At 39.9% G+C, this 106,269-nt stretch overlaps 2 protein-coding genes and 1 long non-coding RNA gene across 4 annotated transcripts; 1 reads left to right on the plus strand and 2 right to left on the minus strand.

Annotated features, from left to right (window-relative positions):
- Positions 1-17,760: 17,760 nt before the first annotated feature.
- On the minus strand, positions 17,761-48,740 carry LOC125933780 (uncharacterized). Its single transcript, XR_007461099.1, has 6 exons — positions 48,074-48,740; positions 45,734-45,841; positions 42,020-42,145; positions 27,342-27,490; positions 18,744-18,786; positions 17,761-17,985 (listed from the first exon to the last, which is right to left on the minus strand). It is a non-coding gene; the product is annotated as an uncharacterized LOC125933780 (long non-coding RNA).
- On the plus strand, positions 30,774-77,305 carry MED4 (mediator complex subunit 4). 2 transcript variants are annotated; one of them, XM_049646931.1, is made up of 8 exons: positions 30,774-30,916; positions 57,338-57,651; positions 64,330-64,396; positions 69,403-69,573; positions 71,580-71,637; positions 73,130-73,216; positions 74,428-74,559; positions 76,673-77,305. In XM_049646931.1, the coding sequence occupies exons 2-8, from the start codon at positions 57,527-57,529 to the stop codon at positions 76,843-76,845; spliced, it is 813 nt and encodes a 270-aa protein (XP_049502888.1). In that variant the 5' UTR covers positions 30,774-30,916; positions 57,338-57,526; the 3' UTR covers positions 76,846-77,305. The 2 variants fall into 2 exon arrangements, with proteins under 2 accessions (XP_049502888.1, XP_049502889.1); XM_049646932.1 differs by lacking the exons at positions 30,774-30,916; positions 57,338-57,651 and adding an exon at positions 57,691-57,930.
- A 4,288-nt stretch (positions 77,306-81,593) lies between these two features.
- NUDT15 (nudix hydrolase 15) lies at positions 81,594-93,974 on the minus strand. The gene is made up of 3 exons (XM_049646933.1): positions 93,790-93,974; positions 89,731-89,927; positions 81,594-84,819 (listed from the first exon to the last, which is right to left on the minus strand). Exons 1-3 carry the CDS (start codon positions 93,945-93,947, stop codon positions 84,680-84,682), a joined length of 495 nt encoding a protein of 164 aa, XP_049502890.1. The 5' UTR covers positions 93,948-93,974; the 3' UTR covers positions 81,594-84,679.
- Between the last annotated feature and the right edge of the window lie 12,295 nt (positions 93,975-106,269).

Genomic DNA, 106,269 nt, shown 5'->3' on the forward strand with positions numbered 1-106,269 from the left:
ACTCAAACACTTTTTTCCTTTTTGTCATTCGTCTTTTGGCTTTGTTTCTGGTGGTTTTCCCATGCAGGTCTTTTTTTGTTTTTAAAATTTTTTATGTAGTTGAATCTACCACTTTCACATAGTAGAATCTTTGATAGCTTCTTGTTTTTTTTTTTAATTTTTTAACATTTATTTATTATTGAGAGACAGAGACACAGAACGTGAGCAGGGGAGGGGCAGAGAGAGGGGGAGACACAGAATCTGAAGTAGGATCCAGGTTCCCGAGCTGTCAGGACAGAGCCCGACACGGGGCTCAAACTCACAAACTGCGAGATCATGACCTGAGCTGAAGTCGGTCGCTTAACCAACTGAGCCACCAGGCAACCCTATAGCTTCTTGGTTTTATGTAATACTTCTTCACTCCAGAAATTATTAAAAATGTAACACAGTTTTTTCTAGTCCTTTTATGTTTTCATTTTTACGTTTAAATCTCTGCTTCATTTGGACTTTGTTCTACTTTTATTATTTTTTTCCATGTGGCCATACAGTTGCCTCAATATTATGTGTTGAATAATCCATTTTTCTCCGTTGTTTAAAAAAAATTTTTTTTAACGTTTTATTTATTTTTGAGACAGAGAAAGACAGAGCATGAACGGGGCAGGGGCAGAGAGAGAGGGAGACACAGAATCGGAAGCAGGTTCCAGGCTCTGAGCCATCAGCCCAGAGCCCGACGCGGGGCTCGAACTCACGGACCGCGAGATCGTGACCTGAGCTGAAGTCGGACGCTTAACCGACTGAGCCACCCAGGTGCCCCTCTCCGTTGTTTTAAATGCCATCTTTAGGCATTAATTTATAGAAGAGAAATTAGGAAGAGGTATGATACCTGCCATTTAGACAAGAGAGCCAGCCCTTGCTGTCTTTGGGAAGTGACAGTAGAGGGATGTAGCTACCTGCTTGACCCAGATTTCTCTGTTTGCTTTAATTTCCTATTAAGAATTCTGTGTGTGGCAGGGATGGGACAGGGAATGCAAAAGTTTTCTTAGGATAGTTGGGAAACTGAGTTACATAATGTGTCGATTTTTGTTGTTCCTTTTGTTCTTTTTTTTTTTTTTTTTCTGGAGGGGGAGGTCATATATATGAGAGAAGAAACTGCAGAACTAAGCTACTTCTTGCTTTCAACGACTTGGTTACTTCCTCCCTTTATCAAGAAGTTTCTTGTGTATTTCTTGGGTAACCTCAATTTTGCTATGAACTGAAACTATAGAAAACAAGAACAGGAATGGTAAATACTGTATTAAAATCTATTTCATAGTAAGTAAAATTCCTACTTGTAAGAGAAAACATTTTGAACACTGTTTTGGAGAATGGAGAATTTCCTAGTAACTAAAGCTGATCATGGCTCAGAATCTGCAGAAATGAGACCTTTAACGGTCATTGTTTATGAGGTCAGGAAAAGAAAAAAAAAAAAAAGGAGGAACTGCAGAGAGCTGACAGAGTGACCGGACATTGTGGCTCTGTCACATGTTTATCTCCAGAAATGGTCTCGGACCAGCAGACAGAGACTTGTTGGTCTGAGGAGGTGAATGGCCCAGGAATTTTGCTTATTCTTTGTTGTGCCGTCTCCACACAACAGGGTCCTGAGCTGCTGAGTGGAGCTGAGAGATGATAGGCAGCCTATTGGGTAGCTTGTGGTGGCATCCCTACTTCAGGGAGAAGAAGGCTTGGCGAGTTGAGGCTTAAAAATACAACTAACTTTATCATCCAAAGCATGACCCAACACCTAAAGAACCTGGGATGGCCTTCTCCCTTCTTCTGTCAACATATTCTGCCTACATATTCCCGTAGTAGCTCCTTTACACTTTGTGGGTGTTAATTTCAATTTGATTTCATTTACGTGTGTTTAGGTGGGGAAAATGGGGTCAGCATGTAGGAGAGGCACACTGTGTTGTCCCAATCCCATTGAATGATTCTGGGTTCCCTTTCATATCTGCCTTTACAAGGGAAATCTCAGGTAGAATAAAAATAGAAAGCAAGCTGGGGCATCTTTGGCTGCTGTTTCCCCTTGGTAGGTTATTGACCAGGAATGACTTTGGCATAATAGAAGCTTATTCTTTGCAAAACCAGGAAGTAGAGGAATCTTGTCCTTGGTTTTTTCGAACCCCCAACTCACCTCTTACTGCCTTCTCACACTCTCTTGGTGGTCCTATGGCCCTTAGTACCTGATACACAATCCCCTTCATCTTAGTCTTGAGACAGGGGTCAGGACATTCTCTCCTGTCATCGCTACTAGCCTATCAAGTAAAAATGACCAACATACTAAAGTAACCTCACCCTCAAGTAAAATATTAAACCTATGTTATGTAAAGAAAACACAAGGGGTGCCTGGGTGGCTCAGTCGGTTAAGCATCCGACTTCAGCTCAGGTCGTGTTCTCATGGTTCGTGAGTTCGAGCCCCATGTTGGGATCTGTGCTGACAGCTCAAGCCTGGAGCCTGCTTCAGATTCTGTGTCTCCCTCTCTCTGCTCCTCCCCTGTTTGCACTCTCTCTCTCTCTCTCTCTCTCAAAAAATAAACATTTAAAAAAATTTAAGAAAAAAGAAAATACGAAAGCATTAAGCATAACATAAACACAAATCACATTCTTAAAATGTTGGCCTCTTGAAGAGGAGAAGAAAGAGAATGTATTAGCAGAGGAAATAGGGAAAAAGAAAGAGACAGGATATAGGTGGAAGCCATGGATTCAGCGGAGAAAAGCAACCATGTTGACTCATATATACTCACTTCTCTCTGAAGTATCAAAATATTAAAAAAAACCAACTATTTCCAGCTTTCCATTGCTTTCATTCTCAACTGTTGGTTCTGATTGAGCAACCAAATCATCATCTTCAGTGGAAATCATTTTCTAACCTCAAAAACAGGAACTGAAGTTAACTACAGCAAGGTCCTGTCAGAAGCCAGATGATAAGAGCCGAATGCCCGTGTTTTCCCAAAATTCACACGTTGTAGCCCTGATCCCCAGGGTGATGGCATTTGGAAGTGGGGCCTTTGGAAGGTAATTAGGTTTAGAGGAGATCATGAGAGTGGGATCTTCATGATGGGATAAGTATCTTTATAAGAAGAGGAAAACAGTGAGATCTTGTCCCTCCAGGGCCTGAAAAAAGGCCATATGAGGTCATGTAGATGACCACCACATATGGGTGGTCATCTACAAGTTAGGAAGGGTTCTTATCAGAAACTAAGTGTGTTGGCACCTGGATCTTGGACTTCCACCCTTCAGAACTGTGAGAAATAAATGTCTATGGGTTAAGTCACCCAGTCTATGACATTTTGTTATAGCAGCCTGAGATGACTAAGACACCAGAGAATTGGACAACCACCTATTGGCTAAAGGTCATGGTCATAGTAGGGATTGGGGGCACAGACTACATGTGTATGTAATGCAGGAGTCTGCATGTAAAAGTCCTCTCAAGGATTCTGATTCCAGTAAGAATCCCTGGCTGCCCTCATATAAAGTATCTGCATTTTGATATAGGCCTCTTAAATGCCAGGTGTCTGTAATACACAAAGGAATGAGTCACTAATGATGGAAGGTCAGGTGCCATTCTACGTAAAGGTTTGTTTCCTTGCAGGGAGGGGAGAATTTTCCATTCTTTCTCAAAGGGGGAAAAAAAAAAAACACACCTTTTTTTCTTTGGTTTCAACTCTGCCATTGGCCCGAGATATTCTTCCTATAAGACATCCTTCTTTGTGGACATATTTATGTCAAAATATTTCCCCCCTATTTCTCACCTCCTTTCTGACCTGTACACATGGTAAGTGCTGCTTATTGAGGAGCTATTGCTGGGGGAAAGGAGAAGTTGTGTTGGGGGACCCTCCCTCTCCTCAGCTATCATGAACTTCTCTGGCTCTGCTTCAGCAGGATGACAGGGAGTGTCCCACCCACTGTGACTAACACTTTTGTTGAAGCACTTAATTGCTGTCCCTCTGACAAGTCTTTATAAGCAGAAGCATGCTATATCCTTCCCCCCATCTTACTTCAACAGATAGCTGATAAGCTGCTGCTCGGGATTGGGGTGGAGAACAATTCACTTTCCCCTCATTTTCTAGAACCTTCCATAGCAGAGTGCCTGTAGAGAGCTGGCTAATGTAACCTCTCACGGTCAATGGAGCCAAGGACAATTTCATCCCCAAGAACATTGTTGGTTTGGGGGCAATGATTTGCATTTAATGAAAACAATAACTTTCCACAGCTGCTAGAAAACACAATTTGGCTCTATTGTGGTGACAAGTGCTTACTTTCTTTCATACCAGCCCAAAGAAGTTTCACACTTCAGAAACTTTCCTCACTACCAGTGGGTTAATAAATACAGATGGAAATTTCTTCAGCAGCAGGCTGAGGAGCTGTGAGAGCATAACCAGCCCTCAGCTGATTCTTGCCACCCAAAGCAAGAGGAACTGGTTTTCTGCAACCGGTTTTATAACACCAGTGGGGAAACTGATTACCCTCCAGGTAGAAGCTCGGTAGCCGGTTTGTTCTGGATCATCATGCTTGCCTCCTTCTCAGTTTCTGCCTTGTGTCAACTGTACCATCTCCCTTAGTTTCAATTCTAGAAGCGCCCTTTCCCTGAAATGGCTCTTCTCTGACCACCTGGGCACCCCAGGCTCTGGCCACACCTTGCCTGCAAGGCAAATAAGCACCTTTAATAATCACTTGGGAATAATCTCCTGAGTGGAAATAACAGATAGTCATCAAGAACAGAGGGCTCTTGCCTGGGCTTGCTCTGAAAATCCCCTTTGCAGAGGGGGTGCAGCTGTCTCTCCAGCTCCCTCGTTACACATCCCTTACCGAATTATCGGGACGTTTATTCTGTCAAATATTAACCCTTGTCCTTGGTTGCTTTAGTGAAGAGAGATGGAGGTGGAAGGTAAAAGAAAAAAGAGAAAGGTGCAAGTAGAAAACAAAGTGAAAGACGCTAAGGGAGGACCAGAAGTGGGAAGGGAAAGAATGGTGGGGGAGGGGAGGAGAGGGGGCTGGCAGGTCATCTGGGCACAGGGGGCCTCCAGCCTCATAATCTGCTCTGTGCATTCTTCTCACCAGGTTCATTGCTCTGCTGGGGCTTTCATTCTTATTGTCATGAAAAAATATATAATTACCAAGTGAAAAAAAGCCAGGTAAAAACAGCATGTAAGTATGATCCCCCTTTGAAGTATTTGCTGGCATAAAGATTTGGAAGGCCACAGATAGAGATTTTAAGTGTTTATCTTGGAAGGGTAGGATTATAGATGAGTTCTTATTTTTTTTTCTTTTTGCCAATCTCTACTTTCTACAATGGATGACTATTGTTTTTAACAGAAAAGTTAAAATCATGCTAAAGCAGGAAGGGGGCACCTGGGTGGCTCAGTTGGTTAAGGGTCGGACTCTTGGTTTGGGCTCAGGTCGCGGTCTGTGCTAGCCCTGTGTCACACTCTGCACTGACAATGCGGAGCCTGCTTCAAATTTTGTCTCCCTCTCTCTTGCCTCTCCCCCGCCCCTCAAAAATAAACATTAAAAGATAAATAAAAAATTAAAAGGTAAGGGAAAAGACAGACACAGAGGAAGAAACCGTGGACTTAAGGGAAGGTGACAAAGGTTTTTGAGGCTATGTGATAATGCAGATATTTAAACAAACTATGTATGCATTTCCCGTTTTAATTAATTGCCTGTTCTTTGCATTTTGACTACTATTTACAGTTTTTTAAGACCTCTAATTTTTAAATCTTTAGAGCTGTATTTCTTAAGGAGAGGCATACATGGGAATCAGCAAGGAAACTTTTTCAAAATGCCCTGCCAGGGTCCCACCCTCAGAGGTTCTGATTCAGAATACAGACATAGGGACTGGGTAGGAGTCTTCTGGAAAACCTTCCCAGGGTCTCTGATTCTCATCCTGGTTGACAGTTCCACCATGTGCAAGACGATTCACTGGGGGTACTGAAAGGAAATATTAGAACTTCTAATTTTATTTTCTATGGCATCCTTTAAAAATCTCTACTTGTATGTGTATTAATGCTCTATATAATACTGATATTATAAGATATGTATAATTTGCAAATACATTTACGTATTTTAGGGAGCATCAAAGACGTTTTTCTTATAAGGATCTACAATAAAAAATTTGGAGACAACTGCTTCAGAGAATGAATTATAAGTGGGATAATTCAAGTGTCCAACCAAATTAGAAATTTTTCTCCAGACTTAGGTAGAGAAGTGTCACACTATGGATGATGACTCATTTTGACCTACTTAGTCCCCTTCTTAGAAATACATTACTATTTACTGGTCCTGGGTCATGATTTGTGGTGTATTATCTTCCCCAGGTAGGCTGCAGGTGTCTCCTTGGTAAATACACATGCACATACATGCCCTAACTATAGACGTCAGCATTTGGAAGCTCTCAAAGCCTTCAAGAGGCTCATCATTATTCCGTGGTTCCTACATGATAAACTCTTATAACTGCTTTGAAAATAAGCACCTGCATTGTCTTAATGTGAAAAGCAAAACAATGAATAATAAATAGTAAATAAATATTGATTAAAAAATAAAACTATAGGAAAAAGAGTGAGAAGTAAATCTTCTAGGTAAAGAGAGAGAATTGAACATGCACACATCTCCTTTTGCTTTTTTTAAAGCCTCAGTAAGATGATGGTAAATGGATTTTTTTAAAGGAAGAAATATTAGCAATCAAAAAAATTTTAACTCCTCAGAGCAACAAAATTTCGAAAGCTGAAAAGTAAGAAATGTGGCCATGACACAGCAGACAGGGGTAAACGGAATCCTAGCGAGCAAGTGGGGAAATTCAAGAAACCAATCAGAATTTCCCAAAGGCTCAAGAATTGATGGCCCCGGAGACCTCTGTCAGTGAGGTGGGGACATGCAAAACCATAAGGGGTGGTTCAAACTCTATTTAGAAAGCAGTTAACATCCTCTCCCCTCTCTGCAGAGCAAGGCCAGTACCCACTGCAGAGAGACTAGATCAGGGGTCTGTAGATTGGAGGACACTGGGCAGAGATGATGACTGGATGTCGTACTGAAAACAGAGGCATGAAGTGGATAGGTGGAGACCCACAGCTCTTTGTTTGCTGTGTTCCCCCCAGTGCCCACAGCCAGAATGATGTCTTTGGACATAAGCTTGTAAGAGTACTCTCTGGGGAGTTTGGTCTCCCCAAGAGGAAAAACAAAGGCACTGATTTGGGAGTCCCCCAAGCAAACAGCCCAGCCAGAATGTATGGTGGAGCCTCTGGTCAATAAGCCCCTGAGGTTCAGAACTTCACTCAGCTTTTCAGCCCCTGTTCTTAAATAGGAGCAGACAATCAAGGTTTACTAGACATGGAGAAAGGCCTCTTACATAAAATATAAAGACCAAAATGAATAGAAGAAATGAACTTAGAGAAAAGGGAAACCAAACAGGTTGAGGAAAACATCCAGTACCCTGTGATTAATATCCTCAGAGCTGGGGCACCTGGCTCGCTCAGTCAGTTAAGCATCTGTTTCTTGATTTCGGCTCAGGTCCTGATGTCACATTTTGTGGGTTTGAGTTCTGCATTGGTCTCTGTGCTGACAAGGCAGATCCTGCTTGGGATCCTCTCTCTCCCCCTCTCTCTGTCCCACTCCCCTACTTGTTCTCTTTCTCTCTCTCTCTCAAAATAAATAAATAAACTTAAAAAAAATCCTCAGAGCTAAGATATGTAACCATCAAATAAGTATATGACATTAGAAAAAGGAACATCCAGGAACACATATTAGACCCCTTGGAAATTAGAAATAGGATAATAAAAACTAAAATACAATAAAAGGGTTAGAAAATGAAGAAGAGTAAGTCTCTGAAATTAGAGCAAAAGAAAGAAATAAGCGAAAAATAAGAAAAAAGGGATATCCAGAACAGAATATCTAATTTATGAAAATAGGTATTCCAAAAAGAGAGAACAGAGAAATCATAGGAGAGACCATTATTAAAGACATAATTGAAAAATATTTCCCACAACAGAGGAGCATGCATTTCTGAAAGGAAAGGTCCATCAAATGCCTACACAAGGATTGAAAATAGACCCACATCAAGACACACCAGTGTGAAATCTCAGAACAATGAAGACAACAAAAAGATGCCACAAGCTTCCAAAGAGGAGGAGAAAATAGCTTCTATGAAGAGGGTGATGAATTAGAATGGTTTCAGGCTTCCCAATAGCAAACCCAGGGGCCAGATGGCAACTGCCTTCAAAATTCTCCAAGAAAATGATTTCCAGTTTAGAATTCTATACCCAGCCCAAACTATCTACCAAGTGTCAGGATGGATTAAAAACGTGTCCAGGGTGCCTGGTTGGTTAAGCGTCTGACTCCTGGTTTCTCACTTTGTGAGACAGGGCCCCATGTAGAGCTCTGTGCTGACAGTGTGGAGCCTGCTTGGGATTCTCCCCCCACCCACTCTCTCTCTCTTTTTCTCCCTCTGCCCCTCCCCACCCTCCCACCTCTCTCTCTCTCAAAATAAATAAACATTTAAAAAATTTTTTTTCAAAAGTTGCAGACATACAAATTCTCAAGAATTTATCTCCCATGCCCCTTCCCCAGGAAGTTCCCAGGACATTTGTCAAAACATGAAGCAAATAACACCAGAGCTTACACAGAAGGGAACTACCCTGGGATGACCACGAAGCGAGATTCCAAGATGAGAGATGTGCCTCAGGTCCAGGTTGCAGTGCATTAGAAGGCTTTGGGAGAGATTTTGGGGGAGATTGATGAAATTGTTAGAGTACCCAAAGATTCTGAATGTCTTGAGAGCAGACACTGACAGATAGCAAATTTAAATGTGTAGAAGATGAAGCAAACAGAAAGTAACAGAGTTGTTAGCTCCAAGGACAACAAAAAGGTGTGCAGGAAAGGAAGTTATCACGATTTGCTGTGGTTCAGCTATGAGTGATGTTTTATACCCACTGTAACACAAACATTGACTGAGATGACAACATTGTGGAACGGGAAGAATGGAGGATGGGGAAGGATGAACATGTATGGTGGGGGCAGTGGAAGGAAAGACACCTTATCTTCTATCCTGGACAGAAATCAGATAATGGCTAACATTGAAAGGGCAAGGAAGAGCATTTCAAGCTTGTTAATTTGGAGACCTGGAGATAAATACCAAAAGAAAGAGGCTTAAGTGTAGAAAATGGTGAGGAGGAGAGGGGATTGCTGTTTTTCATGACAAATTTTGTAGAACAATTTAACATTGTAGATTATGTGCATGTAGAACTCTGGGGGACAAAGAGAATATTTAAAAAGTGCCTATTAATATTTTCTTCAGGAAAAACAAAGCACATCTCCTTTCCTCTCTGGATTCTAATTCCCAGAGCTCTGCTTGCTAGAGACTGCTTGCTCTTCCTTGTGAGTTCCTCCAAACATATTCTGCGGCTCTATATGAGGCTTACACTTGCCTCATAAACTACAGTCCTGATTGAATCTTGTGATCCACCATGATCTTGAGTCAGACACATCCAGGCCACTTTCATTTTTTGAGGCTCCCAATATATCGAAAAAGAAAAAGTTGCAAAAATGGGATTAAAACTGTGGGTGAGCTTTACATGTCTACGTTAATAAAGGAATACATTTATCAGATACTAGAGTGATGCCAGAGTTCTAAATTTCAGGCCCTATGAGAATGTGAGGCCCAGGCCAAGTGGCTTTCCTGCACTCCCACCCCCCAGCACTCCCCAGCCCCTTCCCGTTCTGTGCTCAGTCTTATCCTGAGATCCTTTTCTAATTTTACCGTCTTCCCTCTTCCCTCGCCCCGCCTGTTATTGTGCTATTTCCTTCCCTTCTACAGAATGTGTATTATTCTGCATTTGCCTTCACTGAGCTTCATTCAGTTCCAAGCAATTCCTCTGGCTCTTCCTCACCCTGCTGTCACCTGTCCTTTGAATCAATATGCTCTCCATCCTAACAACCCTCATTAATTAATTAAAATGCCCTCCTCCGCCTGTTTTCCATTTTGGTACCACATTCACATTTAATGAGCATGCTGGCCATTCCATTATTCAGGTCACTGATGAAATGTTACATCACCAGCCCCAATCTCTGTGGACACCACATTTGTTATGTCCTCCTAAGTTAATAATAATCCACAGTATTCATTCTCTAGGCACGCAGCCACTCGTAATTATGTGGTTTAGAATTTAAATTTTAGACCAGTGGTTTGAAAACCTGGTTGCATGCTAGAGACACCAAGGGAGATTTTTAAAATGTGGATCCTAGATCTTACAACAATCTTATCATACTACATTAAAAATAGGCCCAATAAATGAACCTGGTCACCTTAGATACAGAATCTTCTTCGTCTGTTTGAAGAGAAGAAAAGTAAAATATTAGAGATGACGTTCAGGGCCTTGCAATACAAAGAGGTGACAGGCTGTCAAATTTTAAGTTCTAGTTTTCCTTTCCTTGAATTCTAAAGGGCAAAAAAAATTTAACTTGGTCATGGGTGCTCTATTAGTTTTCTATTTCTGTTGTAAAAAAAAAAAAAAACTACCACAAATGTAGTGGCTTAAAATAACACAAATTGATTATCTTACAGTTTGGGAAGTCGGAAGTCTGAAATGGATCTCACTGGTGTAAAATCAAGGTGTCAGCAGAGCTGTTCTGGCTCTATTTCTTGCCTTTTCCTGCTTCCAGAAGCCACCCACATTCCTTGGCTTGTGGCCCCATTTCTCCAGCGATGTGGAGTCCTACACATGCTGTTACCTCTCTGGCCCTCTCTCCTACCTCCCTCTTTCCGCTTTTAAGGAAACTTGTTATTGCATTGGGCCTGCCCAGATATTCCAGAATAATCTCCCTATCTCAAGGTCAGCTGATTAGAAATCATGTGTTTTTGCCATGTAGCCTAACATGGTCACAATTTCAGGGAGTAGGACATGGACATTATTATGGGCAGGGGGTATTATTCCGCTTACCACAGGAGCATATTCAGTTTTCTCCTAGTAATTTCTTTTTTTTCTTTCTTTATTTTGGGAGAGAGAAAGAACACATGTGCAAAGGGAAGAGGGGCAGAGAGAGGAAGAGAGAGAGAATCTCAAGCAGGCTCCTCGTTGCCATTGCAGAGCCTGACATGGGGCCATGAGATCATGACCTGAGGTGAGATCAAGAGTCTGACACTTAACTGACTGGGCCACCCACGCGTCCCTCTCTTAGTAATTTTTAGATAAGATATGAGTGCATATAAAACTCTTCATTTAGAATTCTACACAAAGCTCACAACCCCCTGGGCACAGTGACACATCCTGCCTCCTACCTAAAGGCCTATCCCCAGAGCCCAGGGACCTGCTGTGATCAGGGCCTCTCATATCAGGCTGCAGGACTATTGCCTAACCTTGACTCTGGAGACCACCTCATTAGGCCAGCAGCCTCCAGTGTGGGATCACTGTGTTCAGTGTAAGCTGGAAATCTCTCTCCCATGGGCACTGGTACAGGGTGGGTCTGGAACATGCAGTACAGTCATCCCTGGGTTAACTTCAATCCATTTTCAGTCTCTATGGCTGCACAAAGGATTCTAAACCATAAGTTTCCACTGGGAAGTCCCTGGTGCCTTTCTGCATTCCCCATTGAATCAGAAGCTTAAGAGATGGGGCCCAGAAATCTGCATTCTTTAATATTTCCAGTTTAATTCTGTGTACTGTCAGGGTTAGGAACTATGGGTTTAGACCATGTTTTTTAGTTTAGTGAATATATTGTAAAGATTAAAACTGAAACCTTGCCAAAATCAAGATTATTAGTAGCACCTATTACTTTTTGGGAAATGTCAGATTCTTATATACAATTAAAATATATTATGTATTTTATATATATTATATCTATATATTATATAGCATATATATTATGATATGTTAATGTATATTAATGACATATAAGTGTTACATATTACTTTCTGATAGAAAAAAATCAGATTAAAAGTATGTTCTATTTAAGAAAATCCAATGGCCTGAAACCAAATTTATAAATAATAAGAATAAAAATAATTAGGGGGTAATAATTTATATTACAAAGTAATTCATTGTATTATTTCCTTTAAACAACATTTCCCTCTAGGTCTCTTAAAATACCAGTCAATACACAAAAATTCAGTTTGTGTATTGTTTTTCAGGAACATTTCTAGTGCATCAAGCATGGTGCACCTGACTCCTGATGAGGTGGGGCTTGTGGTTTGAGGAATTTGAGTGGAAGAAAAAACAGAGTTGACTGGTCTGTGGAATCTCTTGCCTAGGTCTTCCTCTCTGTGGTGTCCCAGGGCCAGGTATGCTAGCTTGGTCACACCCTTGTCTGCATTCGAGCTCACGTAGCTCCAGCTTTAGGCTCAGCCCTGTACTCATTTCTGGGATGACTCCTAAAGTCACAGGAGTTTCAGAATCCCTAGCTCAGCACTGAGAACAAGCATCAGATGGCCCTGACCTTGGTCCTCACTTCTGATAATTGGGATTTCAGCTTTCTTTCCCAAGTGTTGGCCTATAGCTTGAGCTTCTGCTTGGGGTGTCTGCCTTCTTTGGAGCTTTTTACTTCTCCTCTCCATGGCAGGTTCTCAGGACGTTTAACTTGAAACCTTAGCCATGCGTGCAGAACCTGAGATTGTCCCTGAAAAGACAGGCTCACACCCACCAACCAGTGGCTTGAGAAGGAACTTGTTCTCCTGTACTAGGATCCTATGATGATCTGGCCATCTTCACCCCCTTCACAATGGGCTCTCTCGAATGCTGGTGACATTGCAAAGCTGGGCTTTCTTCATTTTGGTTCCAGACCCCTGGGTCTGTTTGTGGCCTTAAACTGGGCTCTGGCCTGCTTGTCTGAAAATTTAATTCTCTCTTCACGTTAACATTTCTTCTGACGCAAGGATTAGATCCCATTCTCTATATCCCCAGCTGCTCATTGTGACCCTGCTTCAAACTAAGCAGACCATCTGGATCCATCTTAATGGAATAAGACCTCCCACTAGATGAGAGCCTCTTAGATCTCAACACCTGCCCAGAGTAGCTTCAGCACCTGAGAGTGTAGTGGTTTGCTCTATTGTCAATCCTTTGTAAGACCTGCCTTAAAACTGGTTGGCCTTCCATCTGGACATGTGGTATCATGTGGTTATTTGCGTCCCAATTCTTCCATGTAATAGATGTGAAATCCTCAAGTTTTGCTTAACTGGTTTGATCCTGAATAGATTTTATAGGGTTCTTCCCATCAAAATGTTCTGACCTATTTCATAAGTAGTTGTGGAATAATGTATGTAGAATGCCTTGTGCTTGGCCTATCATAAGGAGATATTACTATTTCTTTTTTCTTATTTGTTCCCCAGTGACTGCTTGTCTGTGTGGTTAAAAGCCCCATGCATCTCAAGGCCAAACAGGTCCAGAAATTCTCTCTGGATGACCTATCTCATCTCTACATCCTTAGAAGTCAGGAAAAGCCTGAGTTATTTGCAATTTTTGAGGCTCTTTGTATATAAATAAATGTTAAAAGAATGAAAAACTAAGACTCAGACCAAAGAAAATATTTGCAAAAGGAAATATCTGATAAAGGACTTGTATGCAAGATATATTAAAAAAAAACACTTAAAACTCAAAACAAGGAAACAAACAACCCAATTAAAAAGTAAAAAGTGGGCAAAAGATCTGAGCAGATACCTCACAAAGATATACAGATGGTAAACGCTCATTTGAAAAGATCCTTAACATAATATGCCATTAGGAAATTACAAATTAAAATGAGATATACCAGCACATGACTATTAGAACGGCTAAAATCCAGAACATTGGCAACACCAAATGCTGGTAAGGATCGGAGCAAAAGAAACTCTCATTCATTGCTGATGAAATGCAAAATGGTACAACCACTTTCTTTTTAAAATTTTTTATAGATTTTTTTTTAAGTTTATTTATTAGTTTGAGAGACAAAGCACATGTGTGAGCGGGGGAGGAGCAGAGAGAGAGGGAGAGAGAGGATCCCAAGCAAGATCCACACTGTCAGCACAGAGCCTGACACAAGGCCTCAACTAACGAACCACGAGATCATGACCTGAGCCAAAACCAAGAGTTGGACACTTAACTGACTGAGCCACCCAGGCTCCCTGGTACAGCCACTTCAGAAGACATTTTGGTGGTTTCTTGCAAAACTAAGCATACTCTTACCATTTGATTTTACCCAAATGAGTTGAAAACTTATGTTCACACAAAACCTGCACATGGATGTTTATAGCAGCTTTGTTCATAATTGCTAAAACTTGGAAGCAATGAAGGTATCCTTCATTCGGTGAATGGATAAATAAATTGTGGTACATCTAGACAATGAAATACTATTCTGTGATACGAAAAATTGAGCCATCAACAAGGGGAAGACATGGAGGAAACTTAAATGCATGTTGCTAAGTCAAGGAAGTCAGTCTGGAAAGTCTACATAGTATATGATTCCAACGTCATGACGTTCTGGAAAAGGCAAAACTATGGAGACACTAAAAAGATCAGTGGTTGCCAACGGCCCAAGGGTAAGGAATGAGAAGTGAACAGGTGAGACATAGGGGATTTTTAAAGCAACAAAGCTAGTCCATATGATACTGTACAGTGGATATATGACCTTGTGCCAAAACCCATAGATATGTTCAACACAAAGAGTGAAACTTAAGGGAAATGATGGACTTCAGTCAGTAATTATGAGTCAAGACTGATTCATCAATTGTAACAAATATTCCATACCAACACAAAGTATTAATAATAGGAAAAACTCTGTGTGCAAATGAGGGAGGGCAGGACTTGGGAACTCTGTAATATCTGCTCAATTTTTCTGTAAATCTGAAACTATTCTAGAAAGTAGTCTATTAATTATAAAAAATAAATACTAAAATAGGGTTCATTTTAAATGTGGTTTATTTTAAATATTTCCATTTAAAAACTCAGTGCTTTTAAAACAAACAAAAATATAACGCAATGTAATTGTGCTTCTCACAAGGTAATTGTGGGATTATAAATATCTTTTTTTTAATTCCAGTCTAATCAGGGATTATAAATATCTTAATGCATAATGCATGACAGATGAATGGTCTGCTAATGGGAAGCATGTTCCAAGCTGCATGATGAGAGTTTTCTTCCTTCAGTTCTCTGAGTGCATCTCTGTAATGTACATGAAACTTTACTTGGCAATAACCAGCATGGAGCCCCTTCCTTAATGTGAGTCCTTTGGCAATGGAGCACCATGATGGGCCCTACTGGGGCTTAGCTTTGTTTTTCCAAGCCCGCTTCCAACCCTACCCATTCTGCTTTTGAACTCGAGTTGGCTGGCTGTTTGCAGGTAGACATTTCTAGTCCTAACTGCCTATCTACCTAAACATCCAAGGCTCACCTCCTTGTGATGTCCCATTCCTATCCTCTGCCCACCTACTGAGCCTGGGCCAGCCACAACACTGAACAACTACAATGACTGTACATTGTGTTTTGCCAGCTGGACTACTTCTGGTTAATAGCTCTCCACAGAGAGGGACTAGAGATGAAAACAGAAGGACTGATTTCATTATGCATAAGGCTTTCTTGCAGGGTCACTTCTGTGTCTACTTGCCTTTGCTATACTTCCTCTATTCCCAAGGGTGAGGCCTACCTCCCAGAAAGATAGAAATGAACACGCTTGCTGACTTCCCTTTTCTTTCACTTTTTCCAAGTTTTTTCTCATTATGATAGTGGTAAGTACTCTTAGAAAATGTGCAAGTCACAGAAATGCAGAAAGAAGCACAGAAAAAAAAAGTCACCCCAAACCCTGTATTACCCCGAGGCAACCACTAATGTCATTTCACTTCTGTAAATTTTTAGCTCCGCATTCACTCTTGAACCTCACACAATTAGATTTTGCCTCCTCCATTTTCCTGGAACTACGCTCCCATAGGTCAATGTCTGTCACAGGCGACCTTCCTGGTATGCTCTGGATTCCATCTCGTCTTCCTTCTCAAGAACTTCATTTCTGTAATTATTCACTTCTGCCTGCATTATTCATTCTCCCCTTTAGTGGATCACTCCCATCAGTCTGCAAACCTGTCTTAGTATTGCACATCTTAAACTCTTCCTTAAACCCATTACCTCCTCTCTGTTCCTCTTCATAGTAAAACATCTCAAAAGAGATATCTATATTTACCTCCTCCACCTTCTCCCCACTGGCACTCTTCGATTTGCTTCAGTAGGGTCCTCTTCACCCTACTGAAAAGACTCTTATCAAGATCATCCGTGACTTCCAGCTTGCTAAATCTAACGGTCAATTATCTGTCCTCATCTTCACTTCTCAGTGGTATTTGACATAGTTCAGTCTCCTTCCTTTCAGAAATAACTTGTGCTGTTGGTCTCTGTTGACAGCACACACTCTGCTGGTTTTCCATTTATTCCACTCTTCCTTGTCACTCTTTTTTTGGTCCCACCTTCTATGTCTGGCTTTGAAATATTGATTGAGTCTGAGGCTTGATTTCAGGCCTTTCTCTATAATCTCTCCTTGGTAATTTCACCAGTCCCACTGTTTTAAATATCATCTATATGATACTGACCCTCAGATCTATATCTCTAGTTTTGGCCCCTAGGATTAGTTTGCATTAGGTTGCATGTATCAGCAAAAGCCAAACAATAGTGGCTTAAACAAAATAAAAGTTTGCGCTTTTTGTTCAGTACTTAAGGAAATTCAACATACAAGGATATTTATTCAATATACAAGGAAATATATATTATATATTAATATATATATTAATATATATTAATATACATATATTAATATATATTTATATATTAATATATATGTTAATATATATTATATATTTAAATATATATATATTTAAGTTTATTTTGAGAGAGTGTGGGGGGAGGGGCAGAGAGAGAGAAAGAGAGAAAGAAAGAATCCCAAGCAGGCTCTGCACTGTCAGAGACATGGGGCTTGAACCCATGAACCATGAAATCATGACCTGAGCTGTAGTCAGATGCTTAACTGACTGAGCTATCCAGGTGCCCCATAAAGAAGTATATTTGCTGTGTAAGTTTGAAGGAAAGCAAACTAGGACTTATATGGTGGCTTGATTGCCATCAGAGACCCAGAGGACTTCCCTTTATGTGTTTCATTATCCCAGCCCTTGGTTTCCACCCTCAAGGAGCACCTCATTATTTCAAGATGGCTGCTGGAGATCCAGCCGTATCATAAACATTCCAGACTGCAGGTAGGAGAAAAGCAGGAGGACAAAGTGTTCATTTCCTAGGTGAGTTAATTCCCTTTAAGGAGGCTTTCTAGTTTCTTCACAAAACTTCCACTTCTACCTCATTATCCACAACTTAGTCATATGGCCACACTTAGTTGCCAGGAAGGCTGGGAAATACAGTCTTTATTTCAGTTAGCAATACACCTAGCTAAGTATCAGGGTTCTGTTACAGAGAAGAAGAGGAAAGTGGGTATTGGGTAGAGATCTAGCAATCTCTGCCACGCTAACCCTGACTCTTCCCTGTGCTGTGAGCTTACGTGTCTCTGTGTCCATAACATCTCCATTTGGACGCCTAATGGGCTTTTCATACTAAACTTAGATAAACCTCTTGATTCCCTCCACCCTCAAACCTGCTCCTCCCAGCCTTTTCCATTTCAGTAAATGGCTTCACCTCATTGTTCAAACTAAAAACCTAAAGTCATTTAAAAAAAAAAACACACAAACACCTTTTGTTATGAAAACTCAAACACACTGAAAGGTAGAGCAAATCAAATAGTATAAAAACACCGATAGATCCAGCATCTATTGTGCTTGTTTAACCTTTTTTTTTTTTTTTGAACTGAAGTATTTTAAAGTACAGTCATTGTGGGGCACCTGGGTGGCTCAGTCGATTAAGCGTCTGACTTGGGTTCAGGTCAAGATCTCGTGTCAGGCTCTGTGCTGACAGTACGGAGCCTGGAGCCTGCTTTGGATTCTGTCTCTGTCTCTCTCTGCCCCTCCTCTGCTCACACTCTGTCTCTCTTTCTCTGTGCAAAAATAAACATCAAAAAAAGTAAAGTATAGTCATTGTGACATTGAACTCAAATTCTTCAGTTGGCATCTCTAAAACATAAAGGCATTTTTGTGTATATCTGTGATACTATCACCAGTCTTCTCAAAATGAACAATTCTTTACTCCTCTCTTCCTCATCCGCCACAGCGAGTCAATCAGTAAGTGATGTCAACTCTCTGGCCACTCCTCACTCTCTCCAATGCCATCCCATCCCAGCCACTATCAACCCTTAACTAGACTTTTGCTCTGCATTCTTCCTTCTAACTCTCTATTTTGCACATAGTATCAAACTATTCTTTCAAAAACTTAAACCATGTTATATCACCTCCTTAATTAAAACCCTCCAGTGATTATCTCTTTGTGATTAGATTAGAATCCAGGCTTCTTTACGACCTACTTGACCTGACTCCTGAGTACCTTTCTAAGCTCTCCGCCTTCTCTCCCCTCACTCCTGCCTTATTTTGTTCCTTTGAATACCAGAGTAATTCCTGCCTAACTCTAGTGTTTAGGCTATACCTTCTGCCTGGAAGGTTTCCCCCAGATCTTTGTATGGCTGGTTTCTTCTCATTCTCAAGTCTTACCACAGATGTCACCTCCTCAGGGAAGCTTCCTCTGCTCATCCTATCTGGAGAAGTGCCCCCCATCTGTCTTCAATCAATTCGTAATCTATTATCCTGTTTTATTTTATGTGGCCTTTATTGCTATTTTAAATTATATTATTTGTTTACTTACTGATGGCCTGTCTTCCTCTTGTATGGAAGCTCCATGAAAGTGCCTAGAACAATGTACAGTGCAATATATACAATCAACAAATGATGTTAGAGAATAAATCAATAAATTGATCTCTGGATATTGAAAGACTTTGCTTTGAATTGCAGCTCCATTACTTACCAGATGTAGTGGGAAAGTTACTTAATTTGTCCCTAGAATACCAATGTCACAGGACTATTATAAAACTTAAGAGGGGTAATTATGTAAAGCACTTAGTATAGCTTTCGATGTATAGTAAGCCCTAAAAACATGACAACTGCTATTATTACTACTGCTATTAATTATTACATGTCTCTGCTGCATTTGATCATTGTGAACATTGCCTCCTGAAGACTGTTTCCTCTTCTGGCCTTTTTGATGCCATACACTTCTAGTTCCGCTGTCCTTGGAATGCCTCAGAACACCTTCTGTGGCACAACCCTCACCTGATGACTCCGTAATTATTCTTTCCATGCCTGGTACCACGTATTGCTTGGCCACAACTGACCGGACAAGAGACGAGCACCTGGTCCCAAGGCAGTGTCTGTTCATTGGCCTAGGTGCTACCCCGGCTCAAGAGCTCCAACCACATGTTCTCTATGATGGGTGATTGCTAAGTAGATAAATGAGCTCATTTCTCCTGAGGAATATGAACAGAGTAAGAGGGAGCACATGAGATAGAGAGATACTATATCGGGAGCAGGAGAAGCAGGGACAGAGAATACTTGGTGACTACAAGGACGCCTGGAGTGGGCAGATGAGCATGTAGCCTAGTCACAACAACTTCATTGTATCTTGATGACCTTTCAGGCTCCATTAGTCCTCCATTAGTCCTGCTGCTTCTAACTTTCTGTGCAGCTTCACAGTAACCTCTATATCCAAGGTCGCTTATCTGTTCCTCACATGGCAAAGAACCTAACCAACACCCTCACTGAACAGTTTCACTGGGTAGATTCAACAACCATTTCTTAGCATTTACCATTGGCCACACCCACTCATTTGCTCTCATAACTTGAACGCTCCTCTGTTGGTAATTCACCAATTGAATCTCTAACCTGACCTGTTTTCTGAGGTTCCAGCTCAAACTTCTGGGGCCCCACTGGCACTTAAAAGAACTACCTTCCAAACAAACTCATATTTTCTCCCCTTTCTCTCCTCTCATGCCCTGCCTGGCACAAATATATTCCTCTTCTTTTGTTCCCTGTCTCGGCTGATGACACTGCTTACTCCCAGTCACTTGGGCTACAAATCTTGGAGTGATCTTTGCCACGTCTGTCTTTATTATCTTCCACAGCTAATCAGCATCTGCTGATGCATCTGGCCCCTTTGTTCTTTTTACGATGTCCTTCCAGACTGTAGGTGCCTTGGCCCTCCCCTCCTACTCCTCTTCCATCACTGCTCTCCCTTTGCTCATGTGCTCCCGGCCCACCAGCCTCCTTGCCTGTCCCTGAACAGGCAGACACAAACCTGCTCCAGGGCTTTTGCACCTGCTGTTCCCTTTGCCCAGAACACTTTTTCTGAGCTCTATTCCTCTTCTTCTTCTTCACATCTTTGCTCAAATATCCTTGTGTCAACTTTCCTAATCACCTTGTTTAAATTCTAAGAATCTGACAACTGACTTTCCTTAACCTCTTCCGCTGTTTATTTTCTCCACAGCCCTCCAACGTGCTATGTAACTTACTTATTTTTTCATTTGTTGCATCCCCCTTTCTCCACTTGGCAGCCCAACATGGCCGAATGTGTGCACCACGGGGGCAGGAATTAATATCCCCAAGGCTCAACAGGGCCTGGTACGTAGTAAGCACTCAATAAGTGTGTGTTTAATCCATTAATTGATTACTCAGTCTCTCTCTGCTACCATTGTTTGTTTGTTTTCTTTTTAAACTGTTTCAAGACTATTTTTAAAACCAGTCACGACACTAAGCTTTTGGCCCGTTTGCCCACTCTACCAGCTACAAATGCTTGCTCAGCAGCTGAGGGGCACTCTTTAGCAGCATGTGTGAAAAGTAAATAAAATCCATATAAAACAAATCGTTTCCATAGGCTGCATTCTTATAGTCTTGCTACAATGCCAATGCTACATCCTGGGCATATGTTTCTGACCCACATGGAAAAAATTATAAATCTGGCCAGTTGGAACTGCCATCTGGAGTAGCGCTAGCTTTTTTCTAATAAGCTCTGTGTCTTGGCCCTTCTCAGCCATTAAGGGCTTAGAACTGTCAGAGTGATAGTGGTTTCAGCTACCCCCACCGTTTTTTGTCCTTGCCGCAAAAGGCAGTGTCCTGTGCCTCCTGGAAAAGCAGAGACCCATCTGGTTCCTCCAGTAATATGGTGGAAAGCAAATCCTGCAAGAATCCATGATCTTTTTCTTTTAGTTTTCTATTTGCACTGAAGCCTAGGTCCCTCCCTCTTTTTCAATAAATATCTTTAGAATATTTAGAATATTCAGAGTGATTAATTTTGTTTGAAATCCATGTTATATTCTGCTTTTATTTTTTTAAAGTTGTTTTTTCCCATTATAAAAACAATATATGCACAGTTTCATTTTAAAAAATGTAAATATGGGGGAGAAATCACCCAACAACTTTTGGAATAATCGCTATTCATGTTTTGCCCTGTTCCTTTCTATGAATATTCTTCTCATGAATATATATTTCTTGCTGTTTTTCAACTAAGATTACACTATGACAATATGTCAATGTTAATACAAAACTATATAATTTTGAATAAATAATCTAATTTAGGTAACGTCATTTATTTTTTCCTTTTTAAAATCATTCTACATTTGGACATGTATTTCGAACTTTTTGCATTAAACTGAAATTGAGATTAACTTCTCTGGGCATATGGTTTTCCTGACTTTGATATTATTGACTTAGACTAGGATTTCTGAGAGAAATTACTAAATCATAGACTATGAATGATTAGAAAGCTCCTGATGTACAACCTAACTTCTTTTCAGAGCTGTTTTCCTTAAGCTTCTTTGGATGGAAGGAGTCATTCAGGTTGCCTCAGTCATTGGGAAGTTTATAGGAATGACAATTGGAGAAAAACCTAGGGCAGGAATCCAAGCCATAAAAGCCAGGCCTCATGTAATGTCACAGAGTGAAAATGAATTATCTGAGCCACGCAGGCTGCAACTGAAGGTCAGTCAGGATGCAGGGAGCTCTGGGGAGCAGCTTGTCACTTGTCACCCATGAGCACTCACAGCCCAGGAGGCTCTGCCCTAGAGATCCCTTGTTAACAACCGGTCTCTTTCATCTTCTGTTCCTATCACCGACTCCTCAATTCCTTTTCCTATTTTCAATTCATTTTCACCACAGAAGTAATAACTGGTTCAGCCAATAGTCATCATACTTATTGAGACTGAATTTTTACTTCAGACTTCATCATTGGTCAGTTGGACAGATTATATTTGGTTATTCTTGGCTAAGTGCTCGTTTCTGTCTCAATCCTTTGTGGGGTTAGGCAAAATAGAATGTGACCTTCCTTCATTGAACTTGTGATAATCTGCTTGTGATGATTCAAAATATGTAACTACCAATGGCAGAGGCACTGACCAGTCAGTCCCAGCCAATGTGTCATGATGGAGTATCCCTGCTAGATACCATCTCTGGATAAGGACCCAGCAGGCTTGGTGGTCAGTCTATTCAGTACCAGTTCACCTGCCCATCAAAAAGGTAGGAAGTCATAGCAGCACTGTTCACAATAGCCCAAAAGAGGAAATAACCTGTGTCCATCAACAGATGAATGGATAAATCAAAATATGAAATATCTATATAGTGGAGTAATATCCATCCATAAAAAGGAATGAAGTTTTTAATTAATTTTTTAATGTTTATTATTTATTTTTGAGGGAGAGAGCATGAGTGAGGGAGGGGCAGAGAGAGAGGGAGACACAGAATCTGGAGCACACTCCAGGCTCTGAGCTGTCAGCACAGAGCTTGATGCAGGGCTCAAACTCAAAAACCGTGAGATCATGACTTGAGCTGCAATCAGACGCTTAACCAACTGAGGTACCCAGGTACCCCAAGGAATGAAGTATTGATTGTATGGAACCTGCAGATCATAATTTTGTAGGCTTTCACTAAGAAAAATATTATAAAATTATCTAATTTAAGGTAGGTAGAAAAGTGAATATATATATATATATATATATATATATTATGAAAGGAAATCACAATATATATATATTATATATGTATAATATATAATATATATATATTATGAAAGGAAATCACAATAGGTTACTAATTTTAAAAAGCTGAAAAATGCATTCTGAATATCACAGAATCTTGAAAAAGAACATAATATCTCTACTAACGAACTACCTGACACATGTCTACATTTCTCTCTCTCCCTCTCTCTTTCTCTTTGGTTGCATACAGTGGTTACCTCTTCTAAAGTTTATTCATTTATTTTGAGGAGAGGAGCAGGTGAGTGGGGGAGGGGCAGAGTAAGAGAGAGAAAATCCCAAGCAAGCCCCACACTGTCAGCACAGAGCCAGACACAGGGCTAGATCCCACGAACTGTGAGATCATGACCTGAGCCAAAATCAAGAGCCGGATGCTTAACCAACTGGGCCATCTAGGCACCCCCTGATTACCTCTTCTATGGCCACAGCTTTATAATATAATTTTAAAGACAGAGAGCAGAAAGATAATTCAGACTTCTTTTTAGCATGGTTGGTTGAAATTCTTTTTTTTTTTTTTTTAGTTTGGTAGTTGGGATGCATAGAGCATTCAGTTTCACACAATGTGATATGTAGTGCTGCTACAAGTTTGTGTCCTACAACTCAGAACCTCTGATAAATTCTATTTCACATGATTCACATCTTAAAAAAAGATTATAAATATATGGTGAATTTATCAAATATGTCCTAGTAGGCAAGAATAGCCATTTTGACCAGATATCTGTAAAAAGTAAGCATCCTGCTTATAATTTTGCATACCTAACAATTAAAATAATTTCCCACAGATTGGCTTCTGGCTCCATTTATTTCGAGCCTTGTTTCTTTCCCACTACCTACATAATTGTAATATCAGGCACCATAAGACATGTTCATATTTCAGTGTGATCTCTGGCCCTGCAGCTTGTTGTCAGATCAGCAGGTGGTTGGCAAAGTAAGTTGTAGGAGTATTTGTGGAAACCATTCCTACACCAGAGGCCTACCAATAACCTGGCTCTGATGGAGGTGACTGCACACCACATAAATGCATCCCACTAAATCCAATCTAAATGTGTCTCCAAGTCATCTTCCTTTTACCTGATTTCAGGAGTTCCTGGGGCACCTGGGTGGTGTAGGTTGACCCTCAGTAGGTTGAGGGTTTGACTTTGGCTCAGGTCATGATCTCGCGGTTCCTTGAGTTTGAGCCCCACATCTGGCTCGCTGCTGTCAGCCTATCAGCTCAGAGTCCGCTTTGGATCCTCTGTCCCAATCTCTCTGCCCCTCTCCCCCTTGCACTTTCCCAAAAATAAATGTTAAAAAAAAATACAATAAAAGGATTTCATGGTGCCATACCAATGCTGCACTTCACAAAGTAAAGTATGTTGGAGAGGACCTCCGAGTGGAAAGAGACCAATGGTCTTAACCAATTGTGATTAAAATACCTTATTTTGCAAAGGTCTCAAAAACAACATAAGAAGTTGAAAAATTGTTGGGTATCTTCCCAGGGCCTCAAAAAGGGCCTGTGCAAGTGAGGAGTCCCAAAGTTTATGCTTCATTAGCTCCAAAAGAAATCTGCCAAATTGCCCTTCATAGAGGTTATACTAAGTTACTGTTCTACCCATAATGCAAAAGCTTCCTTTCCCAAGGTCTTGAATGCAGAGAGCATTACCAAATTTGTAGATTTTTGCCAACCTGCTGGGTAGGGCAAAACAACTTAGGACAGTTGTATATTGCATTTCTCCAATTATGAATTAAGTTGAGCATTTTTTTCTTAACTTTAAGATCCATATGTGTTTTTTCTTCTGTGAACTCTCTGTTCATTTTTTTCCCCTCTTTTTTCTATTGGGTTGTTAGTCCTTTTCTTCTTGATTGGCAGGAACTCTTTATGCATTGGTAGATGCATTTTATCTTGATATGAATTGCAAATCCTTTTTATGTGTTTGCTTTATTTATTTATTTATTTATTTATTTATTATCTCTTAGATTCTTTATTATTATTTTTTGTTGAGGCATAATTGACACATTATACTAATTTCAAGTGTACAACATAATGATTTGGTATTTGTGTACATTTGCAAAATGACCACTACAACTAGTCTAGTTAATATCTGTCACCATACAGGGTGCCTGAGTGGCTCAATTGGTTACGCATCCAACTCTTGATTGTGGCTCAGGTTGTGATCTCACAGTTCAGGGGATTAAGCCCCATGTTGGGGTCTGTGTTGAGAGCTCTGAGCCTGCTTGGGATTCCCTCTCTGCCTCTCTCTCTGCCCCTCCTTGCTCTTTCTCAAAATAAATAAATTAACTAAAAAATACCTGTGACTATACATAGTGACAAAAATTGTTTCTTGAGATGAGGACTTTTGAGATCTACTCTCTTAGCAACTTTCAGATATACCATACAGTATTATTAACTATAGTCATCATGCTGTACATGATATCCCCAGGACTTATTTTGCAAAAGGAAGTTTGTAAACTTTGACCCATTTCACCCAGAGAGACAGTGTGAGAGCAGGGGAGGGGCAGAGAAGGGAGACATAGAATTCAAAGCAGGCTCCAGGCTCTGAGCTGTCAGCACAGAGCCCAACACAGGGCTCGAACCCACGAACCGCAAGATCATAACCTGCCTGAGCTGAAGTCAGACACTTAACTGACTGAGCCACCCGGGTACCCTGAAATTTTAAGCTATTATATTGTTAACTTTATCATGATTTCATTTTTTATATTTGAATTTTTGATCCACATGGTATGAAAAGTTTTTCCATCTGTAGAAGATGAAATTCTAGACATTCATTGAGGAAAGGGTACTGTTCCTAAGTCTCATCTTAAAAAACAAACAAAACAAAAAATCCTATACTTTTAACTAAAGCTTTATTATTAATATGCTTCCTTCAATGAGTTAGAATTTACTGAACATCCATATGTGCTAAATCTTTACATTTCTCTTGTTGAAAAATGCGACTCTAGGTTTCAAAGTGTTCCAAGTAAAGACTCATCCACTCTTGAAAAAAAAAAGTAATAAATAAATAGAATGCTCAGTGGCCAGAAATAAAAATTCTTCATGCTTCCCAAACAACTTAACATTTATAGTATTTTAGATGGTTCTGTCCTTTCTTCATGGTTGGTCCCATATGCTTCCTGTGTCCTTCTCTGGGGATAGCAACCCTCCTTTGTAGTGCAGGTACTTATTTTCCAAGAAAAGATCAAATGCTCCTCTCAGCTGGAAACACCCACTCTCCGTGTTGTTTCAAAGGGTTTCATACTCCTGCATTCCAGACATGTCCAAACTAAACCCTGGTCAGAAAAAGACCTGGCCCTGATTTTCAATGCAACTTGTTGTCTTTTACTCTGGAATGAGATCAGAAAAATGTGCGTATTCTTCACTTATGATTGTAATTTATTAATTACATAATAACTTTACATTAATGCTTATTCAATATTCATCATTACCAAAAGTAGTCTTTATTATTCTCTGGTGTTCAAAGGTGAATTACCACCTGGATTCATTTAACAGTACTATGGTTCTTCTTTTGGTGCTTAACAGAACTCTTTGAGCAAACTTAGGGAACTAGAACATACTTAGTTTTGAAGGAAAGTGCCATCCCTGAGGCATAATCAGGAACCAAAAGACTGAAGTGTTATTAGAACTAAAAGGTGCCTCTGAAATCTCTTGGTTCAATCCCTTCATTTTAAAGATGAAGAAGTAGGGGTGCCTGGGTGGCTCAGTCAGTTAAGTGGCCGACTTTGGCTCAGGTCATGATCTCGCAGTCCGTGAGTTCGAGCCCCGTGTCGGGCTCTGTGCTGACGGCTCAGAGTCTGAAGCCTGCTTTGGATTCTGTGTCTCCCTCCCTCTCTGCCCCTCCCCTGCTCATGCTCTGTCTCTCTGTCTCAAAAATAAATAAAACATTAAAAAAAAATTTAAAGATGAAGAAGTAAAGACCCAGAGAACTCTGAGCTTAATGACATGTTTCTTATATTTATCCCAAGTCAGCACGGCTATAAATAATGCCTTCTTTATTTTTATTTGATTAATTCATGTGGTTAATATGCTATTTTTGTTTCTTTTTAAAATGTGTAAGTGTAAAAAACATTGGGAGGAAAAAATCACCCCAAATCTCTCTACTGAGGGGCAGCCACTGTTAAAAGGCAGCATGACCATCACTTAAGGGAATGAGCTTTGGAACCAGACAGTGCCACACAGAACCTCATCAGTTAACCTTTCTGAGCTTCAGTCTTTATGACAGCAAGGGAGATGGTAGTATTCACCTCATGGTGAAAATTAAAGTATATTGCATAGGTAAGGCATTCAGGTCAGTGAGCTAAATGTTTGTATTCAATTCATGCTAGCAATCCTTAGTATTACAGTTGAGATAGTACTCTATACATTTTTATACCACGTTTTTTTCACTTACTGCGTCATATGCATTTTCCCAGGTCATCAAAGAATCTTTATTAATGCACTTCTTTTATGTCATGACCATCTTGGTAAAGAAAAATTGGAGTTATTTTCCATTCCACAGCCAAGTTGTGTATACCTTCTCAACAGAAGCTGAATCAGCAGCTGCCAACAAAGGGGAAAGGAAACAAGGGTTAATTAAGAGGAACTATTTTGGAATAAACAGCTGGATTTACAAGGGTGTGCATGAGAATGCTTTGATGCATGCATTTAGAGAGTAAAGGATATAGAATAATTGATGGCTATATTGGCAGATCAAAGTGTCTCAAGGGCATTGCAGGCTTGCAGAGTTAAACTGTTTGCACTTTTCCTGCATTTAGTGTGTGTATTTTGTGAGCATAATAATAATTTGTACTCACATAGAAGCTTTCATCTAGGGAGGAGCTCAAAGCACTTTGAAGATGTTAATAAGAAAAAGACCTGCTAATTAAGATTGCTTAAAAAGAAAAACTCTCCTTTCAGCAGGCTCACATGATTGTTGGGAGGATTCGGACTTAAAGAGATTTGTTATCACAAGTGAATTATTTCGAATGTTTTCCCTTTAAAACACACCGTTGGCCTTAGTTTACTGATAAAAATGTCTTTCTCTGGACAGTCACACCACATGTAACAAGAATAATGGAACAGTCTATGACGTGCTTGATTTTGGAGAGCACACTCTTATCTAAAAAAGTACCGTGTTGGACATTTGTAGTGAGTTTTCAGGTTATCAGATAAAGTTGTAGATTAAACGTAACAAAACAAGCTTAGAAGGACAAAGCATTCCCAGGCCTTTCTGGAATTATATTTGTTAAAGGAAATTCAGACAGCAAAAATCGTATCTCAGTGCATGGTGAAAAGGGTGACTTTGTTAAGAGTTCTACAAGCTTCCAGCTCAACTTCCCTGCATCAAATACACGAAAGCAAATCCCTACATAGATGAAATCAATTCATGAAACCTTTCCCAATCCAACTGTTAGAATCGGATGCCTCCCTTCTCTCTGCTCCCTGGTGAGCGAATGGTATTTGTTTGGAAATATTCTTTGTATGATGACTTAGTATTTGAGTCTTTTTTTCATGTGTCAGATATTTATAGTTCTTCCCCACTAGAGAGTAAACTCCAAGTAGGCAAAAATATTTTTTATTCATCTTAAAATCCTATAACAGGACTTAGCACAGTATGTGATCCTTAACACAACATACCCATTAATAACTATTTCTTTTAATTAAGAATTTTATTATAACAGTTTCATAATAGAAAAAGAAATTGGAAATAGCATCAATGTCCATCTATAGGGCAAGGGGTAAATAAAGTTATGAGACATCCATACAATGGGATACCATGTCACTGTTAAAAAGAATGAGACAGACTTGGAAAAATTCAATGATCTATGGAATGAACAACTCAATTATAAGAATATATTTTAGGATCTCCTTTTTTGCAAAAAAAAAAAACCACAAAACACAAAAAAACAAAAAAACAAACCAATGGGTGATTGAGAGATGCCTGGGATGAATACATAGATAGAAAGTTAGACAGACCAATCAAATTTTTTTATTATTCATAGAAATTGGAAGCCCTGAAAAATATGAGCAAATCATCAACAGTGAATATTCCTGGTGAATGGGGCTCCTCAGCCCTCAGTCAGTGGGCTGGCTTTGAGAGGAAAGTCCCTCACTTGTTACTTTTACCTCTGTATTGTTTGAAGTTTTAGCAATGAACAAGTATTATTTTTGGTCATAAAAAAAAAAAAAGGGAAACTATTTATTGACTTTAAGTTTGTATTTGTTGAACTTGCTTTTGGTCAGGCAGATGACCTAATATCCCATATTTCTGCACTTTGCAGCCTGTCTCCCTGACAGCCTCTGGCACTGAATGAGCTGGAGGGGACAAAGCCTTCCTTTTTTCAAGAGTAAGCATTTAGCCCCATTCAAACTGACTCTCTTGGGCATCTTCCTGGGGCACCTTTCCAGGGCCTTGGTTTCTAAATTCGGTATACTAATGGGCTGGGACAGATTCCCTGGCTGACTTTGGAAGTTGTCAAAATCTCTCTGGTAACTTTCCGAGGCTTTTTGGTCTCTAACAAGACATGGACCTTTTTCAGTTGTAAATCAGCTTACATCAAAATTCATGTGGGAGGCCGTGCTGCTCCTGAAATGTCTCTGCTCACTCTTTTCATCTGCTGAGCTCTCGGTCCCTGGAAACTCCTGCCTCCTGGGATAATCAGAAATAGCCACCTGGGCTAATTTCCTAAGTGGCCATTCTCTTGTTTTGACCAGTAGGAGGGGCGTGATCTGTTTTCTCCGTACAGTTTGTATAGTTTGGCTTGCTGCCAGCATGGTTCTCTCAACCGAAAGAAAACCAAACACTATCGAAAATGGGAGGAAAAAAGGGAATTTGTGGGAATATTATAGATTAATCCAGTTTGCTGGGATCTGGCCTGGCCCATTTTTAGTGGGGGCTGGTTTAGAGTTAGTTTGTGGTTACATAAACTTGCCAACCATCCGGAAGAGGAAACAATACCCTCTGGTGGTAACATTATATCCTGCACCATGTACCCTAAATTTCAACCTTAGGCCAAGTTGCCTTACCTGCACTTGTACCACAGTACATGTGAACATTTTTAGTCACAGGAATCTATACTTTTTTTTAAAGCTTATTATTATTATTGTTATTTTAGTAATCTCTACACCCAATGTGGGGCTTGAACCCACAACCCTGAGATCAAGAGTTGCATGCTTTTCTGACTGAGCCAGCCAGGCAATCCCAGAAATCTATCCTTAAATCAACTCCACCTTTCCCTTGAGTAATATATAGAGATGCAGACGGTAAAATTTCCATTTCCCAAGTATGCTTTTATTGCTCTAAGTTACTGTGTTCAACATCATGCAGATCAAAATTCTTAAGTTTGTTATCATTCTATTAAGGAAAACAATTCCCATCATTCTACAAACTACAGAGCTAGAGTTGGTTTTTGACTATACCATTATTTATGATGTTACCATTATGCTTATTTCAGGTCCATTTCAGTTTTTTCAGAATGTGTCTATTGTGTCATATAGATTTTTGTCTCTCAGAACATATTACTACGTTCTGCTATATGTGACAACATTCCGATATAGTCATAATCCTAGGTCCCGGTTTTCTTGTTAATCTACGCACTTGAATTGTCGCAGTCAGGTCGATTGCACAGGGACATTATCACACCAGCTGCTCTGCTCTGCAATTAGCAGGCCTGGTATGGAATGTTCAGAGTAAGTTGGAGTTCCCGTGGACTCTGGACATTTGCCTTTCTGAGTCTCTGCCTTTGACTTTCCCTTTGGGAATCATGCCATAAAGGTCACTATTTCCTGTTCCAAATACTCCTTTTAGTTTCTGTTTTGTGAGAACTCTGTATAAAGCTTTTTCCCTTGACCATTTGTCCTCCCAAGCCTGAGATTGCTTCTGAAGTGGAGAGAATTGAATAAACCCAGGATTCCTTTCTGGGAACTGGGCACTTGTCATCGAAGAGTGAAGTGTCTTTGGAGAAGCTTGTGGCACCAGGATTTGAGGTGAGAGAGGAGAAAGGGGGCTCAGCCCATTATTTAAAACCTGCATTTGCTTCTTGTCAAAATGTTCATTGGCCATCTGGTAGGTGACCAACTGTGCCAATTTGTCTGGGTTTGAGGGGTTGCCCAGGGCATGGGACTTTCAGTGTTAAAACTGGCAAAGTTCCAGGTAAACTGGACTGGTTGATCATACCAGAATGGGTTTAGGACTGTATGAATCCTTTCTTTGCTCCTGTCTCTCTCTATGGTTAATTGTTCTTCCTTTTACCACAGATCTGCCAAGTGTTGTTTCTTATGCGTCCTAATAAAACCCATGATGTCTGAAAACAATTACATATTAAGGATTTACTACGTTTCACATGTGTTAACCATGGAAAACCTTTCATTTGAGTTTAAAAATCACATAAAAAGGTGCCTGGGTGGCTCAGTTGGTTAAGGGTCCCACTCTTGATTTCGCGTCAGGTCATGATCTGAAGGTTCATGAGTTTGACCCCATGTCTGGCTCTGTGCTAACAGTGTGGAGTCTGTTTGGGATTCTTTCTCTTCCTCTCTCTCTGTCCCTCCCCAACTTGTACTTTCTCTTTCTCTCTCAAAAATAAACTTAAAAATTTTTTTCTAATAAAAAAATTAAAAAAAAAAAAGAAATTACCTAAACATGAACTTGAGACAGGCATGCCTGCACCAGTCTACCATAATAATTTATCATCATTTCTAGGCACAGAGTGAAGATTGACTATTATGTGCCATGTCGGATGCTGGGGGAATGGGGAGCTGAATGGATAAACAGATAAATGCCACAGAGTTACCAGTGTTGGGCAAGTGGTGTAGGAGGCTAAGGAACAAAGTGATTCCTGTGGGCTGGGACTTAATGCTGGGAGAGGCTTAAAACAGGAAGTGGGATGTGGAGAGGACTGGAGAGGAATCCAGAAGAAAAGGTAGACTCTAGATGAGAAGACTATTCCAGGCAGAAGAAAACAGCTGCCTGTAGACTCAGGAATGTGTGGGTGGGATCTGTATAGGCAAGTTGCCCTGAAGCTGAGTTTTCAAATGGGTGATCAGTTTGAGGAGGGTGTGTAGGACCATTCTAGCATTTCTGTACTGCTGCTTTTGCAATTACTCTAGACCCAGTGAGTACATCTTTACCAAACAGAGAGAGCCCTTCTTTCTCCTCCTGTCCCTCCGCCAGCTTTTGTAGGTTAGGCCGGGCATCTGTAAAGAATGACCTGACTTTCTCAGTAAATATTTGGGGTGCAAAGAACTGGAGCATTGTCAAAACTCTGTGTGACTACTCCACCCTTCCTCCTATTGAGTCCAGCGCAGAGTAGGGCGGACCACAGAGTGTGGCCAAGGAAACTATCCTTCACCCCCTTGTAAACAAGCTTTGGCACAGAGACTTGGAGCACCAGCCCCTGCACCCCAGTTCTCAGCAAAAGCAGCGAACATTTGTAGGTGAAATGGGGCTGTTAAAGGACTACTGGTCTCCCTTACGCTGTAATGCTCATTAGTGGGTTTTCAGTGACCTTATCGTAGACTGGACGTAGCAAATTATCACAGCTCAATTTTACCAAAATGACCTTTGCCTTACACAAATCCCATTGTTCTTTATTGAAAAGAAACTCTTTCAATCTGGGCAAAGACAACGTGAAGATGTGTTGGGGAACCAAATACAACTGTCATCATAAATGGTGATGACCAAGGCAGACAGAGGCAAAAGCAGAAAGTGCCTTCAGTGAGATTTGGGAGGAGGGACACCAGGGAGGTTCTTGTACCTCTTCCACAGCTTTCCAGCTAAAAATTCCTGCTCATGTAAAGAAGAGCTTTAATCTGTAAATTCTCTTGGGAAGATTATGCCTGTCTTTACTCTCACACTAAAGAGACTGTATCAATACTTTCCCTTTGGTGAGGAATAGGTAGGGACTTCAGTGCTTAAAAAGAAGTGTCTGTAAATATGAAAAAATGCTGGCAAAAAGAAGGCTTAGCATCTTAAAATCAAATTCTTTGCATCTAAATTTTTTTTGGGAAATTTGTTATAGCTTTTATCTGAAATGGGTTGCATCACAACAGCACTCAGGAAAACTGTCTTTTATTTTCCTTGCTTTGGATTTGTAGTTCTTTAATACTATATGGTCTTCATGGTCTACCACCTCCCTTTCGTTGTTCAGTTTCCTTCCTTTGCTCTCAAACTCTTTTGTAAACTATTTTAAACTGTCCCATTTCTGCTCCTGAATTTCCCCCTTGGTTCCCAGTGGTCGTGTTTATTTATTAGCTCACAATGATTGCTTCCTTTCTCAGGTCTGGAGAAGTGTGACTGTGCTAAGGTGCATGGATCCAAGACATAAATATCATTGAATTGATGACTGCATCTATTAAAAATACTGGGATCATCTTTCTGCTTTCATTGTTTTATTTGAAAACATAGGTTGACAACTGATACTTCTGTACTGTAAAAAATGGGAGGGAAATTCCATTAGACGGTGTGGATTAATCAGACACACTTTTCTTTAAAAACAAAAACCCTACCTTGATAATTACTTCCTGTGCCTGTTGGTTCTTAATCATAGCTGCAGCTGAAACTCCTCTCCCCATTCTTTTAGTCTCTGGTATCTTCTTACCCACATCTCTTTGTAAATCATTATTATTATTTTTTTTTAATTCGCAATTGGTTCTGCCCTTGGTAGTGTCAGTTAAAACACTCTCATTGGAATTAAATGCCAAGGTATGGTGTTTGCAATTAGGTTAAATGTTTCCTTGGAATGGGTCCAGTTCTTTTTTATCTTTTTTGATAAGCAATGGCTTTCAAGGTCCTGGCTTGAAGATTCTTATTTTGAATTAGGAATCCTTATCTCTACATAATTTGAACAACCCCAGACTATACAGGCATTGCGTAGGTCCACCAGATAGTTCTCCATTAGCACTGCTCAGTGTGAAAGTCTAGAGAAGAACTTAGGCAGTCATGGTGGACCAGGCAGCTTAACCAAGAACATCCAAAGTATCTACTAGGAGAATATTCTAACATTTATGTCAGTTTAAATACCCCTGGCAAGTCATAGTGTTCTCTAAAAGTTCAGTCAGTCCTGGTTCATGGCTCAAAGCACTTTGTGTGTATCAGCCCATTAGCCCTCTGCATTCCTCTGAGTCAGAGAGCTGACAAGTGGAAATAACCCCATTTCCAAATGTGGACTCCAATGCACAGAAAGCTTAAATAACTGCAACGGGATCACTAATTCAAGCAGCAAAACAGTACACACATGGGACCAAGAGCGTATCACAATGTTCCATAGGGTGGGATGTAGTAACAACCTCTGCCGGTGTTCCTTTGAGGGGCAGAGACAGCATCTGTGGCAAGATAAAGCACCTCTGCCTGGACTCCTCTTTATCCCTAATGCTTGGAAGAAAACCAGCTGACTTCAGACAACATCATTCATGTAGGGAAGTTTTGTTTCCTGGGACATCCCCTCTCTGAGCCAATTTTCTTTCAGCCATGGCCAAGAGTATGGACGCTAGGACTAGAAATGCCAACGTTCGAACCTTGATCCTACCAGTATGACCCTGGGCAAGTTTCTTAACCTCTCTATGACTCAGTTTCATCATCTGTAAAATGGTGATTAGTAATAGTATGTACCTCAGACAGGGTGCTGTGGGGATCAAATATGCTAATTCATGTAAAGCACTTAGAACAGAACCTGGCACATAAGTACTCAATAAATATTAGTTGTTTCTCTTGTTATTTAATATGCTTCCTTTCCTTTTCTGGGAAGCCTTTTCATTCCAGGGCTTTCGCATTCTCTTACTTCCTCTTTCCGTCAAAATAGCAAAGGATCCAGTATCAGCTATTAACATTTTAGGGAGACCAGCTGGTTTGCTTATCAAGCATTGTCTCCAATTGTGGAATGAAAAACTTGATTCCCTGGTTCAGGAAGTTGGGGTACCACAAATGTTTTGAGGTAGTAGGGGAAAGTGGGAGATGAGAACGAAAAATCTCAGTTAGCCTCAAAGATATCTGAAGGAACCTGCTCAAGTATTTACCAGGCCCCTTTTCTGCTAAAGAGCAGGTCTACCTGCTTGACCAGAACCCCTTCCTTCTTCTAAAATCCCTCTCCATCCCTATTCTGTTCCTTCCTATCTCAACATGAACAACTTTCCCTTTCCTCACCCTTAGTATTTTATCCTTCTTTCCTCTCACTTTAGACCAAGACCTTTAAATGCCAGGAATGCAGGGCCTGTTTTCACGAGTCTTCTGCTCCATCAGCTACTTCTGGCCTTGGTTCTCTTTGTCCCAACCCTGCTTTGCCATGATGGTACTATTGTGAGGACCAAAAGTGAGAAAAGTTAAGCTACGAAAGTAAAATTTGCATATACCAGTTATGCCTGATTGTCTACTGGCATAATAATATAGAGTTTGCATTATTAAATATATAAAACATTAATTTTATTTTTTATTTTTTTATTTACATTTATTTATTTTTGATAGAGAGAGACAGAACACAAGTGGGGGAGGGGCAGAGAGAGAGGGAGACACAGAATCCGAAGCAGGCTCCAGGCTCTGAGCTGTCAGCACAGAGCCCGATGTGGGGCTCGAACCCACGAACTGCAAGATCATGACCTGAGCCGAAGTCGGAGCTTAACCAACTGAGCCACCCAGGTGCCCCTAAAACATTAACTTTATTAATCTCTATTCTGAAATAACAAAACTGTTCACATATGCTTGGCGTTCTTAATTAGTCGCTGTTTGTAGCCTTATCATTTGATCACAGCCTTGTCCACGGCATTTTTCCTGCCAGGCATGTGTAATTAAATACATGAAATTCAACTCCTAACCCTTTGCTACATGGGGGAGACTAAGGCTGAGGAATGGAGAGGAGAAGGGACCCCAGGGGAGTGTAGATGTGAGACAAAGAACTCCCAGAAGCCAGGGATAACTTTCCCCCAGGCCTTTCCCTCAATGTCACCACACAGAGGTAATATCTGAAAACCACAAGCCTTAAAAATTAATGAATCTCAGATTTAACCTCTAGTCATCCTTGAATGACGATCTACATTTCAGAGCCTTTTTCTTAACATAAATAGAAATTACAGTTCACATCACATGTTTAAATGACTTAAGCAACTTAACAAAAGCCCTGGTCAGTTCTTAGAACACTAGGCAAATTCGAGGTGGTTAATTTCTTAGTCAAAGTTTTCTCACCTGCTTTTTATGTCCTTTGTTTAAAATAATATTATTTGTATTAGTATATGAAATACACAGGCACTTAAATTTTTTACTCACTATCTCACCAATGTCCTATTATTCATGTTTTAAAAGATTCTGTGTATATTCACAGTAGCTCCAAATAATGGATTTTTTAAGTTTATTTATTTATTTTGAGAGAGACAGTGGGAGTGAGCAAGGGAGAGGGAGAGACGGAGAGAGGGAGAGAGAGAATCCCAAGCAGGCTCCACACTGTCAGTGCAGAGCCCAATGTAGGGCTCAAACCTACAAACTGGGAGATCATGGCTGGAGCTGAAACTAAGAGTCAGACACTTAGCCTACTGAGCCACCCAGGTGCCCCCCAAATAACAGATTTTTATTTCCTTGAAGCTGGTCTCTTGTTAACTGTTTCCCATGACACTGTCAGTCATAAACCCTTCAAATAAAATCAAGATCACACTTGTTGGCATAGACACCAAGCATTAGAAGGAACGCCTTCAGCAGGCCCAACTTTAAATGTTGCCTCTGGTTATTCTAGCACAAGTGGGAAGTATGCCTGACCTCACTATAATCAGTTTAGGACATACAGTGTTGTTGTTGTTTAAGATTTTATTTTTCAAGCACTCTCCATACCCATCATGGGGCCAGAACCCACAACCCTGAGATCAAGAGTCACATGCTCCACTGACTGAGTTAGCCAGGTGCCCCTAGGAAATATAGCTTTTATTTTTGGTCCAATAACGCAATGGTTTCCAAACTATGTTCCATAAAAACTTTAGATCAGTGAGGGATTTTTGAGCATCTTAGAAAAAAAGGGCATATCGCAGAATATGCTTTTGATTTGTGTCCCAGTTCATCTTTTCCAATCACCACCCCATGACCAGTTACTACTCTATGAGCAATTAAGTAGAAATCTTGCTTATGTTTGGACAAATAGGTTATGATTCACATTTTATAAGTCAGGTCATACTTTATACGTATGCTATTTATCAAGTATGTATTATATGCCAGCATTGACTTGGATTATTCACATTAGTCTTAACAACTCTGTGACATAGGTCCCCTTATTATCCCCTTCAACAGATGAAGAAGCAGAGACTTAGGAGATGAGGAAACTTGCTCAAAGTCTCAGAGAAAAAGAAATCAGGTCAAGCCTGAAACCCTAGCATTTAGCTCCCAAGTCCATGCTCTTTAAACACCCTGCTCTGTTACCTCCTTAATAGAGGCAATTGCTGCAGAATAATCTTCTACAAATCAAGCTTTCCCTTTGTATGGTATGTTTGGCCCTCCTCTCCAACATACCCCCCTTGATGAACGTATGAATTATAAGCTTGGCATTTGTGTGAATCATCTACCAAGGGGTACCCTTGTGTAAGAGAGTCCCAGGGCTGTTTTCCATGCAGTTAGTTGAGAGTCTATCTATGTTCCCAAGTTCCACAGGCCAGGAGAATGGCAAAGACTCTGTTATCCGATGACCTTTCTTATGGCACAACCTCCTCCCAAAGGTCAGCATTGCTCAGGGAGGGGAACTGCAGGCCTTCCATACCCCCAGCTCTTTCAGTTCCTGGGCATGCTGTTTTTGGAGACTGCCCCCTCATGGCTGCTTACAGGTCTGCAGGGGCCTTCATGAGGAGGCCATTTCTCCATTTCTTGGAGGGATCAACGGATTACTGTTCTCTTATTATTCCATTTTGTCAGTGTCTGAGTTGCCGTGGAGGGATACAGGTTTTGCTGTGGGTGACCTGACCAAATCCTTCAATAGCAACAAATGGTTCTCTGGAACTCACCACTGCCACACTGAAGCTTGCAAGCAAGGCCACACTGACTGCATTCCCAAATCTCCTCCACCCCTCATTCCCCCACAAGTCTATCCATTATGAGGACTGCTCAGTGGCCCAAGAAACCCATAACGAAGTCTATGTCAAATAGATAGAGCCATTGCCTCTCAGGATTGCTACTCCATGGACAGGGTGTATCAAAGGGTGTAACTGCCCATTTATCTCTCAATCTTTTCCAATAGACTAGAAGCTCCTTAAGGGCAGTTACAGTTAATCACACATTGTTATAAGTAATGTGATGGCCTTTCTGAGCACTAAGGGGGCACCTGCAAATGGCCTTGATCTTTCCATTTTCTCTTTGGGTCAGGCATATTCCATCTCATTGTGACCTCTGACCAACCTCATTAGGCTCTTCAGGGTCTGGGCTAAAGTTCAGTTTATAAAAGACAAGTGGAAAATGCCACACCCTTTGATAATGAAACCAGCCCACTTCAGAAGCAAAAGTAATACTGAGAGAAAACATGTTTTGCAGCTTGGATCAGCTTTCTTCCTTTCTTTTTTTCAAATGAATTACTTGAAGCTTTGAAGCACTGGAAAACACGAATGTCTGCATTATCAAGGCCCTTATCCAGTCAATTCAAAATATTTATCCTGAATTGCAAATTCACTTTCTAGGCTTCAGTGGGTGCACTGCAGTGTTTACAGTTAAAGATGTCTCAGAACAATTATTTTGTCATGCACCTTAACTCTGAACATGTTGATGAAACAAACTACCTTGTAGTTCTTTCTAAATGTTCTAGACCCAGGAGGACATTCATATTTCCAATGGATCTTAACTTGGAACACCCCTGCTGCTCCATCACACCCTCTACAGGCTTTTCCTAGAATAACCATGGCTTAGACCTGCTTCACTTCCCTGAAGGCAACATTTTGCCCTCCATCCTACTGCTTCAAAAATGTATTAAAGGTCTTCACATTCTTGATTCACAATTCAGTCAATTCTTTTGCTCCACAAAACACCCTGATATTTGTAACAAACACCCTGAGTGTCTTGGCCCTTTGTTGGCCTGACCCAATAATGACTCAGATACCCCAAAAATCCTCTTGGTTAGAAGAGTGAATATAATTAGAACCTGATAGATTCTAGACACTATGCTAGGTATTTTCATTTATATTATTTCATTTAACTCTCAAAATAATATTACAAGGCAGGTAGAGCAGTAGTTGGTACATAGTGGGCACTCATAAAACACTTGGTGAATAAGTGAAGAAATTACAATTCCTATCTTACAGTCTAGAAAACCACAGATGAAACAGATCATATCATTTTCTTGAGACCACTTGGCCAAGCAGGTCTGTCTCTTCCCTGGCCATGCCCTCTGTACCACGTGACTTTGGGCCTGTAAGTGTTAAATACACTCTCTGAGAAGGCTTATGCTGCGTCACCACTTGACGCCCTAAGGATTTTCTAAATCATTGTAATCAACACTTACTAAGCCCCCTCAAGTACTCAAAATCCTTTAATCCTCAAATGTGAAAACAAAAAGTAAGGCTTTATCTTTATGTCCGTGTTAGATAAAAGTTTCTCTTGAACCTCATTGGTCTTGGATATCAATTATCCAAAGAAGTGTAGAGAAATTCTCAGGAAAATTCACAGGGCAAAATTAATTTTAATGGCTTTAATTTACACAAGAGCCATGAAGTAACACTAGCTTCTTGACACAGTCTTTGCCACATCGCCCTTTGTCTGCCCTGATGAGCTCCAACTCCTTTCCATGCTTTGGGTTCCCTCTCTCTCCCTTCTGCTCCCCAGCGTGCTCCTCTGCGTCCTGAGACTTCCACGGCTCCCTCCCACCTCTCAGCTTATTCCTATCTGTGAGCCATTATTTATGATCCATCCTGCACCCTAAAGACTTCTGTGTCTCCTAGGACTTTGTGTATGTGGTGTGTGTGTGGCGGGGGGTGGGGGGGGTGTTTCCCCATGACTTATTAAAAGTAAGGCCATTCTTATTTCACATACAGCCTGCCTCCTCTTCCAATAGTGGACAATTGCTTTAGCGGACATTTGTGGCACTGGCTATATAGTCCTTAGTATTATCTTCCCAATTGGATTGGACATTTTTTGCCCCGTCTTTTTTTTTTTTTTTTTTAAATTTAAATCCAAGTTAGTTAAGATATAGTCTAATAATGATTTCAGGAATAGAATTTAGTGATTCATCACTTACATATAACACCCAGTGCTCATCGCAAGTGTCCTCCTTAACGCCCCTTGCCCATTTAGTCCACCCTCCACCCGACCACTCCAGCAGGCCTCAGTTTGTTCTCTGTATTTAAGAGTCTCTTATGGTTTGTCTCCCTCTTTGTTTTTGTATTCTGTTTGCTTCCCTTCCCTTATGTTTATCTGTTTTGTATTTTAAATTCCACAAATGAGTGAAATCATATGATATTTGTATTTCTCTGACTGACTTACTTAGCGTAATACTTTCTAATTCTATCTATGTTGTTGCAAATGGCAAGATTTCATTCTGTCCCATCTAAGATACTCCTAAACCTGTCTTAATTGTTCCTGGGTGTAAGAAGTAGGTGGTGAAAGTTCTACTAAGTACTCTTGATAAGCCACTCTCATTCCCTTCTGGGCACCAAATAGAAGAGGAGCTTCTGAATTTCTACAAAAAAAGAATAATCATCCTGGTAATAGCAATGTATATAGTTCTCTTTGTATCCTTAAACTGGACTTTGGGCCATGTTCCTCAAATTCATCAAGCTCAAAGATGAACTCCCCATTTCTCCAGACCTGTTCCTTCTCATGTCTTTTTCATCTAAATTGATGATACTACCTTCCCCACATCACCACCTAATTTAATCATTTAACTCTTCTCCATCCCCCTACCCACACTTCCCTTTCATCTAAATTCAGTTAGTCAGCCCTTGTTATTTATCTACTAAATATATTTGAAGTTGTCTACTCCTTTTCATTCCCCACTCTTCCTATCTTGTTTCAGACCCACATTACTGCTTCCCGGGACTGTTGCAATATTTCTTTACCTGGTTTCCTTCCCCCTGTCTCTCCCAACTCCCCTCCAACCCATTTGCTACATGATTGTGTTGCTCTCTTGCTTAAAAAGCACTCGGTGACCTCTTATAAAACCAAGTCAAATTTTATTGATTTCTAGCTTAATTGAATCCAATCAGAAAAACTTTATAAAATCTCTAAGATCTCTTGTTAAGATTTTCTTTGTAGCTAAATACATGACCCATATTAGTAGATGCTTCATCAAAATAGAAAAGAATATATGGTGCTTGTTTCTATCTCACAAAGAGAAAGGTCTATATTCACCTTTTGTAGTGTCCATATCCTAACATGTTTCTACTAAATTGAGCTTGATTAAATTTTTCCATAGAATGTTATTTTGTGTTTATTTGGTATTTGGAATTTAAAAATCTACTTACCAATGGCTATATTATAATGGTGTTTTGTCAGTTTCCTTATGTTTCTAGTTTGTTGGGGTTTGTTTTTGTTTTTATAATTGGAAGATATAATTAGTGTACTCATTTTTGCAGTTGGGAAAACATTTTTGTTGAAAAAACTTTTACCATTTTTTTTTTAAGTCTTGGAAATAAAAATGTCTTTCATGATATGACTTTCCTTTAACCCTCCAGACTTTTCTTCTGCTATTCCCTACTTTTCTTTTTACATTCTACTAATACAGCCTGCTTCTGGTACTTCAGCTCCTTCAAATACACTTGTAATTTTGCTCTTCCTCACATTCCTGTGTAACTATGACTTGACCTTTATGTCTGAGCTCAGCTGTTATATCTTGAACCTCTTTGTAAACCCATAGCACCTGTGCTTACCTGTCTTCTCCCTTTCCACCTTATGTTACCTGTGTACATGTCTGTGTTTCTCACTAGACTGTAAGTCCCTGAGAACATGAGCCAGATCATCATTTGTTTTGCTCCTACACAAGGCCTGAAACATGATAGGTTGCTTAATTTTCTTGTACTGTACCCAGCCAAACTGATCTCCCAATGGTCATCACACTTGGGAGCCTTGTCCCATTCCGCCCCATCTTCCTGATGTCCAACATGATTGATCAACCTGGGTTTCCGTCATCCCTTCACTTCCCCCTGGCTCTTTACCTCTTCACCAGGAGGTAGCTTCTCTTCCAGGTTCTTTTGCCACATCTTCCAAGAGTAACCACCTCAGGATTTGTGCTGTCTTGCCTCAGAAGTAGTTTCTTGCTGTTCAGCATCACCCCCTAGAGACTGAGTGGGAGAGAAACGGGTCCATCAGACATGAGGCCATTCAATACTTTTTGTTCTGAATCTGTGCTCTTGAAGCTACTTTTGGATCGTAGCTGGACTAACCACATTGAAAAGTAGTTGATCCGTAAACCCGAACATCTATGATCACTCAGGAGTTATATTTTTCATTATAACTGCATTAATTTGCATTCCGTTTTAATTAATTCACTTCTTGAAGAATTCATTTGTATAACCATTACTGTTTTATTCAAATTCCTTAAGTTGCAAGAAATAAAACTCAATCAAACTAGCTTGTGTAATGGAGCAGGGGTAGGATCCTTTCGATACAGCAATAAGGGAGACAGAGATCATGGGAATTTATGAACAGAGCACAGGATAAAGCTGACTGAACCTTTTGGGAATTGAACCTGGAAAACTGTCAGGAACTGGGCTGCTAGGGACTGACACTCGCTCCCCTCCCTCTCTCATGGGCCACATGTACTCTTCTTTCCCACTACCCTTTTCTTTCCCTGTACTCTGCATACCTTTCCTTTTCCTCACAGCATCTACATATCCTTACAGCCTTATAAATCCGGCTTACACAATTTATCACGGCCTCTTTGGCTTTTCTCTGTGTTAATTTCATTCTCTCTCTCTCCTTAATTTTTCACAAAGAGAGTTGATGCCAGGTTATCTTTTCAAGCTGTGGATAAATGTATCTGTAATCAGTCAACTTTCCTCCATCTCTACGACTACTATTGGTCAAATGACTACCATTTCTCACCTGAATTACTACGATGATTTTACTACCACTGTCTTCCTCCCCTCCCAATCCATTTTCCATACACTTCAGAGAATTCCCGTTGCTTACACGATAAAGTACAGATATTTTAACATTCTTTTTTTTTTTAACGTTTATTTATTTTTGAGACAGAGAGAGACAGAGCATAAACGGGGGAGGGTCAGAGAGAGGGAGACACAGAATCTGAAACAGGCTCCAGGCTCTGAGCTGTCAGCACAGAGCCCGACGCGGGGCTTGAACTCACGGACTGCAAGATCATGACCTGAGCCGAAGTCGGCCGCTTAACCGACTGAGCCACCCAGGCGCCCCTTAACATTCTTATAATACACTTCATGTTGTAGCCTCATGACCTGGTCCCTAGGTACCTCACCAGCCTCATTTCTTCTCAATCTTGTACTCTACCTCCCATCATACTGAAATTATTTAAGTTGCTTAAAATATGCTATGTTTTCTCTCACCTCTGGTTATATGCTGTTCCTTCATTAGCAAAGCTCTTCCTCTTCTAGAACTGGACTTCTCTTAGTCTTCAGCTCTCATCTTAAACATCACTTCTTCCAGGAAGTCTGCCTTGATCAGGTTACTTGACTATGCTGTTATATGCTCCCATAGCACTGCACTTTCCCTATCTTAGCAAAATAACTTATGTTTGCCTATTTAATTGTCAGTCTTTCTAGGTAGAGTGTAAGCTTGAGGGTAGCAAGGAAGGTGTCTGTTTTGCTCACCATTATATCCCTGGCATATAACAGTCACTTCATAAATATTTGATAAAGGGCACCTGGGTGGCTCAGTCACTTAAGCATCTGACTTCCACTCAGGTCATGATCTTATGGTTCACGAGTTCATGTCCTACATCAGGTGAGCACAAGCCCCACTTTGGGTGAACATGAGCCCCACTTCTCTCTCTCCCTCTCTCTGCCCCTCGTGGGATTCTCTCTCTCCCTCTCTCTCTGCCTCTTGCTCACTTGTGCCCTCTGTCTCTCAAAAAAAAAAGATGACAAATGAGTGTGGCCCAACCTTAGGTCACTGATACTATTAGATATTGGGAGCAGGGGCAGTTCATGACTTTGTTGGATGTACCTTTGTTCTACTTGATATATCTTAAGCAGATCTGTTAGAAGAGAAGCTTCCCTTCGTAGGGGCTGTAATCCTGATAGACAACATGATTGAAATGTTTAACACAGTTACTCAAAATCTGATTTGTCTCTGTGACCTTGAAGATCAAATGACTCCTAGGTTGTTGGAATCTTGTGACGCTCACCTTAAAGCAACCTAATGACTGCCCTCTACACTCCCATTGTAACAAAACTAAAATACTAACTCCCTGCATGACCTGCAAGAGCTCTATGGGACACATGATGAGGCCTCTGTGTGACACGCTCAGCTCATCGAACCCACTGCTTCACTCACTATGCTCCAGCCTCCTCAGGGCCTCATATAATTCCAGGTGTTAGGAAACAGCCCCTTTGTACTTGCTGTTCATTCTGCTTGGAACTATCTTCCCTAGATTGCTGCATGGTGAGGTCCCCCTTTTTATCCTTTAGCTCTTACCTAAAATATCACCTTCCTCAGAGAGGCCTTCACTGGCCACTCTATGTAAAATGGCCCCCACTCCTTCATAATATTTATCATAAACTAAAATTATCTGGCATGTTTGCTCATTAATTATCTTCCATCCCCATTTAGAAGGTGAGCTCTAAAAGGGCAGGGAACTTATTTGGTTCATCCTCTGCTGTATTGTAAGAATCTGGAACAGTACTTAGTATCACTGCTCAATAAATCACTGAATGGGGGCACCTGGGTGGCTCAGTCAGTTAAGTGTCTGCCTTCAACTTGGGTCATGATCTCACTGTTCGTGGGTCCAAGCCCCACATTGGGCTTTCCGCTGTGCGCGTGAAGCCCGCTTAGGGTCCTCTGTCCCCTTCTCTCTCTCTGCCCCTCCCCCACTTGCACATGCGCTGTCTCTAGCGCTCTCTTTCAAAAATAAATAAATAAATAAATAAGTTAATTAATTAAAACAAAAAATATCACTGAATGAATGAATGAACAGGAAGGCCTGGGCCCAGAGTTGACACAAGATTTTTTTTTTTTTTTAATCTAACCCTCTTCAGTTTTCCACTACTGTATTATTTCCTGAAAGAAATGCGAGAAGGAGACAGTCTAGCCAAATGTTTGCCAACTGTCCCTGACAGAGGCCTGTGCACTATCTGCTCTTCCCTGCAGACTAGTCCAGGATTCCTCGTCTCTCTCTGATCCCTTCTGACCTTGACCCTTTGTCTTGTACCGACAGCCCAGGGCAGTGTCAGACCTCAGCAGTCTCTTTTTCCCTACTGCCTGGGGCCATTGTGAGTACTACCCAGGTCCCTGGGATGCATGCATACCCTACAGAAACCGTGTGAATATCAAGTATTACTTGGAATAAGAAAGAGGATTAGTTGGAGCTTTATAATCCCTGGACTTCTCCCCATCTCACTGTACTTGAGGCACCGACAGGGGCCAGGCTCTCCAGTAGGACTGTGGCTGTAAAGTTGACTGACCAATATCTTAGGATGCAAGCAAACCAAAAAGACATAATTTTGCAAAAGATTTAAATATGCCTCTGTCAGAATGGTCACTTGTCAAATGTTTATGTTCCACAATTCCACCATTTCACCTCTAAATCCAGCATTACACCCACAGCAGGACTGGTGTCTAAAGACTCAGGGAAGAGCCACCGATGCAGCTAAAACTGAATGATCTAAATTCACTCAGAAATTGTAAGGCCTTTGTTGAGGAACCACACAGTAGTCCCGCCAGAGCCCAAGAAATACCTTTGGAGCACTGTGCACAGCACATTGGCCCAACAGGAGCATTGTGTACAAGTCGATCTTGGAAATGGATTGCCTGGTCATCCAGCAAATGAAGCATTATGCGTTTGTCTGGTTGAGAAGAGATAAAAAAGCATGGATCAGACAGAGTGAAATGTGGCCAACGTTTGGCAGGGGCTTTCCAATGAAAATAAAAGGGCCTAACAAAGAGTGGAGCTTGCATTTTCAGATCTCCTAGGAGGGAGAAATTGGTGTCTGTAATTAGAAATTTTATATCAGGTGTTAGATTCACAAAATGGGCAGGCCAGTCTCTGGAAGCCTGATTGCTGAGGACAGAGTCACTGTGCTCACTGCTGGCTTGGGGCAGCCTGAAGGGAATAACTTGTGGGTTGGTTGGAGGACCAGACCTGGCCGAAGCCCAGCATGTCAAAGAGCAACAAGTTATCCAAGAAGAGGCAAGGGCCAAGCACCAGAGGATCTGAAAAGACAAAGAAGCCACTGTTCTGTCCTGATGAGTGCCAAGATACCTCCTTTAACCTCATTGCTTTTATTCAAACACTTAGCAGGAAACTCATCCTTATGTCTTTAATGGGAAAAATCTTCTGGTTGGGGTCAAAATCAGATAATACGAGGATGGATGAATTTGAAAGTAAATGGAAAAATGGGAAAGAATGATGATGTCATTATACTAAGGGAATATAAATGGTCTGGGAATTTGGTGGTTTTGAGGTGGGTTCAATTCTTCATTTCCTGGCACTTCAATATTTATCTCTGCTTTTGCAGGGGATACAGTGACTCATTTGCACACAGGGTCATACAGTACTTTTTGGATTGCGATAAACATTCAGAGAGACAAGATTAAGGTGATCCGAGGCCAATTTTGCCAATTGAACTATAGTGTTTAGCTCTCACAAGGTGTTTTTCTAAATTAAATCAAATCAGTAAACATTTATCAGGCATCTGCGTATCGTGTGAGAGGCTAACACACGAAAATGAACAGGATTTGAAATGCAAGGAAATGAAAAACAAACCGGCAGCATGGAGATTATAGTTAATCTTTTCTGAATTGTGTCCACAGTTAGAGACAGGAAGGGAACTAACTTTCTAGCAGCCAAAAAGGAAAGTTTTCTGGGAAATCTCCCTCAATCTAGCCAAAATAAATATTTAGATCTCAGAGAAAACAAAAGTTAAAATGAATGTAAAACTGATCTTCACATTAAGATGTGAGGAAAGTCAACCAACTTCAATAAAAATGCTGAACCTTTACTATGTGGTAGGTAGTGGTTATATGAAATTAAAAAGACATGGCCAACATTCATGAGGACAAATTTAAACATGTGTTATTCCATGCAAAACAAAGTTCTTTTGTCCTCAAACTTTTATTTATTTATTTATTTTGGTTGTTGTTTAAGAATGTTAAACGTAGAAGACTTTTTTTAAATATTGTATTTGAAGTTCATGAATTTGGCACAATCTATTATGGATGCCTTGTGTGTCAACCGAAGCAATGTGGGTAAAGGTATAATTAGGTGGATTTGTATTTGGTTAATTGACCATACCCCAGCTGCATTGATTTGTTGAATGATGGCTGCTGCATCCCAGAAGATTCTTAAAGGCACTAAAGCTATTGGGGCTAACTGAAACATCACATATCTTTGCTTTGGATTGGAACTGTATTGACTTTATTCAGCAAACACTAGCAGAGAAAAACAGAAAAGAACATTTACAGTGTATGCAATTCATTCCTTCTTCCAACTACCTTAAATTCTATCCTCAAATCAGGTTATATCACCAGAAGACTATATGCCTGCACAACAGTAAATTAGCCTCTCACAAAATCATCCTCACTGGACCCAGAGGACTCTAGGAGGCAAGGCTTCCAGAAAAAAAAGGGGCATGAAAACTTCCTGATAAGTTGGAACTTTTGGAAAAATAAATGAAGAATTATTGTAAGAGATTGTAAGAGAAGAAAGAGAATAGAAACTACTATAAAAACTAACAGTTGTATAGCAAGGGATTATGATATTAATATCCTACTTTGTTCTTCCCCGAGCAACAATTATATAAATTATAATATTGTAAACATCGTTGAGCAATTTAACATGGTTTAATGGTAGTTTGCCTGAAAAACATCAGAATTTTGAAAATAGACTTATATTTTAGAATAGTTTTAGACTAATAGAAAAAATTATGAAGATAGTAGAGAGATTCCCATATACTCTACACCAGTTTCCTCTATTATTGACGTATTAATATGGTTCATTTGTCAAAATTAATGAACCAATTCTAAAACATTATTATTAACTAAAGCCCATGATTTCTTCAGATTTCCTTAGTTTTTACCTCGTATTCTTTTTCTGTTCCAGAATCCATCCAGGATACCACGTTACATTTGGTTGTCATGATTCCTAGGGCTCCTTCTCTTGATTGCGCCAGTTTCTCAGACTTTCCTTGGTTTTGATGACCTTGACATTTTGGAGAAGTCAGCTGCTTTGTAGAATGTTCCTCAGTTGGGATTTGTCTGATGAGATTATGAGTTTGGAGGAAGACCAGAACAGTAAAGTGCTATTCTCATCACATATCAAGGATACTTATGATTGACTTATTTCTGTTGATATTAATTTTGATCACATGGCTGAGGTAGTATTTGTTAGATTTCTCCACTGTAAGGTTTCTTCCCCTACCCTTTCCATACATACTGCACTCTTTGGAAGAAAGTTACCATGAGCAGCATACATTTGGGGGAGCAGGGAGTTTATGCGCCAACTCCTTGTGTGTTGAGCACCTACATAAATTATGTAGAATTCTACATGAGAGATTTGTCTATTCTCCCCAATTTATTGATTTATCCAATCACTTATTTACATCAGCATGTACTCATGGATACTTATTTTGTATTTTAGGTTATGATTCAGCACTGTGTTATTTATTTTGTTATTCAGATTGTTCTACCTTTCATCATTAGGAATTCTTTCATTGGCCCTGATGACCCTTTGACATACCCCACCATTGTAGATTTTTTTCTTTTAACATTTCTTACTTGCTGGAGCTACAAGATGCCCCAGGTTCATCTTGTATATTTCTTGTCCCAGTGCTCAAATCAGCCATTTCTCCAAGGAAATGAAGAGTGGTATTAGAAACCAAGAACCAAGATCAAGACCCTAAGTGTGATTGTTGCTATGAGGGGACAGGGATTGTTGCTTCTAGGCCCTCTCAAGAAGATGGATCAAGGAAATATATGTGTATGTACTAATCAGGATATATATGCACACACACACACATATAAATATTTCTCTTTGTAACCATCTGTATCTCCATTAAGTAAACATGAGTTCATACTGATGTGTCCAACTCTAATCCACTACCACATGGATTATTCTAGCCTTCTCACCTTGCTTGTTTATAATATCTTACCCCAATAGGGAGAAATCTGGCTCCCACACCTGCCATCTATTTATTTAACTGTTCAATTCCAGCATACATGTATAGTAGTTTCAGAATTGTTAACCTATACTCCATTGGGAAAAAACTTTATTACCTAGACTACAGTATTTATATATCATTTATTTTGCCTTTAGTCTTACAGATGAAAGTTACTTAGATCAGCACGTTTTATACTCACCCCTTTCAGTGAGGTTGATTCATACATTTATAATATAGTAAGTTGATTTTGTCACATTCCCTAGGGTATTCTGACCTCCTAAATAATTTTTTAATTTGCATACATTAAGGTTCACTCTTTGTGCTGTAAAGGTCTATGGGTTTTTACAAAAGCATAGTGTCATGTATCCACCACTGCAACATTGTATAGAATAGTTTCACCACCTAAAAAATCCTCTGTTTCACCTTTTCAACCTTTCCTACTTCCTGATCCTCTGGCAACCACGATATGTTTCCCATCTCAATGTGTTAAGCCTCTTTTAGAATGTAGTATAAACGGAATCATGCAGAATGTAGCCTTTTCAGACTGACTTCTTTCACTTAACAATATGTGTTTAATATTTTTTCATGTCATTGCATGGCTTGATAGCTCTTTTTTTTAACGTTTATTTATTTATTTTGAGAGAGAGAGAGAGTGGAGGAGGAGCAGAGAGAGTGGGAGAGAGAGAATCTCAAGCAGGCTCCACACTGTCAGCACAGAGCCCAACTCGGGGCTTGAACCCATGAACCATAAGATCAAGATCAAGCCAAAGTTGGACGTTTAACCAACTAAGCCACCCAGGTGCCCCAGATAACTCATTCTTTTTTATTGATGAATAGTAACATGTTACATGGACATACTAATGTTTGTTTATTCTATTACTCTTCCAACATATTGAAAGATATATTGGTTGCTTCCATTTAGGAATTGCTTTAATAAACTGCAAACTTAAAATAAATCAGCAAAAATTACATGACTTCCAAAAAGTTACTGTAATACTAGGATGCATTGAGGAAAGTAAAGCAGTTATAATGTTAGTTGCTGTACAACATAGTATAGTGGTGAAAAACACAGTTTTGGAATTCAGATTGTCACCTCCCAAGATGTGTGAGCTGGGCGAGATTGCCTAAACTTTCTGGGCCTCAGTATCCTTGTCTGTAAACAGGGAGAATAATTGTACTTATAGAGCATTCAGCAGTACTTGGCTTGATAAATATTAGCTATCATTATAACATATAATATTTCCACATATCATGTAACAAGCACTTTATATATATTATTTTATGTCTTCCGAGAACCTTTCAAAGGAGTATGATTATCCCCATTTGTAGACGGAGAATCTGAAACACAGAGGCCATAAGTCAATGGAATCAAGACTTAAACTGCAGTCTACAATATTGCAAAGGCTCCGATCTTTTAATTTGACTGCAGTGATTCTCGAGAGCACAAGAAAAGTCCCCTTTTATTTAGCTGTAGACAAACTGTACCTTCACGTTGAGTTGCTGTATATTATGAAGGACCAACTAGAATGTGTGAAAGAGATGATAGAGTAATGAAACATCTAGAAACCCTTTTAAATGAGGTGCTACTGAAGGAACTAGGGATGATTGGTATGGAAAGTAAAAAGCTGGGAAGAAATTACAGTAAAATGGTAACAATATGTGTTTCTTAATGGAAGGTTAAAAGGTGATTTTATTTTTTCTTTATATTTCCTAGATTTTTAAAGATGAACATGCTTTTCTTTTGGTTTGCCTTTATTTTTTATACTTTTTATAATAAGAAAAAACATTAACAAATTATAGTTAAGAGAAAAACTTGAGAGATGGAAGTTAACTAAACTTACTCTGGTAATCATTTCTTAATATACACACATATCAAACCATTATGTTGTATAGCTTCAATTATACAGTATTATATGTCAATTGCATCTCAATGAAACTATAATAAAATAATGATTATGTATAAATATCCAGCATAATATTTAGCCTCTTTTTAAAAAATGAATTATTCAGGTTTTATTTTGAAATCTAAAACTGAGATTTTGAAATACATATTTGAAAACATAACCACTTTTTCCCTTGTTAATTCTATAAATACAGTTCACACTGAGAAGAAAAAATAAAGAAGAAAACCTTGACAGCCTGTTCTGTGAAAGACAGATTAAATGTATTACTTATGACCTCAGAACACAGTTTGGGTCCAATGTGTGAAAATTATCATCATGTACTTTGGGCTCAAAATAAATGAAAATGACTGACGGTTGAGGAAGCTAGCTTTCCTCTAGCAGAAAATGTTTAATCACAGGCTGGGGTCAGACTAGAGCAGATGACCTCCGAGATCTCTTTCAGCGTTTAATCCGTAACCTGGACTTCTACTAATGAGCACAAGATTTCTTAAGTTTATTTATTTATCTTTGAATGAGAGAGAGAAAGAGAGAGACAGAAGAAGAGAGAGACAGAAGGAGATACAGAATCCTAAGCAGGTACCAGGTTCCGAGCTGTCAGCACAGAGCCCAGAACAGGGCTTGAACCCACCAACCGTGAAATCATGACCTGAGCTGAAGTCAGACACTTAATTGACTGAGCCACCCAGGTGCCCCAAGCACAAGACTTTTTGAAGCTTATTTATTTATTTTGAGAGAGAGAGAGAGAGAGAGAGAGAGAGAGAGAGAGAAAGGATGAGAGAGAGGCCAGTGCAGAGCCTGACACAGGGCTCAAACTCACAAACCTGGAGATCGTAACCTGAGCCTAAATCAAGAGTTGGATGCTTAACCAACTGAGCAACCCAGGACCCCCTCACCCCCACCCCGCCACTGCCCTGAGCCCAAGATGTCTTTAATTGTTTTAGCTCATGATACAAGAAATCGACGCTGCTAATATTAATGCATTTAGTTTATTAATCTTCAGGTACCCAAGAAACACTTAGCAATTTGTTTTACTTATGAGAAGAAATGAACCTGTATTTCCTTAGAATCTAATTAAATTTTTTTTAATGTTTATTTATTTTTGATAGAGTGAGAGAGAGACAGGGTGTGAGTGGGGGAGGGGCAGAGAGAGGGAGACACAGAATCCGAAGCAGGCTCCAGGCTCTGAGCTGTCAGCACAGAGCCCACGAAGGGCTGGAACTCATGAATCGTGAGATCATGACCTGAGCCGAAGTCAGATGCTCAACCAACTGAGCCACCCAGGCGCCCCAGAATCTAATTTAGAATGTCTACTCATTCAAACCAGTTTGTATTAGTTTCCTAGGGCTGCTGTAATAAATTGGCATAAACTGGGTAGCTAAAAAACAACAGACATTCATTCTGGGCCAGAAGCCCCAAATCGCTGGCAGAGCTGTCTCCCTCGAAGGGTCTAGGACAGTGCTCTTCCTTGCTTCTCCCTGGCCCTGGTGTCTGCGGGCGTTCCTTGGTTTGTGGCTGCATCACTTTAATCTCTGCCTCTGTCCTCACATGGCCTTCCCTTCTTCCAGGGTCTCCTCTCTGTGTCTCACATAAGGACACTTGTCACTGGATCTAAGGTCCGCTTGAATAACCCAGGGTCATCACATTTTGAGGTCCTTAATTTAACTAATTCTCCGAAGACCCTTTCTCCAAATAAGGTCACGTTTGCAGGTTCTGGAATGTGGACATATCTTTTTGGAGGTCTACCATTCAATCCACGATGCATCTGAGTTATGGGGCGCCTGGTGGCTCAGTCAGTTAAGCGTCCACCTCTTGATTTTGGCTCAGGTCACGATCTCACGTTTCGTGGGTTCAAGCCCACGGTCGCTTTCTTGCTCTGCCGTGGCAGCACAGAGACTGCTTGGGATTCTCTCTCACTCTCTCTGCCCCTCTGCACTCTCATGCTTACTCTCTCTCTCAAAATAAATAAACTTAAAAGCATACTTAAAAAAGAAGTCAGTGAAATATTTTAACCATTCTCTATCTGACATTAACTCCTTACTCTAGTTTTTCCTTCCTCTATCCCTGCCAGTCTTCCTGCCCCATCGGCTTTCTTAGGAGTTTCTGCTTTCGCTTCCTCCAGGAAGACTTCCTTGACCACTGTTGTCTTGTTCCCCTTTACAGGCCCAGCATTTAGTGTAGTCCCTGGCATATAAACACAGCTTAGTAAACATTTATTGAAAAAACAAGTGAATCTATGAAAGGAGGCCAGTAATGCTGCCCACCTTTCTATTGAGTTACTGAGAAGCGGTTAGTTTTCAGAGACACCTGGGGAATTTCAGGGAGAAGATGAGACTTTCTTTACAGAAGGTCTGTTCATTCCAGAAGGCCTTTCCATTGAAACCACACCACAAATATTTAAAGGGAATAAGATGTGCAACCTAACCTGTTTTTTTATTCTCAAGGCACAGGAATGTAGGGAGTTAAAGACAAATGCCATGCTTTCCACGGGGCTGATAATTTTAACGAACACTGAGCAGTTTGGGGCAGTGGGAGCTTTTGTGCTTTGGAACGTGGAGGATGAGTTCTGATGAAGGTTTCACGATGTAACTAGGACAGGGGTGTGAAGGAGATAAGAGGCTTTATTCAGACTGTGAAACTTCTCTTGATGTAGAGCAGCCCCAGTTAGATATACCAGAGATAACTTGACTTGTTAAAAGCAGTTTAAACGGCACATTTGAGGCTTTATAATTGATTTAAAAACTGATGTTGCTGGGGCGCCTGGGGTGGCTCAGTCAGTTGAGTGTCTGACTTCGGCTTAGGTCATGGTCTCGTGATTTGTGGGTTTGAGCCCCACGTCGGGCTTTTGCACTGACAGCATGGAAACTGCTTCAGATTCGCTGTCTCTCTCTCTCTCTCTCTCTCTCTCTCTCCTGCCCCTCCCCTGCTCACACTCTCACTCTCAAAAATAAATAAACCTTTTAAAAAACCCACAAAAACTGAAATTGCTGTCTTAAAAGCCAGCAAATTGCTGGGAACCCACCCCTTCCCCCAGTAGCTTTCTGAGAGGTAATTCATGGTTTCAAAAACTATAAATGGTGTTTTTGAGATGGAAGCTTGATCCTGAATTGAGTGGTATTTTTACCTGGGATTAAAGGCTCTGAAATAGAATGTCAAGGTTTTTTGCTTCTTAAAGACAGTTAATGAATGTATTTGGTCTGTTTTCCTTTTCTCACTGCCTGACTACGGGGAGAGAATTGCCTGAGTCTGACTCTCTACCCCACTCTTAGTGAGTGTGATCTTGAACATGAGCCTTCAAACTTACTTCGGTGACTGGCTGGGGAAATAAGCTTCCGGACTAGTGTTTGTTGGGTTGCAAAGTAACCATGACAGCGTCTACTACTATGCTGCAGAATATTGCATTTCTGGTTGAGGATATTATAAATATTTGGAGTTGCTTTTGAGAATCCTTAAGGAGAATGTGGACAGAAAAGACAGAAGATAAGGCTTTACCATTTAGAGGCAAAACTACAGATATCTACAGTTTGTTTTCAGCATCTTTGGTGATTTTAGCACCTCTGTCAACAACAAATCCAATAATAGTCATCGGTGCCCACTCTGTCAGGCAGCCTTCTGGCACTGGGGCAATAGCACTGAGCAAAAGACCAGAAATTCTGGCTTCATGTAGCCTACATCCCAGTAGAAGAGATAATTAGCAAAACACACATCAACTAACTTTTTTTTTAAGTTTATTTATTTTGAGACAGAGGGAGAGAATGAGCATGGGAGGGGCAGAGAGAGAAGGAGACAGAGGATCTGAAGCAGGCTCTGCACTGACATCAGAGAGCCCAAGGCAGAGCTTGAACTCACAAACCATGAGATCATGACCTGAGCTGAACTGGAATGCTCAGCCAACTGAGGTGTCCCCTCAGGGCAGGTGCCCCCACCAACTAACTTATATAGAAGGTTAGAAAAGGACAAATGCTATGGAAAAAAGTAGAGCAGGGGAAAGGGTATAGGATGTGGGGGTAGATTGCAAGTAGGAAAAAGGATGGCCAGGTGGGCTTCTTTGAGAAAGGGCTGTGCCTGCAGATGTGAGGGGAGAAGCAGAGAGAACAGCTCAAAGGCAATCCCAGTAAATGCAGCCGAGGCATGATGGAGATGTGGACCTGAGATTAGAAATGGAAAGATGAGGGGCAGCTGGGTGGCTCAGTTGGTTAAGTGTCTGACTTCAGCTCAGGTTATGATCTCAAGGTTCATGAGTTTGAGTCCCATGTCAGGTTCTGCTGACAGCTCAGAGCCTGGAAACTGCTTCAGATTGTGTCTCCCTCTCTCTCTGATCCTCTCCCATGCACACTCTATGTCTTTGTCAAAAATAAATAAACATCAAAAAAAAAAGAAGTGGAAAGATGAGACATGGACAACTTCTGGGCATGTCCTGAAGGCAGAACTATCTGGATTCCTGATGGACATGATGTATGAGAAACAAGGAAAACCCTATGTCTTTTGCCTGAAAAATCAAAGTGAAGAAGCTGCCATCAACTGGGCTGGGGAGGGGGGGCGGTGGTTGGGGCTGCAAGAAGTGTGATATGTGTGTTGGGCGAGTGGGGATGTAGATCAGGAATTCGGGTTTGCCCATATATTTGAGACACCCAGTGGGAACTGTAACAACCCTCCAGCTGCTCTTAAGGACTAACTTGCTTCAGTCTTACACACTCCTCGCTTGCTGACCAAAGTTCCCTGGTGTGTAGCAGAACTAACCCACTTGCCTTGAGACCTGCAGACTGCTGGCCTAGAGGAGTGAAGGACGAAGCTTCCCCAGAAGGTAAGTCCTGACTGTATCTCCAAACGGCTGCGGCTGATGCCAGCAAGTCTGTTCAGGGTCAGGTCCACCTCGGACTAGCCGCCAGGGCACCTGCTTCTCCCGCCTGGAGCACCTTCCTCCGTTTCCCAAGTCTTTCCCTTTAAAACGGTCCAGCTTCACCTAGACAGGGAAGATAGTGTTTGGGACATTAGCCCACTGTCTTAGGTTACCAGCTTCTGAATAAAGTAAACTTTCCTTTCCCCCCATTACCTGTCTTGCGAATATTGATTTTCCAGCAGAGTGTAGCCCCACCTGAACCGGTTCTCTGTGCAGTAACAGAAGAATCTAGTAAGAACTGGGCATACAAGCCTGAATTCAGAGGACAGGTTGGGGTGGGAAATACAAATTTTGGAGTCAGCATACAGACAGTGTTTAAAGCCCCTGGACTGGGTGAGATGATCAAAAGTGAGCTGGGGAGGTGAGGACTTAGAAGTGTCTCCCAACCATTCCTCTGTTTAGAGGTCAAGGTTGAGTGGAGGAATCAGCCAGAGAGATGGAGAGGGGAGATCAGAGAGGAAGGAGAACAACAAAGAGAGACCAGCATGCTAGAACCCAAGTGGAGAAAGTGTTCTCCAGGATAAAGGAGGATGTTAACAGGTCCAGGGCCTAGGAGCCACCAAGCTCCGTGAGTGCTGACCATTACATTTAGCAGCATGGCAGTCTTCAATGACCTTTACAATCTGAGTTTTGGTGGGAAAATGAGGATGAAAACTAACTGAAATGGGTATAAGGAAGAAATGGAATTGGAAACAAAGTATTTAGGTAACTCCTTGTAGGTGTTTTGCTGCAGAGGGGAACAAAGAAGTAAAGTGGTTGCTGGTAGGGAAAGTGGGGTAAGAATATTCTAAAACTAGGAAAGTAGCAGGTATGGCGATAGGAATAAGTATATGATGAAACATTGTCATTTGGGAGGTAGGAGGACTACGGTGCCTTCAGAAAGATACAGCTATTGGGAGAGAATTTCTCTGGCTAGGAGCAAGGCAAGTGCACGGGCAGCAGCTAGCCGGGGGGGGGGGGGGGGGGGGGGCACGGTGCTGGCGGGCGGACACTCGTGGGGGCCTCAGTGTGTGAGAGTCCTATCTTCAGATTTCTCCTCTTTCTCAGTGAGTTAGAAAGCAAGGTCCTATGTTGAGAGTGGGAATTGGGGGAAAGAGGTGTTGGGGGTTTGGAGAGACAGGAAATGGTGTGAAATTTTGTCCAGGGCAGAGGAGAGGGTCTGAGGTACAGCCAAGGCGGGGTTAGCATCATACGGATGCAGATTAAAGATAGGTTAATATTGAGACCAGTCCATTTCACAAAGTACCAGATACAACAGGTGGGTCATTATGCAATTTCCGCAAATGCTTGAAATCCGTTGAACTTCCCATTCCTTGTGAAAACGACAAGGCGCAGGAGAACCTGACCGCCTTGCTCCTCCCTGTCCTCCGGCTCTCTCTCTAGGTTAGACTGAGAAACTCTCGCTCGCCCATCAGATGGCGCCGCCGCCCTCAGTGCATCTCCAGGAGTATAGGGGGCGCTGTGTACTGGCCTCTTTTCCCCCGCCTCGGTGACTCTTGCTTCCGCCTCCGGAGCCCGCCTCGGCTCCCCAGGGCTCAGCTGCGCAGTCGCGGAAACGGGCCTGTGGGGAGCATGGCGGCGTCTTCGAGTGGAGAGAAGGAGAAGGAGCGGCCGGCAGGCGGCTCTGGAGCGGCAGGCGGTAACAGCACGCGAGAGCGGCTCCTGTCTGCGCTGGAAGATCTGGAGGTCTTGTCAAGGTAATGCCGTCGGCCTGAAGGCCTGAGAGGGCTGGGCCCGGAGGACTGACTCTGCATCGGCCGGGCCTGCCGGGGTGTTCGTTCCCGGTTCCCGGGGCTCGGTGGGGAGGCCGCGCTCCCAGAGACGATACACAGGTGTTGGCACTTGAGGTCTGCAACCCTCCGAGACGCCGACATGGGAACCCCCCGCCCCCCGCCTTAGAAGACGTTTTAATAATGACAGTGACTCTGGAACCCCGACACGGCCAGAACCGTAGAGGACCTTAGAGATCGCCCGGTGTGAGTACCTTCGTCCACGGACACTCGACAGACACTTAAGGAACTCCCCCTGGGTCCCAAGCGCTGGGAGACTGTAGTGAAGGGGGTGGGGGACTAGGTCCCGACGTAGAGGAGCCCAGTGTCAAGGGGAAGAGACAGACGTAAACAGTGACCGTGGTGCAGAGCCTGTTTTTACAGAGTCGTGCACTGCGGGATACTGGAACCCGAGGACTGAGGGTGCCTGTCATGGTTGTAGTCAGGGTAGGCTTCCTGGAGAAAGGACTGCATGGGAAGAATGAGTTCACCAGATTCAGTAGGCGGCAGGTAGCTGGAACAGCATGTGCAAAAGCCTGGAAGCATGAGCACGCACGACTTGGTGGTGCTTACATACTTGCAAGTTTGGGACGGCAGGAGTGCAGCGTGTGTGGAAGAGGTAGGAGAAATTGGATGCCTTTCTCCTTAGTCTACCATGGTTCGTGGCTGTTTGTCAAGTTGAAGCCTTCTTTAACTCCCTCACATTCATTTGGATGTTAAAATTGTTTTGATTCTTCCCCCTAAAACCTTGCGCAGATTTGACGTCTTGTTTCCACCCCCACTGTCGTTAACTATTTTTTAATGCAGTCTCCGGAAAGTTTTACTTGTCTTTATGCTTCTGCACTTTATCTTACCTGTATTGCCCAGGGTCAGAGCTATCTTTTTAAAAGGCATCTCCTATTACTTTTCTGCTTTGAGATACTTGGTAAGTTCCCACCGCCCGGTGAGGTAGAAACCAAATGTCTAGCTTAGTGTGCCACTTTTCTGTGACTATGTTGACTTCTGAAGAAGTGACACCCCCTTTGGGAAGTAGTGGCTGCTGCCTTTTGTTCCAAGTCTTGGCCTTAGAATTTCAACTCTTTGCCCTAGTATAGTCAGTGACTTATTCTCACCGTTTTACTCTGGAGCCCAGTAAATTCATTTCTTTTCTGAGCTCACTTGCTGTAACATAATTTGTCTGTTTTGTGACCCTAGTGTGTATTTCATACTCTGCAAGTTCGGGAACTATGGCTTTTTTGAACTACTCATCCAGGATAATGGTATTTGAACATTTCTTCTGACATTGGACCACTCCGTAGTCACTTTTAAGATCTTGTTCCGGGATTATTTGGCCGTATATCTGAGGTGCGTTTTCCTGACGATGTCGGTACCTGCAGGAGTGCATATACATGATAGTCATGTAGTCTTCACCTGAGATAGCATAATTCAGTAATTTACCAGCTGTGTTAAATTTGAGACTAAATTGGAATTCTCTTGTATCTAGCTAGGATTGACCAGTTTCTCTCTCTCCCTATTTGCTTGTTTCCTTGAGTACTGAGTATAGCATTTTCTGCTTGGTGAAATGTGTTGACCTGCTGGAGTAGTGGATCATTTCAGTTTTCCTCAAGAATCTCGGTGTTTCAAAAGTTGCACAGCAGCAGATCCTAATGTAGTTTTGCTCTTCTCTGACCTCGTCAGGAAGAGGTTGAAATCCGATGCATTCTTTGTAGAGCTCTTCAGTCATTCCACAGGGCTCTGCAGTCCTTGAGTCACATCAGCTTCTGGCCACATTGGCTTCTAGTCACATCAGGGTCACAGTCTGCAGCAGACCTTGAGTGTGGAGTTCTCTCTTGTCCTGAATTTTCCCTCTTTATTTTTTTCTTTCTTGTTTTACTTTCTTTATTATGGAGAGAGAGAGGGAGAGGGCGAGAACCAGTGGGGGAGGGGCAAAGAGAGAGGCAGATTGAGGATCCTAGGCAGGCTCTGTGCTGACAGCAGAGCCCAATGCGAGGCTTGAACCCACAAACCATGAGATCATGACCTGAGGTGAAGTTGGACGCCCAACCCACTCAGCGCCCCCAGGCAACCCTAGGTTTTCTGTCATTATATAATCAACCTCACTTTAAGATACCATTACTTCTTTTTTCCTCAAGAGAAAGTTGCATCTTCTTTTCTTTTATTGAAAACATGAATCCTACTTTTTTTTTGCAGAGTTGTTTCCCTTATTTATTCTAGTAGCTTCAACCACTACATTAACTAGAATTCTTAACCCTAACTTTTAGTAAAAACTGATTGTAAGCAGTTGTAAACAGTCTGCTGTACCACCATCCATTAGACCGGCATATTCCTGAATACATTTCTTAAGTCCCAGCAATGTGTGCATCTTCACAGCACAGTCTTTCAATAAAGCACAAAATGAGTTTACTATGAGACCAAAAAAAAAAAAAAAACAATCTCAGCATTTCTGAAACCTTCCCCCTTCAGCTTTCTAGTTGTGCATGATTAGTTGAGGCGCTGAGTTCTCTTTTGATTTCTTTAAAAGAAGCTGTCGTTTTTCTATTGCCCTTTCCCCAGGAATGCCACTTTGATTTCTGGTTGATTTGTAGCCTCCACTGAGTCTTGTGACAAATTGGAGATAAGCTGCTGCTTTCTTGAGGTGTTCTGCACCCTGGTAATTAATTGTCTTAAAAGTTTTTCTTTTCCTCTGATTTTCTCATGACTTACTCTGCTGTTATTTTATTTATTCATCTCTAAAGAAAGACTGGGTGACAGTAAGTGAAAATTTATCTTTTATGACCCTGGAGATGGATGGTGGTGGCAGTGGAAGAGATGTCACTTTGTAGTTTGCCACCTAGGATTCATTGAGATTTCACAGAGTGAGGTTGTTCCAGTGTGGTTGGCTTTTGAAAAAAATCCCATTTTGTTAGCAATTGGATAGTTACATATACTGATTCTGTCATCTGAAATTTGTCATTATCCTCTTAATGAAATTTTTCTCGTGTTTGCATTTGTTATGAAAAAAAAATGAAAAGAAAACTCACTAGTATAACTTCTTGGCTTTTAGAAAATAGTAAGTTTGAAATTTAGGACGTATCTTTTACTGTAACCTGATTATATAGCTTTTTAGTATATTTTATTACTTTGGAAAATATGATAGAATGAGGTAGTCTTTAGATGAATTTAAAAAAAAACACAACAAATTGTAGTCTGGGGTGCCTGGGTGGCTCAGTCGGTTGAGCGTCCAGCTTCGGCTCAGGTCATGATCTCGCAGTTTGTGAGTTCGAACCCCGCGTCGGGCTCTGTGCTGACGGCTCAGAGCCTGGAGCCTGTTTCAGATTCTGTGTCTTCCTCTCTCTCTGCTCCTCCCCTGCTCGTGCTCTGTCTCTCTCTCTCCCTCTCTCTCAAAATTAAACATTAAAATTCAAACAAATTGTCTAAAAGTTTTTTTTTTTATTTTTAATTATTTTTGAGAGAGAAAGAGAGAGAGACAGAGCGTGAGCAGGGGAAGGACAGAGAGATAGGGAGACAGGCTCCAGGTTCTGAGCTGTCAGCACAGAGCCCGACGCGGGGTTCGCGTATATATGTTAATATAACATGCTACTTTCATGAAATGTTTGTTTAATCCATCATTGTCTTGCCAGCTCTACCTCCAAAATATATTCTGAGTCTGTACATGTTTCACCTATTACCATTACTAAATCCTAGTGGCTAGGACCCAGTCAAAGCCAATGTCATTTTTTGCCTGGAACATTGCAGAAGCCACCTAACTTCATTTCCATTCTGGCCCTCTTACAATCTGTTCTCCAGATAGCTTAGCTTGTTTTAAAATAAATCAGGTCATATCATTTCCCAGCTTAAAATGATCCAGTTGCTTCTCATTCTCTGGAATGATACACTGATCCTTTACCATGACCTACAAGGACCTGACACAGTAGTCTGGCCCCTCCCTCCTTCCCTCCCCTTGTCCTCATTTTGTATCCTGCTCCCCAGTGTATACTACGTTCTGGCCACACTTCTTCAAACCATCTTTGGGCCCCTGAACTAGCTGTGACTTTTTACACGCATTCTTCCCTCATGGCTGGCTCCTCTCACTTGGAGAATCCTTTCCTGACCCTACCCAGGGCAAGTAGCCAGACCAGCTCACTGACACTCTGCTTTATTTTCTTCCCAACCCTTATAACCCTAGTTTTATTTACCTGTTTTCTTGGTTATTTTTGTCTCCTGTATTAGAATTTAAATTCCATTGTTCACTGTTTTTTTTAATGTCTATTTATGTATTTTGAGAGAGAGAGAAAGTGTGTGTGTACATGTGTGAGTGAGAGGATGGCCAAGGAAAGAGGAAGAGAGAGAATCTCAAGCAGGCTCTGCACTGTCAGTACAGAGCCCAACTCGGGGCTTGATCCCACAAACTGTGAGATTATGACCTGAGCTGAAACCAAGAGTCAGATGCTCAACCAACTGAGCCACCCAGGCACCCCTCCATTGTTTGCTTTTATAACTCAAGCATCTAGAAAGTGCCTGGCACGTAAGAGGCACTCAAGAAATATTTAATGAATGGGTGAATGAAGACTTTCCACTGCCATATCCCCCTTTTTCATTAATTAGCAAATTCATACACAGTGGTACGAGAACCTAGTAGTGGGGAAGGTTGGGTCCAGTTGGCACCATCCAGGAAAACCGTATGAAGGTAGGAGTAGGAAGATGGAAATAGGAAGGTGAAGATAGCCTAGCAGCCAGCAAGAAGGTACAAACACTGGGGCTGACTGGTCGTGTCAGGTAGCTAATTGTGCAGCTGTGCCTCTTGAATAATTTCTGGAGTCCATCTGTCAGCAAGTTTGAAGCTAATATATGGATACTACCTGTGACATATTTTATACTGTGATATATTTTATAATGTATATATTATGTTTATACTAATTTTCATATAGGAAAATTGGTATATCTAGTAAATGCTCATTCCAGAAAGATAGGATTTTATTATATGTAAGAATCCCTCTTAGTTGATAACTTGTGCGGTTAATTAAAATATTCAGGGGCTCCTGGATGGCTCAGTCAGTTAAACGTCCAACTTCAGCTCAGGTCATGATCTCACTGTTTGTGGGTTCAACCCCATGTCGGCTCTGTGCTGACATCTCAGAGCCTGGAACCTGCTTCGGATTCTATGACTCCCTCTCCGCCCCTCCCCTGCTCGCTCGCTCTCTCTCTGTCTCTCTCTGTCTCTGTCTCTCTCTCTCTCTTTCTCTCTCTCTCTGTCTCTCTCTCTCGATAAATAAATAAACGTCAAAAAAATTTTTAAAAATTCAGTTAGGAGCACCTGCATGGCTCAGTTGGTTAAGCGTCCGACTCTTGATTTCAGCTCAGGATCATGATCTCGTGGTTTGTGAGTTTGAGCCCCACTGCTTGGGATTCTCTCTCTCTCTCCCCTTCTCTCTGCCTCTCTCCCACGCAGGTGCATATGCTCTTAAAAGAAATAAACTTTATAAAAAAATTCAATTAAAGTAGAAAATGATTAAAAATGATTCATCTACTCCTTGTTTTATTTTACCTTAAAGCATATAAACTTATGTTTTCACTAATCTTTTCATCTAAGACAGGTGTCAGATAACTTTTTCTGTAGAGGAAGGGCCAGATAATAAATATTGTTGATTTTTGCAAGCTATAAATTTTCTGCTGCAACTACCCTATTCTGCCATTATAGTGGGAAAACAGCCCTGGATGATATGTAAATGAAGGGGCATGGCCAATGTGCTGAATGTAGGAGTTTTTCTTGCATAAACCACCCATAATGCAAAGTCTACCAGTTACTAGTTTGTTTGTTTTTTTTTTAAAGTTGACTTTTATTTTATTATTTTTTTTAATATTTATTTATTTTTGAGACAGAGAGAGACAGAGAATGAATGGGGAGGGTCAGAGAGAGAGGGAGTCACAGAATCCAAAGCAGGCTCCAGGCTCCGAGCTGTCAACCCAGAGCCCGACGCGGGGCTCGAACTCACGGACCATGAGATCATGACCTGAGCCGAAGTCGGACGCTTAACCGACTGAGCCACCCAGGCACCCCACTAGTTTGTTTCTTTAAAGTGAAATGAGGGGTGCCTGGCTGGCTCAATCAGTAGAGCATGCAATTCTTGATCTCAGGATTGTGGATTCGAGCCCCATGTTGGGTGTAGAGATTACTTTAAATGAATGATAAAGTGAAATGAGAACTTAGATGCTCATCAAACAGTCTTAGGGCAGACTCTTGCTGAATTTGTATGACTTTCCCTGCTTCTTTGAAGTAGGCCTTTGCAGACATCTCTTGAGTCTTTCCCCAGCATTCAGCTTAGGTTTTTATAGAAATAGCTCTTCTCTGTTGGCAGTCATATTTCATTGGTATTTATGTAATGGATATTAATTTATGTAATTACACTAGTAAGTAAAACTTGCATAGATGCATCTGGTAACAATCAAAACTGAGTCTTGAAGCTGGTGAGAGCCCAAGCGCATAGTCACTGTGGAGCAGTGGCTGTGAATACTCAGCGTACTGTGGGTACCATGAATCTAGCAAGTCAGTTAGGTACAGATAGTTGAGAAGGCTTCTACTGTATTTGCTTTGCAAAGGTGTTTTGTTTTTTGTTTTTCTTTTTCTAGAGAACTTATAGAAATGCTGGCAATTTCAAGAAACCAAAAGTTGTTGCCGCCTGATGAGGAAAACCAGGTAAGTGGCTTCTTTTTAAATTACAAACAAGAAATCCCCATCATTTACTGCAGTTTTCCTACTTAAATTTACTTTGTTTGAAAATAGGAAGATTGAATTCTATTAAATTATTAATTACAACTTTTAAATTGATACTTTCTTTGAATCTCTTATATAAGGTCATACTGCTTAAGATGCAAATAGTTGTCTAAGGGTGAATAGTATTTTCTCTTATAGTTGTAGTTACACATTTATTCATTTTTGTCTTTTGAATTAACCATCAAAGGCTTGTTAAATGGACATTAAAACAATATTTGGAATAAAGAAAGTTAATGCTCCCATAAACCTTTTATTATAGGCTTGTCCCCCTAATGCATCTTGAAAATGAATAGAAATAAAAGAGCATACAACTATTAATAGAAGTTATTTTGTAGATGTTAAGTTTATAAGTAGTTTTTATTTTCTTTATTCCTTTCTGTGCTTTGTAATCTTCTACAGTGAGATTGATTTTCTGACCCAGAAACTTTTTAAAGAAGAGGGTAAATGTCACTTTGTGTTTTTTTGCCATAATTAAAAAAAATTTTTTAAGAGGAAACAGATAGGAAGAATTAGCCTATTTAATGATGTGAGACAGGAGAAATCTCTAATAGATCTTTTCTCTTTACTTTCCACCCCTTCATCATTTTAATTTTATCATATGTTTTGAGGGCAGAGAAATTTGGTTGATTGTCAATAGTGAAGTATCAGAAAACTGTTTTCTTCAAGGATTAATGCTCTCAGGAAGAGAGGGGGGAATTAGATAAAGCTACAGGTAGTGTAAGTTGGTAATTTTAGGGATATTAAAGTTGTTCTTTGTATATTGCTTATTTTGTTTTTAGAAAAAGCTTATAGAGAAATATGGTAATAAAAGAATGCTAGTCTCAGATACTTTATTCATAAATACCTGTGAAGCCAAATAAGAATTACGAAATAAGCAAAATGAAATATAAGTTCTAACTTTACTTCCTAGGCAATTATATGCTTGCTATGAGCCAGGCACACAGATGATTCAGTAGGTCATAACTAACACCTGTCTTATCAGCACTAATATTTCTTACACTTTTTAAAAACTAACAGTTCTGTCCTTAAAAATAACAGTACCTTGTCATATAAGGTTGTTGTGAGGATGTATTATACTGCATTCTTAAGTACACATAGGGAGAGCTTAGTAATGGTGGGTAGTTATCATCACCACTCTGAAACAGAATTAAACGTTATACTTAGTACTGTGAATTTTCATTGAAACTGTTAAATATTAGTGTGATGTGCCCATTTGAAAATTTTCTAGCCTCCATTTTATTTATTCGTATTTTCATGTATGTAGAATTTTACTTAGAAGGGACATTAATGGTCTTTATAACCTCCTGTGTTATAAAAGAGCTTGAGTTCCAGAGTGGATAAGTGAACTAGAGGTTGATGGATGAATAGAACTAGAATCGAGGTCTGACTTCAGTTGAATAATTTTTCTCTACTCAACAATAAAATCTCCAAAGAATCTTTACTGCTCTATGGTAGTATACAATATAGGTCAAACTGTAAACTTCTTGAAACGTGTTGTGAAACAACAAGTTGGTTAATAACTTTTTAAATATACTTTTATAGAAGTGGAAACCCTGCTTTCTCTTGTGACTTGAGAAGAATAGGGACTGTAGGTATATTAAGTAGAATATACTACTTTTTATAGAAGAAACTATTATTCAAAGTAAATACTTTTAATACATGGACAGAAGATATAGCTCAGTCTTTTGTCTGAGTCCTATAAAAATGAGGAGAACTTCATATCGAAAGGAACTTGAAGAGGCAGGTCTATACTTTTTACTCTTTAACAAATTTTTGTTAACAGTTTTAAAATTGATTCTGAATTTTGATAGCCATTTCCTTTCTTGAAGTATTATTCCCCACGTTGCACAGTTAAGTAAGGGTATTTAGGTAAGATTGCATCTTAATTCTGTAGTGGGGTAGTGATGATGATAGCTAGCCTTTATTGGGCTCTTCCTGTGTGTACTTTACATGCATTATATCATAAATCCTCACAATAACCTTATGTGATAAGGTGCTGTTACTATATCCCTGGTAAACGAAAGACTAGAGATTTGGACCCAGACTTTCTGTTTTATGCTTTTTAACCTTCATAGGTCAAAGGTTGTATCTGCATACCACCTATTTACTATTTTTGGAAATTGCTCTTTTTTAACCATCTTCATTGTAAAGCAATACTATGAATGAAATCACAGGTTTAGTGTGAGTTTTATATATATGTATGTTTTAAGTTTATTTTTTATTTGCGAGTGTGTGTGTGTGGAGGAGGGGAAGAGAGAGAGGGAGAGAATCCCAAGCAGGCTGATGCGGGGTTCGATCTCACAAACCATGAGATCTTGACCTGAGCCGAAATCAAAAGTCATACACTTAACCAACTGAGCCAACCAGGTGCCCCATTTCTCTGTACATTTTTACAAACTTTAAGTTGCAAAAATTTTCTGTCTTAGCAACTTTCAAGTATACAATGTAATATCGTTAACTATAGTCACCATTTCTGTACATTGCATCCCAGAACTTACTTGTCTTATGAGCGTAAGTTTGTACCTTTTGATCATCTTCACCCATTTTACCCACCCCCACCCGTGGCAACCACCAATCTGATTTCTTTTTCTGAGTTTGTCTCTTGTAGATTCCGCATATAAATGAGATCGTGCAGTATTTGTCTTTCTCTTGCTGACTTTTTTCACTTAATATAATGGCTTCAAGGTCTATCCTTATTGTCACAAATGATAAGATTTCCTTCTTTTTTATGGCTGAATAGTATTTCTCTATCTGTGTGTACATACCACACATTTTCTACTAATTTGAAGGGATACATGCCCCTGGTGTTTACAGCAGCATTATCAACAATAGCCAAATTCTGGAAAAAGCTCAAATGTCCATCAGTTGATGAATGGGTAGAGAAGACAGACAGACACACACACACACACACACACACACACACACACACACACACACTGGAATATTACTCAGCCATAAAAAAGGAATGAGGGTTGGTTAAGCATCCTACTTTAGCTCAGGTCATAATCTCACAGTTCATGGGTTCGAGCCCCAAGGGGTGCTCAGAGCCTGGAGCCTGCTTTGGATTCTGTGTCTCCCTCTCTCAGTCCTTCCCCCACTCACACTATCTCTGTCAAAAAATGAATAAATGTTTTTTAAAAATTTTTTTAAAAAGGGGGGGAATGAAATCTTGCCGTTTGTAACGACATGGATGGAGCTGGAGAGTATTATGCTATGGAAAAATAAGTCAGAGAAAGACAATTACCACGTAATTTCACTCAGATGGAATTTAAGACATAAAACAAACAATCATAGGGAAGAAAAAAGAGGAAAACCAAGAAACAGACTCTTAGCTTTGGAGAGCGAACTGATGGTTACCAGAGGAGTGGTTGTTAAGGGAGTGGGGATTAAGGAGGGCACTTGTGATGAGCACCAGACATTGTATGTGAAGGTTGAATCACTACATTGTACACCTGAAACTAATATTACAGTGTATGTTAACTAGCTGGAACTTAAATAAAAACTTACATACAACATGTCCTTTATCCATTCATATATTGATGGATAGTTAGTTTGCTTTCTATTTTGGCTATTGTAAATAATGCTGCAGTGAATATAGGAGTGCAGATATCTTTTTGAGATAATAATTTCATTTTCTTCAGGTAAGTAACCAGAAGTAGAATTGCTGGATCATCTGGTAGTTCTCTTTTAACTCTTTAAGTAATAGCTTCTATACTGTTTCCCACAGTGGGTTTCCCACCACTAGTGCATGAAGGTTCCATTTTCTCCACCTCCTCACCAACATTTGGTATCTTTTTTTTTTTTTTTTTCTTTTTATTACAACTGTTGTAACTGGTATGAGGTGATATCCAGTTGTGGTTTTGATTTGCATTTCCCTGGTAATTAGTGATGTTGAGCACCTTTTCATGTACCTTTGTTCATTTGTATGTCTTTAGAAAAAGGTCTATTCATTTCCTTTGCACTTTTTTAAAAATTTAAATTAAAATTTTTTAAAAATTCACATCCAAATTAGTTAGCATATAGTGCAACAGTGACTTCAAGAATGGATAGATTCCTTAATGCCCCTTACCCATTTAGCCCATCCCCCCTCCCACAACCCTTCCCATAACCCTCTGTTTGTTCTCCATATTAAAGAGTCTTATGTTTTGTCCCCCTCCTTGTTTTTATATTTTTGCTTCCCTTCCCTTGTGTTCATCTGTTCTGTGTCTTAAAGTCCTCATAGGAGTGAAGTCATATAATATTTGTCTTTCTGTGACTAATTTCGCTTAGCATAATACCCTCTAGTTCCATCCACATAGTTGCAAATGACGAGATTTCATTCTTTTTGATTGCCGAGTAATAACTGCATTGTATATGTATACCACATCGTCTGTATCCATTCATCTGTCAATGGACATTTGGGCTCTTTCCATACTTTGGCCATTGTTGATAGTGCTGCTATAAACATTGGGGTGCGTGTGCCCCCTCGAAACAGCATACCTATATCCCTTGCATAAATACCTAGTAGTGCAATTGCTGGGTTGTAGGGTAGTTCTATTTTTAATTTTTTGAGGAACCTCCATACTGTTTTCCAGAGTGGCTTGCATCAGTTTTCCTTTGCTCATTTTTTAAATCAGGCTGTTTATTTTGTATTTTTAAGGATACACAAAAATTTTATCTTTCCTGGGAAGTGAATAAACCTCATTTTGGCATATTGGTATTTCTTATTTGCATGAAAGAATAGCATGTAATGAGAAAAAGTAAAAAGTCTTGATAGTCTTTTTTCCAAAATAATCAGAAGTAGGCTATTTTTATTCTTAACATTGATTAGAATAATGCTTTGGAGGTGTTAACATTTTATAGCCTAGCCAGTTTACATGTAGACTCTTTGTTTCATTGGAATGTCACTTTTCAATATTCTGCTGTCTGCTTTAATCAATATCTGATAGGTCCTGGAGTTGTTAATTCACAGAGATGGGGAATTTCAAGAACTGATGAAATTGGCACTTAATCAGGGAAAAATCCATCATGAAATGCAAGTTTTAGAAAAGGAAGTAGAGAAGAGAGACAGTGATATTCAACAACTACAAAAACAGCTAAAGGAAGCAGAGCAAATATTGGTGAGTTCATAGAAGAGGAGGTTAAAAAAAAGGATACTGTTTAATTTACTTCTGAAAAATAAATCTGTTTTAAAGTATTTTGAATTGGCAGAACACTTAAGTTCCTAAGTGCAAAAATGAGAACTTGACAGTTTGAATGAAAGGCCATGGTCATCCCTTTTTAACTTAATGTTTTAAGGTAGTCTGCATTACTTTTGAACCATATTTTCATCATTTAAAGATTTCTCAGTGTTGAATTAATAGAACTAATGGAATTGAATTGAATTAATAGAAGTTGTACTTTTATCCTGTCCTGATAGAAGTTTTAAGTTGTTAGTAATCTAAATCTTTACTTCAACTTTAAAAATATTTTGAAATCAGTAGAAATATGTACCAATTTTATAAATTGATTAAAACTGACTCCATTAACTTATTTCATCCTCCATTCTAAACTAGGTGGATTTGGGCATATGTCCAGGACTCTAGTTCTTGGCTACTATTTCAAAAAAGCAATTTCTTTGCTCATATTTATCCGGTTATTTCACTAAATACTAACGAATGCAATTGTTATATGGTGATATTACAGAAACAGCTGAGTTTCATTCTCATATGGACCAGACACTGCTGGAATCCTTATCCCTGATGAATCTTCAAAATATGTCCAAATGGGCTCCAATAAATAGAAACCTGAGTGGTTCAGGGTAAATTAACCATTCCTGCTGAAAAAATGACCCCAAGTAAATGCTTTAAAAAAAAAAAAAAAAAAAAAAAAACATAGTAAAATCTATTTTCCATTAGGAAAGTAATACTTGCTTATCAAAAGATATTCAGAGAATACAGAAAAGTAGAAAGAGGAGGGAAAAAATGCCGTCAGTCCCTCTGTGCTGTTATTCATAGTTTTTTGCCTTTCATTTCAGTCTCAGGTGTATTCTTTTTTTTTTTTTTTTAATTTCCCAGTAGGCTTATAATTGTTTTTTAAATCAAAGTATAGTTGATACACAATGTTACTTTAGTTTCAGGTGTACAACATAGTTTTTTTTTCCCCTCAGAGGAATTCATTTTGTATCTTGTAATTAGTAGGATACCAACTGGTGTTCTATTACCATTTATTAAAACTAAGGGATTTTTCGTATATTGTATCCATTTTGTTTAGTTTTCCAACTTACTGTTACAGAATAATACTTTCATGAATATCATTGCAAAAAAACTTTGTTTTTCTTCTGCATTTCAGATTATATTCTTTAAATTTCCAAAAATATAATTATGGAGTTAAATAGAGTTAACACAAGGACCATAAAAAGACTGAATTTTATGATTTAGGTAATAGCAACTAACATTGAGCACTTGTGCATCAAGCCTTGTGCTTGCTTGCACTTTAAATGTTTTAACTTACTCTTCTTAATAATTATGCGAGGTTAGTACCATTCCATTTTACAGATGAAGAAACTGAGATTTTAAATTGATAACTACTTTGCCCAGGGAGAGTGAAAAGTAGGGAGATGGAACTTAAACCTAATTCTCTCTGTCTCCATACTCCTAACCACTGTGTTACAGTTGAAGATGCATATACATACTAGCTTAACTTCATTTTACCCTTTCATGTATCTTTCCAGTGGGAGTGGGGGGTGGTTGTGGGTGTTTTCATTATAGTAGTCATTAAGCTTAGAGATAGTGGTAATGTATAAATGAATAAGATCATCAATCCAAGAATGTATCTTACAAACTAAAAAAACATTTTGATATTTTATCCTTGAACCCGAATGCTCTTGGGGTGGTATGTGGTCAGAATCTCTTCTGCATGTTTGTGATAGAATTTGTGAATGGAGACTGATTCATGAACATATATTATTTCTTTCATTAACTGATACAAATGATACCCACGTATTTGAGAACATTACAGATAAATTGTGGGGATTTCTAAATTTTGCATGTTGTTCATATGGAATTAATGATTTTGTGAATTAAGCCAAAAACTGTTTGATATAGTTAAGAATAAACCGTATTTCTTTTTTTAATGTTCAAATTAGGCAACAGCTGTTTACCAAGCAAAAGAAAAACTCAAATCAATAGAAAAAGCAAGAAAAGGTTAGTACAGTGGGAAACACTGAATGACTTTCTGAAAAATCCAAGTTTTTGTTTGAAGAAGCAGATGAGAGTGTTAACTGGTAATCATTTGCTGCTTTTGAAATGGTTCCAGTAAATTTTTCTTGTAAAGTGCTAGGTTCTAGCACTGAGCTATGTATTACTGAGGAGACATCACACCTTTCTCAGGTTATAAGAAGCAGTAACATATGGCAAGTTACGGCCTTGTATCCAAATGCGCAGTAATGACAATGAGTGTATAAAGTTGTTGGGAGAAGGGAAAAGAACTGTGATCTGGAAGCAAGTGGGATTTGAGATCTTGGAAAAGATGGATCTTGCAAAAGTGAAAGAGAATGTGCAGTGGACAAATGGAGCAGGACTAGAGTGTCATGAAGTCAGAACTACATGTGGCTTTGGGGTGTGTGCACATTTAATGGTGCAGAAGCCCAGCAGACCTTCTTTTCCTGTCCTCCTCCTCTCCTTAAAAGACTTCCATTTTGGATTTTTTAGTTTGTGTACTAAAAGTAGAGTTACGATGAAAATTTGGTTACTTTTGTTTTTTTAATTTTTTTTTTTTTTATGTTTATTTTTGAAGGAGAGAGAGACAGTGTGTGAGTCGGGGGGTGGGGGGTGGCAGAGAGAGAGGGAGACACAGATCCAAAGCAGGCTCCAGGCTCTGAGCTGTCAGCACAGAGCCCAACGCAGGGCTCGAACCCACAAACCATGAGATCATGACCTGAGCTGAAATCAGACGCTCAGCCAACTGAGCTCAACCAACCAAGGTGCCCCAAAGTTCGGTTACTTTAATGGTTTCGTAGATGATTTACCTTTAGTCACCTCAGGGTTGTCTAACTTTCTTCTTCTTTTCCTGTTTCAGATAACTACTGCTAATGTTTGGTGTGTGTCCACTTTTTTTTTTTTTTAAAGATGTTTAATACAGATAGAATGGGAACAATACAAGTATATATGTACATATATTCTAAAACAAAAACCAGGTCATGCTATACATATTATTTAGTGGCTTACCTTTTTTAATCTAATGAATGTATTGTGGATTTGTTTCTACTTAGATCTACTTATATCCTTAGTGGCACAGTAAGCCAACAATTGAGTGATATAGTGTGAACTGCTGTTCTAATTTAATAGCTTTGTCATTGGGAGACAAAACACTCTTGCCTCTATTTTGTGTTCACTGTTGCTTTCAGAACAGTAAGACTAATGGTAGCTAATAATTGAGATAGTGAGCATTATCATGCTAATGTCCCAAGTTTGACACTTTGTCAGACGATTTTTCTGAACGTTTTTTTCTTTAGTTGGGAAATCTCTATGATCTAAGTTTAACAATATACGTATTATTAGCTTTATTAGGGAAGGTAGGTAACTCAGATTATCTTGTATACAGATAATAAAAAATAAAGTATGATGTGTGACTGTGAGGCACGTGTTTATGCCCTTGTAAGTTACTAGACTAACATGCTATGCTCTCGACTCTCAGGTGCCATCTCCTCTGAAGAAATAATTAAATACGCACATAGGATTAGTGCGAGTAATGCTGTATGTGCCCCACTGACCTGGGTTCCAGGTAAAATACTTCTCTTTTTAAAGTAGACATATGTGGTTTTAAATCTTAGGTGATTTTCACATCTTTAATATCTTAGAAGGAATAATATGGGCCATGGGTTTTATCAGTTTGATTTTCTACAAAGCTGTTGCCACAGGAACTGTGTTTATTTCCTTTTTAAAGAAAAATAATAAATTCATGTTTAAAAGTACAAGATGATATGTGATGATTCAAAACCTATAGATTTATATGCCTGTAATACCCAGGCTGGCCAGAAGCCCACCTTTTAGAACAGTTGGAGTTTCCCCAAGGGTTCTGGCCTCGGAAGCAGACAATTCCAGCTCTTTGGTGATAAGGATGAAGCACTGAGCACCCAACAGCAAATACATGAGACTGGAAAGAACAGGAGTAATTAGAAACAGCAAAGAGCAATGAGCTGCAACATACATTGACAGTACATAAGACAGGGACCTAATGTAGAGCAGTGGTCTTCTGGAAGGAGTGGGAGATACATCTCTCAACATCAGTAACTTGTGAATGGTATTTTACCAATTACCAGTTTGGGGGGGTAAGTGATCTGGAGCGAGTAAGAAGTATTACCAAAAAGTCCAAATCTGCCAAATTTTCATCATCCCCAAACTAAACAGTATGCCTTCATGATTGGAAATGAACATTGGCTCTAGATACTCTCCTGGAAGGTTCTAGGAATTAGTCTTTAAATGACAAGATCAAAGAGGTTGGTTAGAAAAAGTTTTAATTTAGACAGTCCTTCAAATAAGCATTCCAGTCAGTCCTTTCTGTCTTATAAACAGAAGTGTGTCATGTGTCATGATCTATTTATTCTCCCTCAAGAGTATGTATCATTTGTTACTTTCTTACTAGGAAATGCAGGTAAATTACAAGAATCAAGACTGTTATAATTTTCTTAATTTGTTATCTGGAATTGCTAAAATGACAGACTTCTCTCTCTCTCTCTCTCTCTCTCTCTCTCTCTCTCTCTCTCTTTTTCTGTATAAAGAGTAGTATATTTCTATGCAGGTTCAGAGAAGAAATGCATGTATTTTTAAATATATTATGCTCTTAATAACAGTTGATAAGATGACCTTCTTGTTCCAAAATTGAAATGTAGTTTGAGTTTTTCAGAGTGAACCAAGGAAAATCAATACTTCTTTAGAGAAGGTATCAATGCTTATTTTGTATATGATTGAATTAAAAGCAGTCTGTTTTTTTAGGGGACCCACGGAGACCATACCCAACTGATTTAGAGATGAGAAGTGGATTATTGGGTCAAATGAACAATCCTTCCACTAATGGTGTAAATGGTCATTTACCAGGAGATGCACTTGCAGCAGGCAGATTGCCAGGTAACGTTGATCAGAAAAATGCTTTCGAACAGACTGAGGTTTTTCAGACATGGTGATGGAATATCTGGCTGTTGGACAAGTTTGAGGTTCTAGACCCAAGTTGTTTTATTTATTTTATTTTGTTTTTTAAGTTTATTTATTTTGAGAGAGAGAGGAAGAGCGGGAATCTCAAGCAGGCTCTGCATGGTCAGCATGGAGCATGACTCAGGACTTGAACTCAAATCGTGAGATCATAACCTGAGCCTAAATCAAGAGGCGGATGTTGGACCCAGTGAGCCGTTCAGGCATCTGACCCAACTCATTTTAATAGCTAAGTTTTCTGCCAATTATCCTGCTCTCTGCTTACTCTAGTTTAAAGATTGTTCTAGCTGGAGTTTATGAAACTACAATAAATTGACTTTTCTCTCATTTTTTAATAGGTTATTTTCCTTGGGCATTAGGCCTCTCTTTTATTATTATTAGGATCTAAACATAGCTTTTTAAATAAAATTGTGAAATATGCTATATAAACAGAATAAGAAATATATATGTTCATTTTAAAGAATACAAAGTGAACCCACTCCTGAAAAACTCCATATTAACCAAATGAATAACAAAGCTTTTTACAGACTTTTTAATAACTAAATAAAATAGCACTCTTGTGTGACTCAGTTTATTCTGAATTTCATCCTTAAGTTTTGCATATAGTTTTGTGTTATTCATAACCTTTATTTATGTTCCCCAACTTTTATTTTTTGTAGGTGACTTTTGTTTTTATTTGGTAGAACATTTAATAAGTTTTAATAAAAAAGGTTATAAAAACCAAAAACTATGGGGTTTTTTGAGCAATCACTTTTAATATTTTACCTATTTCATTTTTTTCCTTGTATTTTTTACAGTGTTTAAAACATGCCCTAGATAATGCTTTCTGCTTCATATTTTATTGTAAGGATGTTCCTGTGTTACTGAAAATGCTATGTAGACATTATGTTTATCTAACGTACAAACTGAGAACTCACTGTGCATTAATTTACCTTGATATCTTTTCATTTTCCTCATTTTGATTATACTGTATTATATGCCAGTCACAGCCCAGTCAGGAGGCAGAAAGGACATCAGCAGTATGAACAAGGAAAATTTAAAGAATTATTAACTAGTAACAAGATGATACTACTAAAGGGTAAAGAGAACTATTTTTTAAAAATACAGTAGTAATAAATGTGGGAGCAGCTGCTACATCTAAGATCAGGAGAGAGTACCCAAGGAAGGGCCCAACTGAGAAGAGACTCCTCCCACCCCCATCCCAAGGCTGTTTGTTCATATCATGGCGCTCTGGGTGGAGAGGGTATAGCTGTGGCCCACTGGCTGGCAGAGATGTTAGATGGATGAGGTCAGGCCAGAGCTGGCAAGCAGGAGGTGATCCACTAGGGTTCCAGGGAGCCTTGTTGGGAAGCCACCTTTGGCGTAATGTGAGACTTAACGCCAGGCGTAATGTGAGACTTAACGCCACGGCAACTTGCTAGGGGGTGAGCACCACTTGATGTCCTGCACGCCAGCCAGGCACTGCGCAGTGAGAAGGAAAACATCACATCGGATCCCTTAGAGGCCTGTTCCCCTTGCAGAGTCCCTCCAGTGCCCTCTGCTGACAAAGATTAACATTGCGGCTGCTGGCAAAGGAGATGTTTTCAGGGTTCAGGGAGAAGAGTGGATTTAAAGCCTAACAGGTAGTTTAAACTTGTAATACTTAGTATAGTAAATATTAGCTATTTAAAATCTACAGAGAGAATAGACAGAGAATGATATAATCTGCATATAATTTACATATATATGCATATATATATGAAAACATTTGATTTGTAATTGTGAATGTCTTACAAAAGAAAAATTAGTCAACTGACTCTATAAAGTTACTTAGATGGAAGCATGATTTCCTAAAAAATAAAACACACGTTCTAGTTATTAAAATATCATGCTTTTCCTTGATAAATTTGCTTTTTCTTAATTTAGCCAAATGTATATTTTGATTCCTGGCCTTAAAAAGAATATTTACTTCAGGTTGTGTGCATGAAGGGAAAAGTAATCAAGTAGTAAATTAATAGTAGAAGTGTTGTTATATATGCTTTCTTTTCTCCAGATGTCCTTGCTCCACAATATCCATGGCAGTCAAATGACATGTCAATGAATATGTTACCACCGAATCACAGTAATGACTTTTTGTTGGAACCTCCAGGGCATAATAAAGAAAATGAAGATGATGTAGAAGTTATGTCAACAGACTCCTCAAGCAGTAGTAGTGACTCTGATTAAAAAACATAAAAGACAAAATTCATACAGAATTGAATACTGTGGAATTCTGTTTCTTACACAATAGCAAGCCTATAAAAAAAGCCAGGTAATACTGCCTATAGTGGAACCGTGCAGCCCATTAAAAATCACTGGACTTTCTTTTTTAAGCCAAAAATTATCGTTTCAGTTCTAAACCACTAAGTGAATATTTAAAGAATAATCAAAATTTATTGTTGGAAAAAAAATTACTCATTTCAGTGCTGCCCTATCCTGTTATGTTCCAGTTATGTTGGACTTGTACATAGTATTTCTGGAAATAAAAGTTGAGGGAAATAACCCATGTACGCATCATATCTCAAAATAACAAAAACCTCATTTGAAAGTGAAGGCCGGTAGCTTCTGTCACAGTAACGGGAAGTTGTCTCAATTTTACTGTCTGTAATTATTGTAATATGTGTAAATAAACATATTTTTGTTTGTACTCTGATTTTTTTAAATTTAAATATTCCTTTAGTGTAGGTAGGAAATTATTTCTGTAAATCCAGTTTGATTTTATACATACTTAAGTAGAATTCTGGAGTGTGAATGAACATGATGTAATGCATTCAGCTGAACTAGTAATCACAACTGGTAGGTTTCACAAAGACCCATGACAGTCTCAGAAGAAATAAAATGAAGTTGTTGCTTTCTTCTTTTTTTCCCCATTAGTCTTCCCACTAGTTTTTTATTTTTTTCTCCTTTCCTTTCCTTTCCTTTCCTTTCTTTTCTTCCTTTACTCTTTCTTTTCCCCTTTCTTTTCCTTTTCTTTACTTCTGATTTCCTTCTTTCTTTCTCCCTTCTTTCCTCTCTCCCTTTCTTCCTCCCTCCCTCCCCTCACTTCTTTCCTTCCTTCCTTCCTTCCTTCCTGTCTCCTTCCTTCCCGTCTCCTTCCTTCCCTCCCTCCCTTCCCCTCCTTTCTTTCTTTTCTTCCTTCCTTCATTTCTTTTGAAAAAACTTACCATAATAATGTCTGATTTTAAGACTAACAGATTGGCTGAAAGTTTTTAGAATGGAAAGCACTGACTTGTCTTCACCTTCCCTCTTACTGCAGTTTTCACAAGGAATCACTTTTAAGCAGTGTTAAATTCTGATGGTTAATTTCCATGTTTAAATAATGTGCTTACACAACTATATTTTGATTTATTTTAGTGTACTTAAAAAAATTTTTGTTTCTGATTGCAAAAGTAATACAACATCCATAGTGGAACATTTAGCAAGTATAGTAAAGTACAAAGAAAATAAAACTAACATTCTATCTAGAGATCATAGAAATTAACATTTTGGTTCTTTATCTTTTTTAAAGATAAAAGATGGGATGGATTTAAAAATCCACATATATATACATTTTTTTTTTAAATGAGAATGTATTTCCTGAGGTGCTATATAGTTTTTAATCACATCCTTGCAATGAACTGCAAACTTGATTTTTCTAGCTTTTTTTCCTTTTTAATATTTAAATGAAACATGACCTATAGAAAAACATTTGTCTTCCAACTTCTGCAATTTCCTGGGAACAAAGTACATTTTTTAGATGGATATCTTTAATAATACATGGAATGAAATGAGTATCCTAGTTTGGAATTCTAACTGAAAGTATAAATTACCTCACAGTTCAATTTCTTTACTTTTGTATTAATGTGAATCCAATGGCATACCACTATACATAAATTGCAGTTATAACAGTGTCTATTATACAGTATAATAAAATATTGGTTGTCTAATTAATATATATATATATACTGCAGCCAAGGAAAAGAAGGAGGTGGAAAGGAGAGAGCTGAACCAAATAAGGCAAAATCTTGGTACCTGCTGAATCTGAGTATAGAGTGTATGGAAGTTCATTGTACTATTCTCTACTTCTGATATATTTGAAAATTTTCATATTAACATTTTTTGTTTTCCACATCAAAAGTTAACTTCACACTCTGGACCCTGTTGTACGAGATGCCTTTGTTGCTGCCAAAGTTCCAATTCAAGGATGGCAGGCATGGAAAGTGTGGGAATCCACAATAGCAAATGTTCATTGATTCTGTTGCAGTTCCTTAAGCTTTGAAATTTAGGCCACCTGTTAGCTTAGTTTGTTAGGTATGCTACAACAAAAACAGACTCATGACTTAAACGGGAATTTATTTTCACACAGTTCCGGAGGTTAGAAGTCCAAGCTCAAGGTGTAGGGAGGTTTGGCAAGTCTCTCGTTGGCTTGCCTTCTTGCTGTGTTCTCATGTGACATCAAACTGCTATCTACAGACTCACCTTAAATTTATGTATGCAGATCTATGACCCCTCATCCAAAACCCTGGGGTCTAAGTGTATTTCACAATTTGGATTTTTAAAAATATTTTAGAAAGCAGGATATATATAGATATATCCACATATCATGTTATATCTATATCTCTCTATATATTATATGTTATATAATACCCCCAGCAAGGTCTGAAGAGGCACCTTATAAAGAGAGCACTTAAGATTTCTTTAATGGGGTGCCTGGATGGCTCAGTTGGTTAAGTGTCTGGCTCTTGATTTTGGCTCAAGACATTATCTCATGGTTGTGAGACCGAGCCCCACAGAGCCTGCTTAAGATTCTCTGTCTCTCTGACATGATATTCTATGGAAAACCCAGAGACTCCACCAAAAACCTCCTAGAACTGATATATGAATTCAGCAAGGTCGCAGGCTATAAAATCAGTGCACAGAAATCAGTTGCATTTCTATATGTCAATAATGAAGCAACAGAGAAATCAAGGAATCGATCCCATTTGCAATTGCACCAAAAATCATAAAATACCTAGGAATAAACCTAACCAAAGAGGTGAAAAATCTATACTCTGAAAACTATAGAAAGCTTATGAAAGAAATTGAAGAAGACATTAAAAAAATGGAAAAATATTCCATGCTCCTGGATTGGAAGAACAAATATTGTTAAAATGTCGATACAACCCCAAGCAATCTACATATTCAATGCAATTCCTATCAAAATAACACCAGCATTCTTCACAGAGCTAGAACAAACAATCCTAAAATTTGTATGAAACCAGAAAAGACCCTGAATAGCCAAAGCAATCCTCAAAAAGAAAACTAAAGCTGGAGGCATCACAATCTGGGACTTGTATTAGAAAGCTGTAATCAAGACAGTATGGTACTGGCACAAAAACAGACACTTAGATGAGTAGAACAGAATAGGGAATCCAGAAGTGAATCCACAAACATGGCCAACTAATCTTTGACAAAGCAGGAAAGAATATCCAATAAAATAAAAATATTCTCTTTGGGAAAACGGGACAGTGACATGCAGCAGAATGAACCTGGACCACTTTCTTACACCATACACAAAAATAAACTCAAAATGGATGAAAGACTTAAACATAAGATAGAAAGCTGTCAAAATCTGCCAGGAGAAAGCAGGTAAAAGCCTCTTTGACCTCAGGTGCAGCAGCTTCTCACTCAACATGTCTCGAGGCAAGGGAAACAAAAGCAAAAATGAGCTACTGGGACCTCATCAAGATAAAAAGCTTCTGCATAATGAAGGAAAGAAACAATCAGCAAAACTAAAAGGCAACCAATGGAATGGGAGAAGATATTTGCAAATGACATATCCGATAAAGGGTTAGTATCCAAAATCTATATAGAACTTCTCAAACTCAACACCCGAAAAGCAGAATGCAGTCAAGAAATGGGCAAAAGACGTGAATAGACAATTTTCCAAAGAAGACATCCAGATGGCTAACAGACACATGAAAAAATGCTTAACATGGCTCATCATCAGGGAAATACAAATCCACACCACAATGAGATACCACCTCACACCAGTCAGAATGGCTAATTATTAACAACTCAGGCAACAACAGATGTTGGCGAGGATGCAGAGAAAGAGGATCTCTTTTGTACTGCTGGTGGGAATGCAAGCTGGTGCAACCATTCTGGAAAACAGTATGGCGGTTCCTCAAAAAGTTAAAAATAGAACGACCCTACAACCCACCTGCACTAGTAGGTATTTATCTAAGGGATACAGGTGTGCTGTTTCAAAGGGGCACATACACCTCAATGTATACAGCAGCACTATCGACAATAGCCAAAGTACGGAAAGAGCCCAAATGTCCATCAACAGATGAATGGATAAAGAAGAAGTGGTATATATATGAAATGGAGTATTACTCAGCAATCAAAAAGAATGAAATCTTGCCATTTGCAACAAAGTGGATGGAACTAGAGGGTATTATGCCAAGCAAAATTAGTCAGAGAAAGACAAATATCATATGACTTCACTTATGTGGAATTTAAGATACAAAACAGATGAACATAAGGGAACGGAAGCAAAAATAATATAAAAACAGGGAGGGGGACGAAACATAACAGACTCTTAAATACAGAAAACAAACTGAGGGTTGCTGGAGGGGTGTAGGTGAGGGGATGGGCTAAGTGGGTAAGGGGCATTAAGGAAGACACCTGTTGGGATGAGCACTGGGTATTACATGTAGAGGATGAATCACTAGAATCAACGAAATCATTACTGCACTGTATGCTAACTAACTTGGATGTAAATTAAAAAATAAAATCTTAAGAAGAAAAAAAAGATTCTCCATCTCTGTCTCCTGCCCCTCCCCTACTTAAATAAATACATAAATAAATAAATAACATGAAAAAGATCTCTTTAGCAAAGATTTGTATACTCTGTGACCCAGCCTTCCCATTCGTAGGTTTACATCCAACAGAAATCAGTACACATGTGAACTCTAAAGAAAGCATGCACACATGCTCATAGCAGCCTTATTTGTAACAGCCTCAATTGGAAACAAGCCAAATGACCATGAGATTTAATTTTCTGAAAAGGCACTCTAGGCATACTGTCAAAAATAAGTCCGGATAAATTTTATGTCATGTGTATTTGACCTCAATCAGTTAGTTGGAGGGGTAAAAACTGCAGGCGCAGTCTGGGAAAAAGAGGACAAGCACCCCTGTACCAGAGGAGAGGCAGCTGGGACAACCTCACGGGACATGGATTCAGAAGACATGAAAGAAACAGAATGGACAAGAGATGGTGGCTGCTTTACGTGGGGGAAGGGAGTCTAATTTGAGCAATTCAGCAGATGATGGAGTCATTCCTGGAGAGGAATACAAAGGCAACTTCAGTTTGGAACATAACAAATTAGAAGGACGGAAAAGCTCAGGTAGAGATGGGTGGTGTGTGGTTGGGTCTGAAGCTTAGGAAAAAGGTCCGAGCTGTACATAATGTCTTTTGGAGAGTCCTCAACAATGGGTGGAAAGTGAATCTGTAAAGAAGGAAAAGAACAGAGGACAGGAGGATGAAGTCAAACAAGCTGGTGAACAGCTTGGCTTGCCTGCCTGCTACTTTGTTCCTTCTGCCCATGATCTGTTCTGATAAGTAAAATGAGGAGTCCTATGTCATTGCATACAGAGCTATTGAGCATTATTATTAGGCAAAAAGCCAAATACTTAAACATAGCATACTAAAAATGGGAAATCTAGAATGGAAATTTGGGATTAAATGTGATAGATTCAACTTACAATATAATTAAGTACCTATCATAGTACTTGGCACACAGTAGGTATAAACTAAATGCTTATGGAGGATCTTAACTATGGACTCACGTGTTCACTTTGTCAAGTCCATAAAGCGGAAGGCTTGGTCCATGCCTCTCAGTCATTGTGTCCTGTTATCTTTATTTGCATTCTTCACAAAGGCTACTCAAGCAAAGCACTGGCTTCTAAGTACAACATGAATAATTGAATTATTTTTTAAAAAGGCAGCATTGATATGACTGATCTTATGTTGGAAGAAGACTTTGTTTTCTCCCCCGTAGATGATTCCCTGAGCTTTCCTTCTCCACAGTTCTCAGTTAATGTGATTCTTGCTGCCCCAAAGACAGTATTTTATTTGCAAGCATTTGCCTTATTTGGATAGCTATTAAAGAACTGTTTCTCCAAGGGAGGCTGAATTCACCACATGCTCCACTGGGAGGGTTTTTGCTAGGATACTGCACTTGCTTATCAGGGGATACAGGACACCTCAGGGATTGACCTGGCACACAGATGAAGGAAGAGATATTTCAGACACCCCAGTGTCCTGGCAGAGCGAGGCATACTTCAGGAACTGTAGCGGACATTCAATTGTATGAGAATATTGCTAGTAGTCAGCATTAGTTTTTTTCCATTAAAGGTAATTCTCAAACCATCTAAGAATTAACTGCTTACCTAAGAGTTCTAAATCCTCCAGTCATCTGCTTAGAGAAATATTTACTGAGTGATTACGGATGCCAATGGAGCATATTAGGTGCTGGGGAAAATGCAATCCCCTTCTAACATGAAACTTAAAAAAATTTTTTTCACCATTTTATTGAAAATACTTATTTTTTAAATTTCATCTCATTTTATTTTTATTTAAATTCAAGCTATTTAATATACAGTACAGTCTTGGCTTCAGAAGTAGAACCCAGTGATTCATCTCTTACATATAACACTCAGTGCTCATCCCGCAAAATGCCCTCCTTAATGCCCATCACCCATTTAATCCACCTCTCCCTCAGATCCCCCTCCAACAACCCTCAGTTTGTTCTCTGTATTTAAGTGTCTCTTATGATTTGCCTCTCTGTTTTTATCTTATTTTTTCTTCCCTTCCCCTATGTTCATCTGTTGAGTTTCTCAAATTCCACATATAGCCCAGGTTAGTTTTTTCTTTCCATAAACCTTCATATCTAATTATGTGTATTTAAAACAAACAAACAAAAAAAAACAATCTGATAAGCTCCTAATGAACCTGTCCATTAAGAATTTAAAGTAGCAGACATGGAAAAACTCTATTTTGTGGTAAGTTTTTGAAGCTATAAGACACCTGCTTGGATAAGCACTAACCTGAAGAATCAATGAATTCCTAATCAACTATATTTGAGATAAACCTATGGAACGGTTTCATCCATAAGGCTTGCCTGGTTTCCTCTTAAATTCAATCTGTTACAATACCACACATCCAGAAGCCTCTGGACAGCTTCTCTGTACACTCATGAAAGAATGACAATGGGAAAGGAAAATAATGTCCTGCCTATTATGAAAACATCTTTGACCTTGAGTGCCCTTGAAAGGGTCTCATGGACCTCCCCAGACCTCACCTGGAGGACCACTGCCCTAGTCTAATCTCATTTTACCTATAAGGAAGCTGGATCTCACAAAGATTATGTGAGAAATCCAAAAGTCCATGGCCTGTTAATGACAGTATAATATCTCAGACAGTTTGTCTCACTTCACTTGAGGTAGCTTCTGAATCAGAAACCTGGGAAATATACCCTAATGACCTGTCCTGTCACTCCAATTGCAAAGACTGTCACACTATAGTACCAAAAATTTGTTTTAAATAAAACAGACAAGGAAAGTCAACAGACAAGGAAGTCACAGACAAGGAAATGTGATAAATTCCGCAACAGGCATACTGTGTTAGCATCTGAATTAGGATCTCTATTTGAACAGAAACACTAGGGCAAATTCTATAGCCCTCCATGCCAGGCAGGCTGGTAATGACAAACTGCACAGTAAATATCACAGAAAAATACAGAAAGCAGAATTGCCACAATATCACCATTCACCACATTTTCTGAGTCTGAAATGCAATTGATGACATCATGCCGGCAAATTTTTCATAAGTACTGGCTGAAAGGGTGGTGGGTAAATTAAAAGGCGGGAAATCAACTGGCAACCATGTAGAAGTTTTTACATAACATGGAGTTGTTCTGAAATGTAGATATTTTTCATTCTCTCACAGAACCTTATTTTGTTTTTTCAAAGTATATCCGGTTATCTTCTTCTTCCCCTAGAGATGATGACCTTTGTATCCTACCAGGTGATCTAAATCTTCTTTAAATGGATTGTAGCCTTGTTCCTTTAAACACCGCAGTGCCCAGAAAAGCTGGTCCAGTGGAGGAAATTCTTCCCAGGGAACCCATTCCCAACCTAGCAAAGAAAGATACCAAATCAATTTATTTAGCTGGAAGGAAACAAAGAATATTTATTTTGGCAAGTTAACCTATACTTCGAAAAAATTAATTAAATATAAAAATGACTTGCAACTAATAATAACATGCTACTAATCACAGTGATGCTATGCATTAGCTCAGCTGTACCAACATCATTTGCCTTTAGAATGAAGATCTTAACAGAAGGGGGATCATTTAAAACATGCTGTTATTTCAACATGAGACCAAGCTTACAAGGGCCCCATGATGGTAAAATCCAGATTTAAGAGAATTCAATTTTTGCTTGAATATTTGGCTGAACAAAACATACAGAACTTTACACATGACAGGTGGTAACACTACATGAAAACAAACCAGCTGCCCCACCTATAGAATAAAGTAAGTTACAACATTTCTAAGCTACCCTCCATCTTGTTAAAAAGTAATGGAAGCTGTGCAGAGAATAAAAATATTCTCTGGCTGTGGTACACTTTAGATGGAAAGACAATATGGATGGGACAGATTTTCAAAAATCCATTGAAAAAGGAAAGATTTAACAGTGTCTATTGTGAAATACACAAAATCCTAGAAAAATGCTCTAGGCAACAGTATTCTCTTTGATGACTTAAATGTAAGGAACATGAAAGCACAGATGCTCACAACAGGTGAATATATAAATATTATATTACTAAGATGTACACTCCATGTTCTAAGTTTCTTCATGGTCACACGCGTATACTTATGTTTAAGTGCAGTTTCTTCCACTAAGTGCTTCTCTGCCTGTAACATACAGGTATGCAGTTTCACTCTGGGGACAGGGGACAAAGAATCCATGAAATTAGAACAAGTTCAGGAAGGAGTGATCAGCAACTGTGACCTAAGAGTCTAAGAGAAAGAGAGTAGGACAGAAGGAGGGAGAAAGAAAGAGACAGAGGGAGAGAGGCAGAGAGGTGTCACCCAACAATGTGTTGCAAGATGCGGAATTAACAGTCTCAAGGGAGCTGTCTGTCAAGTTTATCCTATCTGCGAGAAAATGAAGCATCTGGCTGATCCTCCTGATTATAATTGGATGGCTGGAGAAAAGATGTCATAACCAGTAACCTGAAGCAGGTGATCCAGATCCAAGATCTGACGAACATGGGAGAGAAAATGCATCTTTATGCTATAAATAAAACCACCACCACAGAGCCGCTGCACCCTGGCTGTGGTGCAGCTGGCTACCCAGCAGGAGCTCTCAATGGGCAAAAAGTGAAAATAACTCCTGCTATGTTGTTATGAAGGGCTAGAGAGGAATCAGTGTTTCTTTTTTTCTTTTTCTTTTTCTTTTTTTTTTTTTGAGGAGTCAGTGTTTCTGATCAAATCTGACTTGGTGCTAGTAACCTTGGGCCTTATAAAATCATACTGTGTGACCTCAGATTACTAGCCTGTGAGAAGGTCAACAAAATGAAGGTGGACAAGCTCAAAAAAAGTTATATAAATGAAAAAAAGTCACAAGGCATGTAAAAATGAGTCAAAACTACCAGATTCTAGGAAGGGAAAAACATTACATACCATAACATAGTAACAAAAACTCTAACACAGAACTTTATAACGTAGGATAATAATCTTTTAGAAGTTGTTCAAATGTAGGCCGGTCTAGATACTGTACTGAAGAACCTCATCCCCTTGTTCCCTTCTTCCTTCAACATGGTCTGAACAATATACTCTGAATAGGAGCCAGGCACGGGAGAGTCAAAGGTGAATGAGCCCAAACATCTGCTCTTTATGCATTCAAAGTTCAGTAAAGGAAAACTAGCGAGTAGGATTTGAAGCTGAACACCCCAACTGAACCTGAGATGCCTTCTAACGTCAGAGGAAGAAAACTAGAAATACAGGCCTACAGTGCAGAGCAGGACAGGAAGTCGTGCCTTGCACCAGGCTTCAGCAACCCCAACCACAACAGAGGCGGAGGCGGAGAGGCAGAGGCAGCCGGCTGGAGATTGGTCAGAACTGATGGGACAGTCAGTGGCTCTGCTGTTTTCCCCTCAGCCCTTCTCCACAAATGAATACTATGTCTGCTCCTTGTGAAGGACGCTAAGTATGCAAAACCAAAGTATTTCATCATTTTGTCTCATCTTGTGTCAGGTTTTTGCTGCTGGTAGAAAAGAGAAAAATAAGGATATGGTCATTCCTTCCAAGTTTAGGGCTCTCTTTTAAGAGAATAATAATCTGTGCTTACTGCCTGAATATATGACACCTCGAACTAATTTTTTTTTTAAATTTTTTTTTAACGATTATTTATTTTTGAGACAGAGAGAGACAGAGCATGAACAGGGGAGGGGCAGAGAGAGAGGGAGACACAGAATCGGAAACAGGCTCCAGGCTCTGAGCTGTCAGCACAGAGGCCCGACGCGGGGCTCGAACTCACGGACCGTGAGATCATGACCTGAGCCGAAGTCGGACGCTCAACCGACCAAGCCACCCAGGCGCCCCTCGAACTAATTTTTAAAAATTCAGTTATGGGAACTGTACTTTGCTTTAAAGAAAAAAAGTAAATTGAGTCCTACAAAAAGTATTAAAGTGGAAATATACATATTTACACTTCAATGTAATATTAAAAAGACAAGTAACTGTTCCTCCTCAAAGCTTCAGGATGTCAAGACTACTGAGTTTTGTTTCCACTGTTACTCTGGACTCCCCTCTCTCCTATTCCTCCTTTTATCCAGGATCATTGGGGATGTGAGAGATAGAAGAACTTGTAGACAGCACCCCCAGTGAACCTGGTACATTTTCTCACCTGCCCTTCTTAAGGCATGAATGATTTTAGTTGTACCTTAGGCCAACTGAAAGCCTTTGGATACTTCTTGGGTATTGCTGTGTGTGTCACTGTGATATAAGGAAAATATACATATATATATATATATATTCCTTATATCATAATCTATATATAGCTTTCCTCCCTGTTTTCTGGCACAGAGTTCCCGAAACCTTTGTATTTTCCTAAGTGATAGGGACGAGAGGAACACTTGCTATCCATAATAAGCCTCTTTCAACCGTACCTGAGTTTATGCTAATAAGCTGATGGGTGGCTGGGCTGAACCTATCCTTAGATAGGTTCAGAATTGGGGGCTGGTGACCAGAAAGATACATCCCACCTGAGGAGAGAGGAGAGGAGCTGGAGATTGAATTAATCACCAGCAGATAATGATTTAATCAGTCGTAGAGACTATGATAATATGTACCAATCCCATTACATAGGAACCTCCATGAAAACCCCACACAACAGGATTCAGAGAGTTTTCTGGGAGGTGAACACGTCAAGGTGCTCATTGAGAGTACGGATGCTCTGCGTCCCTCCCTCTGCCCACCTTGCCCAGTGCGTCTTCCTTGTGGCTGTTTCTGAGCTGTTTCCTCTATAACAAACTGGTAATGTGAGTAAAGTGGTTTCCTGAGTTCTGAAGGCCATTCTAGCAAATTACTGAACCTGAGGAGGAGGTTGTGGGAACCCCAATTTATAGCCAGGTGACCAGAAGTACAGGAGGCCAGGACTTGGCGACTGGTATTTGAAGTGGGTGCAGTCTTGTGGGACGGACTCTGTAATGTTTGGGATCTGACACTGACTCCAGGTAGACAGTGCAAGAATGTAACTGAATTACAGGGCATCCAATTGATGTCTGGAGAACTATTTGATGTGAAGAAAAGAGCCACACATTTGGTGTTGGAGTATAGTGAGTAAAAATAGCTCAGACGTTGCTAGTTCACTTTAGATGATTCCAAGTCATTACCTGTTTTATAAAAAGTCGCATACGACTCAACAGGCCTTCGGGTAGAACATGCCCTTCTGTTCACTCAATGAATTCAATCTGCAAACCACTTAACTCATGATTTATCCATTCTAGAAATTTCACTTCTTCCAGGCCTCTGCACATATGCCCCCTCCTCAGAGGCCCTCCATGACCACCCTGTCTGATGCAGCACCCATGGGTCACTATCCTTTACACCGTTTTACTTTTATTCTTATTCCTTATCATTACATTGTAAAGTATCTGCTAATGTGTTGCCTTTCCCCCGGATTAAAAAAAATGTAAAACCTGAGAGGGGAGGGACTTTGTTCACACACCACTGTTTCTTTAGCGCCTAGAATGGTACGTGGCATGCAGTACTCAGTAAGCATTTGTTGAATGACAAGATTCTTCCATAGTGGAGAATAAATGAAATGTTTATAGGGGAGGTCCAGTACACAAGACCGCTTGGATAAGGTTTCACAAGGCAAAGAATATATTTGGTATGTTTGATATTTTATTCCTTCTCATGGAGTTTTATGAAATTTGAAGAGAGATGATCCATGCAAAGCCCTTAGGACAATGCTTAGCACACAGCAAATCACATCAATGTTGTTAAAGCTTTCAGAGCACTCGACTCAACACCGAGGATAACTGTTTTGTCAGGTTAGTCACTCTCCATGCAAGGATATTTGTATCTTTCTTACACAGGTGAGAAAACTGAGGATGGCACCTTCAACGTTTTGCTTAAAATCAGTCTGAAGCAAAATTAAATGCTAAAAATAAAACTAAGACTTACTGAGTGCTTACAGTGTTCATTTGGTTCTTTATATGTATTAACTAATTTTATCCCTACAACAACCCATCGGAGGTAGTTGCTATTATCACAGAGGAGAAAAGAGACCCAGAGACATGAAATAACTCGCCCAAGGTTACAAACCTCTACGTGGAAAAACCAGGATGCAAGTCAAGTAGTCTGGCTCCAGGCCAGTTCTGTTTCCTGCTATATGCTTATGTCTCCAGGATTTAAGTATATGTATTTACACTTCTGTATGAAAAGACTAATTCTCTTTGCATGGCAAACACAATGTAATACTCAGATGATAAGCTCCTCAAAGAACATGAATTATTACACATAATTCTCTTACTTTCATTTTTTCCAGGCTCTGTGTTCTTTGGTTCTGAATCATAAGTCATGTCCACTTCCCCTTTCATTAGTATTGTCACATAATGGTAATTTTCTTTCTCAGCAAAGGAATTCACGACTGAGGCAAAGCGAACATTTTTCAAGCGAAGAGCGGCTTCTTCCCAGGTTTCCCTTTGAGCACATTCTTCCCACGTTTCACTGGAAAACAGAAGCACAGCACTGTATTCAATTCTAGTTATGTAACTTATTATTTTTTTGCCATGAAATTCCTGCCTAGAAATTTCTAGTCTAAAGCAAAAAACAAAAAACCCTGTAATTGGCTCTTGCTTTCTAACAGTCAATCAACAACCCTGCCTTTGGACATTCTCTTTATCTCAAGTATAAAGTATCTGAAGTTATCTGAAGACCAAAAGGACTTCCTATTGAGAAAAAAAGAACATTTAGCCAATTCAGCACTAGTTCACGTGCCTGGCAACTGTATGCAATCAGGAGACAGTTAAGTATCCAGTTAAGAGCACAGGCTTTGGAGTCAGCTAAACCTAATAAAAAGAGGTAATACTACTTTCCAATGGGGTTGTTGCAAGTGCATCAAGAAGCGGATGATGTCTTTTCCTGCAGTCTCAGAATTTTCGTTGAAGCCTTAAAATTCAGGACAATAGGCAACAAACACCTCAAATTCTAAAGAGTATGGCAAGAGAGCAAACAGATGCCATCTGAAGGCTTGCAAGTCTTTTGACCTTCACCCTACCCAGTCTACATAAGAAAGGAGATTTAGGGCAGGGGGGAAAGTTCTGAATTTTCAAGCATAGTAGCAACGTTTCCCTTCATCCTGATGTAAGGACAACTCTGCCTGAAGCCAAGTGAGCGGTGCTTCAAGAAAACTAATCAGAGAGATTGGGTGTGATTCCCAAGGAGATACTGGCATGTTCCTCCCCTGCTAAAGTCATATCAAGCTGCAGAAACTCACAGGCCTGTGTGATTCAGAGTAGAGGTGGTACAAAGGTAAGAGCTCTTGGGCAAGTCTAAAGTGTGTCCCTTGGTGTTTAGGGATGTATGTGAATAGAGAAGCTGACATTTATTCCCACTTTGAGAATCTGGAAAGCAGGAGACTGGCTACAGAAGCCCACGATGAATGAGCAAGGAGAAAGGGTGACAGTGAGGGCATTACTCCCATTGTGAATTTTCTTCTGGGTCCAGTAGATGCTACAAGAGACTGCTGGGGATCCCAGCAGAAAGAAAAAGCAAGGTAGTGTGCTAACAAGCAAGAGCTAAATCAGCCACCTATGTCTGAGAACTGTGCAGGAGAGACATCCTTGTGGGATTTCCAAACAACCAACAGACATACCCTGAGGAAGACAGCACAACATCCAGAGGGCACCAATGGATGGATCACAGCAGCACTAGTCACGTGAAAAGTCTGGCCCACCCTCTCCCTCCCCAACATCCTGGAGAGGGAAGGAAACCAGAAACAGTGAGAAAAGGAGGAGGTCTTCCTCCTCTTTCCTTTTCCCCACTACAGACAAATGCTTGGAAGTGGATCAAAATGACCAAATGTGATTTATTTTTCTAATCAAGTGACAGGAAAACAATAGAATTTGCAGGAAATGTCAGAGAACAGCAGGAAAGGGAAAGACAACAGAAGGAGGAGTGCCTGGGTGGCTTAGTCAGTTAAGCCTCCAACTCTTGGTTTCCACTCAGGTCATGATCTCTTGGTTTTGTGGGTTTTAGCCCCGTGTCAGGCTCTGCACTGGCAACGTGGAGCCTGCTTGGGATTCTTTCTCTCTTCCTCTCTCCCTACCCCACTGGCAGTGTCTCTGCCTATCTCAAAATAAATAAGTAAACTTAAAAAAAAATTATAAAGACAAGGGAAGGAGAAAATAAAGCCATTTTCTATTTGTCTCCTCTCAAACTTAGCCCATTCAGTATACCAGTCATATAAAGATAAGTGAAAGCATACATGTGAAGAGCTTGGCATAATATCTAGCACTCAGTAAAAAGCTCATTAAAGGACAATTTTGCCTATTATCATTGGATATCTGAGTAAAGATTCCAATACTTTATTGTGTTAGCATTAAGATATCTATCTCTAGCCATTGCAATTGACAAAGTACAATACAGTGTGTCCCTCTGGGCAATGTGACCCTTAACCTGGAAATTATATTAGTTATTAACTGATGGTTTATCTTAATTATCTAGGGGCACCTGGGTGGCTCAGTTGGTTAAGTGGCTGACTTCGGCTCAGGTCATGATCTTGCAGTTCGTGAGATCAAGCCCGGCATGGGGCTCTGTGCTGACAGCTCGGAGCCTGGAGCCTGCTTCGGATTCTGTGTCTCCCTCTCTCTCTGCCCCTCCCCTGCTCGCACTCTGTCTCTCTCTCAAAAATAAACATGAAAAAAATTTTAAAAAAATTTTTATCTTAATTATCTAAAAATGATAAAACTTATTGATGCTTTTTAAAATCCTGAAAACCATTAAAAAAATTCCATGTGCTAAAAGACCATAGGAATTCCATGTTTTATCAAAGACAAAGTCTGATTAAAAGGCACTTGCATCAAGTCTCTAGCACTTTATAACAAATAGGTAGATTACAAGAATATAGTCAGAATGTAAGAAATTCTCCTAATGACCCATACTCTTCAACATGGGATGGTAAAAAAAAGGGAAAGAGGGATTACTGTTAGATTTGGAGACTTAAATTTATCAATCCCAAATTACAATCAATCCCAAAGTACAATCTTCCTTTGATCTTGATTGGTACAAAAAAATACATTTTCTTTTTTTTTTTTTTTTAATTTTTTTTTTTAATGTTTATTTATTTTTGAGACAGAGAGAGACAGAGCATGAACGGGGGAGGGTCAGAGAGAGAGGGAGACACAGAATCTGAAACAGGCTCCAGGCTCTGAGCCGTCAGCACAGAGCCCGACGCGGGGCTCGAACTCACAGACCGTGAGATCATGACCTGAGCCGAAGTCGGACGCTTAACCGACTGAGCCACCCAGGCGCCCCTAAAACAATACATTTTCAAGACAAATGGGGAAAGTGGTAGAGACTGACTATATCACAGGTTATTAAAGAATTATCTTGTTAAGGTGTGAAAATGTATTTTCTTTAGGTGTGAAAATGGAGTTACATTTTTTAAAAAAGCCTATGACAGGTACATAACGAACTGTTTATGGGCGATATAATAAACGTCCGCTTTTTCCTTCAGAAGAGTCTAGAAAACAAGGGATCTGTGTGTCTGTTGGGATGGAGCAGTAAAGATGAAACAAGAACAAGCCGAGTAGTAAGTATAGGAGGATTCACCAACTGTTGACTTTCATGTGTGTTTGCACTTTTACAATAATGGAAAAACAAGCGCTGGCTCTGATCGCTTTAGATACTGTTCATCCACCGTTGACTTTAACCTATTCTCACTTCAGAACCCACCTTTTAGCAAAATCCCCGGCTTTCCGCACCATTGGGTAGATCTGACCCTTAACTGTCCAATTTCCTTTATCGGTCTGATCCGCCATCAAACACAGAATGCCACGTTAAAGAGTGCTCCGTCCAACCTCCCCACTGTATAGATGAAGACACCGAGGCCCCGAGTTTCACTAGCCCATGTGCTTGGTCACGGCGCAGCCAAACCTGCGCGGGCAGGAAACAGGCCGTCCATCCGTGTACGTTTAGTGCACAGCCCGAACCGTGCAAGTGCCTGAACTGACACAACTGGGCAAGATCTTCATAAAGACCCACTTTCCGCCTCTTACATGTAAACATTAAGAAAAACACACCCTACACATCAGCCCGCAGGCGCGGATAGAAGGCTGCCGGCAGAAAAAGCACTGGGCGGGCGGGGCGCAGGCCGACCACAGACCCTTCGCCAGCCCTCCGCAGCTCAGCGCCCCCTCCCGGCCGGCGCCTGCACCCAGGAGCGCTGCGGCCCGAGGAGAGAACAGAGGAACGCGCGAGATGACGCTTCGTCGGCGCACACGCAACGACGCAAGGACGCACGCACGGGGAGAACTCGTCCTTCCCGTGCACGTTCGGCTTTCCTCCGGTGGGCTAGGTGGTTGCTTACCCGAATTCCAAATGGCCCCCGGGGAGTTGATAACTGCCGGCTCCTACAGTCCCTTTCCTCTTCCCCAGGAGGACGCAACGAGGATGCCTGCTGCTAGTCACCACTACTCCTACCCCGACTCCGGGCCGCCTACCCTGCGGCTCCGCGCGGGCCGTCATAGCGCGCGAGACCCGGCAGAGGCTGCGGGAAGTGACGTTCGCCCCGCCCCATGGGCCACGACCAGTCTCGCTGAGCCTGCGCGGGCCCCTGAAATCAAAGCCCAGTCCCTGGGATTTAACGTTCGTGCGTGGTGTCTCTGCCTCATGTGGGGATCCCAGCTTGAGAAGTGTCGCGATGCCTACCCCAGGACTGCCCGTCAAGGTTTCGTTTTAAGTAATACCACTTACTGTTGTACTTTCAACGTTTATTCTCTATTCTCAGATTCCTCCATCATGCGTTTACCAGCCACACGCTTTTATAAACCTCTGGGCCTTTGCACTTACCATTTCTTTGTGTTTGGGTGAACTTCACCACCACAGTAAATTCATTCTAATTGTAACTCCAGTCAGTGTTGGACCAGGACAAGGACGGATAGTATAGAAACAACCTAGTATAAATAATTGAGAGTATTAACACAACATGGGAAAAAATTAAGGACAAACAATAAATTGTGCTGGAAGGAGCTAGATATTTGAGAGGAAAGAGAGGCACTGTTCCAGTTGTTTGCACACCATGCACTGACAAAATAATCCCACCTGAAACAGAATTGTAATGAAAGTGAACTAAAAACGAGCAAATAACTAGACTTTGGATGGGGAGGATTTAATTTTTTTTTTTTCATTAAAATAAATTAAGTTTGGGGCGCCTGGGTGGCTCAGTTTGTTGGGCGTCCGACTTCCGCTCAGGTCACGATCTCGCAGCCTGTGAGTTCAAACCCGGTGTCAGGCTCTGTGCTGACAGCTCAGAGCCTGGAACCTGCTTCAGATTCTGTGTCCCTCTCGCTCAGCCCTTCACCCGCTCATGCTCTGTCTCTCTCTAAGAATAAGTAAAACATTAAAAAAAATTAAAATAAGTTTTACTTCTACCAAAATAATGTACATATAATTTAAAAAGTCAAATGGTAGAAAATGAAGTAAGGATGGGTAGGGAAAACTTTACCCACTAGTACTCCTTTCATTCACTTTTAGCTCTTTGAACTATTATTTCTGACATTTGCCTTTGTATTTCAAAGTAATAAGCTTATTATTTATGTTCAGGTGAGTGACTAAACACTTGTACAGCATCTGTCCTTCCACTCACAAATGCATCCTTTAATAAGTTAGGTATCAGAAAGATATTCTGTAATATTTTCCCAAATAAAAATTGGCAACATATAGAAAGGATAATATGTCACCACTGGACAAGGGTAAAATACAGGGTGGGCTTAATATTTGAAAAATCAATCAATGTAATTTACTGTGTTAAAAGAGAGAAAGAGGAAACACATATAATCATCCTAAGAGATGCAGAAAAAAAACTTGAGAAAATTCAAGACTTATTTATGATTTTAAAAAGATTTAAGCAAAAAAATTTAAAAGAGAATTTTAACAACCTGACAATAGGGTATCTACAAAGACCTACAACTAACATATTTAATAGTTGTTATGGTCTCAGTTAGGTCCCCCCACTAAATTTGTCTGTTGGAGTCCTAACCCCCAGTACCTCAGATTATAGCTGTATTCAGAGATAGGGCCTTTAAAGAGGTAATTGTGTTAAAATGAGGTCATTAGGGTGACTCCTAATCCAATATGACTGGTGTCCTTAAAGAAGAGGAGATTAAGGCACAAACACAGACAGAGGAAAAACCATGTAAAAACACAGGGTGAAGACAGGCTAAGAAGAGAGGCCTCAGGAAAAGCCAGTCCCACTGACACCTTGATATTAGACTTCTAGACTCCAGAATTGTGTGAAAATACATGTTATTTAAGCCAGTTAGGCTGGGGTACTTCCTTATGGCAGCCCTAGCTGCCTAATACAATGGTGAAAGACAGATTTGAGAGAAGCAAGGATATCACTTTAAGTCATCACATTGCTGGAGATTCTAGTAAGTGCAACCAATAAAATCAAGAAATATCAGTAAAAGACTGTTAAATCAGGAAGGAAGAAGTAACTGTCTCCATTCACAGACAATCCTAAGAAGTCCACAAAAAAGCTACTGAAACAAATTTAGCAAGTTTCTAGGATTCAAGGTCAGTATACAAAAATCAATTGTATTTCGATATATGGGTAGTCCCAACTTACGATGGTTCTATTTATGATTTTTTTTACTTTATGATAGTGTAAAAGCAATACACAATCAGTAGAAACCATGATTTGAATTTAGAATTCCGATGTTTTCCCAGGGTGGGGGCATGGTATGTGGGCAGCAGGTTGTGATGCTGGGCAGCAGCAGTGAGCCACCGGTGCCAGTACCTATGCAACCATTCTGTTTTCCACTCAGTACAGCATTCAGTAAATTACATGAGGTATTCAATGCCTCATTATAAAATAAGTGAATAATAAATAATATTTAATAAATTCAGAAACTGAATTCAAAACCAATATCCTAGAAAATATAAAATACTGGGGGATAAATCTGGCAAAAGATATGCAAAACCTGTGTACCGAAAACTATTGAAAATCACAGAGAAATTAAATAAAAGGAGAAAAATACGTGATCATGGACCAGAAGTCTCCATATTGGTTTTTTTTTAAGTTTATTTATTTTGAGAGAACACACACCAGTGGGGGAGGGGCAGAGAGAGGGAGAGAGAGAGGATCCCAAGCAGGTTCCATGCTGTCAGCACAGAGCCCGATGCAGGGCTTGAACTCACGAACCATGAGATCATGAGCTGAAATCAAGAGTCAGATGCCTATCAAACTGAGCCCTATGGGTGCCCCAGAGGACTTCATATTGTTAATCTGACAAATCTGTTCAAAATAATTTATATGGATTCAATGATATCCCAACCAAAATACCAGGAGGCTTTTTTTCCCCCAGTAGAAATGAACTGATTTTAAATTTTATTTAGAAATGCAAAGGAATAGAATAATCAAAACAAGTTTTAAAAAGGAGAAATTTGAAGGATTCTTACTACCTGATTTCAAGACTGAGGATAAAGCCACACTAATTTAAAAAATATGGTATTTATAAAAGCATAGACACATAAATCAATGGACAGAATGGAGAGGTCAGAAATAGACTTTTTTTAACAGATGGTGTTAGAACAACAACAAAGGATCATTTAATTTATACTTGGTGCCACGTATAACAAACAGGTCATTCATAAAGGACTATTCCTAAATGAAAACACCTAAAAGTATATATTTTCTATAAAAAAATATAAGAGCATATCTTTGTGATCTGGGTAGGCATAGATTTGTTAGATATGACACCAAAGGTATGATCTGTTAAAAAAATTGATAATTTGGACTTCATCAAAATTTAAAACTTACTCTCTTTGAGAGACACTATTATGGACTGAATTGTATTTCACCCCTCCCCAACTTTATATGTTGAAGTCGAACCCCCAAATATATTTGATTATGGGGACCTTGGGATTTAGATGAGGTCATAAAGGTGAGATCCTCATGATGGGATCAGTGCCTTTATCAGAGACCAGAGAGCTGATCTCTCCCCAGCGTGTGAGGACATAAGAAGAAGGTGACTGCACACTAGAAAGATGGCTCTCACAAGAATCTGCTGGCACCTTGATCTTGGACTTCACAGCCTCCAGGACTGTTAGAAACAAATGTCTGTTGTTTAAGACACCCAGTGCATGGTAGATACTTGATTTTAGAAGCCTGAGGTAACTAAGACATACAGTATTTTTAAAAATGAGAAGATAAGCTGCAGACTTTGGAGAAAACTTTGCAATCACATTTCTAACAAAGGATTTGGATCTAGAATATGTAAGGAATCCTCAAGACCAAAAACAATAAAGCTAACAACCCGATAAATAAATGGGCAAAATGATTGAGCTGAGATTTCACCAAAAAGAGATATGAGTGGCAAATAAACACATATAAATATGTTAGAATGAATAAGATTTTTTTTTTTTTTTTTTTTTTTTTTTTTACCACAAAAACTGGTAATACCAAGTGCTGGCAGTCCAGTTAGGATTCTCATACATTGTTGGCAGGGGATGTGGGAAACAAAAGCAAAAGAAAAAAATTAAATTTCCTTACTGCCTACAGCCCACTGACAAGTCCTTGAAACTGGCAGAGTGGCATTCCTCTAGGAACTCAGATGCCTCAGTGATGATACTTTGCTAAGGGGCCAAAGGGAACCTTAGCTTAACATTATCCCCAGCTCCGGGATCCTGTAAGTCTATGACATATAAAAATTCCTTTGGAAACTTGCTTTATCTCTACCCTCCCCCCCAAGATACATGTTAGCAATCATCCTCCAAGAATATGGCCCGCTGATACACATCTGAAGGGTCTCATTACTCAGCTTTTACTAAGCATTAATAAATGACCTTTTCCTAACAATAGCTAGCCCTCTCAAGGTCCTGGGAACCTTGCTTCCAAAATTCCTTAGAGATTTAATACTATCCATATCCCCCTCCCAACTTGAAAGTATATAATCAGTCACTCCTCACAACCCCAGTGCAGCTCCTTCTGCCCATACGTCCTGTCCCTGCACTTTAATAAAACCACCTTTTTGTAACAAAGAGGTCTCAAGAATTCTTTCTTGGTCATCGGCTCTAAACCCCAACATTTATTTCCACATCAGTGGGAATGCAAAGTGGTACAGCCACTTTGGAAAGCAATTTACTGTTTTGTATAATGTTAAGCATAGGTTTATCCTACAACTCAGCAATCCCATTCTTAGAAATTTACCCAGAAGAAATGAAAACTTATGTTCAAAGACCTATATGCAAATATTAGAGTGGCTTTATTCATAATTATCAAAAACTGGAAATAATTCAAATGGTCTTCTATTGGCAAATGGATAAATCAGCTGTAGTACATTCATACAATGTAGTAAGTTCGTACAATAGAAAACTACTCAGCAATATAAAGGAATAAACTTCTGATATATTTAACATGGATAGATTTACATTATATTAAGTGAAAGAAATCAGATATAAAGAGCTGCCATGTATATGATTTCATTTATGTGACACTCTAGAACAGATGGAACTACAGACATAGCAAACAGGTCAGTTTTGCCTGGGGCTGAGCTTGTGAAGGGACTGACTATAAGGGCACAAGGGATGTTTGTGGATGAAGGAACTGTTCTATATTTTGATTGTGGCGGCGGTAACATGACCATGTGTTTGTTAAAACTCACAGAACTATGCACTAGAATGAATTTTACTATATGTATATTACACCTCAATAAATCTGACTTTAAAAAAAGAAACCAAAAAAGAAAAATGCAATATGAACTTGTGGAAAGAAAAAGTTGAGTTGCAATTCAGCGGTGCAGAGGTTCAAGGCAGCACAGAGCTAAACTGCTCCTATTTACCAATGTCAAAAGTTGTCATCCTTGTGTGTGGAGCTGTTTTCTGAAGATTGTGGTGTTTCCTGGGAGCTAGTCTTAGGCTGGAGCCTGAGCTGGGGGAAGGGGAGGGGTGGGTATGTTCTAGGTCACGCATTCCTGTTAAGGAGAGTAGGCCACTCCTAACACATGGTAGGAAGTCAGGGGCTAAAGGAGTGGTAGGTGAGGACAGCCTGTGATATTCAGAAGTCACATTTAGTAGCCAGTTTAAAGTTTTCTCTTTTGGGTTTATAATTTCATTTTACCATCCTGAAGCCTTCAATAAAGTCTGGTTGTATGTCACAGCCTGGTCTTGCCTACACTTTGAAGAATCTTGTAAAGATGTGAAAAAAGAATAGCATCAGCCCAGAGAAGCACTAAGGTCAAGGAGAATGTCTTTGATCTTGGTGTCCTGGGGACTCAGAGCAGTGACTCACCTGTAAGTGCCCTATAGACGAATACTTAAACAGAAGCTTCTCTCCTCATTACTGATGTGGAGAACCAACAGCAAAAGAAAAAAAATTAGATTTTCTTATAACTTACAGCCCATTGGCAAGTATGTGGGACAGGCAGGGTAACCTTCCTCTGGGAACTCAATTGCTTCGATGTTAGTACATTGCTAGAGAGAGGCAAAAGGGAACCTTAGCTTGACCTTAGCCTGACCTCCAGGTTCCTGTAAGTTTACTTAAACGTGTGATAATCCCTTTGGAAACTTCCTTTATCTCTGCCCCTTACCCTCCCAAGATACATGTTAGCAATTATCCTTCAAACATATGGCCCACTGATACATATCTGAAGGGTCTCATGACTAAGGTTTTACTAGACAGTAGTAAACGATCTTTCCCCAACAGCAGCTAGCCCCTCATGGTCCTAGAAACCCTTCTTCCAAATTCCTCCTCCCAACTTGAAAGTATATAGTCAGCCACTTTTCACAACTTCGGTGCAGCTCTTTCTGCTCAAAAGTCTTGTCCCCATGTTTTAATAAAACCACCATTTTTCACCAAAGAGTTCTCAAGAATTCTTTCTTGACCATTAGCTCCCAAACCGCAACATTTCACGTCAATTATCGGTATAACAAAATAGTTTCAATGTATTTGAGCAAACTAGAAAACAGTTTTCCCTGATACATTTATGCTGTATGTAAAACAGTGGCATGATCCACATGAAATACAAATAGTTATGACGGGAAAAAGACACCATTCATATGTTTATGAATCACACAAAAGAAATGTAAATCAACCCACTTAGTTGATACTTAAGTCTTTCCTGGAGAATCCACATGTCACAATTCCCTTTTGGAGAGTTCCCTACTCCTTGAACAGGGTATACTAGTAGTTACTGAAGCGTGAGAACCTAACACAGCTTCTTACTGTCACATCTCCTTCCTAGTTTATCCAGATTCCCAGCTGAAGGGTAGGTAGCCAGGCACACAAGGGCCCTTTCCCTGCCGGATTCCAGGACTTTACCAGGAGAGGACTGTTTCCCTCGCAGCCTGATCCGTGTTTGATACTCAAAGTTGTAAATAACTCAAGAACCCACCTTACGGTTTTATGTAGTATGGCATTGTATGCATTATAGCAGAATCACAATTTAATTCACATCATAACTCAGATGTACAAAAATAATGACTATCTCTTTCTCTCTTCCTCCTCCCTCCCTTCCTTCCTTCCTTCCTTCCTTCCTTCCTTCCTTCCAATTTTCTCCCCAAATTCTTTGTCATTAGTTGGGATATGGGTCTGTAGAGAATTCATTAAATATTCAATCTGGTTCAAAAGAGTCCAGTCTAATAATTTAGTCAGGCCCCTTAAATCACATTCAGTCTCTCTTGGCCTTTCAGTCACCTTTCTCCTCCTTATTTTTACTTAAGATGTCCAGATGTATGAAGTTGATATATGCAGCTTGTAACACTTTTGGAAGACAGTTTCCTTGAATCTATGTAGGCTTAACATGTGCCTAGGGATCTGGCAGGCAGGAAATGTGGAGTCCCCATGTAACAACCAAAGTTGGCTATTGGCCAACCTCTGCCTGACTATACCATGTTACCAAGTGTGTTCTGCTTCAGGAGACTAAGAGGCGATATCCTCTCAGAGCCTCAAAATGGAAGTGTGACAAGGCTGGGGCAGAACAAAACAATCTTCTTCTGCCTTCAGTATTGCCCTTGCTCATCTATGAGCCTTCCTTTTCCAGGCTGAAGATCACAGAAAAGAAAAACTGACGTTTCACTCACCTTTTGCCTCTCTATTTACAACTATCCTTAAGGGCAGGGCAGGTCAGAGTAGCCTGGACTTGTTCTTATAGTGGCACGATTCAGGAACAGCAAAAGGGCAAGCCCCAGTGTGCACACCTCTGCTTGTCACATTTGTTAATGTCTCATTGGCCGAAGCAAGTCACGTGGCCAACTCAGATTTAAGAGTGGAGCAATAGTTTCTGCTTCTTGATGGGAAGGTCTGCCCTGTTCCATTGCAAAGTATGGATGCAGGGAGCAGAAGAATTTGTGGCTATTTTTACAAACTATCAGAGAGATCTTGGATCCTTTAGCCAACCACAGTTTTCTCTTAAAATGAGAATGATGAGTATCTATAATAGCTTAGAGGGTTATGAAAAGACTTAACTAGGACACCATAAGTAGAAGATCTAGTGTAGTATATGCCCCATAGCAGGCATTCTCTGGTAGTTATCCCCTAAGCAACTAAGGATACAATGTCTTTCGTCTTCACTGCATTTTTCCAGTGCTTACCACCATAGTAATTGCTCAGTAAGTGAATGCGCTTTGTGATAGATTGCATTATTATTCCCAAATATTCACTGACCCCCTTCCCTACAAAAAATGATTGCATATCCCTGCCCATTGCCATGTGATTTGTGGCACATCCTTGGAAGGAATATAAGTCTCTGGCTTATTATTAGATTTAGCCATTTCACTTCCTTTAATGAGAGAGAGATTACAATATGCCAGCTCTTAGCAGAAGCTTTAACAGCCATTGCTATTTCCCACAAGGTCAACATTTTTGTCTGCTGTAAGAATGTCATATCCAGATAGGAATTATTCCTTCAATCTGGGTCCTAGAATGAGAAGAAATATGGAGCAGAGTTGCAGCCAACATGAAACCCCTGACACAGAACATGAATGAGAAATAAACTGTTGTAAGCCATTGAGATGTTGGGGGCTGTTTGTTACTGCAGCATAGTCTAGCTAAAGCAGACAAATACACATTTCTAGTTCTTAGTTGTATTGAAATAAAGCATATATCCTTGTAGATGCTTCACATAAGGGACAATTGTGTTTAAAAGTTTCTCATCTAGTTTCAAAGTAATATCCCTCTGAGACAATTAGACAATAAGAGTTACCTCTACTTTAGTAGCTTGTCATGCTGATTTCCTAAAATGTGTCTTCCTCCCATTATAGTAGCAAGCTTTCTTGCAGCCTTGAATTTTCCTCTAATATAATATAGATGGTGTTTTGTGATAAGTATCAATATTAAGTCGCTAATAGCTGGTGATTTGCATGTTATCTGTTTTCCCAACAGCTTTCATTTTATTAAATTTACTAGGTATTGATTCTTCACAATTACTGCGCCACTGCTAAAAGTACCTTTGGAACCTTATAATACCTTTAGTGCATATTGTTATTGGATGTTGCTGCTCCCAGGCCTCCCTGGTGGACAGAACATGTAAACACACATATTTATATCTGTGATGGTTAATTTCATGTGTCAATTTGGCTGGGCCATGGTGCCCAGATATCTGGTCAAACATTATGGTGGGTATTTCTATGAAGGTGTTTTTGTATGAGATTTACATTAAAACATTGAACTTTTTAGTAAAACAGATTGCTATGACATGGGTGGGCCTCACCCAATCAGTTGAAGACCCACATAGAACAAAAGAGTGGCCTCTCCCGAAAGAAAGAATACTCCAGCCTGATTGGCTTCAGATTTGAAGGAAACAGCATCTCTTCCTGTGTCTCCCACCTGATGGCCTTTGGACTTGGACTGCAACATCAGCTTTTCCCTGAGTTTCTAGCCTGACAGTTCATCCTGCAGATTTTAGATTTGTCAGGCTTCCTAATCCCATGAGCTAATTCCTTAAAACGAATCTTTCTCTCTCTTAGTGATTAAACTAAGGATCTTGAGTTGGGAAGATTATCATGGATTATAGTAGGCTCTAAATGTACACATATCCTTATAAATGGAAAGATTTGACACAGAAGAGAAGGAGGTAGAGATTCGAGTGAAGTAGCCACAGGCTAAGGAGTACCAGGAGCCACCTGGAAAAGGCAAGGAGCAGATTTTCCCCTAAAGAAGGAGTGTTGACACCTTGAATTCAGCCCAGTGATCATGATTTTGGACTTACGGCTTCCAGAACTGAGAGAGAATAGATTTATGTTGTTTTAAAACCATCAAGTTTGTGGCAATTTGTTACAACAGCTGTTGAAGATGAACACGCTTATTTTTACAAACATGGAACCTGGGACTCAGAATATGTGACTTGCTTAAGACCACATAGCTAGGGGTACCTGGGTGGCTCAGTTGGTAGAGAGCTAGACTCCAGTTCAGGTCATGATCTCACAGTTTGTGAGTTTGAGCCCTACATCAGGCTCTGTGCTCACAGCAAGGAGACTGCTTGGGATTCTGTCTCTTGCCATCTGTCTCAAAATAAATAAATGAACTTAAAAAAAAAAAAAAAAGACCATACAACTAGCATGTGGCAGAACTAGAGTTTAATCCAAGTCTACTGATGTTAAATCCAGTGCTCACCCATAGTGGTTGCCTTTTTCCTTACTGAGTTCTCCAGTGAGACAGAGAGGATAGTGGCGGAAGGAGCAAGACAGGAATGATTGTCATTACTGGGTGCTTATTAGAAACACTAGGGGAACTCTTATAGAATACCACTCTAGGTCCCACTCCAGACAATTGAATTAGACTCTTTGGTGGTGGGGCCTAAGCAAAGGTATTTTTAAAAGTTCTCCAGGTGATTCTTGGATGCAGCCAAAGTTGAGACTGGTTCAGGAGACTCTTCAAGTCAATGTCCTCTCAGAGCCTCAAAATGGAAGTATGACAAGGCTGGGGAAGGACAAAAGAATCTTCTTCTACCTCAACAATGGAGCAGTGGAGCAGTGGTACCACGTTCAGTTCATATTTTCATGTGTGGGAGAAATATGACTATTTTTCTACATCTGAAGTTGAATTCTCATCATTAACCTTATTACATCAAGTGCCAGAATCTTAATCTCTGTTAAATCAGGATCTATCCCCCTCCTGCCTTCTTCGATCCAGGAGATATATATGCAGTGACAGATGAACAGGGAACATCTAGCCTTTGGTATTGTTATCTAACTGACATTTATTGTCACATCCCTCTTCCCATATGCTCTGTGTCATTGTTCTTTACAAATCTATCCTTCCATGTTTCTACCTGTCGTCTCTCAATGCTTGTCTACATAGCTCTTGAGGGTTCTGCAAGCCTTTGCAGGCTTCCCCAGCTTTGGTAGGATGGGTACATATCCTAAGAATATTATTCAGCTCCATCTACAGGGGTATACTGGCCTGCCAGAGGATTCCACTCCTGTGCTGCCACTGTGCTCAAGGGATTTTGTGTCCCCTTCCAATACTCCTTGTTTTAGATCCCCAAATCTCTTTGGGGGTGGAATTACCCTTCATCCTGGAGACAGTGGTCTTGGAGAGTGCAAAACATAGGGGACCTCGTCAAGGAACCACCACTGTTCCTTGCTTCCCTCCCACTTTCCTCTCTCTATCTTCTTTAGGGACAAGATAATTCCATTTCTAAAGCATCAACTTTCCTAGAGCCCTTCTTGGTTCTGGCTTTTGAAACTTGAAGTTCATTCAGTCCCTTCTAATTCCAAGCGCTTTCATTTACATCTCAAAACCTGTCCTCTGATGATCTGTACCATCATTCTTTCCTTTAGGTGGTGAATACTATTAATTAAGTGGAGTAAAAGGTAAAAGGTTAAATAAAATGATAAGATGATATGAATCTCAGTTATTATCTCAAATTATCATCTGGTCAATACAGAATTGGGTTCAGATTTTGTGCTGGTAAAAGCTGTGACTCTGGGCAAATTACTCACTGCTTCTGAGCCTCTGTTTTTCCTTCTGTAAAATGCAGGGTTGAGAGGATTACTAAGAAGATGTATTTCTCTTTGCCCTTTGCCACTGCCCTTCTAGGTTGGTCTAGATAAGTGTTTCTACTATTATTTCTGAGGCTTTAAGAGAACTAAGAGAAATCCTGTGTAAACATACAGCTGTCCCATACTCTGTTACTCATCTTTCTTCACCCCTAAACTTTAGTTCAAGAACCTATATAGATCTGGTAACTGTTTCTGTGGCAGAGGTTGGATGGGTAAAATAAAATAAGATGAAAATCAGAGAATTCTGAAAATGTCTTATGGCACCATAAAGGATAGAAAAAAAATGTAAGGATCTGGCAAAAACTGAGTGTTCAGTAAATAGCTATTATTCACTCAGCCCTCAGTAGAAGTTCAGGGTAAGCAAATATATTGGAAGTTGTTTCTGTAACACTTTGTAATTCTATTAATTCCATAGTTAACAATAGGAAAGTTTATTATTTCTTTTGAGAATTTCACATTTCATTTCTCTGTAAAAAAAATTTAGCAAGAGTAATTTGAACTACATTTCAAACTTTCCTCCTTCTTTTTGTGACTTACAATACAAACCAAGCGTCTTTTCTGTGACTCGTTGAATTTTCATATTTGTTTCTAAGTTTGAATTAGCCTCCATTTTATCCACTGAATTTTCAAAGTTATACACGACAGCCACTTTCTCATCTGTGTCGGTAAGTCTGCACTCACTAACTGGCTGTGTATCTAGAGTCTCTTAAATCTAGTTAGTGTTAACACTGATAGGCAGTGCCTATCTAAGTCAGCTCTTTCTTCTATAGCTCCATTTACATTTGACTCACATACTGCAAAGTTATTTGTTGAGTTAAAGATTTTTTTTTAAGTTTTTATTTTAATT

This window comes from Panthera uncia (genome assembly GCF_023721935.1).
Source record: "Panthera uncia isolate 11264 chromosome A1 unlocalized genomic scaffold, Puncia_PCG_1.0 HiC_scaffold_16, whole genome shotgun sequence".
NCBI classification, from domain to species: Eukaryota; Metazoa; Chordata; class Mammalia; order Carnivora; family Felidae; genus Panthera; species Panthera uncia.

What these genes read in the sequence shown, in the direction of transcription:
- MED4 (XM_049646931.1), top strand. Translation starts at nt 57,527, where the DNA reads ATGGCGGCGTCTTCGAGTGGAGAGAAGGAGAAGGAGCGGCCGGCAGGC. An exon ending in CGCCTGATGAGGAAAACCAG is followed by an intron (nt 64,397 to 69,402) that starts GTAAGTGGCTTC and finishes AATATCTGATAG; the next exon opens with GTCCTGGAGTTGTTAATTCA. An exon ending in TGCAGCAGGCAGATTGCCAG is followed by an intron (nt 74,560 to 76,672) that starts GTAACGTTGATC and finishes TCTTTTCTCCAG; the next exon opens with ATGTCCTTGCTCCACAATAT.
- NUDT15 (XM_049646933.1), bottom strand. Translation starts at nt 93,947, where the DNA reads ATGACGGCCCGCGCGGAGCCGCAGGGTAGGCGGCCCGGAGTCGGGGTA. An exon ending in GGGGGCCATTTGGAATTCGG is followed by an intron (nt 89,928 to 93,789) that starts GTAAGCAACCAC and finishes TCTGTTTTCCAG; the next exon opens with TGAAACGTGGGAAGAATGTG. An exon ending in AGAGCCTGGAAAAAATGAAA is followed by an intron (nt 84,820 to 89,730) that starts GTAAGAGAATTA and finishes TTTCTTTGCTAG; the next exon opens with GTTGGGAATGGGTTCCCTGG.